At 38.7% G+C, this 144,179-nt stretch overlaps 1 protein-coding gene and 1 pseudogene across 1 annotated transcript; both read right to left on the minus strand.

Moving 5' to 3' along the window:
• Positions 1-17,813: 17,813 nt before the first annotated feature.
• On the minus strand, positions 17,814-18,646 carry LOC122743381 (annotated as a pseudogene).
• A 19,618-nt stretch (positions 18,647-38,264) lies between these two features.
• Positions 38,265-106,564, minus strand: GAPVD1 (GTPase activating protein and VPS9 domains 1). The gene is given in 48 exon segments (XM_043982031.1): positions 38,265-43,359; positions 46,335-46,499; positions 46,501-46,533; positions 48,577-48,649; positions 50,492-50,705; positions 51,609-51,795; position 53,318; positions 53,372-53,405; positions 53,408-53,530; positions 55,628-55,709; positions 55,711-55,738; positions 58,748-58,877; positions 61,171-61,293; positions 65,628-65,708; positions 66,718-66,805; positions 69,977-70,344; positions 71,241-71,315; positions 73,450-73,459; positions 74,401-74,513; positions 75,329-75,463; positions 77,828-77,894; positions 77,897-77,970; positions 79,244-79,391; positions 79,393-79,418; positions 79,938-80,063; positions 80,878-81,007; positions 86,495-86,584; positions 86,586-86,662; positions 91,410-91,490; positions 93,262-93,451; positions 96,092-96,142; positions 96,144-96,193; positions 96,196-96,226; positions 97,566-97,586; positions 97,588-97,653; positions 104,656-104,697; positions 104,700-104,897; positions 104,899-104,922; positions 104,924-104,986; positions 104,989-105,137; positions 105,140-105,184; positions 105,187-105,378; positions 105,381-105,463; positions 105,465-105,503; positions 106,379-106,398; positions 106,400-106,474; positions 106,476-106,540; positions 106,543-106,564. Coding segments are annotated over 48 exon segments (4,449 nt in total). The 3' UTR covers positions 38,265-43,218.
• Positions 106,565-144,179: the final 37,615 nt, after the last annotated feature.

Raw genomic sequence — 144,179 nt, forward strand, 5'->3', positions numbered from 1 at the left:
TTACTGTCTGTTCTCCAAATGTTCCTCAAATCTTTCTGCTTCAGGAACATGTGGGCCCCTGAGATCCAGATAACCTGCCCTACACCCAACCTCCTCCACCACCCTTGAACCCTGATGAGTTCCTTCCAGCCCCTTCCTATGTGACAGGTTCTTATACACATGAGCACTGGTCCCTAGGTAAAGACTTAGGAGAAATGTGATGGGCACTTTTGAGTAGCTAGACAGCTATCATCTGGAAGAGGCATTAGGTTTGTTCTACATGACCCCAAAGGAGAGAACTTAGAGCTGTGGGTTGAAAGCGAAGAGGCAGATTTCAGTTCAAAATAAGGAAGAACTTCCAAGTCAAACAATCAAAAAGTATTAATCATTTGGTATTGTGTAATTTGAATGTAAGTTCTAATCCTGCTTCAGACACTCCCTGGCTGTGTGACCCTAGGCAAGTCACTCAGCCTCAGTTTCCTCATCTGTTAAATGGGGATGATAACAACAGCACCTACCTCACAGGATTTTGATGAGGATCAAATGAGTTGATAGTTTGGCAAACCATAAAGTGTCATATAAATGCTAGCTCATTATTATTATTATGTGCCAGAAACTGGGCATACAAGGAAGAAAATTAAATAATCCCTATACTGAAGGAGCTTGCATTCTTGGGGGGGGGGTGGAGGAGAAGAACAAGAGAGACACATATAAGTAGAAAATGTGGACATAATAAATATAAGGTGACTTCTAGAGGGAGAGGCATTAGAAGCTTTGAGTGGGGGGAGACCAAGAAAGGCTTCACATAGGAAGTAAAGCTTTAGCTGAGCTTGGAAGGAAGCTAGGGATTCCAAGAGGCAGAGGTCCAGGCATGGGGAACAGTGTGTGCAAAGGGATGTGAGATGGAATATCACTGAAGGTGAATCGCAAGTGGACCAGTTTAGCCAGTATATAAGATCTGTGAAGGGGATTCACGTGTCAAAAATCTGGAGAGAGAAAATGGAGCCAAATGGTGAAGCTGTGTTTGATTGTTGTGTCAAAGGAATCTGTATTTGATCCCAGAGGCCAGGGTAACCTACTGGAGTTTCTTAGGAAGAGAGTCACGTGCTCAGACTTCCATTTTAGGAACATTACTTTGCTACTCTATGGAGGATGAATTAGAGAGAGGAGAAATTGAAGACAAGGAGTCCAATTAGGAGGTTACTGAAATTATCTGGGCAAGAGGGTATGAGGGCTCAAACTAGGGTGATGATTGTATAAGTGAAGAGGAGTGAGATGTGAACAAAAGTAATGAAGGTAGAATCTGCAAGACTTGGCAATGGATTGGATACAGGGAGTGAGAAAGAAGGAAGAGGTGAAGATTTCAAAGTTATGAACCTGAGTGCCTATACCATATGGTGGTACCCTTGGCAGATAAAAGATAGTGAGAGATATGGATTTGGAAGGAAAGAATGAGTTCTGTTTGGGACATGTTCAGTTTGAGATGCCTACAGGACACCCAGTTGGAAATGTCCAACGATTAGAACTATACAAAAAGATTATGAACCATTTTATAAGGTAGTGAGTTCCCTGTCACTGGTGGCCTTTAAGTATGGATCGTATGACTACATGTCAAAAAATGTTGCAGAAGGGATTCATCCTTAGGTACTGGTTGAACTAGATGCCCTCTAAAGTTCCCCTCCTGCCTAGATTCTACGAGATGCACTGAGTCCATCCACCTTCAGACTGAGCTCTGGGCATCACTAAATTTTGGCAGACATCTTCATGTAGTAGAAAGATCCTTGGCCTTGGAGTCAAAAAAAACTAGTTCAAATTCTGACTCTGTTATCTGTTAGGCATGTACTCCCATGCAAGTCACTTCACTTCTCCAAATGTCAGTACTCTGACCTGTAAAATGGAGACAATAATATCACATTTCCTACTTCATTCGACAAACGTTCCAGAAACACCTATTACTCATCACATGTGCCAGGCACTGTGTGAAATATACAAACATGAAAATGACAAGTACCTGCCCTCAAAGGTCTTATAGTCTATTGGAGGTAAGAGAGGGAGGGAGATAGAACATATAAACAAACACATAGGATACATAGTAGGAAGTGATAGGGGACAAAGAATAGCTCCAGGCTAAATGTTGTTGGCTACTTTCAGCAGGGGGAATCAAGGAAGCCTTCACAGACCATGTGGTACCTGAACAGAGTCTTAAAGGGAGAGGATGATTCTGAAAGATAGTGATGAGGAGAAAGTGCTATCCAGGCACAAGGGCCAGTCTGTACAAATGTATGGAGATGAGAGATGGTATAACAAGTTAAAGGAACCACTTATATTCATTTAACTGGTACTTTTCACTCATGAAAAGGTGTAATGGGGAAGAAGGAGTAAGTGATGAGAAATTGGGAGGGGAGGGAGTACAGACTAGTCTTTCTAGAGGTTTAGCAGAGAAAGGAGACATCAAGGACATAGCTTAAAGGGAAATCAGGGTCAAGAAAATGTTTGTTTTGTTTTGTTTTCTTTTGTTTTGTTTTGAAGCAAGGGTGACCTGAACATATTTGTAAGGCCATAGATAAAAAGCCAAGAGATAGAAGAATTTGAACCTGAAAGAGAGAAAATGGAGAAACAAAGAGACAGAGATGATGTAGTAAATTCCAGAAGGAAATGGGAGGGGAGAAGATCAATGGTAAAAGTGGAATTTAGCTTTGACAGAGAAAAAAGACAACTCTGTCAGAGACTGTAGCAAAAGAGCAAAGGATGATGGGTAAAGAGGTAGAAAAGTTTGGGCTTGGGGAGCAGGGAGAAAGAAGAAGCTCAAGATGGATGAACTCCTCACTCTAACATTTGAAGACCTCCATACTTTGGCTCCTCTGCCTTTCCGGGCCTATTTCTTATCACGTCCTTTCTTGCCCTCTACACTTTTAGGCAAACTGTTCCTTGAACTCAACATTCCATTTCTAGTTGCTCCCCATACTTCAAATGCTTACTCCTCACCTCCATCTCCTAGTGTCTTTAATTTTTTTCAAAGCATAGTTCATAAGCTTCTTCTTCTGAGAAACCTTTCTGATTCCCTGAAGTCAATCATACTCCTTGCTTCCTCAAATCATCTTGAAATTATTTATCTGTAATTGATACTCTTTTTATCTATTGCTAGCTTTTTATTACTTATTTATTTCTAGTGTTCTTTTCTTTTTAAATTTTGAGTTACAAATTCTCTCCCTCCCTCCCACCCCCTTCCTGACCCACTGAGAAGGCAAGCAGTATCAATGTATCGATGATACATGTGAAATCATGCAAAACATTTCCATTAAGACATATTTCCCCAAAAAGGCAAGAAAAATAAAGAAAATGAAAAACCATACTTCAATTTGCACTCAGAGTTCATCAATTCTCTCTCTGGAAATTATATTTTTTTCATTATTAGTCCTTTGGAATTGTCTTGAATCATTACATTGATCAGAGTAGCAATTCTTTCACAGTTGATCATCATTACAACATTACTACTGCTGTGCACAATGATCTCCTGGTTCTTCTCACTTCACTTTGCATCAGTTCATAAAGGTCTTGCCATATTTTTCTGAAACCACTATCTTGTCATTTCTTTTTTTTTTTTTTTGGTGAGGCAATTGGGTTTAAGTGACTTGCCTAGGGTCACACAGCTAGTAAGTGTTAAGTGACTGAGGCCGGATTTGAACTCAGGTCCTCCTGACTCCAGGGCCAGTACACTATCCACTGCACCACCTAGCTGCCCCCTCTTGTCATTTCTTAAAGCACAATAGTATTCCATCACAATCATATGCCGCAAATCTCATTCAGTTATTCCCCAACTGATAAGCATCCTCTTAATTTCCAATTCTTAGCCACAACAAAAAGGGCTGCTATAAATATTTTTGTACATATTGATCCTTTTTATTCTATTTGGATCTCTTTGGGATACATACCTAGTAGTGGTATTTCTGGGTCAAAGGATATGTGCAATTTTATAGCCTTTTGGGCATAGTTCCAAATCACTCTCCAAAATGGTTGGCTCAGTTCACAACTCCATCAACAATGCATTAGTGTTCTGGTTGATACTTAATAACATGAATTTATAGTGGACCCAGATGACACAATAATCAAGGGGGCCAAGTGTGTCAATTATGTCAATTAATGCAATATTTTTAAATAATTTTTTATGATTTTTTTTGTAATTTACTATAACTTCCACCTGTGCAAGTACATTTTAAATACAAATAATTACAAGCAGATATGATTTTTGCTTGAAATAATTTTTTTCTCTCATTATTTCTACTCTATGCAAATGTATTTCATCAACTGACAGCTTGGTCTTACGAGGTATTCTTAAATTCTAGTTCTTCTAGTAAATCTCTTCCTCTAGAGGTTCAGGAACAAAATTTAGATGACAGAGGTGAGACTGGGTTGAGGACTTCCAGTGCATGAATATCATACGGATAAGGAATCAAGGGTGGGGAACATGGTCTGTGTTTACACAGTCCTGTGCTTTGTAAACTATAAGACTATACAAATGTGGAATATTCTCCTTCCAAAAGAGAAGCAGGTTTTAATCAGCAATTGGACTACTCAACAAATCAATGTAGATGTTTTCAGAACCAGCCTTCTAGGTTGGGAGTGGGGAAGCATATCAAGGCGGCCTTTTCTAGAAGATGGCTTCTCAAGGAGATATCCCATGGACTTCCAAGTGATATCTTTTTTCAAGAAATTTTTATCTTCAAATAGGAATGAGGGGCAGCTAGGTGGTGCAGTGGATAGAGCACCAGCCCTGGATTCAGGAGGACCTGAGTTCAAATCTGGCCTCAGATTGACACTTGACACTTAACACTTACTAGCTGTGTGACCCTGGGCAAGTCACTTAACCCCCATTGCCCTACAAAAAACAAAACAAAACAAAAAAACAAGAAACCCATTATGAGTAGCATCCTGGAATAGGCTAAACTAAAAAAAAAAAAACACAAACACAAAATTCAGAGAAGATCAACAAGATTCAAAGCTTAAATGCTTATTAGTCCACAAGACACAGTTCTTGCCCTCATGAAGCTCACAGTGTAGTACAAATCTAAGTTGTTATTGTTGTTTCAATTGTGTTGGATTCTTTGTAACCCCATCTGCAGTTTTCTTGGTAAAGATACTGGAGTGGTTTGCCACTTCCTTCTGCGGCTCGTTTTACAGATAAGGAAACCGAGGCAAACAGGTTTAAGTGACTTGACAAAGGCCACATAGCTAGCAAGTGTCTGGGGCTAGATTTGAACTCCTCAGACCCAGCACTCTATCCTCTGCTCCACCTGGCTGCCCAAGGGTATAAGAAAGCCAGATAAATAACTATAATATACAACATTACATGAGAGGTGCAGTAGAGGCCAAGTCTGTGCTTTATGAGGTCTGAAGGGAAAAGTTGTTACTGGTGGAAGAAGGGAATTGGCGAAGGCTTCATAGAAAAGTTGGCAGTTGAGGGTTGAGGGGCGGCTAGGTGGCGCAGTGGATAAAGCACCGCCCCTGAATTCAGGAGTACCTGAGTTCAAATCCGGCCTCAGACACTTGACACTTACTAGCTGTGTGACCCTGGGCAAGTCACTTAACCCCCATTGCCCTGCAAAAAGACCAAAAAAAAAAAAAAAAAGAAAAGTTGACAGTTGAATTGGGCTTTCAAGAATGAGTAAGGGGGCAGCTAGGTGGTGCAGCAGATTCAGGAAGACCTGAGTTCAAATTTGACCTCAAACACTTGACACTTACTAGCTCTGTGACCCTGGGCAAGTCACTTAACCCTCATTGCCCACCCAAAAAAAAAAAAAAGAATGAGTAGGAAGTATTCAACTGGAGAACTAGGATTAGGGATTCCAAGAACAGGTGATAGACAAGGTCTAATGGTAGTAAGACAATGTTATGACAACCCCCCACCTTAATTCTATGAAACCTGTGAGAGACAAGTTTTGGATAAGCTTATATTAAGTATCGATATTATACCAGTAAAGGATTGACCACATGGTCTCCCTAACTTCTCATGGTCCCAGCTTGTATGGTAGAGAAAGCAGAGAGAGAGCTTCAGCATGTCAGTTAGCATGAGCAAGAGAAAAGCCCCAAAAGATACCACATGGTGCTTTCCAACCGTTTTTATCCTTTTTTTGATAGAGGTGGGTCATTATACATTAATCAAATCTAATTGGGTCATTATACATAAAACAAATCTAATTGGTTAGCATTATTTAAATCTAATTGGTTAACATGACTTGAAGGTGGGCTATATTATAATGAACTCTAGGGATGACATCAGGAATGTTAAGGCACCCACTCAAATTGGTGAGGGCAAAGTCCATTATCTAGCTGTGATTTAATCCCATCAGCTATCTAGACAAAGGATTTATCTCTATTCCTTTTGTTCCCTTTAGTTTCTCGACTAACTGGACACTGGACTTTCTAGAATGGGGGGGGGGGGGAGAAAAAGGGCTGATCCCTGGGTCCCCCAAGAAATCAATTATTAATAATTATTTTCTCACACTGTGTAACATTATACCAATTTCCATTTACCAGGTACCAAGATCAACCCATTGATCCTTGCTTCCTGCTCTGATTGGCCCTGAGCTCTTCCCCACATTCATTCCCCCTATATTCAGAACCATCCTAGGCCCTAGCTCCTCTTGCTTAGCCTTGAGGCCTGTTTGGACCATCCCCATCCCCAATGCTATCACAGATCCTTCCCCTTTGAAGGTATCCTTTCCTATCATGTTGTTTTTAAGACACTGTCTCTTGTAACAGGCTTCCCCTAAAGTCTTATTTTAAAGGAAAGGAAAAATGATGGACCTGCTGAGCAAGCGAGGCACTCTGAGGCAGCCAATTCCTGCCAAAATACCACGTATCATTTTATTCTTTAATGAGAGTCTGGTGATTTTAATTTTTTTTACCCTTGTTTCAGCACTAACAAGGTGGCTCTTACTGCAAAGCCTTATCCTAATGTTTCCCTGAGCAAGGGCTGGCGGGAGGCCTCTCTGAACAGGTATCAGCCTTGATTATCCACAGATTTTCTGCCAAAGGGGTTTCCATTTATCTTCATCACTGTTTCAATCTGCAGTTCTTAGTGGAGGCAGCCACCACAGAGCACCCCCTCTTTCGTTCTCCCTCCCCCAACAACTCGGTCACCTGGTAGCCAGCTCATCTGTTGTCTCTGATTCCTAATTCCATTCATATTCTGCAGGGGGAATCTCTCCAGCTTGCTTCCCCAAGGCTTGGCAGAGGGCCCTCACAGCCAAGCCCCTATTCCCAGCACCGCCTCCTATACCCTGAATCTTGAGGGAGGGCCACTCCCTTGCTGCGTGACCTTGGTTGGGCAAGTCATTTCCCATTTCTCAGCCTCGAAATCTCCTCTGGGAAAAGAAACTAGGTGGACTAGATCCTAACCTCTTAAACTGTGGGTTGTGACCCCATATGGGGTCACGTAACTGAATGTGAGGGTCATGAAAAATTTGGCAACGGTAAAAGGTTATGTATACCTATTTTATATACCTACATACCCAGGGTCACATAAAAATTTCTCAGGCAAAAAAGGGTTACAAGCGGAAAAAGTTTAAGAAGCCCTGGACTAGATGATCTTTATAGTGCCTTCCTTCCAGCCTCAGCTTCTCTGCTACTATGATTAAAAATGACAAAGGGAAGAATAAGAAATACTCCCGTCTCGCCAGTACTTTTTTTTGTGGGGCAGTGAAGGTTAAGTGACTTGCCCAGGGTCACTAAGCTAGTAAGTGCCAAGTGTCTTAGGTTGGATTTGAACTCAGGTCCTCCTGAATCCAGGGCACTGTGCCACCTAGCTGCCCCTCCAGTATTTTTAAGGTTTGTAAAACACTCCCTTGACAAACACCTTGGCTGATAGAGAATTTGATTGTCTTTATCCCCATTTTACTCCAAAATTTGAGTGGATCCCGGATCTCTTTCATGTAGCCGTCCCCTCCAACAATGCAGATCCCAACCTATCTAGGCTTCCTCATCTTGTGTGGCCCTTGTCCACATCTTCCCATAAATTCACCACACAAGATACACCCGATGTTCTAGTGGCCTCCCTCACTTTCTTTTCATGTTTCCTGACCTACCACTGGAGCACCAATGCTGTCCACTGGTTATCCCCAACTTTTGCCCTACCACCAGTGCTTTTCTTTTTCCCTTCTTATACATTTCTTTCATGACATTGGCTTCTCCTACATAATCCCTTTTTGTGAAGTGTTGCAGCCTGAGCACATGAGCCACATGCTTTTCCACTGCCATTTTAGTGACTGTCAACATCAGTTCTTCGGAGGGTATAGTATTCCATGACTCACGACCATATGGTTTCACTTGTGATTTTAGAGAATTCCTAGATAGGAAAACTCCTTTAGTCAACACAGGTTATCCTCTTCCCTACAACTTAAAGTCTTAGGGGGTTACCCAGCACACTGCAACATGAAGTGAATTCCCCAGAATCATGTAACCAGTACATGTCTGATGTGGAACTTCAGTCCTGGCCTCACTGGCTCCAAGGTCAGTTCTCAATACAATAATGCTGTGTCACATCTACCACTGGAAACACATTGGTATTTTTTTTTTTGCAGAGCAATGGGGGGTTAAGTGACTTGCCCAGGGTCACACAGCTAGTTAAGTGTCAAGTGTCTAAGGCCGAATTTGAACTCAGGTCCTCCTGAATCCAGAGCCGGTGCTTTATCCACTGTGCCACCTAGCTGCTCCAGCACATTGGTATTTTTAAAATGGGTCTTTGCCTATACCAAATCTAAAGTTATACTATAAAGCGGCAGTCATCAAAACTATTTGGTACTGGCTAAGAAACAGACTGGTGGAGGAGTGGAATAGATTAGGCACAGGAGACACAGTAGTAAATGACTAGAGTAATTTACTGTTTGATAAACCCAAAGACTCCAGCTTCTGGGATAAGAACTCACTATCTGACAAAAACTGCTGGGAAAACTGGAAGATAGTATGGCAGAAACTAGGTATAGACCAACATCTTATACCATATACCAAAATAAAGTCAAAATGGATACATAATTTAGACATAAAGGGTGATACCATAAGCAAATTAGGAGAGAAAGGAATAGTTTACCTCTCAGATATATGGAGAGGAGAAGAATTTATGACCAAACAAGAGATAGAGGATATTATGAAATACAAAATGGATAATTTTGATTACATTAAATTTAAAAGGGTTTGTACAAACAGAATTAATACAGCCAAGATTAGAAGGAAAGCAGAAATCTGGGAAACAATTTTTACAGCCAGTGTTTCTGATAAAAGCTTCATGTCTAAAATATATAGGGAGGGGCAGCTAGGTGGCACAGTGGATAAAGCACCGGCTCTGGATTCAGGAGGACCTGAATTCAAATCCAGCCTCAGATACTTGACACTTACTAGCTGTGTGACCCTGGGCAAGTCACTTAACCCCAATTGCCTCACTGTGAGAAAAATATCGACCCCCCCCCCCAAAAGCTGATTGAAGTTGTTTGGGGAATGTCTGGGAGGTGAATTTCAGCTGGAAGAAGGGGGCTTACTAATGGCTCCTTTCTTCCCCCTCCCCAGCAATCAGGATCACATGATGAGAGAGACCCAGGGCTGGTCAGGTAGGGGAGGAGTTTAGAGGGCTGCCCCTTTGGCTATATTGTATTCTGATTGGCTAGCATTTGGTGCCAGTGTATTGGCTAGAAGATTTGTAACTGAGGAAGAAGGGAGGAGTTTAGAGAGCTGCCCCTTTGATTGTAACTGAAGAAGAAGGGTGGAGCCAGTCTGTTAAGAGATAAAAGGGGGGGGGGGCAGCTAGGTGGTGCAGTGGATAAAGCACTGGCCCTGGATTCAGGAGTACCTGAGTTCAAATCCGGCCTTGGACACTTGACACACTTGACACTTACTAGCTGTGTGACCCTGGGCAAGTCACTTAACCCATTGCCCCACCAAAAAAAAAAAAGAGAGAGAGAGAGAGATAAAGGGGTCCCGAGTCCCACACTCACCGACATTTCCATTAGGGAGCTGGCCCATTCTCAAGGGAATGTATAAATAAAGGCCTTTGATACTTCTCCCACACTGAGTCCCAGAAATTTTTAAATGGGATTTCTCAAAATTTGTTTCCCACACTCACCAAAAACAAAACAAAACGAAACAAAACGAAACAAAACAAGAAATGATGAGTAGGCAGATTTCAGAAAAACCTGGAAAGACTTAAGTGGACTGATGCTGAGCGAAGTGAGCAGAACCAGGAGAACATTGTACATAATAAGAGCAACATTGTTGTGATGATCAGCTGTGATAGACTTAGCTCTTCTCAGAAATACAATTATCCAAGATAATTTCAAAGGACTCATGATGAAAAATGTTCTCTACATTGGAACTCAAAATTTTTTTAAATGAATGTTAAGATTTGTCTTGACATGTAATTGAAAAAAATACTATTTTTTTAAATTTTTTTTACATATAAGGTATTTTATTTTTTCCATTATATGTAAAGATAGTTCTCAACTTTTGTTTATAAAAGCTTTACAATTTCAGATTTTTCTCCCTCCCTTCCCTCCCTCCCCCTTCCCTAGACAGCAGGTAATCTGACATAGGTTATATCTATATATCTATATACATATATAGAGAGATATATATCTATACACACATATATATACACATAATAACATTAATCCTATTTCTGCATTAGTCCTGTTATAAGAGAAAAAATCAGAGCAATGATGAGAAACCTCAAAATAGAAAAAAACAACAGCACCAAAAACAAAAGAAATAGTATGGTTCATTCAGCATCTATACTCCACAGTTCTTTTTTTTTTTTTCTTGGATTTGGAGATCCTCTTCTATCACAAGTTCCCTGGAACTCTTCTGTACCATTGCATTGGTGAGAAGAATATAGTCCATCACAGTAGATCAACACTCAATGTTGATGATACTGTGTACAATGTTCTTCTGGTTCTGCTCATCTCACTCATCATCAGCTCACGAAAGACCCTCCAGGTTTCTCTGAACTCCTCCTGCTCATCATTTCTTACAGCACAATAGTATTCCATTGTATTCATATACCACAACTTGTCCAGCCATTCCCCAATTGATGGGGCACCCCCTCAACTTCCAATTCCTTGCTACTACGTAAAGAGCAGCTATAAATATTTTTGTACATGGGGGTCCCCTTCCCCTTTCCATGATTTCCTTGGGAAAAAGACCTAAAAGTGGTATTTCTGGGTCAAAGGGCATGCACAGCTTTATCGCCCTTTGGGCATAATTCCAAATTGCTCTCCAGAATGGTTGGATCAGTTCACAGCTCCACCAACAATGAATTAGTGTTCCAATTTTTCCACAGCTTCTCCAACATTTATTATTTTCCTTTTTTTGTCAAAAAATACTATTTTTTTTGGTTTTGTTTTTTTGTTTTCGGTGAGGCAATTGGGGTTAAGTGACTTGCCCAGGATCACACAGCTAGTAAGTTTGTAAAGTGTCTGAAGCCGGATTTGAACTCAGGTCCTCCTGAATCCAGGGCCAGTGCTCTATCCACTGTGCCACCTAGCTGCCCCCCAAAAAAATACTATTTTTAAAGAAAATATTCATTAGGGGGAAAAAAAGAAAAGTGAGGAGTCAAAATCACAAAGCTAGTATCATAGCCAGAATTCAAACCCATCTAACTATTCCCATTTTAGAGCTGAAAGAGATCTTCAAAGTCATCTATTCCAACTCCTTCATTTGACAGATGAAGAAACTGAGGCTCAGAGAGGTTCAAAATCAGATCACCTAACTCCAAATCCAGGAAGATCTTTACACAAAAGGTTAAAAAAATAAAAAAGCTTAACCCAAGCAACAAACTCTCTAAAAATGAGAATTGATCAAATAGAAAGCAAAGACTTCATGAGGAATAGCTGATAGATAGATAGATAGATAGATAGATAGATAGATAGATAGATAGATAGATAGATAGATAGATAGATAGATAGATAGATAGATAGATAGGCACACATATGTATATATGTGTATGTATATATACATATATATGTCAAGAGGCTGAAAAGATAGAAGAAATATAAGCTGCCTCATAGCAAAAAATAAGTGACTTGGAAAATAGTTCAAGAAGAAAAAATGTAGGAATCATTGGACTCCACAAAAACCATGACCAAACAAAAGAGTCTAGACATCCTATTTTAAGAAATCTGAAAAGAAAAATGTCCAGATCTCTTGGAAGCAGAGGGCAAAGCAGAAATAGAAAGAAACTACTAATCACCTCCTGAAAGAAACCCCAAAATGAAAACTGACAGGAGCATCATAGTTAAAATCCAGAGTTTCCAGGTCAAGGAAAAAATGCTAAAAGCAGTTAGAAAGAAAGAATTTAAGTCACAGTCAGGATCATACACAATTTAGCAGTCACCACTATAAAGGAGTGGCACACTTAGAATATTATATTCCAAAAGGCAAAGGATATAGACTTATAACCAAGAATAATTTATCCAGCAAAATAGTATAATGCTATGGGGGTGGGGTGAACATTTAATAAAATAGAAGACTTCCAAGCATTCCTGAAGAAAAAACCACAACCGTAGAGAAATTTTGGAGTTCAAACACAGAAGTGAAGAGAAACATAAACAAGTTACCATGAATGAACAATGATAAAGAGAATAAGAAAGATAAGACTGCATACATTCAATATGGGGAAATGATACATGTGTCTCTGCCAAATCCTATTATCATCAGAGTTCACTAGAGAGGGTTCAATTAGACAAGACCTGGGAGTAGTTCTGTTATGTCTTGATTATCTTAAGAAAAGTATGAGGGGGCAGCTAGGTGGCGCAGTGGGTAAAACACCGGCTCTGGATTCAGGAGGACCTGAGTTCAAATCCAGCCTCAGACACTTGACACTTACTAGCTCTGTGACCCTGGGCAAGTCACTTAACCCTCATTGCCCTGCAAAAAAAAAAAAAAAAAGAAAGAAAGAAAGAAAAAAAGAAAAGTATGGAAAAAAGAGAAGAGGAATACTCAGGGGGAAAAGAAAGGAAGGTTAAGGGAAATTACCTCACATAATCAGTATGCATAAGCCAGACAGAGGTCTGCAAAAAGAGGGAGGTGGAAGAGAGGCTGACACTTGAAACTCATTCTTATTTGAACTGATCAAAAAAAGAAAGAACACACACACTATTAAGTAAAGAAATATTTCATTCAGCAGGGAAATAGGCTAGAAAGGGAAGAAGAAAAGAGGTTAAAAGCATAAAAGAGGAAAACATAGGCTGAGAAGAATCAGTTCAAATAAAAACAAATTCTAAAGATATACATAAATATTTATGGCTCTTTTTGAGGTGGTGAAGAATGGGAATTTGAGGGAGGGCCCATAAACTGAGGAATGGATAAACAAATTATAAATGTGATAGAATATACTATTGTGCTGAGCTTTTATCAATGTAATGGCCAACCAGGATTCCAGAGGACTAACGATGAAACATGCTACTCACCTCCTGATAGAGAAGTGAAGGTCTCACAATGCAGAATGAGACAAATATTTTTTAACATGACCAATGTAGAAATTTGTTTTGATTGACTATACATGGATTTGGTTTTTTTTTTGGGGGGGGGGTTGTGAGGCAATTGGGGTTAAATGACTTGCCCAGGGTCACACAGCTAGTATGTATCAAGTGTCTGAGGTTAGATTTGAACTCAGGTACTCCTGACTCCAGGGCCAGTGTGCTATCCACTGTGCCACCTAGCTTTCCCAATTGACTGTACATGTTTGTAATGAGTTTTCTTTTTCTTGTATTCTCACTTAGGGGTTTAGGGTAGGAGGGTGAGAAGGCAGATCTTGGATGACTAAAACACATTTTTTTTTTTTTTTGCGGGGCAATGGGGTTTAAGTGACTTGCCCCAGGGTCACACAGCTAGTAAGTGTCAAGTGTCTGAGGCCAGATTTGAACTCAGGTACTCCTGAATCCAGGGCCAGTGCTTTTATCCACTGTGCTATCTAGCCGCCCCTAAAACACATTTTTTTAAAGAAATGAACAGGTTGGGGCATCTAGGTGGCGCAGTGGATAAAGCACCAGCCCTGAATTCAGGAGGACCTGAGTTCAAATCTGACCTTAGACACTAGACACTTACTATCTGTGTGACCCTGGGCAAGTCACTTAACCCTCATTGCCATGCAAAAAAAAGCAACAACAAACAACAACAAATGAACAGGTTGATATAAATGCTCTCAAATATTCCCTTTTAGTCCTAAAACCTATGATTTCTGTGATCTGTATAATGGGATAATAATGCTATGACCATAGGGGTGGTCCATCTAAAGCAGTGGGGTAGAGTAGAAAGGACTCTATCCTTAAAAACTTACCTGTCATTTACTATCTGTGTGACCATAGGTAAGTTACTTCCCTTGTCTATGTCATTTGTTAAAGGAGAATAAAAATCCACTGCCCATTTCACAAATATGTTGTGAGGAAAGCACTTTGTAAATTGTAAGGTGCTATAGAAATGGGAGTGACTATCATTTTTTATTAAAAAAATAATGTGTTGAAGATCCCGGACCTGCCTGATGAGGCTACAAACAGAGAACAGGCAGTGGAAAAAAACAGAGTACTCATTTTGGTGGTAGTTTATGAATTCCAGAATGACTGAGTTAACTGTCATTACATACATGAATATATTGGGGTATAATTGTGCAGTAAGAAATGAAGAATATAAGGAATTCAGGGACACATGGGAAGCTTTGCTCATAGTGCTGCAAAGTAAAATAGGCAGAATCAAGGGAAAAAATGTAAAATGATTAAAACAATGTAAATGAACAGATCACCAAAAGGAAGCTATATATGCTGAATAACTGAAAAACCAGTAATAGCCCTAGACAACAGAGAATGAAATACACTAGCATCCCCTTGTCAGAGGAGCAGGGAATACAATGGCAGAATGCCATATACTCTATCTAATGTGGTTATTTATGCATGTTTTCGAAGGGAAAGAGAGAGGGAGGGAGAAAAGGAAAGTGGAAGGGAGAGGAAAAGGAAGGAGGAAAGGAAGGAGGGAGGGAGAAAAAGAGGCAGAAAGAGGGAGGTAGAAAAGAGGGAGAAAAGGAGGAAGAGAAGGGAGAAAAAGATTGGATGGGGGAAGGAAGGAGGGAAGGAGAAAAGGAGGAAGAGAGAGGGAGGGAGGAAGAGAAAGGGAGAAGAGAAGGAAGAGGAGGAAGAGGAGGAAGAAAAGGAAGGTACAAGGGAGGAGGAAAGGAAGGAGGGAAAAAAGAAAGGAAGGAAGGGAGGGAAGAAAGGAGAGGAGAAAAGGAGAGAGGGAGGAAAGGAAGAAGAAAAGGAAGGAAAGAGGGAGAAGAATGGAAAACAGGCAGGAGGAAGGAAGGAAGGAGAGAGGGAGGGAGAAAAGGAGAGAGGAAAGAAAGATGGGAAGAAAAGTGAGTGTGCAGGCCATGATGATAGTCCAGATAATAAAGGTAGAATGCTATAGAGAGGAAATTGGTGCTTCTCTGCAAAATGCCAGAAAACTCATTTGAAATATGTTTGTGATACAGACAGGGAGCCCAAGGGAAGAAAAAAATATGTGACTATTTGTCCATTTCTCATAGAAGGCTTCAAAGGGTATCTAGCCCACACTAAACCTGAGCAGGAATCTCCCCTCCATCCTTTCCGGAAAATGGCCATCTGACTTTCAATTAAAAACCTAAGGACCTGGGTCTGGAGTCAGGAAGCAAGGAGTGTGATATTTAATAGCTGTGTTCCCCTGGGTAAATCATTTCCCTCTCTAGGGATAATAATAGCTACACTCTACCCTGCGCCCCGCCTCCCCAACTAGGCTTTTTGGAGGAAAACGCATTGTCAACCTTAAAAGGGCCATAGAAATTATCATTGTACTTCTTTCCTCCCCAGAGGTCCATTCCAATTTGACTATTCTGATGGCTAGTACCAAGTTTTTCTTTTGTTTTTATTTTGGGGGGTAGGGGGGACTGGGCAATGGGGATTAAGTGACTTGCCTAGGGTTGCACAGCTAGTAAGTGTCAAGTGTCTGAGGTCACGTTTGAACTCAGGTCCTCCTGAATCCAGGACTGGTGCTTTATCCACTGCACCACCTAACTGCCCCCAAGTTTTTCTTTATATTGAACAGAAACCTGACCTTCCAGGAACACCTTCCATTTTTATTCTTGCATATTCTCCATATCTGGCTGAGAATATCAATTCCCGGGGAGGAGTATGCCCCAAACCCAGCCCCAGAGTTACTTTCTGATAGAAATCGCCTAATACTCTTTCTCTCTCCCATGTGCAGAGAGCCCTTCCTGGGAATTGAACTTGCCATTTACAAACTTGGCCACAAGATGTCGCCCCAGGAAAAGACAAGGTGAAAGAAATGAGCAATGTGTATGGAAATAAAAACGCCTAGTACTGACTCCATTTCTATGGGGCTTTACAATTTACAAAGCACTTTCAGTATATTAGCATTTATTAAGAACCTACTGTGTGCTAAGGTCTTTAGCAGAGACTTAAAGGAAGCCAAGAAGCAGAGAGGAGGAGCAGGAGAGCTCCAGGAGAAATGTCCAGAATCAGGAGATGCAATATCATGTTCAAGGAGGAGCCAGGAGGCCAGAGTCACTGACTGAAGAGTTCATGGAGAGGAGCGTAAGCTGTAAGAAGGCATCAAGTTACGAAGGGGTTTGAAAGTCTGAGGATATTTGATCCTGGAGGAGGCAATAGGTACATATGTTAATGCACACATATGTAGCTCATGGGCTCTGGGACTCACTCTCCCAAATGACACTGAGACTAGCAGGTTGGGTCCCCCAACCATAGCTGGTATCATCTCCCTTTAGGATTCTAAGGTAACTCTGAGAAGCTGGGGGAAGGGAGTGTCTTTCTATCATCCATGAGCCCCCATCTGGTATGTTCTTGTCAATATCAATTGTTTGTTAATATCTTCCCAATATCATTTAACCAGTTAATAACAATTAACTTTTTTTTTTTTTTTGCGGGGCAATGGGGGTTAAGTGACTTGCCCAGGGTCACACAGCTAGTAAGTATCAAGTGTCTGAGGCCAGATTTGAACTCAGGTACTCCTGAATCCAGGGCTGGTACTTTATCCGCTGCACCACCTAGCCGCCCCAACAATTAACTTTTACAAAGGGAAATTCACCAAGAAGGTACAGCAATCAATAAAGTACAACCAGCTCCAAAACGACTTCCCTTTACCACCTTAGGTCTCCTGGGTGTGGCACAGCCAATAGCAATTCACTCCCTTACTTAAGGTTGAAGTGTCTGAGCTTCTGGGTCAATTCAATCTTGGCCTAAAGCAGGCAGATCACTCTTGGGGACTGGTTCCTTAACCATCTCAGTTGTAGCTTTCAGCAGCCTCTGCCACCCACTCTAGTTGCTGGACTAGTTGCCAGTGGTTCTTCTGATCTTTCAAATTTCAGAAGGTTGTAACCTGGCCTGCTCTCTCTCTCTCTCTCTGATACTCATTCACCCGAGATGAAGAAAGAATTAAATACAATGGAGACTAAGGTATCACACTTTCGTGGCCTTGTGGCAGCCAAGTTGGGAGATAAGAGAGCCAGCCACTACCTGGCCTCCATCCTGAATGCTTACAGAGGTTATCAGAGGTTTGTCCGTCCAAGCCTTTTGTATACATTCAGTTCCAGTTCAGAAGTCAATTAGAGGTCTTTTACTCACTACTTAGAAGTCAACAGAAAAGAGAGAAAACCTGTGCCCCTCTGAAGCAGAGAGAGGAAGAGTTCTTTCATTATGCATTTCCAAAAGCAGGCTTACCAAGGCATCACTGGATTGATAATAGGTAGAACATATTGCACATGCTCCAAGGACTACAAGCCCTCACTGGCCTGTCCCATCCCTCATTACTTTTATTTTTTTTTTCCTATTTCATCACAGCCATTTTTATTAGCAGACCATTAGAAAAACAATCATGGTAACGACCTTTAGTTCATTCTTCTAATAAGCCCGTTGATCTGGTCTTCCCTGTTACTAGCATCTCCACCTTTCACAAAATGAGTAGTCTTTTTCTTCATTCCACCTGGAGGAGAAGATAATTTGAAGGGCCACAAGAAGTTGTTGGCAGCTTTGAAGTGCTTGCCAACAGTGTAGATCTCATGAATCAAGTCCTCCATGCAGATAATTCCATATTTACCTAGAGATTTTGCAATAAGGGCGTTATCAGTCAGAGTAATTCTCTGTTTCTTGATTTTGCCATAGCCACGTTTGTAAATCAAGTCATTCACAGATTTCAGGTGTGTATAACCCCATGCAATGTATGATTCCACAATTCTGAGCATGTTAATTGAAGCCTTGTTAAGCTTAACAAAGATGCTGTTGAAGATTTGTTGAAGATGAAGAAGCTGCAATACTTTTTAGACCTTTGGGCTAACACCATTGATGCCTCTGATTCTGATCACAAAAGCTAACTTGGGTTCAGCACGTACATAGTAGTTTCCAGCTTTGCATGCCATTCTAGCCAGCCGGATTTCACTCCTGTACATCTGTTTGTACTCCTTGTGGTAAGCTTTAGCTTTTTCATAGATAACTTTTCTCCGTATTTAATGGAGCTTTTTTATAGCCACTTTCTTCTTCAGGCATTTGGCCTTCAGTATTGCAAAAGCCTTTCACTTTTTCAGAAGGGATTCTGGAGCAGATTGCACCTTCTTCTTTTCTTCTGTGCCCACCATGATTCCAGCTAGAAAAAGCCCTCATTACATGTATTTTTTTTATGGGGCAATGGGGTTAAGTGACTTGCGGAGGGTCACACAGCTAGTAAGCGTCAAGTGTCTGAGGCCAGATTTGAACTCAGGAACTCCTGTGCCTATACATATACATGTGTGTTTACATATACACATGTGGATATGTGTGGGTAGGTATATGCACATGTGTGTGCATGAATATGTGTGTATATGTATGCATGAAAATATATTCATATACACAGAGATAAATGATAGAGAGAGAGATAGATAGATGGATAGATGGATGGATAGATGAGATAGACAGACAGACAGACAGAAAGAGAGATAGAGAAATAGATAGATAGATGGATAGATGGATGGATAGATGAAATAGACAGACAGACAGACAGACAGACAGACAGACAGACAGACAGATAGATAGATAGATAGATAGATAGATAGATAGATAGATAGATAGATAGATAGATAGATAGATAGATAGATAGATGAGACAGATAGACAGACTATCTGTCTGTCTGTCCATCTGTAAACAAGGTAACTTTGCAGGGGTAGCTTGGGAGATAAGTAAAGACTTCGCATAGGAGGTGTTGCTAGAATTGAGTTTTGAAGGAAATTAGGAATTCTAAAAGGCAGAGATGAGGAGGGAACAAAATCCAAATCTGGGGGCAGCCTGGGCAAAGGCCTAACAATGGGAGATGTGTGATGGACAGTAAGAAAGCCAGTGTGAGGGGCAGCTAGGTGGCACAGTAGATAGAGCACCGGCCCTGAATTCAGGAGGACCTGAGTTCAAATCTGGCCTCAGACCCTTAACACTTACTGGCTGTGTGACCCTGGGCAAGTCACTTAACCCCAATTGCCTAACCAAAAAAAAAAAAAAAGAAAGAAAGCCAGTGTGACTGGGCCATAGAACCCACAAAAGATTTTAGTGGAATGGAAAAACTTTTATTATCACCAAGAACTACGCTAAGTACTGAGAATACAAATATGAGGCAGTCTCTTCTCCCAAGGAGCCCCTTCTGATTGGAGGCTTCTTGTTCTTATTCAATCCACAGCAGATGGAAAGGTCAGGCAGTACTTAGGGTACGTAAGGGAAATCAGCAGAACATGTGGGGCTTTGGTGTCAGGATCCACTGCCAGTGGACAACCGAGCACTGGGACTCTGGGGGGCGAGCTGGGAAAGGAAAGGGGGCTAGTTCCTGTCAGTGGTGGTGAGCAGCACTGGCCCATCTCTGGTTCCCCTCTTGGTGAGAGGATAATGCTTTTCTACTTGCTCTCAGTGGGGCTAGTAGCAGTAATATGCAATAAAGCTGGAAAGGTAGGTTAGAGACCAACCGTTTGTGAAGCACTTTCAATGCCAAAAGAGTTTGTATTTGAGCCTTAAGATAATAGGTAGCTCTGGCTTTCCTTGGTGTCTTTTACCCACCACACCTCTCCACAATCAATACTTAATTCCAGTCCCCGGTAGCACATACAAGTAGTTATTCAGCCTGTGTAAGTTCAGACCTCCCCAAAGAGACATTTCATTCTCTTTCTAAGCCTTAAAGTGCTCTGGCAATGTGAGCTAGTCTATCTTGGAGGAGACAGGGCCATAACCTCCCAAGAGTTTGGAATTGGAATTAGGAGACTTGGTTTCCAATTCTGGCTCTGACATTTACCCCATTTGAAACCGAACATATCATTGGCCTCTTCTGGGCCTCCCTTTCCCAATCAGTAAAACTGGGACAATAAGCTTGTACCTCCTACCACACAGGGGTGTCGTGAGGCTCACAGGAGGGAGGGAGGATTGTGGATGTTAACGATGAACTTGGAGTCTGTGCTTTGGATTCCTGACTCAGACATGACTGTGTAGCCCTGGACAACCTCTCTCAGTCTCAATTTTCTCCCTGTGAACTGGAGATAACAGCACCACTTCCATCACCAGACTGGTGTGAGAAATAAATTATATAATCCATGTAACATTACTAGAAGATCTGAAGTGCTATGTAAATATGGACTACTGTTATTGTTTATTTAACCATAGAACATAAGCTCTTTGAGGGCATCCCTAGAATGGTTGTCTTGCACCCAGTAGTTTCTGAAGAAACATGTTTTACAAACATAAATTGGAAAGCTCTTTAAAAATGCCAGATATCAGGGAAGCTAGGTGGCGCAGAGGATAAAGCACCGGCCCTGGATTCAGGAGGACCTGAGTTCAAATCCAGAATCAGACACTTGACACTTACTAGCTGTGTGACCCTGGGCAAGTCACTTAACCCTCATTGCCCCACCAAAAAAAATGCAAGATATCTGGGGCAGCTAGGTGGCACAGTGGATAGAGCACCAGCCCTAGATTCAGGAGGACCTGAGTTCAAATCCAGCCTCAGACGTTTGACACTTAGCTGTGTGGCCCTAAACAAGTCATTGCCCTGCAAAAAAAAAAAAAACCAGATATCATTAAAGTCCCTGACTACTCTATAATTCTATAGTCCCAACAACTCTAGGTTACCTCAGTATGATGAATGAAGCTTGAGGGAAAGCGTGGTGTTAATTTTATTTCTGTATCCTCAGCACTTAGCTCAAGTACTCAGTAGATGCTTAAAAAGTGTTTGTTGATTATTAGAATCACAGGATTTTAGAATTGCAAGGAACCTTAGAGAGTAATTATTCAGCTGATAAAATGGTGTAATGGAAACAGCACTGGGCTTGGGAGTCAGGAAACTTGGGTTCAAATCTAGCTGTATGACCGTGGGCAAGTAATTTCATCCCTGAGTTTCAGTTTCCTCATCTGTTAACTGAAAGGATAATATTGGCACTACCTACATCACTGGAAGCAATTTGAAGCTTTAAAGAACTAGAATAGGAAGGCTATAGAAACAGAAGTAGCTAGAACTGAAGATAGTTATACAAATATCAAGCTAACCAACAAGAAGTGGTTGCTAGGCTGGGTTGCCACAGAAGTCACCCCAAGAAGGGTTAATATGTAAGCTTTTGTCCTGGTTCCAGAATTTACTGTCTGTATGACCTTTTTAAAAGTCACTTAACCCAGAAAAGGAAAATGTGAGGAAAATACTTTGTAAACCTTAAAAGTACTGTGGATTTTACAAGGGCTATAATTCTTCTTTTGAGCAAAGAAATATGTAAAAAGGCACTTGCAATGGAGCCTTTTCTGTAGAGATGACCAGGGGGTAGGGATGTGATTGGGGCAGGGGAGCATGAGCAGGGTATGGCTATGTGGGTAGGGGTGAGGGGTGGGAGAGTGGGGGAGGTATGGGTGATAATGCCTGAGCAAAGGGCAGGGTCTCTCTCAGTTAAGTCAATGTAACTGTCAGGTTAGCAAGGTGTGTGTTGGAATCAGTAAGGAGGGCTGCTGGGTGGTGAGATGGATAGAACACTGGACCTGGAGTCAGAAAGACCCAAGTTCTAACTGGGCCTCAGACACTCATCAGCTGTGTAACTCTGGGCTTGTCATCTAATGTCCTCCCCCAAGCAGGTCCTGTAGGCTCTCCCTCCCTCCCTCTCTCCCAGAGCCCATACTCTGTATTTAAGTATAGTGGACAGAGCACTAGCTCTGGAGTTGGAGACCCTGGGTTCAAATCCCGCCTCTGACATTCCCTCTGTGACCTTGGGCAAGTAACTTATCTTTCCTGGGTCTTAGTTAATACACCAGTAAAATGAAGGGGTTGAACTAGGAGGCCTTTGAGGTTTCTTCCAGGTCTAAATCTCATCCTATCCTGGATGGTTGAACTGAAGGGGAAATGGAGAGAGAATGTCAGGGGGGGACTCAAACCCCAGTTCCTGGGGAAGCTGGAAAAGTATAGATGATATCATGGAATTTCAGACTTGAAAAGAACTTCTAGTACGGTTGTACACATGAATGAAAGACAATTCTACATCTCCAAGTAATCATTCAACCTTTGAAAGACTTCTAACAAAGGGAAAAACCATTGCCGTCAGAAGCATCCCCTTCCAATTGTAGGTAGTTTTAATTATTAGGAAGGTTTGCCTTACAATTAATTATCCCAAATCTGCCTTTCTGGATGCAAGCAGCCAGAATGAAAGCTAACATCCTCATTTCTCTCATGAGAAGCTGATAGACACATGAAACAGGTGAACCAGGTGCACCTGATAGAGCCCTGGTCTTGGAGTGAGGAAGATCTGAGTTCTAATCTGCTCTCAGACATTTACTTGCTGTGTGGCCCTAGACAAGTCACTTAACCTTTTGCCTGCCTTAGTTTCCTCAATCTGGAAAATGGGTATAATAATAGCTCCTTCCTACTTACCAGGGTTGTTGTAAGGATCAGGTTGGATAATATTTGTAAAGCACTTAACATAATTAGTAAGCACTTAATAAATACTTGTTTTAAAAAAACAACAACTACCACCTGAAAGTTTCTGGCCTACTCTCCCAGGCCACAGGAATTTGCTATCAACTCATTTGTACATACTACTTGGTATGCTAAGGGAAATAACTTGTCAGCTCAAGTCTGCTGCCTGCTGGTCACTTGCTGGGTCCTTAGCAGTCCAGCCCATGGCTCCCATTTGCAAAGCATCAGAGCCCTGGATTCACAACACCCAGCTGAGAGAGGCAGGGCATGTATTATCACCACCATTTTACAGGATCAGACTGGGTTAAACCACTTACCAGCTGTGTGACCTTCTTCTAGTCTTCACTTCCTTGAGCTCCAGATTCATCTATAAAATGGGTAGGGTTGGGGTAAGGCAATAATATTTGTATTACATTCCTCAAGGGGTTATTGTGAGGAACAAATGAGATCATGGAGGTAATGTATTTTTGGTTTTTGTTGTGTGGGGTTTTTTTTGTGGGGCAATGAGGGTTAAGTGCCTTGTCCAGGGTCACACAGCTGGTGTCAAGTGTCTGAGGCTGGATTTGAATTCATGTCCTCCCGAATCCAGGGTCAGTGCTTTATCTGCTGAGCCACCTAGCTGCCCCAACAAGGACAGGATTTGAACCCAGGTTTCCTTATTCTCAGTCCATGTATACCACGCTGCCTCTCGATTGGCTCATCATTGAATGGTCTGAGATCCCAAGATGGGCCAAGATCCCAAGACAAGTCTGTGGCTCCTTCAGTCCAACCACAGGAGTGTGGTAATAGCAGACAACAAATCTGCACAGTTTTTGCCTGTCAGTTTTAAATGTTCTCTCTGTGCACCTGGAAATGCGCAATCAGTTTATGCTTTGGTTCAGTCTGTGGTCAGAGAAAGTTTCTACCTCAGCCTGTTAACAACACTCAGGGCTGGTGCTTTCTCACTATGATGAAAGTGAGAAGAGAAAAAAAAAAATCAGGAGAATGGTTAAGCTAACAAGAAATTACATTAGCAACATTATAGAGCAACAACCTGCAGAGGTGCTACTATGGGGCCCAAGAGACTCTAAACAAAGCACTTTGTGAGGTCTGAGGGAGGAAGGTGTTACTCAAAGGTGGGATCAGGGAAGGCCACCCAGAGAATCCCTTGAGTTCTGCTTTGAAGCAGGAGTAGAAATTCAACAAATACGGATATATCTCCTTTCTGAGGCTCATTCTACATTCCCAACAACATTCATTTATTTGTTAAGCATCCACTATGTGGCACTGGACATCTAGGAAGATGCCCAGTTAAATAAAACAATTAACTACTGACTTTAGAGACAACAATAGAGGAGAAAAAGATAAGACTAGGTAAGACGTTGTTGTTTGTTCTTCATTCTCAGAGGACCATGACATTGGGGTGATGTCATGACTTGAAATGAATTGGATTTAAGTGAAGCAGGGCTGTGCAAAGTCACCAGTCTCACTCTCCTATGGAATCATCTGGGTCCAGTGGCAAGATATATATACATTCCAGATGTTTGAGGCACTGGGGTTGTGACTTGCCCAGGGTCACACAGCTAGTAACTATCTGAGGTGAGATTTGAACTCAGGTTCTCCCAACTTCAGGTCCAGTGCTCTATCCACTGAGCCACCTAACTGTCCTAGGTAAGACATAGATCAATAGACTAGGAAAAAGAGGATATGGGTCCAAATCCCTTGTCGCTCAGTATAACTGACCAGGGGAAAATCCCTTAACCTCCCTGGGCCTCAGTTTGCTCTCCTATAAAATGAAGTTAGACTAAATGATCTCCGACGTCTCTTCCAACTTCTATGAATACCCCCTAAAAATGCTGAGCATGAGCCTGAAGTGCTGAAAGTACAGAGAGCTCCCATGCAGCAGACTGAGCCTTACTTCTCTGCTATTCCCTATGAAAAACAGAAGCAGATTAGGAGGAAGTTAAGCACCATGGGGGGGGGGGGGGGCGGGGCAATGAGGGTTAAGTGACTTGTCCAGGGTCACACAACTAGTGTCAAGTGTCTGAGGCCACATTTGAACTCAGGTTCTCCTGAATCCAGGGCCGGTGATTTATTCACTGCACTACCTAGCTGCTCCCGAAAGTTAAGCACTTTAACCAATGAATACATGCTGCTCTTTCTATAATGTCAAGTCCACTAGGGACCTAAGAACCCATTTGGTTCAACGATGTCCTCAACAATCTCCTCTACTGTAACTACCACAAATGGTCATTCAACCTCTGCTGGGAGCCGGGACAGCGTACTACACCTCTTATAGAGGTAATCCATTCCGCTTTTGGACAGCTCTCCTTGTTCTCCTTTTTCTTGTCGTTTTTCAGTCGCCTCCGACTTTTCACGACCTCTTTTGGGATTTTCTTCGCAAACATACTGGAGTGGTTTGCCATTTCTTTTTGCAGCTCATTTTACAAATGAGGAAACTGAGGCAAACAGGGTTCAGTCACTTCCTCAGGGTCATACCCGCCGCCTGAGGGCAGATTTGAACTCAGGAAGATGAAAGGGTCTTTTTTTTTTTTTTACTATCCATTGCACCACCTAGCTTCGGAGTTCTCTGTTGTTTTTCCCTCTCAACCTCGACTAAACTGAACTGAATTGACGTCCCCTTCCTTCAGGTGGGTCTCAGAGCGTGTCCCTCGCCCTCGCAACCCTCCCAGGTCCCAGGATAGACTAGTGACCTGAGATGTAGTCACCGTCCGAGAAAAATGACCTCTCGAAGGGTTCCATCCCACCGGCTCCTCCTGGCTGTGACCTCTCTCCTCGCAGTGCGGCAGTTTGAACTGCATAAACAAGTCCCCTTTCTCAGCCCCGCCCCGCTCCAGGCCCCAGAAGTGCAGGCAGGGCCGGCGGCAGTTTCCTTGCTAGGCGATAACCTAGCCGCAGCTGTCGGGTGTAGACCTGCTCCTGCACAATACCCCGGGCTACATCCCTAGACGTGAAGCCACTTGCCCACGAAGTTCTGCTGAGGGCTACCCCAGGCTAGGGCTCGGGCCTCGGGAGCCCAGGACCTCTCAGATGTTGGATTCAGGCCCCAAAGCCCGGGGCTGAGAGCACCAAAGGAAAGCAGCCTCTTCCATCTTGGGCGGCATTTTGAGTGAGGGCAAAAAAATGGCAGCCTCCCCCTAAGCTTCCGTCTCCCCTCCATTGGCGCCCAGACAGCCTTAACAGAATCCCCGTTATCTCTCCCTTCCTCTCCTCCAGGCTCAGAGTAGACGGGCTCTGTGGAAGGCAGCTGGCCGCAGGGCGGGTCGCGTCGCGAGGTATACAGACTGATCCGATGGGTTCTGGTCGGAGGTCCCAGCAACTGGGTTGGAGGCTCGGGGAGAGTGAGAGGGTAATCAATTTTAGAGCTGGAATGCACTTCATTGCCCAACCCCAAGTGTTACAGATGAGGAAACTATAGCCTAGAAGCCTCGAATGACTGACCCAAAGTCACCCTACTAGCAGAGACAGTATTTGAACTCGAAGCCTTTTATTTATTTCAAATCCATTGCTCTTTCCATTGTGCTGCTGAGAAGTAGTAGTACTACTACACTTATAGTACTGATGGAAGCAAGGCGGACCCCTGAGGCAGGGAGGTGAAGGGAGCACTCGGGGCTCGCAAGAGTGCAGAAGCACCAGGAAGGACCCTCTTGGACACTGGGCCACAGACTTGGGCGTTCAAAGATGCCGCTACTCTATGTACGGGTACCCACAGGAGCTGAACAGCTGGTGCGAGTCCCTTCCCACAAGAAATAAAAAGACTATGCGGACCCCATCCACAGACAGGTTATTCCAGGATTGAAGATGAGGAAGAAGCCTTGTCTGCTGCTTCCTTATAGATTAATGGAGTGTCAGAATTGGAAAGGATTCAGCTCAATTCAACAAGCATTAATTGCTAACTATGTGCATGAGCCGTTAATGAACTGAGGGCAACAGAAAATTCAAAGATACTAATATGGGAAAGTACAGGGGATGAAACTGAGGCCGGAGCTGAGATCCCCAAAATGAAAGTAGAGCATACTGTTTGTTCCCCTGAAATCTATGGTTTAGTACCAACTTCCTGACATATGCCACTGTTTACTGAAATATGCCTTCCTGTCTGCCAAGTAGCTCACCACAATGTACCTGTGAAAACCAGCATGTATTTCACACTTAAGAGGTATATAACTGCTGTTTGGACACTTGCTTGGGTCCCAAAGAATCAGGCTACTCTGCTTTGGGCTGGCACATCAATAAACTACTCTTCCTTATTCCTGAGTGCCGTTTGGGTTTCTCCATCGAAATTCCCCACAACAATATGGCTCCTGATTTCATGGAATTTACCGGCTGGTGGAAGAATAAACACAGCCACAAAACCAAAGACAACTCTGGTAAGGCTGAAAGAAGTGCTGGATTTAGAGTCAGAGCCCCTGGGTTCAAATTCCAGCTCCGGGGTTTACCATATCTATGACCAAGGAAATGAAATCACTCATTCTTTGAACCAAGTGTAAAATAAGGGGGATGGGCTGGATGAATTTATGCAACAAGCATTTATTAAGCACCTATGTTCCAGGCACTGTGCCAGAAACTGGGACAAAAATGAATACCCCTGCCCTCAAGGAGTTGACATTCTATGGAAGAAAACAACATGAACCCAAGAGCATATATAAAGTAATAGGGGAGGGAGGAGGGACTAGGAGAAGGAAACTGTTTTCTAGGAAGGGGAGATAGTCTATACCAGATGCTCTGAGGCTTGGAGATGGAATGTTATGTAAAGGGAACTGAAAGGAGGCCAGATTGGCTATAACTTGATGTGAAGGGAAAAGTTGTTGTTTATCCTTTATTCCCGAAGAGGACCATGACATTGGGGAGATGATGTCATGATGAAGTAAATTGGATTTACACGAGATAGGGCTATGCAACGTCACCAGCCTCACTCTCTCCTCTGGAGCCATCTGGGTCCCGTGGCAAGATAGAGATCAAGATGACTAGAGACGGCCCATAAAGGCTTTAAACGCCAAACAAAAGAGATTATATTTGAGTCTAGAGAGGAGAGAGCCACTGGAGCTTTGTGAGCAGAGGCGGACTCCATGGGACTTGTGCTTTCAGATGAGCAATTCAGACTGATTGGAGAAGGGAAAAGACAGGAAGCAGGGAGATGATCAAGTTGTTATTCAGTGGTGTGACTCTTTGAGACCCCATTTGGGGTTTTCTTGGCAGAGATACTATACTGGTTTACCATTTTCTTCTCTAGCTCATTTTACAGATGAGGAAACTAAGGCAAATAGGGTTACAGGGTCACCCACAACCAAGCGTCTGGAGTCAGATTTAGACTCAAGAAGACAAATCTCCCTAACTCCAAGCCTGACAAGGTGTCCACCATACCACCTGTTTTGGTTGATGGTTGGGAACTGAACAGGTGTATGTGACTGCAAGCCTAAAAAGAAGAGGATGGAAATGAGAAATGTTCGTTGCCTGAAGGTAATGAATGACCTGCACCCTTAGGCTTCACATAACCCATAGTTTTGCATTCTGATACACTTACTCTAATACTTCAGAACTGGATTTAAAGCCAAAGGTCGGAGCAGCTAGGTGGTGCAGTGGATAGAGCACTGGCCCTGGAGTCAGGAGTACCTGAGTTCAAATCCAGCCTCAGACACTTAACACTTACTAGCTGTGTGACCCTGGGAAAGTCACTTAACCCCAATTGCCTCACTTAAAAAAAGAAAGCCAAAGGTCATGGGTTCAAATCCCATCCCTTCCAGTTAACCTCTCTGGATGTTTTCTCATCTGTAAAATAAAGCTGGACTCCCATAACCTCCAGAGTCCTTGCTAACAATAGATGTGTTCTCATTGACATGGGCATTTATTTATTTAGGGGTTTTTTTGCAGAGCAATGGGGGTTAAGTGACTTGCCCAGGGTCACACAGCTAGTGTCAAGTGTCTGAGGCTGGATTTGAACTCAGGTCTTCCTGAATCCAGGGCCAGTGCTTTATCCATTGTGCCACCTAGCTGCCCCCTAGTTATTTATTTTTGCAGGCAATGGGGGTTAAGTCACTTGCCCAGGGTCACACAGCTAGTAAGTGTCAAGTATCTGAGGCCAGATTTGAACTCAAGTACTCCTGAATCCAGGGCCGGTGCTTTAACCACTGCACCATCTAGCTGCCCCCCACATGGGTATTTACTCTCCCACAACACAGAACCTAGTCATCTGTGCTTAGCCATCCTGTGAGACTCCTTTCCCTAAGCTTGCCCAAAGGGAGTCGGCTCAACGTGGTGAATTCTTTGGCTAGTACAAATTGTGAAACAACTGATGCACTTACTCTACAATATCGTGTATTAAACTCTTCTTTGTCTTATCTATTTGACTTCAGATCCCATGTGGGTAGGGACTATTTTTGTCTTTTTTTTATCGTCAGGTGCAGTGCCTTGCACATAATAAGTGCTCAATGAATGTTCATTGTTGACTGAAACTAAACAAACATCTCCCCCAGTCATTTGCTCAGTGCCTTCCTTCTACGGGTAAGGTCCTACCAAATGCTGAATGAATGAATGGATGGATGGATGGATGGATGGATGGATGGATGGATGGATGGATGGATGGATGGATGGATGGATGGATGGTAGGACCTGATAGCTTGGCCATCTAGATTTCTAATTTGAAATGAACATACGCAATGTGACACAGTGACACCCTGAAGTCAGAAAGACCTGGTTCAAGACCTGCTTCCAATACGTATCAGTTGTGTGACCTCCAGCAAGTCATTTAATCTCTTAGTACCCCTAAGCAACTCTCTGACTTTAGTTACATTAGAGTTACTGGACTTCATTAGTGGGAGATTCAAGACCAAAATAAAAATTTACCCCATCGAGACGGAGGAACAAGAGTAGTCATTGGAGAAGGGAAAGAGGTCACCCAAAGTAGAGACAATTAAATAATTCGCTGAGGTGGGAAATCTGTTACTGGCATGCCAAAATGATCTGGATGGTGGGTTGCTGGAAAGTAAGAGTGCTAACTATATTATTCTTCTTAAAAGCTTGCCCTTTTCATTAATGTGGATTGTTCAAACAACTGTTGTCACGTAATCGGTTTATCATGCAAACACAGTATTTGGATGTTACAAATTGAATGATTCATTTTGAAAATAAATTTGATGTCTACGAGATTTCCCCCAGGCAAGTCTGTACCATTTCTGTCACTCATCTCAGCCAAACAGTTTTCCACAAAGAGGAAAAACAATGTGTCATGATAATAAAAATTCAATTTGCATAACACTTTAAGGTTGGCAAAGCACCTTCCTCACAAGGACCCTGTAAGACAGTGTGATTTTCATTTCCATTTTACAGAGGATGGAACTGAGGCTTAGACAAGTCCCTCCACCTGCACAAGTCATTTCATTGTACCTTCTCTAGAGGATTGCAGCCATCCACATTTTTACTTACCTTCAACCTCTCCTTGTCACTGGCTGCTTCCCTACAGCTTACTAGTTTCTTTCATGTAACCCTCACTTCACCTATCCATCTCTACTAGTTACCATCTTATTTCTCTTGCCTTTTATGGCTAAACCTTAAGGCCATCTAAAATAGGTGTTTCCACTTGAGTACAGCCTAGCTTCTGACCTCATCATTCAACTGAAACTACTCTCTAAAGTTATCAATGATCTCTTAATTGCCAGATCTAAAGACTTCTCAATCCTCATCTCTGACATCGCTAAAGCCTCTAACACTGTCTTCTCCTTGATATTCTCTCCTCTCTAGGATTTCATGATACTCCTCCTTCCTACCTTACTTGTCCTTTTGTCTCTGGTGGGTCTTCATCCAGGTTGTGCCCATAAAAGTGAGGGTCTTACAGAGCTCTGTCCTGGGCTCTCTTCACTTAGTGATTTCATCAGTTCCCATCGCTTCAAACAACATCTCTGCTGATAATTCTCAAATCTACTTATCCAATCCTAACCACCCTGCTCACCTCCAGACTCAAATCCCCAAATGTCTACTGGACATCTCAGAAAAAGAACTATTAAATCTGAATGCAAATCAAAGCATATTATTTTTACTTTTGTTGTTGTTGTTTCTTCTTTCTTGTGGTTTTTCCCTTTTGTTCAGATTCTTCTCTCACATCATGACTAATGTGGAAATATGTTTAACATGACTGCAATGTATAACCGGTATCAGACTGCTTGCTGGCTTTGGGAGGGGAAAGGAAAGGGAAGGAGGGAGAAAAACTTGGAACTCAAAATCTTAAAAAAAAAGAATGTTGGGGGCAGCTAGGTGGCGCAGTGGATAAAGCACCAGCCTTGGATTCAGGAGTACCTGAGTTCAAATCCGGCCTCAGACACTTGACTTACTAGCTGTGTGACCCTGGGCAAGTCACTTAACCCCCATTGCCCAGCAAAAAAAAAAAAAAAATGAATGTTGAAAACTATCTTTGCATGTAATTGGGGGAAAAATATTTTTTTTAAAGGTACCATCATCCTCCAAGTCACCTAGGGGAGGCAAGCAAATTATTATCCTTGATCTTCATTCTCTCTCTCTCGCCCCTAATATCAATTTTACTTTTGTAATATATTTCGTATGTGCACTTTTTCATGTTGTCTCCCAAATTAGAATATGGACTTCTTGAAAACAGGAACTGTCTTTTGCCCTTTGTATGTCCAGAACTTACGATGGTACCTGGTTGACAGGAGATATTTAATAAATGCTTTTTTTAAACTTTTTTTTTTTGCAGGGCAATGGTTAAATGACTTGCTCAGGGTCACACAGCTAGTAAGTGTCAAGTGTCTGATGCTGGATTTGAACTCAGGACCTCCTGAACCCAGGGCCGGTGCTTTATCCCCTGTGCCACCCAGCTGCCCCCAATAAATGCTTACTAACTGATAAGTGACACAATGTGGTCACAGCTTACTGTCCCAGGGGGCTTCAAGCCCACATCTCCTAACTTCCAAGTTAAGAGCAGTGGGTCTGGGATCAGACAATTTGGACTCCAATCCCAGGTCTACTACTTCAAGCAAAGTCACTTACTACCCTGGGCCAGTTTCCTCAGCTGTAAAACAAAGGAGTTGGACTAGATATTCTTTAAAGTAAATCCTTTGACCCTCCCCCACCCCCTGCCTTTTTAGAGGTAGAACGCTGAACCTTCATCCTGAGTATCCATTTGCCCATCACTATACACCTAAAGTCTTTCTCTAGTCCTCCCCCATTGAAAAAAAAATGATCCTGGGTTCCTTCAAATGTTTTCTTTTTGAAGACAGCATTGCTTTGATATTATATATATATATACAGTCTCCTAGTGTCAGTCTCCCTGACATTACTGGGACTGGGGGGTGAGGGATTCATTGGCTTTATAGACTCCAAGGAATAGGATTAAACCCATTTAGGGGTTTGCTTTTGTTTTCTTAAAGATTAATTTTTATCCTCAACTTTCTACTTGGTTCTTAAAGTAGGTACTTTGTCATCTACCTTCCCTTCCCTTGTTATCTGAAACAACTAAAGTATAGGAGGAAGTAAAAGAAGCTATAGATAGCATGTTTTGCTGCAGACACATAAATATGCTTCATTAAAGTCCTCATCTGGCATGTGAGTGAAGCTCGGTTCTTGAAGGTTCTGTCAGCCAAGCTTGGGCCCAAGCACATACTCGATTTTTCTCTCAACTACTGAATGACAATGTATAGCAACAGTGGTCATCAGGTAAAACAAGACAAAGGGGGAGTGAGGCTTTTTGAAGAGCATAAGCAAAAGTACAAGGACAAACACTAGTAACACCTCTCCCCATACCTGCTTTGAACGAAATAATAATAGCAGATAGAATTTTTATAGTGCTTACTATTATTGTCATGCACTATACTTAGTGCTTTACAAATATTAATTAGCTCCTCTCAACAAACCTGGTAGGTAGATATTATTATTATCCCAATTGGACAGTCAAGGGAACTGAAGCAAACAGAGCTTACATGACTTGCCCAAAGCCACAGAGTTTGTGTCTGAGGGCAGATTTTACCAAGGTCTTCCTGACTCCAAGCCCAGCACTCTATCCACTTGCACTGCCAAGAAATAGTCCCAGAAATTAAAGTTACCTCCCCTCAGCAAGTCTCAAATGAAATGAATCCCATACTCACTGTAACTTTTATACTATCTTTAACTAGAGTTGGAATTAGAAGACTTGAGCTGGAGTCCCAGATTAACCATTTAGGCCATCGTCTATGGGTCTATCAATTAAACTATGTGCCCATGGGCAAGTTACTTCACCCCTCCAAGCCAGTTTTTTTTCACAGCTAAGATGAGGATCTTACTTACACTACTTAAGTCATACAGCTTTTATGAGAACAGCACCTTGCATACTGTAAAGTATTAAATAAATGATTGCTACTACAATACAATTTCCCCTGCAGTGTGGTATAGCAGAAGGGGCCATCATCAGAAGACTCAGATTCAGGCCCCAGCTCTCAGACTAATCGCTTGATATGTCAGCATTTCCACCTCAGAAATCAGCGAACACTATAAATGAGGGGTTGATTTCTTGTTTTGTTGATTGTCTAGACTTAAGAAAGTAAAGAACATGTTAGTAGTGCAGAATAAACTTTAACATGTCTGCAGCACATTCCCCACCCACCCACCCAAGGTCTGGTTGTTAAACATTTACCAGCACACCTCTGATTAGAATCACAGGGCCTTAAACATAGTAGGTAATCAATGCATGTTAACTCGAACAACTACACTGCTCAGAGCTCCTGCAGAATGAATTCACCTAATTCTCAGCTTGCCTGTAACAAAGTCAGATTCAATCCCTTTCTTCCTGGAATGCTTCTATGTTTCATAAGATCCTAAATGCACTCTTCTTTAGTCTTGGAAATGACAACTGTTTTCATTTCTATCATAACACAGAATAGGAAGGATACTTTAGGGACCCCACATTTTAAGATTTTTTTCCTACCTTTGTGGCCAATTTTTTGGGGGGGCGGGGCAATGGGGGTTAAGTGACTTGCCCAGGGTCACACAGCTAGTAAGTGTCAAGTATCTGAGGCCAGATTTGAACTCAGGTACTCCTGAATCCAGGGCCAGTGATTTATCCACTGAACCACCTAGCTGCCCCCTGTGGCCAATTTTAAAAACAATTCTGGGTTGAAGACATTACATGAATACTTAGAGCTCTGGGAAAAAGGAATTTTTATCATTCAAGTCACTCTATCTGACTCTGGCCTACCTGTCAAAACTTAATTCATACTATTCCTCTTAAGATATACTCCTGTTGGGGCAGCTAGATGGCGCAGTGGTAAAGAACTCAGGAGTACCTGAGTTCAAATCTGGCCTCAGACACTTGACACTTACTAGCTGTGTGACCCTGGGCAAGTCACTTAACCCTCATTGCCCTGCAAAAACAAAGATATACTCCTGTCTCTGTGCCTTGATCATGCCATTTTCTATGTGCCAAGGACCTCCCTGACACCCCCCCACCACCAAGTCTAAGTCACATTCTTCCAAGACCCAGAAAAAGTATCATCACTTCTGCCATGAAATCTTACCTAAACCCCACCACCAACCCTCTAAACTATAAGTGAGTTCTCCTTCCTCAAATTTCTGATGGCACTTGGCAAACAAAGTTCAAACATTTCTCTCTCCTCTTCTTCTTTTTTTTTTTTTTTGGTGAGGCAATTGGGGTTAAGTGACTTGCCTAGGGTCACACAGCTAATAAGTGTTAAGTGTCTGAGGCCATATTTGAACTCAGGTCCTCCTGAATCCAGGGCCAGTGATTTATCCACTGAACCACCTAGCTGCCCCTTGTCTCTCCTTTTTATCACTTGCAAACTTGTCCTTTCCCATAAAGCATGTTGGGATTCAAATGGAGTAATCTGACCATGCCTTAAACCCAAATCACTCTGACTTTCACTGACTGGCCAATAATAAGTCCCAGTTGAGCCTCACTTGGGTCATTGTTTGGGTTTTGATTCTGTTCAGGCCAGAAATCCTAAGAGTCTTCCCTTCCCAGATTGATTTTTTTTTTTAAGTAGGTAAGAAAGGCCATTTTTTGCCTTATTTCTTACCTAGCCTTAATCACTGAATGGGTGTTGCCTCAAACAAACTGATACCAGGGAAAGACCATAGTTTAAAAAGGCCATGGTTGGGGCAGCTGGGTGGCAGGGGCAGCTGGGTGGCACAGTGGATAGAGCACCAGCCCTGGATTCAGGAGGACCTGAGTTCAAATCTGACCTCAGACACTTGACACTTACTAGCTGTGTGACCCTGGGAAAGTCACTTTACCCCAACTGCCAAACCAAAAACAAAAAAAAACTAAAACTAAAAAGGCCATGGTCTCCCACTACATCCAGTTAATGTCTTGCCATTGGACCCAGATGGTTCTGGAGGAGAGAGTGAGGTTGGTGATTTTGCACAGCCCTGCCTCACTTAAATTCAATTCACTTGAAAGTCATCACCTTCTTGATGTCATTAGAAAGAAGGACAAACAACAGCGAATAAGCTTACCGAATGCAAGCCTATTTTGGAATTTCAGATCTGAACACTGGGCTTTGCACAACTGTGTGGTTAACAAATGTTTAACTGAATTTATAAACTAGGATTCTGAGCCTTTTAAGTGGATCTAAAATGGGTTGTTACATACTTCCTTAATAACATCAGTATTTTTACTTGTAGAAATACTATAGGTCTGGCTAAATGTCATAAAGTAGAAGTGCTAAATGGAGGCAGATCCCATCTCATATACTTAATTAGCTGTGTCACCACAGGCAAGTTGTTTAACCTCTCTGAACCTGTTTCCTCAGATGTAAAATGAGGATAACAATAGAACCTGACTTTCACGGTTGTTTTAAGGATCAAATGAACACTTTGTAAACCTTAAAATTTCATATAAATGCTATTATTATTTATTATTATTATTATTATTATTATTATTATTATTGTTATGATCAACCAAATTCATTCAGCAGTCAAAACACAAAATGCCCCAGACAAAAAAAGCTAACGAACAGCCATAGATAATAAATTGGCCAAAAAAAGACTAATATATAATTAATTACCAAGTTTTTAACAGAGTATTGCCACATCTAAGGAGGAGACAACATTAATTTTTCTTTTTTTGCAGGGCAATGAGAGTTAAGTGACTTGCCCAGGGTCACACAGCTAAGTGTCAAGTGTCTGAGGCCAGATTTGAACTCAGGTCCTCCTGAATCCAGGGCCAGCGCTTTATCCACTGTGCCACCTAGATGCCCGACAGCATTAATTTTTAAATTTAGTTCTGCTTGGGTCCAAAGAAAGTAAGGAACTCTTATCAAGTGAAAGTTCCTTTAGACATTGCTGTTGTGGATGACCATGTGCTGTTTATATTAAGCCTAACAACGCTAGAGTGCCTTCTCAATGAGATCTTTGGCCTTAAAAAGAAAGTCTAGCGACCCACACAGGAAAAATTACATGGGTAAGAACATGCATTGTCCAAGTTCTACTGAATGAGGTAGCTCATCAACTTTGTCTGCTGTTATACATATCTTGAATAACCCCTGCAGGCAGACAATGAGCTGGTCAAGAAGTGAAGAGGCAAGCAGGCTAGATCACATTTGGGAAATTAAATAGTGCTTTCAGAATGATCTCAAACTTCTTCCATGAAAGCCCATCTCTAAATAATATTCCCCTGGTGATGCTATATGGTTACCAATTAGGTACCACTACAATATCAGATAGAAACAAAATTGCACATGACCCAAAAGATAATGGAAAGATGCACTGTGGGTCTCAATCAAGCTGCAATATGTCACTATGACTTGAATGCAAAAAGTGGCATAAAAGACACTATAGATGCATGCCCAGAAAAGAAGGTGGCAAAGCCAAATAGTATGAATGAGCGATATGCTATGGGCAAACTTAGTGTTGCATCTCTACTTACCAAATATTACAGGCATTAGAAGTCGGCTTTCAGTGTCTTGAGATGTTTTTCTATAGAGGATTAACAGAAAGATAAAATCACAAAGGTTCCGAAGATGTAGATGGGACTTGCTGGAGGGAGTGTCCACACCAATGAGGTTCCAGATCCATTAAAGTATTGAAGCTTGAATTTAATTTAATTTTTAACAGTTCCCTTCTAAAATTATGTGTATTCAATAGAAAGGAAAATCTGTGAAGGAATGGTTTAAGATTTTTTTCCATTTCCTCACCTTCCCCCAACCATTGATGTCTTATCTGAAAAGCAGGCTTATGTCTGAAAGGAAGGGCTCCTTATCTGTAGCTGAAAACAGCTGTGACTTCAGAAAATAGAGTTATGATAATAGCTCACAGATATGAAGCATTCTGCATATATTGTTTTGAGCATCACAACCCTGTACTGTGAGTAGTATAAACATCATTCTCTCCCTTTCATAGATGAGGAAACTGAAGCTCATGGCAATTTGTTCCAGATTACATAACTACAAAATGGCAGTGGTATGACTAAAAACTAGGGCTTTGGATGCTTAAAAACCAATACTCTTTACATTATATCAAATGGTCTCTACAAAGAGAAATGGTGCTAAAAGTGAAACATTCATCTTCATAGGATTTTAATGCTCACGGGAATGTAAAATCATATAGTTCAATATCCCTCCTCTCTCATTTTACAGAGGAGGAACTGAGGCTCCAAGAGGAAATCTGACTAACGTCAAGGAGGCAGAAGAACGGGAATTTGAACCTGTTTCTGACTGTAAGTCTTGGGCTGGTGTCTCCCTCCACAGGAGCTACCTGATCTAGAATCCCAGAACATTAAAGGTGGAAGGGAGCTTGGTTAGGCATTAATTATCTAGGGCACCTTCCCCAGGGATAAGGGAAGCAAAAAGCTAGAGCAGCAACATGGTGTAAAGGGCAATGACAGGGTCAGATGACACTTGAATTGGATTTACTTACTACCCATGTAATACAGGACAAATAACCAAACCTCCTTAAGCCTTGTTCAGTTTCCTCAATTAAAAAATGGAGATTGTAGGACCATAACATTGTATTACTTGTGCTCTATAAACTTTAAATTGCTACAGAAACATGACCTATAATTAGCATTATCCATGGTCACATGGAAAATTAAGAGGTAAAGCCAGGACTAGAACTTGGATCTCTTTTACTCTCAGGTCTTTTTTCCCCACAAGACTCATGTAGCCCCTCTCTAATTCTTTCTTTCTTTTTTTTTTTTTTAAAGTGAGGCAGTTGAGGTTAAGTGACTTGCCCAGGGTCACACAGCTAGTAAGTGTTAAGTGTCTGAGGCCGGATTTGAACTCAGGTCCTCCTGACTCCAGGGCCAGTGCTCTATCCACTGCGCCACCTAGCTGCCCCTAATTCTTTCTTTGAAAACAATTGACATATATTTTCAAGGGTTCTTATGGAAAAGATAAGTATGAATTCATAAAGAAGAGCAGTAACATTTATAAATCAAAAGGGATTTTCAACAATGCTCATAAGACAAACTACATATGATGATGGAAACAAAATCCAGGGAGTTAAACTGCTCTCCTTTTTTTAATCAGTTTTACAGAATGATATAATACATTAATAATCACATTAGAGACAAGACGAGTTTCCTGTAGGTATACAAGATTGTGCAAGCTCATTAATTTCGACTTATAGAAAGGCTTTACCAGTTTCAAAGAGGAGAGGCAGTACAAAGCTTTTCAATACAGGAGAAGCACACCATAGATACACAACACAGAATAGTTCAGCAGAGATGAAGTCTAAAGCCTCACAGGCTCAGCCATACTGACTGTTGTTGGCTAGATACAAAACACCCTCTGTCTGAAGTCCAATTTCCTATTTGGCTGCTGCCAGGAATGTCCAGTCACATCATTGGCCACACCTCTTCTCTCTACTTGACCACATAACTCTTCTTTGATTTCATTTACATGCAGCTTTCCAAAGAGGAGCAAAGCTCTTCTTGACTGAGGACCCACTTCTGGTATTGTTTACATTCTATAATATATTCAGTTATCATTAGTCTGGCAAAGAACTCCCAAGCATTTTGGCATTCAACATTTTTCCAAACAACACCGACTGTCAATCTTTAAATTTAAAAAAAAAAGAAGAAAAGGGGAAAAAACACCTTCAGCTAAGAAGATTGTTTTTGAAACTCTATTCTTTTAAAATTATGGCAGGTACATTCAGAATTCTTCAGAATAATCTTGTTTGAATAAAAAAAACTAAAAAATAGGGCAGATACACTTTCCCTCAAAAAAAAAAAGGCGGGAGCAGAGAGAAAGAAACATTTAAACATCATTTTAAAATATTATACAGCATATTAAGAGGAACAGCTCTAACAATGGGACTCCTGTTGGGCTCTGATAACCCTATAGCTCTCAGGCAGTTCTGAGAAGAGCATCAATGCTGGGAGGCCATCCACTCAAGCTTACATAGGGCAGGAGAACACAGAAAAGACCAACAAAGACATCTCCCTGAGCCAATTCTGTGGGCTGACTGGTCAGTTCTCTGGGTCAATTCCTTAGGTTGACTGGTCAATACAAATATCCACAACTAAGAAGAGATGTCAACCTTAACAAATGCAAGTAACCCAAGATTTCTTGGAGTACCCAGGGTGGTTCATGAAGGACTCTAACCCTGAACCTAGCTTTCACATCATATTGCTTGGTTCTCCTGGTCGATTTGGTCTACAACCAGAAACCACAATAAATTCCCTTTTTTTTTTTTTTTTAAAAAAGAACACCTCAGGGTCTAGTATTTTTAATACCTAGCCATCTTATTAGACAGAAAGCTTATTCCTAGTAAGAGCCACTACCAGTTTATCAAGTAATCAGGTAAACGCTGCCTACTCTTTCTCCTTTCACCTTTACTATTTTAAGCATTTCACTGACCTTTATTTGGCCAAAAAAAACAAAAACCCAACATCTAATGACATTCTAAACAGGTTTATAGCTCCCAAAATTCTGCTCCTGTAGCTTGACTCTTGTAGCAAAAGTCTTTGCTGTTGTTGTTGTTTGGGGAGTAGGGTCGGGGTGAAGGGGCATCCTTTTAGCTTCTTGTTGGGTTTTTTTTTCTTTTTGGTTTAGATAGTTTTTGTTTGTGTTTCTGTTGTGCAATCACAAGAGAAAAAACAAAATGAAATCATCTTCCTAGAGATATATAATATGAAGAGTATTTAAAAGTTACATCAGGACATCTATGAGTCTGAAAATTCCTTAGAAAGCCTAATTCTTTAACTATTGAACAATGTTTATATAAATGGCTTTCAATATTCAGGGGTTTTTTTTAGAGAGAAAAAAATTAGGAAACAGATGAACAGATCTTGTTGAAATTCTGATGAAAACCAGAGGCAGTAAACTCATTTTACAGAAGGGTTGGGAGAAACTAAAAATCTTTAACTATGTTTCTTCTACTCAATTCTCAGAAGTAGCAAATAAGGAAAATTAGTTTTCTTCTCTTTTCAATTGGGAAAAAATTAGACCTATAAAAGGAGCCTAGAAATTATATTGACCAACCCCCTCATTTTACAGATGAAGAAACTAAAGCCTAGTGAGAAATTACTTGCCTTAAGTCCCACAGCTGCTAAACATAATCGTCAGGATTTAAACACCAGTCTTCTAATTCCCAATCTGATGCTCTCTCTACCATGTTAATTGTGTAAGACTCCAAGGTGAACCAGTGTCCAACTTAACACCCATTGTGAACTCATTCAGCATGAAAAGCAAGAGGTCCTATACTCCTTTATAATGCTCCATTTTAAGTTATTGGAGGAAAGCTCAGTGCAAATCTTCAAAGAATATTCTATTACCTTGAAAAAGCAAAGTCAAACCCATACTTCTCCCCTTCCCTCAAAATACACACACACACACACACACACACACACACACACATACACACACACTCACACTCTCATGCTTAAATATCAATAAAATAACAAATCCTAACACTGAACACAGCTGGGTTATTGTTGATGCTGAAATAAGTCTTGCCTTTGAAGTTTCTCAGCATGAACATGAAAACCGTCTCTTGAATAAGCTTTATTCTGTTAATTTGCCAAAAGCCTCCACTGTCAGGCCTAAGAGTACAGCCATCATCTCTATCACAAATGAAAAAAGAATGTATAGCCATAGAAACCGAACTTCCATGGTGTTCTTACTATGGGCTCAAGCATTTGCGTAACTACAGGTAGGCAGCACTAAATAAGGCAAATTCTACTGCTACCAGCACTTTAACACTCCAGTCAAGGTTATAAAGAGATGAAACCCTTACCCCACCCTCCACCCCCCTCTCCAAAACAATAACTCTATGTAAGTTCATTTCTGAATCTTATAATTTTCACATTGATGACATAGAATAGAATTTAACAGTCACTGGGGGGAGGGAACAGCCAGTGCACTAGGAAACAAATATCTCTTGTTAAATGATCAAAATTAAATTGCAGTACAATTGGCTCCAAATTTTAAAATACCAATGGAAATAAGCTGACCAGTTGAATCTCAAAAATCTTATACAAATGTTTGGGTTTTTGTTGTTTTTTTGGTAATGGAATACACAACAGACTTTGACCTACAATAACAAAGGCAACCGTGATAGGCACAGCCTAGGAAACAGTACACAAGTTTGTATTTTGTTGATTTTTTTTTAAAAACTTAAATGAAGGATGAAAGTTTAGCAGTATTAGTTTAATGTGTTCACTCATTAAAAACAAACACCTAATTCTACACCTACTTCTATATAATTTGATATTTTCAAGTAAATGAATGGAAAAGGGTGGAATAAAATTTTAAAAACCTCTAATTTTCCCTCAGTGTTTTATAAATGCTAAACAGCAGATCCTATAGAAAAAAAACTTACTGTGTCTTTCCTTGCCCACAAGAGGCTAGCTATCACATCCTTACCCAACTACCAGCAATAAAAATACTTTGGGGAGTGGGACTATTAGCATTAAGAAGCTGACTCAGTTCTCCATTATGTAAAAGAACCACTTTTCTATACTGAGAAATAATAAAAAGGTACAAAATAAAACCAGCCAGTGATCACTTATATACAAGACATGTGCTTAATGCTATCAAGCGCCTGCTTGGTCAACTTCTCAGGCACCAAGGAAAATCTGTCAGTTTAGTTATTTAAATGAAAAGAAATCCATATTTTGTTAGAAGGAGAAAATAACAGAAATCTGCCCAAATACCCTGACATGGTGCCTATTTATGAATATAGATGTATGTATATATATATATATATTATATATATACACACATATAAAATATATATATATATTTATAAGAACAGTATGATTTGTTAAAATATTTTATGACTAGTAAAACCTGCACCACTAGAGCAGACAATACAAAGAACACTTAGTAAAAAACGCCATCACTGAATCCCCTGGCGTATGCATTCAATGTGAATAATCAATCAAAACATATATTACAATTTAAGGTTCATAAGGAGCTCTGTCTGGGTTTGTACAGTATACACAATATTTCAGAAGAAAAATATTACAATAAGGTATCTGATATTTTACTATTCCTTTCTATAGTCAGTGCTTCTCTCTAGACACAGTCCATCTCTTTCATATGCAGCTCCCAAAAACCTCCATCGTGAAAGATCCCAAAATATACACTTGCCATCGGCTGTAGCACTGCACGCATCAAACTCCTGGAAAGTTCAATAAACCGCATTGTATTTAAATAAATATTTATGGTTTTTTGTTTTAAGCTCAGCTTAAGTTCTTTTGAGGAAACCATATCACAACAGGGTTATGGCACAACCTACTGTCAAGACACAGAAGTTCCTTGTTTATGAAAGAGTATGAAGATGTCCATAGTACAACAAATATAAATATATATATTATATTTACATTTCCTTCTCAGCTTCTCAATTTAGGTATAGAGATTTAGAGATAATGCCACTAATGTTTCAACTATTATAAACCTTCGGGTTCAGTGGGTGCTTTCTTACCAATACTAGGTATCTTAAAAGAGGTGACCTGGTCTTTTTTTTTTTTTTTTAAAGAAAAGGAAAGCATGGCTATCCATGAATGGTGACCTAGGAATTTTCCCAGGAGGTTTTTATATTCCAAAACACCTGAAAAATGTGGTCCCTTGTTGTAGCTCTAGCCTCTACTTAGATTGGGGAGAACAAAATATGCAACCCAGAAACAGGAATGGGGGGGGGGGAAACAAAGAAAAGAAAATCTGCTAGTTAACTCATTAATCTGTTTAGTAAAGATCTGGTTGAAAATGCCTCAACTCTGTACAATATACAAGGACAATCTTCAGCCTGCTAAGCAGCTGGTGAATATCACTTAAGAGATTCTTCTCCCCTAAGCAGTCTGCCTGCCCTGGCAGGCTTCAGAGTAGGTCACTTCCGGTCATCAATGGTTTTAATGAATTCAACTGCTGCTGTGAATTGCATCCACCAATATGATTCTTCTCCAGACAGACAGCTAGCATAAAAGCTACTGATATATTGAACAGTAGACAGTAAACAGGGTGGGTTTGCCTGAAGGAAAAACAAGAAATACAAATTAATCTAATGATCAACTGACATTTCTTTAGCACTTTAAGGATCATAACATGCTTTATGACAGAATCATTTTGTGAGGGAGGTAGACTATGTATTATTTATTCCCAGCCAAGGACCCCTGCAGATGGTTGTTTTTCTTTCTATTCAGGCAACCAGGTAATGCAGTGGATAGAGTGCCAGACCTGGAATCAGGAAGACCTCAGTTCAAATCTAACTTTGTTAGCTGTGTGACCTCGGGCAAGTTACTTAACCTCTGACTGCCTTAATTTCTTCATCTGTAAAATGGAGATAAGAATACTACCTAACCTCCCAGGCCTGTTGTGAGGACCAAATGAGATAATAATTTTAAAGTACATAGCACAATGCTGGACACACGGTAAGCACTATATGAAATTACCTATTATTATAATTATTATGTTGTTATTATTATTGATGTTATTAAACAGAATCCAGATGGATTTTTTTTCTCTGTTAAATATAAAGTCTTCCACATCATTAAAAAAATCAACTTCAGAAATGTAAGATGAGACAGGTGTGGCTAGAGTGAAGTTCAGGTGGAAAAGACAAAGAGGATGTAATGCACACTGTCAGATGAGGTCACTTTACTAAGTATTTCTGTTGGATTTTTTTGCTGTTACACAGAAGGGTTAAATCTGAAAGGCTCCTACTCCCTGCCCTCCTCAGAAACTATCATGGTGCAAAGACAAAAGGTATAAAAACATTTTTTAAAGACAATCTGGGGGTTTTACTGGATTACAAGCTCTATCACCTATATCAAGCTGGTGTGACTGGCCAAAATCCAAGAAAGCTAATGGTGCCTTAACCTCCTTTAAAAGAGGCACAGTGACTAGCACAGAACTAAGGAGGTGACAGTCTTCTTCTACTCTGCTCCAGTCAAGTCATATAGCGAGTTCTCTATTAAGATCAGGGTTATTTCAGGAAGGACACCAGTAAATTATAGTTTTAGGAAGACGGTAATCACAATAGTGAAGGGTCTTATGATCACACCTCATGAGAATCAGTTGAAGAAAACTGTACTGTTGAGTCTGGAAAAAAGAAAACTTAGGGAGAACACAAGTAGGAAAAAAGTGGAAGGTGCAAAAAGGAGAATGTGGGGTTGATGAAAAGCTTCTTAACTATTAACACTACATGGAATGGGTCACCTCAAGAGTACCTTCCCTCACTCGAAGTCCTCAAGCCATGCTGGATGACCACTTGGGGCCTTGAATAATGGGGATATTTTTCAAGTATGGTTTGGAATGGCTAACCTGAGGTCCCTTATAGCTTTGAAATTCTGGGCTCCCCATCTCCTCTCCAAAATTAGATGGCTCCACCTTAGTTCACTGGCAATTATGTGCCCTGTATACAATAAAAAGGGGATTCCCTTCCTAGGCCCAGTAGTAAGCTATACTCACTTCTCTGTATTTAGACCAAACGAAGGAGTTATCTTCTAATTCTTCCCACTCATATAGTTCAGATTCATAAAAGAAAAAAAATCCCTTTATCCTCCCCCATCCCTCCCTACCCAAAATAAATTAAGGAAAGCATCAGTGTACCACAGAACCTATCTAATACCTACTCTCAGAAAAGGAAAGCTTTTTATTCCAGGCTAAACATTTAGGTTGTTACAAATTTTTAAAAAGGAGTCAGTAAGAATGTTACCAAGTTGTACCTTAGACATTTATTTAAAAGTTATTCTAAAATATCATTGAAACACTTGATTACTACATTAAATTCTATTGGTTTAATAGGACTTTTAATAAATAAGTTATAAAAAATTCATATGTGTAAATTTAGAGGGAAATTAACACTAAAAGGTCCAGGTGCATAAAATGATGCAAAAAATATGTATAATTTTATTTCGATATAGAAATTTTCACCTTATCTATTTGCCAACATGGATTTAAAAAAGGATAAAATCAATTGACACAACTTGGTTCTTTAAAGTATTCTTAAATTCTGATTCTTATGGTGTTAAGCAGTCAAAACAAAGTCTAAACCATAGAGTTTGTACAACATTACCATAGCATGTGCCAATATCACCACTGGCATAATTAAATACCAGATGGTTTTTTCTAAAAGAAAAGTACATAAACATTCTGAAACATGAAAAATGTAAAAATCAAAATGACAGCAAACATTATAATTATCTATGCCCTAGAGTTTAAAATAACAAATAATTACATTCCTAAAATGAGTAAGAGGTGAAAGATTTAATAAATTCAATATAATGCATGGCAAGTAGCTCAAAATGATACTCATGCATGTGAATTAACAAAGGCAACAATAGTTAAATAAGCATTATATGTTTATGTATAGAGTCACACTTTTAGAAAGAAAGAATGCTTAGTCAGGAGTCTAGGCTTCCCATCCTTTTTTCTGAAAGCTCTTACTTGTCATCTAACTTCTGTTTAATAACAGACCTCAAGGACACAATCTCAGTAAACAAGGGGCAAAATGTCTCTGAAACTTAGAAATGTGGACTATTTTTTACTATCATCATATAGATCAAATGACAATCCAAGGAGATAATGCACATATTACTTTGTAAATATCAGATTTTTATCTTCATATGCATCCTTCCTATTACCCAGCTTTTGTTACGTAAGATACCCACTAAGCTACTATTGTATTTAACAAACAGTAATTGAGTGGCCTTAATATAAAAGATATCATCGGTGACACAAAGACCAGAAAAGGACTCAAGTTAATCACATAGTGAGAGTGAAAGAAAACATATAGCTTAATGCCACTACACAGGTATCCTCAGGATACTGAAAGACCTAGAGGAACGCTGCAGGGCATTAGGTGGCTCCTCAAAGGAGGACTTATAGAAAGATGGAGGACAAAAATTACACTGAAAAGGAAGGCAAGGAGGGGCTATGACTTGTATCAGTAATGTCACCAATGAGAACCCCAAATCTACGGAAGCATATAAGTAGTTGGCTCACCTTTATCAAAACAAACACCAGAACAGGAACAAAATCATCTGCTCCAGGGACTGAATCCTCATTGGCCAGACTCAGCAGGTTCATAATTGTGGAGCACATTCTCAGGATGCACTGAACTTTGTCCCTGGGGGTTTTATAAGCACTTATTGTACGAATTTCAGATTGTTGCAGATGGCCAGGGGGCCTCCCGAAGATAGACCTAAAGGGGAGAAGAGAAGCACATTCTGATACAGCAGCCTAAACCACCACCAATAGCCAATGGAAGACTATAGTGTATAAATATGCACTTTCCACATTAGTAACTCTTAACAAGTACAGAAGAATAAATTTCTCATTGGCCAGAGCAAAATGAATTTGCTTTTACAAACATAAAGGTGTTTCTATGGAAATTAGCTTTTAACGCACACCTGGTGACAGAATGTGAAATTTGAAAGAAATCTCAAAGATGACCTAGTTAAAGTGCATTAAGTCCTTCCTGAAGTAAGTAAGAACCTTCCTACAACACCTCCCCAGCCCGCTCACTGGTGGTCAGCACATGTAATTCATTCTCTCCCACAGCAGTCCATTCCACTTGAGGACAGCTCTAATTTGGGGAAAGTTGTCATTACCTTCAATTACAACCTGCCTCTATGAAACTCATTACAATTATTCCTATTCATGCCCCATGGCATCAAGAAAAACAGATTTTTATCCCCCTTCCACATAATAACCTATAAATACAGCTATCATGTTCATAAGTTTAGCCTTTTCCAAGCTAATTTGTTGTTGATATTGTTGAGTTGTTTCAATCATGTCCAACTCTTCATGACCTAATTTGGGGTTTTCTTGGAAAAGATACTGGAGTGGTTTGCCATTTCATTTTGCAGTTCATTTTACAGATGAAGAAACTGAGGCAAACAGGGTTAAGTGACTTGCCAGGATCACACAACTGGTAAGTGTCTGAGGACGGATTTGAACTCAGGTTTTCCCGACTCCAGTCCCAGCCCTCTAATCCACTGCACTACCTAGCTGCCCACCAAGCTAAACTAATCTTTAAAAACTTGCTAAGTCCTTTCTTCTCCAAGCTCAACTTCCCTAATTCCTATAACCAGTCCCCATAGAGCTTGGTTTTCCATCCCTTCATCATCACTCTCAGAAGTAATTAGAGTAGTTCTGAACAATCCTCACACAGTCCAATCCTTGAGGCCAATCCTTAAAGTATTTCCAACCAGCAAGGCCTAAGAGCATAGTATCTGAGAGCCTGAGGTTACCCACAAGCCACAGAGAGGTATCCAAGGAAGGCATCAGTGGAGGTATGTGTCCATAAATAATACAAGTATAGATGGCTCTGAACCTGAGGAACTAGCTTCAAGGAACTAGCTTCCTTTTGCCAACAGACTGGAACTTATCCCATTTTGGAGAGGGGAATCAAAATGTATTTAAACAAGCTACTGGCCAAAGTTACTAAATCACAAACATGTAAGTGCCATCTCTCAAAAAGGGGACATCTAAGTTCTCAATCCAAGTTTTCCACTCAAATATCCTTATCATCTCTTTAATACTGTATTATTTCGGGGGCAGCTAGGTGGTACAGTGAATAAAGCACCAGCCCTGGATTCAGGAGGAACTGAGTTCAAATCCGACCTCAGACACTTGACACTTAGTAGCTGTGTGATCCTGGGCAAGTCACTTAACCCTCATTGCCCTGCCCAAAAACAAAAACAACAATAAAAAACAGAACACATAACTATCTGGAATTATTTTCTGTACTTCTTTTTATGATAAAGATAAATGACAATATGTCAGGGAATTAACAAAAAAAAAAAAAACTTTCAGGTTATGTCACTAACTTTATCTGCTCTCCTATAAAATGATAACAGGAACCCCAGAACTACCTTACATATTTAAACACCAATAAGGTATCTTATTCTTATTTTACAGATGAAAAAAGGGACTCTAAGAAGTTAAGTGACTTGCTCAAGTAAATGGTACCAAAGTCAGGACTTAAACTGTTTTTTGACAGCAACTTTTTCCACCAGACCACATTGTTTTAATCTATATCCAAGGTATTATCTGATGTGATCTGGTGCTCAGAACAACTACTCTAAGGTACAATAGGGTCTTGAAACCTAATAAGCAATTTGAAAAATTAAATAATAGTAGCACTAGAGGACTTTGAATATTAATTATTTGAAAAACCGGTCAACAACCTTTACTAACCCCCAACCACTATGGATAAATGGGATTTGTTGCATTATATTACATCAGGTATCTGAAGTGCTTTATGATTTGCAGTCACTACTTTAGACAATCTCTGGATATGTTCATGAAGAACCCTAAAAACAACAAAAAATATTTCAATAGTTTTAACTCATTTCTTCAGGTTTATACACATCTTAGATATGAATTAGAAATGATAGGAGTTGCTTTAAATTTTTATCTTCCAAAGATATTTAAAATACAGGATAAAAGCAAGTATACAAAGTGCCTGGAGTATACTGAGATTCATTTACAGATGGAACAATATTATCATTACTATTACTATAAATAGCAATATCCTTGTCAATAATGTAATATAGAATGGATAATAATGGCCCAACTATTCTGGAAAGCAATTCGAAATTATGCTGGAAAAGTGACTAAAATATCCATATGTTTTGACCAAGAGATTCACTACTAGGAATATAACTACCTCTCAGGAAATGAAAGACAGAAAGAAAATACACCAAAATGTTCACAATGTCATCTTTTGTGATATCAAAAAACTGGAAACAAAGGAGGTACATACTGACTGGAAAGTGGAACAAATAGGGACATATATTTAAAAGGAACATGACTGTGCTACAAGAAATGACAAATATGGGGGGCAGCTAGGTGGTGCAGTGGATAGAGCACCAGCCCTGGAGTCAGGAGGACCTGAGTTCAAATCCAGCCTCAGACACTTAACACTTACTAGCTGTGTGACTCTGGGCAAGTCACTTAACCCCAACTGCCTCACCCAAAAAAAAAAAAAAAAGACAAATATGAAGAATACAGAAAAGCATGAGAAGACATAAGAACTGATGAATAGTGAAGAAAGCAGAGGTAGGAAAACAATAAACACAATGACAACAATATAAATAAAATGAAGAAAACCTCTAAACTAAACAGTTTGCAGCAATGAACAACAAGCTTGGCCCTAGAAAAATGATGAACAAGTATACCTCCCTGCTTTCACTCTAGACATGGCAGACTCTTAATGTAGAATGTAGTTTATACTGTCAGTCATGGTTGATGTGTTGACTAATTTTACTGAACTGGTTTTTTTTTCCCTCTCTCTTTTAATCTTTGTTACAAAGAATGGCTCACTAAGTAGGTAAGGGGGAAGGAATACATTCAGACATAATATATTCAAAAACAAAAGACCAATAAAAAGAACATTTTAAAGCCTTTAAAGCACTCTAAAAAATAAATAATAATGGCTTGTATCACAATTATGGTTACAAGGTATTCTAAACAAATTATATCATCTGATCTTCAGATCAACTTCCAATCAACTCTGTGTAGTGTAAATATTTTTAGAAGCATTACATTATGCCTTTTTTCTTCAAAAGACAAGATAGGGCGGCTAGGTGGCGCAGTGGATAAAGCAATGGCCCTGGATTCAGGAGTACCTGAGTTCAAATCCAGCCTCAGACATTTGACACTTACTAGCTGTGTGACCCTGGGCAAGTCACTTAACACCCATTGCCCCGCCAAAAAAAAAAAAGACAAGACAAGATAAATACTATATATGTTGGCCAGCCTGCTTTGAGTCTGATTTAGATGGTACAATAATAATTATTCTCACTCTCTTAGCAAGTCAGAATTTGCAAAGTATTTACCTCACAACAGGCTTGTGAGGCAGGTAGGGTAAGAATTATTATCCCCAGTTTACAAATGAGGAAACTGAGGCTCAAGAGAGGTGAAATGAATTGTCCCTGACTTATAAAGAGTAGAACCAGTGTTCAAATTGTCAATTGATGATAATGACCCAACTATTATGGAAAGCAATTTGAAGTTATGCTAGAAAAGTGGACTAAATATCCATCTAGTGCCACAATGACCATTTGATTTTTCTCTCCCAATTTTCCATAAAGATAACCAGCTGCTTTCTAGATAGGCCAGCAAACATAGGCACAGAACAATATATCACTTACTGGTCACGGAGAATGTCTCCATCTTGGTTAGGATAGAAGGCAAGCTTGAAAATTCGGTTCATCACACTTCGTTCAATTGCCATCTGAGCATCTTGGAGCTGTTCCTCACTAGCATTTTGCCAGATGACATCCTGAGCCATGGCACCATATAAAAACTGCAGGAAATCTTCTACCTGAGCTGTCTTATCATCAGCTGCTGTGAGCTTCTGAAAATCTTCAATGCAAAACAACCCACAAAGTGGAAATTAGGGAGGGAGGGAGGGGAGGAAGCTAACTCTGGCTATGATCCCAGCTACCAGCTAAAATAGAAATCAGACTCTCTTGTTCCAGGTTTCTGTGTTTTCCTGATTTTAAGAATAATTACAATGAAGGTGATGAGAGAAGGACCAAAAGGTAAGTATAGAAAAACTTAAAGATGCTAGGGTACAGACTCTCTTGCTCAGAAATCTTTAGTAGCACCTAATGCCTAAAAGGTAAAATATCAACTCCTTGGACTGGCATTCAAGGTCTTTTAAATTCTGGCTCTAAACTACCTGTCTAGCCTTCTCTGACTCTACATTTTGGCCAAACTGAACTATCTGTTCCCCTATTTCCTTCTCTACTCTCCTGCTTGCCTATGTTTTATCCTCAACATTTCCCCTGCTTGATACCTCTTTAGTACCATCTATTATTGCAATATTTCCCTTCCTTCAAAGACACAGCTCAGGTGCCAAGTCTATCATAAAGACTAATACAATGCCCCACCTTCCAGTTAAAAATAATCATTTCCCTTCAAATTTTCTTAAAGCACTTCAGGTTACTTGGCCATTATAACATTCGACTTTTTTTCATTCTATTTGAGTGTATCTATTTCCTCTATTAAGGGGGATGATGGGCAGGAATGATGTTGCTAATAATAGTAATATGCTTGAGGGCATAGAAGATGTTGCTAATAATATTTATATATTTCTAATAGCACTTGGGTGGTTAAGACATCTTTACTGAACTGAATTCAAGTTTGCATGAAGCCCTAGCTCACAGAGCCAGAAGCATCAAGACTGGGATAAGAATCCTAGGTCCATGCAATCTGTCAGCAAATAGAACCAAAAATCTCAAACTCAAATCCAAAGTCAGTTACCCTGAATGAATTCCCGAATCTTCTTCTCTTTGCTCTCCAGCAATAATCTCACACAAACTGTGGTAAAATACCGGTTGGCCACCTCTTTGTCTCGCAAAACCCTCTGCAACAGCCTTTCCAGGTGGGCCTGTGTGGTCTGTAGCCCTTGGCGACAACGGGTGAGGTAAGCAATATATGGGCCCTTTTCCTAAAAGGAGAAAAGCTTTGAAAAAACACCAGGTATGGACAACTAGCACAACAAATAAAATCTCTTTCAGGACAAAGATTTTCTTTTCACAAAGAAGTTGTTTTCTAGGCCTTTGGTCATAAACCAATAGGCCAACAGGCCAACCATTCTTCTTGAACAATACACAGAGATCATCAAAGCAGAAGGATCTTAAAGAGCCAAAGGGATGATGAAGAAAGGTGGGAAAGAGAAGATGATTTCTGCCTTTATATATCTGAAGGGCTTTCATAGGGACAAACTTCCTATCAATTAGAACAGACCAAAAGCAAAATGAGATCTACCAGAAGGTAGTAAGTTTCTAATGATCAGAAATCATCAAACAAGAGACTATAAAGAAGATTCCTGGCTTTGGCTAAGGGTTGAACTAGATATGATTTCCCTCTAACCTGAGATTCTATGATTCTATGAATTTACAGAATCAGAAATCAGTCATAAGACCTGAATTCAAGGCAGCTTTGTCACCAACTAGTTGTGGGACCTTCAGAAAATTACTTCTCTTTGCTTCAGTTTCTCCATTTGTAACATAAGGGGGTTGGATTAGATGATCTCTATGGTTCTAAATTCTACTATTCTGTGAGATGATTAAAAATCAGGCCAGAAAGGTGAAGTGACTTGCCTCAAGTCACACAGCAAGAAAGCAGAAGAGCTAGGAAGAAAATCAGATGTGATTCAGCCCAGTCCTCTTTCTGCAGGTTATATGGCCTGAGTCAAGCCTTGTTGTCTCGAATAGCAGTGAAGAATATCACGAACCCCCCACATTGAGACTGACTCTTTAAATATCAAATCCTTTTTAAGACCCTTCTCTCTACACTATAGCTCATATCCTACAAAAAGGAGACAACAGAAAGTCAATCTAAATGAACCCAGAGTGATTCCACAGCTAGTAATGTTACTATAGCTCTGGGTTACTACTTTGGCCAAAGTGGAGGAAATCTACCCCCCACCCCCACCCCCATAATCTCTTTTCCATACCAAAGCCCTCACATCCTCTATCATTATTGTTTCTAACAATAACTCACATTTCAGGCCAACAAAGAACTCCCTTCACATTCCATACCTATTTTAAAATGAGAAGCCTGGCATTCAGTCAGAAAAATGATTTGTCTAGTCTCCTATTTATACATTTAGGAACCAGGATTCAAACTCCGGTCTGCAAATTCAGTGATATGACAACTAATACAATACAACCTTTGTTGTGAGCAAAAGTAGACTCACATGTGAATAGCAAATTTTTTTTAAATAAAGGGAGAAATGATACCTCTATTCCAGCAATGTTACTGTCCCTCAAACATCACCTTAAAGGAAGATATCTCCCAGGCCAGCTGCTGCCCCAACCAAGCACATCTCTCCATAATGCCTTACTACAATACTAACAAAAGTATCATTTCTCCACGAATCAGGTCTACCAATTCTTTCCATATCAATGCTAAATCCTACCACCTTCATTCACTTCTAAAAGATTCAACAAGAGAAACACACACACACTCACACACAGAGCTGAAAATCTGTTATTAAAAATAAATGAGGGATAAAGTACCGGTAGTCCTCTGCAATAGATGCCAGCAATTTCGACAAGTTCTATTATCAAAGCGTCCCACGCAGCGAATTGTTTCTTGAAGTTGAGCCATTAAGTTCTTGTCTTGTAAATTAATTGCTTCAGCTATCTGAACTTTTAGGAAGCATACAATCTCATTGTCTAATAATTAAAAAAAAAAAAGCAATTTACACTATTGTCATGTGTTTCCATGAGTTTACATAAGACAAGAATATCTAACACAGCCACTGCATTTGGAATTCCAGAGCAATAACAAATCTGCTCTATCACAATGCACACACTGCCTCCCTAGACCCACCCCTTCTCCATGCCTTAGTAAGAAGTCATATTGAGTTGCAGTGGCCAAAAAAATTCATCATTACAGTAAAACCCTCTATTAAAGAACCTCTATGCATTTATCTAGGCGTGAGACTCTGACAAAGACAGGGTTCATTGCCAGGCCCATGTACAAAGGTTGTGCTGAAATTGGAGTCAGGAAAACTTGAGTTCAAATCTAGCCTCAAACAATTACCAGCTGTGTGATCCTGGACAAGGGTAACCTGCCTCATCTATAAAATGGAAATAATAATAGCACCTACTTCCCAGGGCTACAGTGAAGCTAAAATGAGATAATATTGGTAGAGTGCCTTGCAAATCATAAAGCACTATATAGGGGGCTACTAGGGTAGATAAGCACCTGCCCGGATTCAGGAGGACCTGAGTTCAAATCCTTAACCTCATGCCCCCGCCCCCAAAAAGGGGAGGAGTTTTAAAATAAAACACTATATAAATGCCAGCTTTATTATATAAATGCTAGCTGTACTCCTGTGGCATAGCATTTAACAGAAGCTAAAGTCACTTGCAACCCATGATGAGTTATCAAAGTAGAGTTTTTAAAGAAATGCTTCTCATGTTATGCATAATTAGTACAATCACATGATTAAAACCTCCTCAAATGCTCATTATGACATACACTGGGCTCTTGAAGACTACAGTATCAAATCAAACCTCTAGAAGGTTCCACCAAGCTAGAAAATATTCAAGTATAGGTCAGATGACTGGCTACATGCCTGTATCTGAGGACTAAACTAGTTAACTGAGAAGAGAAAGGAAAAAGTGATCAAGTTTAGCCATAATACTTGATAAATTTTTCCATCAATGTATATTTATTATTTTCCAGTCACAAAACTCACCAAAGTAATCTACTGAGACATGAAGGACCATGCCATCTTTTTTCAGCAGAGTGGTACACACCTAAAATCAAAGATGCTCAGACTTTTTAATATAAACAATTCAGGAACATAGGAGTTAACTGGGTTTTTGTGGGTAAGATGGAGAATCTAATCACTGTATATAACATACTGTTCCTCGGGGAAAAAACATACACTGTATCCAAACCATCAATTTACAAATTCACTTTGGAACAAACTTATTTACGAGTGGGGAATTCTATTTATGGTAGTATATTTATTTCCACCACTTTATTACAGAAATATTAGCTATCTTTCTTCGTGAACATGTCCTGGACATGTTCACTAGACTGGAAGCTCCTGGAAAATGGAAATCTAATATTAATTCATCTTAGCATTATTTAGCACTTGACACAATTATCCATGATGGAATTATCCATGCTTCAAAGACAAAAGAACTTTGATTATATCAGCACTGGGAACTCACTCTTCCACTGTAACATAGATACTAATCCTACTTTTTTTGGAGTTACTTGTATATAATAAAATAACTAACATTATATAATGCTTCTTTCCTAGGCACTGTGCTGAGCACTTTACAATTATTATCACATTTGATGCACACATCAGCACTGGGAGGTATGGTTGCTATTATTATTTCCATTTTACAGATGAGGAAACTGAAACAACAAAGGCTAAGTGACTTGCCCTGGGGTCACATGGCTAGGAAGTATCTGAAGCCAGGTATGAAGTCAGGTCTTCCTGACTCCAAGTCTAGCTTTCTATTCACTGCACCATCCAGTTACCCCAGTAATCCATTTTCTGGTGAACCTTCTCAAGTTTAAATGAACTGTTCCTTAGCTAAGAGAGAACCTGTTATTGGAATCATACTTGAAGCATGCCAGAGCTTATGTTCTGTACTGGCTAGCCTTAGAGACTTAAAGGTCACTTCTGTACCAACATGAGACATCAGAGTAGGTTCCTTAGTGGAGAGGAATCATTCATAAATTGTGTTGCTATAACTATATAACTGGAAAAATATCATTACCACTGATCAAGCAGTACCTACCTTCTGGGTCTGTATGGTCTTGCAGACCATTCCTTGTTGAATGAGTCAGCACTGGGAAAGCAACAGAATCTGCTGAGCAAAGCTGCAAGCCTCAGTTTCTTTTTAGCATCCCTGGAAGGAAATAAAAATACAGGACGACTGGTTTCATTACTCAGGGACATGAGCCCTTTTATTATAATTCACTGCACAAATAAAAAGCTGAGATGATGTCTCTCTCTCAATTCAGAACTGGACAGCTAGATCAAAGAGTACATATTAATGTTCGATATCAACATAGCAGGAGGCTTATTCCAGTTGCAAACCTGTGCTGGATCTTTCCTATGGAACATTTTTATCAGTGACCTTACATAAAGGCAAAGATGGCCTGCTCGACCAATATGGAGATGAAGCAAAGAAAACAGACTAGGTGACATTGGAAGGATCCAACAAGAACCTGACATGCCAAAGTTCTGAGCTGAAATTTATATATGATCTAATTTGAACAGGGAACAAGGATTGCACATAAATACAAAAATTAGCTTTACAAGGACAAGATAAGGAAGGCATGGCTAGACAATAGTTTTGAATAAGATCTAGGGGTTTTATCAGACTGTAAGCTGGCAGCCCAAAAAAAGCTAATGCTTTTTTTGAGTGCCATAATGATGATAATAGGAATAAAAGATTCTGACATACTCTGCCCTCATCAGATAGTATCTAAAGCACTGCACCATGTTCTTGATACAACAGGTATCAAGAACGGCATTTTTAAGTCACAAAATGTCCAGAGAAGGCCAAGTAGGATAGTGAAGGACCTTGACTATGATGTCATAAAAGGATAGACTGAAAGAACTGGGAATAGTTACCCTAGAGAAGAACAGACTCAGTTGGAACATGATAGTTATATTCAGCTATTTGACAATTGTTTTAAAGCCTCTGAAGAGCTGTCATGTGAAAGAAGGAATTAGACTTGTTCATTGGCCCCAGAAGACAGAACTAGGTGCAATGGGTGGTAGCTGCAAAGAAGCAGATTTAGGCTAGATGTCAGGAAGAAGCTCCTGACAACAATCACTTGTCCAAAAGTGGAATGGCCTGTCTTATGAGGAGATGGGATCTCTCTCCCTGAAGGTCATCAAGCAGAGCTGGATGATGACTTGTTAGTGGGTGTTATAGTAAAGATTTCTTCTGTGTTGTGAAGTTGGACTAGATGACTGCTCTGGCCCCTCCTAATTCTCAAATTTTGTGAAAGAGATCTTAACTGTGAAAAACTTTCAAAATAGTTCTGATTAAAGGAACCCTTAGTTACTGGGGCATCAATCGGGAGGAAATAACACTGATGTGGAGACAGGATAAAACAATTTTTTTCCAATACGTGTACAGCTAGCCATTCATTTTTCAAAGGCTTTTCCTTCCAAAATCATGATCACTAAGAGAGGAAAAAATACCCCCTGTGCCCTCAAATCCTTAAGAATTTCTAGAAATTTATTCCAGGTTTCTTCTGATTACATCATTGTTTTCCATGTTAATCAGTGTTAGTGGGTAATGACTGGTAGATTGAGAATTCTTGACAGGACCTGGTCCCATCTTGAATAAATACTCAAGTGAATACACTTGTCATTTTGTCATAATAGGCAAGCACATGCCTGAATCTATAAAACTATAAAGAATTCTTCAAATAAATGATACATCTTCCTCCTACTTGAGTGCAGTAACAAGATGCTCTTCATTAGTCAACCCTTGGCACAAAGAAGATGCGTCTTCACAAAGTCCAAAATCACTTTCCATGAGAAGATCTGGCATCATCCCTAAGAACCTCATATTTTCCAATATGAGGAAAGCAGGATATGGTAGAAAAAACACTGGATTTGGAGTCAAAAGATCTGTATACATAAGTCCCGCACAAGTTGCAAAAACACGCATGCTAGTTGGATTAAGCTGGAAGTCACCGACTACAACTCTTGCCAGTGATATGGAGGACTACAAGCCTTATCATCTGCCCTACCATTGCCAGCTGAAGGTCCTCTGGGGGCCTTATCATACTGGCCCGACACTATTATCCTCCAGGCATAGCCATCTGACCTTGCTAAAATGCCCTAAGGACTCCTGGGCCTTACCATCTACCTCACTGCTAACCTGTTAGGACTTCTGGGTCTTTCCATGAGCCCTGTAACTGAACTCTTTTATATGCTGTCTCGAACAATAGGAGTGTGCATTCTTCAAAAGCAAAGACTGCCTCAAATTTTGTATTTCAATTAATCAATAAACTTTTATTAAGCACCTGCTATGCTAAACACAATTTCTTTCCCCAGAACTTTACACAATATTTGAAATCTAGTGGGTCCCTAATAAATGCCTTTTAGTCCATTCATCTACTAGCTATGCAAGTCAAATCACTTTATCTCACTGAGATAATACAACATTTATATAGGACTTAGTATGTGCCAGGCACTGTGCTAATAAGTACTTTACAATAATAATTTCATCTGATCCTCACAACAATCCTGGGAGGGAGGTGCTATTATTATCTCCATTTTGGTTTTTTGTTGTTGTTGGGGGTTTTTTGGTGAGGCAATTGGGGTTAAGTGACTTGCCCAGGGTCACACAGCTAGTAAGTGTTAAGTGTCTGAGGCTGGATTTGAACTCAGGTCCTCCTGACTCCAGGGCTGGTGCTCTATCCACTGCACCACCTAGCTGTCCCTTATCTCCATTTTACAGATGAGGAAACTGCGGCAAACAGAGGTTAAGTGACCTCCCCACAGTCACAGAGCTAGTAAGTATCTGAGGTTGGATTTCAAATGGGCTCTTTCTGACCCCCTGCCTGGAGCTCTATGTACTGCACCATCTAGCTGTCTCATAACAATTCTTCCTCCAAGTTTTTTCCTCGTCTTTAACAAACAAATAAACTAAGGGTTTGATTTTGAATTCTGCTACATTTACCATTATCCTATTTTTGTATTACAGTTATTGGTGTATATAACCCATCCCTATCACTAGACTGCGTGTCAAGAGAGCTGAATGTGTGTATTATGGAAACTTTGTTTCTCACAACACCAAAGTAAATAGTAACTGAACAAACGAATGAACAAAATGACTGCAATGTTGGCTGGTAGAAAGCCCAAGTGTAGCCCCCAAGGTCCCACATACCTGTAAGAGAAAGGGGAGTCCTGTGGGGGGGCCGCCTGGCTGGCCGAGTCTGGAAGGTCATCAGCGGAGATATTCTGCAGGGCTTCATCACGAGGAGAGTCATGTATACTTTCACCATCCCCCATAACTTCTAAACAAAACCCATTCCCCAAAAAGCACAACCCCATTAGTTTTAGAGGGGCTAAAGAGTCAAGAGTTTTCAAATGAAATTGTGATTTGAATTAATATATTTCTTTGAGAAAATCACTATGGAAACTGCATTCCTCTATTACAGAAGAAAACATCACATATTAAAACTCTTTTATTTTAAGATTGCCAACTATCTGGATAAATCACCAGCCCTGGATTCAGGAGGACCTGAGTTCAAATCCAACCTCATACAATTGACACTTACTAGCTGTGTGACCCTGGGCAAGCCACTTAACCCTCATTACCCCACAAAAAATAAAAAAGATTGACAACTATCCCTAAATTCAGTTCTACTGGATTAAGGTCCAGGAAGGCAGTCTATGTCTTATCTAAATTGTGCACACTTTTCTGAACATAAGAAGTGCTTAAAGCATACTGGCTAAATTACTGTTTGAAAGATTGCTAACACTAATGAAGTCTTGAAATTCTGTATTAATACTTGACATTTCCTAGCATGTTAAAGTTATAAATGCTTTATATATAAAAAATTGTTTTTAATGCTTTATATACATTATGTCTCTTATCTGATTGCCACAACCACTCTGTAAGTAGGTGGAAGAAATACTATTACAGAATGACAGGGTTGCTAAGTGACAAAGCACAAAATGACCTTAATTAAGTCAATGCCCCAGAACCACAGAACTACCACTGGCCTACAAGGCTTTCTGGCTTGTCAAATACAACTCCTTCACTTCAAAGATGAGTAAAGTGAGGTTCCATGGAGATTAAGGGACTTACTTGCCTAAGGTCACAAAGATAACAATTGTCAGAACTGAGACCAGAGCCTGGACCTCTTGACTCTATTACCTTCTTCACTGCACCACACTCCTGCCCTTAATGTGTGTCAGGAGGAGAGATCATAGACATCAAAGACATATTCCTTTAACTTTTCCTAAAATTCAACTGACACATTTCAATCTAAGTTCAATAGATTGTTTTAAGAGGCTTATGTAGGACATGCAGCATAACCCTCCCTTGGTGTGACACAAAGCCCATACTAGCCAAATGGGTTAGACTAAGTGATCTTTAAGGTCTTATAAACTTCTAAAGCTATGATTCTATAAGATCATCTCTAAAAAGATTTTTAAAAATCAATTGCAACTTCCATAAGAACCAGCCATCTGGACACATAAATATCCAGGTTGAGGCAAGAGGATATTATAAATTCAATTTTTAATTTAAGAAAAGGTAATTTCTATTTTTAAAAATAAAGACATAATTTCCCACTTTTTTTCCTCTTCTCTAGAACAGGGGTTCCCTAACCTTTATAACGAGTACCTTTCTTTTAACATCAAAAAATTTCATGGCACTCTCTTAAACAGTTGTACTATTTATTAGTACACATTTATTGAGAATATACATTGGGTTTTTTTGTTTTTGTTTTTTAGTGAGGCAACTGGGGTTAAGTGACTTGCCCAGGGTCACACAGCTAGTAAGTGTTAAGTGTCTGAGGCCGGATTTGAACTCAGGTACTCCTGACTCCAGGGCCGGTGCTCTATCCACTGCGCCACCTAGCTGCCCCGAGAATATACATTGTGATAATGGACTGTGGATGTGGTAACACTTTGAAATAATTTGTATTTTATAATTCGTAAAAGCACCTAAGCACATTTTAAATTGTGATTATATATTCAAAACATTTGGTCTACAGAGAATCTGCTTATTATACTTTATAACATTTTGTTAGAGTTAAATAAAAATAAATTGATAGTGCTTGATGTGTATATGGATTCCTGCAATACCGCCACAGAACCTCAAGGTTTACAGGTCATAGGCTGGGAACCACTGCTCTAAAACACTCAAGACACCAACACTGCTTTTACCACCACATCAATGTAAAATCAGTCTAAATTTTTCATCATGCTTAGAATCACAATCACTAAATTGAAAGGGATCCTATAGAACAAAGAAAATTAAAACACAGAAGACAAAGAAGTCATATTAGAGCATAGACTGTTCAAGCTGAAAGGACCTCAGAAATCATTTAGTCTAATCCCTTCATTTTTCCCTGACGAAGTGTGGGATAATGAAGACACCCTGATAAATTAAATAACTTGCCCACAGTCAGAGGAAGTTAGTGGTAAAGCAATAACTTGAATCTCCATCTAAAAGACCAGCACCCATCTCATAACTTCTAAAATTCTTTTTTGGCTCCAATCTTCTGTGAGTGAGAAAAGTCTACTGGAAGAATGAAACCTGGATGTGGATGATACTAGCCCATGGCTAGTTCTTACCTGCACCTTCATAGTTCCCCACAGCTCCTTCACCAGGACTACTTCGTTTAATGGCATTCCTATATTTGTCCAAGATATCCTCAGCAACCTGGGCCTGTGCACTGAGTCTGGGGACAGGATCATCTGAGGAACCAAGGAGAACATGCACAAGAATTGGTTCACTTCTATATACATTGCTTTTGAAGTTAGTACCATACCAGTAACAAGAAAATCCCAAGGGCGAATTAGGAGGCAAATCTTAAAAAGAGCACATATCTCAATGTTAAGAGGCACCATGCAGCTGCCTACTCATCCCCATTTCTAATAACCAGAGCCTTACTCAAGCAGAAAATTGGGATGAGCAGCTCCACATCTCATCATCGCCAGCATTCTATACAATGAAAGTTCAGTGAAGACTTAGAGGGTGAGATGTGTTCCTAAGTAGTCACACCCAAATCAACTGGATTAGCAGGTGCATATTGAACAAGACTTTCAAGAAATGCAATTCTATATGTAGACTCCATTTACTCAGAGACATCTCCAGGCTGAAGGGGGAAAAAGGTAAACTGTTCAGACCTAAGAATTAAGTTCTTTTTAAGGAAAAGAAAATATTTCCTCCATCCTTTATTTATAAATTATTCTTCCACACCACTTCTGAACAAGGCTGCCTCACATTCCAACAAACTGAGACTTTATAGCTGTTGGCATACAGCATGACTGTGCATGTAATGCTACCTGAAGCATTCCAAGATCAGCTGCAGATGTTCAAGGAATGCTGTAATTGCATCTGGCATGAATTTTATCATCATCAAACTGTAGTTCTACTTACTAAGAGGGCAGTCACTTATCCAGCAAAATAAACCATTTCAAAAATGGGCTCATAGCCAAAATGAAGGGAAACAGTCACTCATTAATTGATAATAATTAAGAGAGAAGTACTACAGGTCCCTAGGAAACAATACACCTCCAATAATAAGAAATACAGTATCCTGGGAAATCTGGGAAATGCAATTAACTCTTGAAGATCAATTTACAAGTAGGCATCCCCTTTTAACAAATTCAAAGGGACATCAGAATCATTATATTTCATTCAATATTTAAAAGGATCTGCAATTTCAATAGTGTGGGTACTTTCTACTAGTACAGACTGCAACCCTTCCATGCTTTAGTAGATGGTGTAATACACTGCTACAGCCAAAACAAACAAAAAATCTCCAGGAAGCCAAATTTGAAACAAGTCTATCCACACCTAGCTAGAATTGCCCTCCAATGACACAGGTCCTCCACTTGAAGTCTTTCCAGCTTGGTAAAACTTGACAGAGTTTGGGCCACTGCTGGCATAGTTTTTGAGAACTCTGGGTGGCTAACTTAGTTAAAACACTGGAAGAGTTGGGTGTGAAGGACATTAAACTCAGAACAAACAAAAAAAAAACCCCAAAAAACCCCACACAAAAACAACAATGCTACAGAGTTGGAAGTTTTAAAATTTTAATAAAATAAACACATTTACAGGTATTCTCTCTGTAAAGCAACTAAATGGAAAAAATGGAGAAGAATGGGAAAGGTAAAGTTTTGTCTATTCCTCAGAATCTCAAAGGTCATCTAGTTCATCCTGCACCTAAACAGGAATCCCCTCCAGAAACACCTTGACAAATGGCCCTCCAGCCTCCCCAATGAAGTCCCCAAGGATGACAAAATCACTGCCTACTAAAGCATTCCATTTCTGGGCAGTTCTCATGGTAAGGAAGCTGTTCCTCATATGGATGTGTGAGTCCTATTTGTACTCTTAGCTTCTCAAGTTCTAGAAGCCTGTGCCACAGGAGGCCAATCAATCTCTTTCAGGTCCTTCCATCAAGTTGCAAAGGCCAAATGACAAACCCCATCTATGTCAGAGAAAGACAAAGCCAATGGGAAAAATGGAAAGGCTTTGAGGACAGGCCTGGTGATACACTATTCTGTTATAAACTAGTTTGTTATTAGAGAACTAGTTTACCTAATGCAAAGGGGCTCAGGATTGGTCACCAGGTGATAAATATTTTTGGCCAGAATAACTCATGAAGATTGTCTACTAAAGCAAAGAGGGGCCACAATATGTAGGGGTAGAGGAAGCACCTTTACTCATAAAATCACAGACCTTTTGAAATACTGCAAAAAAAAAATCTTAAGAAAACTGGACATCTTTCTAAAATGTGTTGATGATTCTTTGATGATAAAAATGTTTTGTTTTGAAAAAAAGAATACTTCTTGGCTTTTGGTTCACATGCTGATGAAGATTATAAAAATGAAGCACAGGTCAGATTTGGAATCATTAGAAAACTGTGTTCAAACCCCAACTTTGTCTCTTATTAGCTATGTAACCCTGGAGAAGAGTCATCCAAATCTGAGATTCACTGAGGCAACTGGTGGTGGAATGGATAGAGTGCTGGGCCTGGAGGCAGGAAGACCTGGGTTCAAATCTGGTCTTAGACACTTATTACTAAGCTATGTGACCCCTGGACAAGCCATTTCACCTCTGTTTGCCTCACTGTGCTCAACTGTAAAATGGGAATAATAATAATAATAGCACCTGCCTCCCAGGGTAGTTGTAAGGATCAAATGAGACAATATTTGTAAAAAGTGCTTAGCAGAATGCCTGGCACTTAGTGGGTGCTATATAAACGTTTATTCTCTCCCTCCCTCTCCTAGTCTGTTTTTCTGAATAACAGAAAGTTAATTCTAAAAAGGCCCTTGGAATTCATCTTCCAACTTGCTTTATTTTACACATGTGAAAAATTAAGGCCCAGAGAAGAAAATGGCTTGTCCAAAGTCACAGTGCTACTAACTGGCAAATGCAGGACTCAAATCCAATTCTTCTCACCCCAAGACAAATACTATTTCTACTACTCTACACTGCCTAATACTACTTGGTGAATTATCTGACTACAAGCTTTGATACCTATTCTCACAAAGCTACTTACAACAGTACTTCATTTTCCTACTAGCTTAGACACCAAGAGCCAGAAAATATTCTTTATCCTTCCCACCCAATTCAAACCTGAAAATAATAAAATTAAATACAGACTCCCAAAGGCCATCAACACACCATTTTAAAAATCACTTAACACTTTGTAATTGTACATTAATTACACAGGTACTTAAATACAGGTACTATGCACATACTTTACCACAAGGAAAATATTAAACAGAATGTTGAAAAGGACCGTGACTTGGGAAAGTAAATTTTACAGGATTTCTCATTTAAGAGAATTTACTGTATCCTGATCAACAGAGCAACTATGAATATGAACTACCTAATAAGATTTCTAAATAATCATTAAAATGGCAGTCATTAAAATAGGATTCTACTTGTACCCAGGGTAGATTTTTTTCCAATTAAAACCATCCATTTAAAATTTTTTTTAAATCATCATTCTAACTCAGGACAATAAAAAAAAAATTTTTCCAGAATGGAATGAGAATAGATGTAAACTTACCCTAATTTTCTAGAGCCACTGGAGTCAATTAAAAACTTTCAAACTCCAGGTTAGTTAATTATATAGGCACAGCCTGCCTAACATCACTAAATAGTTCTTAGAAAATACACTAGGGGAAAACATTGAGGAGGGGGATGGAGAGTAAAGATTAGTTCCATAGGAACAATCAATTTCACAGGTAACTGACTGCACAAACTGACAAGGAGGTGTCTCAATATTATAGTGGGGTTTGCATGCAGTGTATTAATGACATCACTGCTAGATGACATTGACCAGGGCAGCAATATGTGGGCTATGCCTACAGAGACTCACTCACAGTTGGTCTCCCTTATCTCCAGGTTTCATGATAATCACTCACCAGGTATTGCTGAAGGGAAACACTGAGTCCTCAATAAGATAAAAATACTAAATTTATATATATATATATATATCAGAAATTAGGTGAAACTTAAGCACATTTTACTACTATGTTATCTGCTACTTAGGCTGAAAATCCATTATGAAAATTCCAGTTTGACATAGTAATGTTACACTAAATATGAATAACTTAAACGGCAAAGTACTGATAAAACAAATTTAGGGTTCTAAAATCTAATTGGGTGGTCAATCAAATTTATGGGCTAAAGACATGGTGTGGACCTTATGCTTAAAATCTGCTAGGGGTTTTCCCAAGAGGGAATGTCTTTTTTGAGAGATAATAATTTGTGTAATTGCGCCTACGGGTTCAGTTTTAGAAATTTCATAATAAATTGAAACTGATGACGATGACGATGATGATGGTGGTGGTGGGTCTGCAGCAAGAGCATACTAATAATCCACTACAATCTTCTATTAGAAGCTACGGAGCTATGAAGGAAATATTCCCCATCATTTCACACACATACAAACACACACACACACAAACATACTTTTCTACAGAGGTAACGTTTATGGCACCCAAGAAAAAGTGTTATGGAATATGTGCTCTGGGAATGAAGGAGCCAGGAAGTCCATGGGTCTACAAACCTGTAAGTGTTGAGAATCTGTCAGGCCCCAGATCATCTTTGTCTTTTTCTTGTTTTTCTTTCTTTCTAAATGGTATAGGAGCTGGAAATTAAATAAAGTCAGTAGTGTGACATAAAACATACTGCACTGTACTCGGAAGACAGTAGTCAGTCATTTTGGAGATACTGGTGTGCCAACAGTTCTAAATGAAAGGAGGGTTTAAAAGCTGAAAACCTAAGAAATTCTCTGTGCAAATTCTTTCCACAGACAAATTTTCTTAAAAACAATTAAACTCGAGTTCTCAGAGTCTATTTGGAGATTCTTTTATAAGAAAGGCTCTATTAAGAGGTAATCAACAGAGATTAAGTTGAATCCATTGCATTCTGAAACCTGCCAGAAAAAAAAACAAAAACAGAAAACAAAAAACACCACATTCAAAGCTCGGAACACCATTCTCTCTTCAGAAAGAGGCCCTAATTATGAATGAAAGGGGTCATCCATAGCTCCGGAGTCCCAGGTTAACAAGGGGAGGCCTGTGAAAGTGGCACCTGTTTCTACTTCTGGTGCTTCTCCTTTTCAGGTATTAACACATGTGCAAAGGTAAATATCAACATCTCTACAATGCCAAGTTGTTCACAGGAATAGCACATGGTCTCATAAAACTGAATTTCAGTAGCAACCCACTAAGATGTAAGGGATAAAATTTCCCAACTTATCAAGATGAAAAGTTTAAATATACTCCAAATTCATGTTGTGAATTCTAAAGATCAATCCCATAATGGGATAAAATTCTTTTTTATTCAATTTTGAAAAGTGATATTCCTGTCCAAAGTATCTTCAAGCAAACTTCAGCAGTATTTCATATTTACACATCCCAAGCCTACAAATTCTCCTGGGTTTATGAGAAATCAACACACCATGGGTCGCAGAGCAGTAACCTTAACATCCTAAAGCTTTGTCTTAACATCCATCTAAGATGAACCACTTTAAACAAATCCAAAGTCAAGTCATAATCAAATTGCCACAAAACCTGAATACTGACTTACTGAAATCAATGGACTCTATTTCTCTGATACTAAACCATAGCATTCTAATAATTTTGTGAAATTACCTTTAGGCATAGCTGAAACAAAACGTTTTCTCCACCAAGGTTTGTTTCTGTCTGACTTCTCATCATCACTATCTTTTCGTTCTTCAGTCTGCAGAGAGATTTTAGCATTTTATTTGCAGTCTAGATAGATATAAAATGGTTTCAAAACATCTATGAAATATTTTTAAATCCCTGAGATAAGGAAAAATCATTGTAGACTCTACCTTGCATATAAAAATCACATTGACTAAAAAGGCACAAAGTTTTTCAAGTTTTATACATATTATGGGATTCCACGAGGAAAGAAGAGGGGAGTGGATAATTATAGGTAAAGCACTAGAGTAAGAGTAAGGAGATGTGGGTTCTGCTCCCCTCTCTGCCACTAACTCATAGAGTAATCTTGGGAGAATTACTTTGCCTCCATTTAAATATCAGATTTCTTATCTGAAAAGTTAGAAAACACTAATTCTTCAGCATACCTCAGAGAAATGTTGTGAGAATTAAATGAAGTTAAGACATGGGAAAGTGTCTGGAGAAAAGTTTTAAATGCCATACAAATGCTTAATTGTGTGTCCATGGTCTGAGGATCAGGTTTGGAAAGGATCACAGCCAAACAAATTGCATGAGGGTTCTATCCATAGAAACTCACAAGGGGATGTGAGCTGGAGGGTGGAGGAGCTACAATCTGCAGTAACAGCAGGAGATCTCATGCTGACAAAATCATGACTCTTTAGAAAAGACCCTAAACCTATCTGTGTACATCTTATATCCCCTACTAGATTTTAAGCTTCTTGAGGAGCAGGACAGTGTTTTATTTCCTCTCTACACATTAGCATGGTGTAGTATTTCATACATGTTTAGTGAACTGAATTGTGGAATTACTACCACTTCCAAAAAAAAGCAGACTCTCTAGGGATCCTGGGTATCAAGGTATTTAGCATAACAAGAAATAGTTCCACTAGATCAATGGTTCTCAAAATGTGATCCACTGGCTATCTTCAAGGTCAAAACTATTTTTATAATAATACTGAGATGTCATTGACCTATTAAAATACTCTTCCCTTTTCCAACTATATACCTACATGAAGCCCAATTTTCTTCCTATACTTCAACCAAAACAAAATATCACAACAAACTGAAGCAGATATAAAAATCTAGTTTTCCTCTATTAAGCCAGATATTAAAGGGATTTGCTAAAAGATGCAAAAAAGTCATTCTTTTTTTTGTTTGCCATATGAAAAAATGCTCTAAATCACTATTGATTAGAGAAATGCAAATTAAAACAACCCTGAGGTACCACCTCACACCTATCAGATTGGCTAATGTGACAAAAAAAGGAAAATAATAAATGTTGGAGAAGCTGTGGAAAAATTGGAACACTAATGCATTGTTGGTGGAGCTGTGAAATGATCCAACCATTCTGGAGAGCAATTTGGAACTATGCCCAAAGGGCTATAAAGCTGTGCATACCCTTTGATCCAGCAATACCACTATTAGGTCTTTTTCCCAAAGAGGTCATAGAAAAGGGAAAAGTACCCACATGTACAAAAATATTTATAGCTGCTCTTTTTTGGTGGCAAGGAATTAGAAATTGAGGGGATGCCCATCAATAGGGGAACGGCTAAACAAGTTGTGGTATATGAGTGGAATACTAATGTGCTGTAAGAAACAATGAGCAGGCAGATTTCAGAGAAACCCAGAAGGACTTGCATGAACTGATGCTGAGTGAGATGAGCAGAACCAGGAGACAATTGTACACAGTATCAACAACACTGTGTGTTGATCAACTGTGATAGACTTGTCTCTTCTCAGCAATACAATGGTCCAAGATAGTTCCAAAGGACTCATGATGGAAAATGCTCTCCAAATCCAGAAAAAAGAACTGTGGAATCTAAATGCAAATTAAACCATACAATTTCTACTTTTTTGGCTTTTCTTTTTTGAGGTTTTTCCCTTTTGCTCTGATTCTTCTTTCATAGCATGACTAATGCAGAAATATGTTTAATGTGATTGTACATAAATAACCTATATCAGACTGCTTGTTGTCTTGGGGAGGATGGAGGGAGGGGAAGGAAGGAGAAAAAATTGAAACTAGAAATCTCATAAAAACAAATGTTGAAAACTATCTCTACATGTAATGAGAAAATAATAAAATATTTTTATGATTTAAAAAATAGGGGTTTTTCCCACAATGAATAAATATTTTTAAATTTTATCAGTATAAATTTCAAATACAATAAATATCAATAGATATAACCCTTATAAGCAGTGGGTTATAGCCTCTACTACCCAGCTCTTTGGTGTCCTTAAAAAATTTTAAGAGTCTAAAGGGTTCACAGTAATACCACTACTAGCTCTGTATCCAAAAGAGATCATAAAAAAGGGAAACGGACCCACATGTACAAAAATATTTATAGGAGCTCTCTTTGTGGTGGCAAAGAATCGGAAATTGAGGTAATGCCCATCAACTGGGGAATGGATGAACAAGTTGTGGTATATGAATGTAATGGAATACTATTGTGCTATAAAAAACAATGAGCAGACAGATTTCAGAAAAATCTGTAGACTTAAGTACACTGATGCTGAGTGAAGGGAGCAGAAACAGAACGTTGTACACAGTAACAGCAACAATGTATGATGATCAACTGTGACAGACCTAATTCTTCTCAGCAATACAATGATCCAAGAAAACTCCAAAGGATTCATGATGGAAAATGTTCTCCACATTCAGAAAAAAGAACTGTGGATTCTGAATGCAGATAGAACCATATTGTTACTTCTTTTTGGATGTTTTTTTCTTTTTTGAGGTTTTTCGCTTGTGTTCTGATTCTTTTTTCACAATATGACTAATGTAGAAATGTTTATCATGATTGTACATATATAACCTATATCAGATTGCTTTCTGTCTTGGGGAGAGAGAAAATTTGGAACTAAAAGTCTTATAAAACGTATGTTGAAAACTATCTTTACATGCAATTGGAAAAAAATAAAACACTTTCATGACAAATAAATAAACATAAATAAATAAATGAGCGAATGGATGAATGAATGAACGAATGAATGAACAAAAATAAATGAATGAATGAACAAATAAATGAAGGAGTCATTAGACCAAAAAGCTTGAGAACCACTGCCCTAGGTCATCAAATTATACTTAATCACAGGTATTCCTATCTCTTTGGTCAACAGACTCCATGTTAGTCTGAGAGGTCAACAGTACTAAGGTCATTCAAACCAACAGTTATCAAAATATTGCTCTACTAAATCTGGGGCACCTCACCTCTCCTCTCAAGGAATCTTTACTAGGAGATGAGGATGATGATGGAGGTGCAGCCACTAAAGGAGATCCAATAGAAGCCGAAGGAAGCAGTTCTCTCTCTTCATTCCCAGGACGCCGATTCCAACTAGGATCACTCATGGGTCTCCGGGATGAAGATACAATATCTGAACTCCTGCTGCGGACTAATCGCTCAGGATAGGAATGTCTCTGTTTGAATGCCTCTGCATCAGTTGGAATCAACACATGAGAGCCAAAGCCCGGTAGCCTAGCTTCATTCCCTCCCATTGCTCCTTCCAGGATTGGAGGATCTGGTGGTGGATGTGATGGTCTAGCATAGTGAACTTTCGGCCTTACCACAGCAGATGCCCCTTGGATAAAGAAAAATTTCCCAAATGAGATAAAAATAATATAACAAAGGCTTTCAATTAAATGAAAAGGTTTTTTTTTCCCTTTGGTTCATAAATAACCTGTAAAAGTCAAGGAACCTGCGGGCAGCTAAGGTGGCACAGTGGATAAAGCAACAGCCTCGGATTCAGGAGGACCTGAGTTCAAATCCAGCCTCAGATGATTGACACATACTAGCTGTGTGACCCTGGGCAAGTCACTTAACCCCCCACTGCCCCACCAAAAAAAAAAAAAATCAAGGAACCCAAAACCCATAAAACAAAACAAAAAAACAAAAGTCGGGAAACCCAGCAAAATTGTAATAATCAGATTTGGCTGTAGGGAAGATATATGACAAGGTATCTTCCAACTCATCGAACTTCTCTGCAGAAGTAAAGGACTAAAGATATGGAAGACTACATGTAATTTTAAGATTTTTTTCAATATGTTGGTTAGATTTACTAAATTTCCCCCCCTTATCTTTCTTTCCCTTTATTATAGGATATGACTCTCTAGGAGGATGATGGGGTAGGGATACACTGGGAAATGTAAGTGATATAAAAAAAAGTCAAGGAGCCATATCTATTTTCTTCTTTATAATTGCTTCAATCCTTTTACTAAAGTTCTCCCTGAAGGTTTCATGGTTATGAGTAAAGTTCTTCCAGTGGAACATAAGCTCTCTCACAGGACCCACTTACTAGGAACAGCTTTGGGTAAAGGTCTAATGCTGTACTATGTGTCTATTGTCTGAAGCCCAAGCTAGCTAAGTTCTAAAAGACTCAGGACCAGAAAATCAGAAACCAAGTATTTAATTTCTTTATACCTGCTGCTAGACACCAATGAACTCTAAAGAATTGGAGAAATAATTTCAGTAACTTACCCTCATGTGAAGCCAATGGGTCAAACATTGCAAGCAAAGACTCTGATTGAGAGGGAGGAGAAGTCTGTTGGTGGGCTCCTGAAACACAATATGAAATTTAGTCAAAATTAAACAAACATATTTTAGCACTTTCAGTTCTCTCACCTGCTCAAACAAGTGTTTATTTTCTGAATAACTTTCAAAGATCCAACAGAAATTCCTAACAACCCAACTTCTGAAGACATTCTCTTACCACCACAGTCTTATAGGAAAATTCAAACATATCTGTGCTTTGACACTTTGCTTTGCAGGCAAATTCTACAAAGCTATGAAGGTTCAAGTAAGATACTGTCTGAGGGCCAGGTTCTAGTTAAAACTAGAGGATCTCGTCTCATGGGTTACTAGGTAATAAATTATTTTACCCACTCTAACTGAAGAAAACAACAAAAAATAGATATGTATACCCACTCCTATATGTTCCTTCCCCTCTCCCTACTTCCACAATAACAACAGGAGAACGGTAGAAAGGTCCTAAAAACCACAGATAGTAGTTTTAAGGCCACCTATTAATGACTTTTACTGTTAGTGTTATCAATGGTCTTTGAACATTAGAGGAAGATAAGCCAGGTAGAGTATGGTCAAGTTCTATAACTAGTCTGTTATCGGATTAGACAGACTGAAGACAAAAATAGCAAAGCTGAACATGTCATACCATAAAACAAAACGTGATGGCTAGAAATATAATACACTCCACAGAGAAAAAGTTAGTGACTTGTCCACATATAAGCATGAATAATGTGAAAAGGAAACATTGGGAGTAAAAAGAGAAAACATCCAAACATATCAAATAAATCAGTTGCTATAACTGAAATATTTTTACTCTAAAGCTGATATCTTTCTACATGTATTTTCATAAATTACTGATGTTTTGTTTTAAAATATAAGAGGAAGAGTAAAATATTTTTCATTCCCACTGCTGAGCAATAGGATAAATGATATTACTGAGATGAAAATGGACTGAAAATGGAAATGGACTGGTCCCCTTACAAGAAAGAGAGACAACAAATTGACAACCCAAGTACTACAATGGCACCTCTAAAACCCAAAAACTAGAGTGTGTATTATGGGGCCCCTAAGACTTTTCAGCCAAACCCTTTAAACATAATTAGAAGGGGGCAACTAGGTGGCACAGTGGATAAAGCACTGTCCCTGGATTCAGGAGGACCTGAGTTCAAATCTGGCCTCAGACTTGACACTTACTAGCTGTGTGACCCTGGGCAGGTCACTTAAACTCCACTGCCCCGCAAATAAATGAATAAATAAATAAATAAATGAAATGAAATGAAATAAAACAAACATAATTAAAAAACATACAGAACCTAGTAAGCTAGTAGTCCTAAATAACTCAAATTTCTGGCTATGTGACTGAACTTCGGGTAATGTTTGAATCTACTTGATTCTATGAATTTATATCTTTCATGAAACTGCAAAAAGCCACTATCTACAATGTAAGTTTAAGAATCAGAATTGAAAGCTCATTGCTCTTGCAAATAATCCAGCTTCCAAAGCATGATAGTGTATCCTTGTGATCCTGACTACTGCAGAGGCTAGAGCTGGTGGATTACTTGAGCTCTGAAGTTCAGAGGTGGGCTAAGACAGTTGGACATCCATACTAAGTTCAACACCAACATGAGGAGCCCTTTAAATTTAGATTCAGAGCTGGGAGTAGGGAACTAGGCTGCCTAAGGAAGAGTAAAATGGCCCAGGTTGGAAAAAAACAGATCAAAGCTCCCATGTAGAACAGCAAAGGACCTAGGTCTATGAGTGGCCACTCTGCCTCTAGCCTCATTGAAAGAAAAACAGTGTTAAAAAAGAAAAAAGAAAATAGTTTGGCTACAAGGCATGTACTCCAATTTAAAAAAAAAGGAAGAGAAATGTAAACAAAAATATTTTTAACAACTCTTTTTGTGGTAGCAAAGAACTGGAAACTAAGAGAGTGCCCATCAATGGGGGAATGGCTGACTAAGTCATGGGATACAACATAATGGATTATTGCACCTAAGATGAAAGGGATTGTTTTCAGAATAAACCTGGCAAGACTTGTAAAATGAACCGATGCACACTGAAATAAGCAGAACAATTTATACAATAAAAAGGGAAACTATAAAGACAAACAACTTTGAAAGACTTAAAAACTCTGTTCAACACAATTACTGGGATTCCACAGGACAAGCATGTATCTCTTGTGAGAGAGAGGATGAAACTTATACATATATGCATACATACAAATATACAGACATACAACACATATATTATGCAAAGAGATATGTATACTTATATATGTTTACATATATATGCGCACACACATTTTTAACATTGCCAATGCAGGAATCTGTTTTGCTTCACTATGCATATTTTTTACAAGGGCTTTGTTTTTCCTTTTTTTTTTAAAGGGGAAGTGGAAAGAAAAAAAAATAATTTTTATTAGTTTTTTTAAAATTTAAATAGTATTCTCACTGACATAAAAATTCATCATCAGCTAGCACAAAGTTTACAACTGCATTTTTGTAACAACTGAGTAAAATGTTTTGGGGGCAACTTCTTTGTACAAATGTACAAAATGTACAAATCATGGTAGTATTAAAAGACACCACACACTCCACTGTCATGGATATAAAATTCTTGAGGTCTACACATTTATGGCTTTCAAATCAATTAGCCGATACTGAACAACCTTGATACCTCAAAACTAAAAAAAGACAAGAGAAAATGCCTCTAGAACACTAGGTAGATCCCCTATGAGGCATTTGTGGGAAAATACAAATAAAAATCAAACAGAATTAGAAAGCAGAGAGAAGCTGTATGGGGAGAGGTAAAAAAGCCACACCTCTGAAATTGTGTCACTTTTAAGGAATAAAGTATCTCTAAAGTAAAAAAAGTCATGAAGAGATGATGAGAATAAAATTAAATAATGACATATCTGGGGCACTTGGGACAAGAGGTAAATGTATTTGCATGCCTCGCATTACATTTGCTTTCTTTTTTTTTTAATTAAAACACTTTTATTTAAAGTTTTTAGTTCCAAATTCTATCCCACCTTTCCTCCCTCCCTACTCCCTTCCCTAAGTCCAATAAGCAATCAGATATAGGTTATACATATACATTTGCTTTCTACCATGACTACTTCATCCATATCTGGACTAGTGACTGAATCCTTCCCACCAAAGTCTGAACTACATTCAGATCTAAGGTCTTCAATCTTATTAGGAATATCCTCAGAGGTTGCACTGATGCCTTACAGGAAAAAAATACACACAGAAAACACAAGAAAATTATTAGAAAACCTTTAACAATTCTCCATGTGCTGACTAGATGAACTAATTAGTACTAAAGCTTTTATATTTAGATTTAAGCATAATGAAATTGATTTACACAATCAAGGAGAATTAACCCATAATGGCAGAATGTAATAGCAAGCTACTGGCTACTAAGAACACTATAATAATGAAAACAACAACAACAACAATAATAATATAATAGATGACTTTTGTATATTTCTTAACCCATTTCAAAGCATTTTACATTGATTATCATCCGTACCATGTCTTGCATGTACCTGAATTATTTCATGTGATCACAATTCACAATACAAAGTAATTTCCTCACAGTAACCCCATTAAGTAAGTAGAGTCCAATTACTATCATCTCTATTTTACTAATGAAAAACCTGAGGCATGGAAACATTGAACAGCTTGTCTGAGCTCACCACAGTAAGCAAGTAGTAGAGCCTGAATCTGATCTTCAGTCTTCTGACTTCCAGGCTAGTGATCCTTTCACTCTATCACACTGTCACACACTGACCACCCAAGTACAAGGAAAACACAAATACCAGGTTGGAAATTAAATGGAAGGCTTATTGGTTTGAATAGTGAAACCAGGCCACAGCACGTAAAACCCCTTAAAATAAGTTTTCAATTAAAAAAGGGGAGATTTTCCTAATGCAGCCCTTACATTAAAATATCATGTTGACATCAACAGAAAACTTATTGAAATGAAGGGGGGAAAAACCAACCTTAAAATACTTCTTCCATAAAACAAGAGAGAAATACCTGAGACAACACTGAGGCCTGGAGTGCTGGGGCGGGAACTGACTTCCCGGACATCTGTATCATCAGATGTGCTGCCCAGTCCAGAACAGCTCTCTAGTTCTTGTAATCTCTCTTCCTGTTTGAGATCTGGAGCCTCTGGATAGAAAACAGCATGTGCTCATATTAGTGCTTCAGCCAGTTCCCCATGGCTTCAATTTCTATAACCCATATACAAAAAAGCCCACCTGAGGATTAATGAAACCAGTGTAAATAGATTTCTGTATCTGGGCAAGTTATTTCAATTGTTTAGACCACTATGTTAATGAAGCCAAGGTTATGAATTCCACACTTCTACAGGTCAGTTAATTGTGCACAGATGAAAACTCTTGTTTCAAGGCAACAGACTATGTCCCTGGTTCCAGTTAGCCATATAAAAACCATGTACTGATACATGTACATGGAAGTTTGGACAAGCGTGTGTGGATAACAGGGAGCAAACACATCAATCACTAGTAAGCAATAACAAATCACACTTCAATAGGATTGAAGGTCTACAAAGTGCTTTCCTCACAATCACTCTGTAGGAGAGGCAGTGCAAATACTTTTATCTCCATTAGATGGATAAGGAAACAGGCCCAGAGAAATTAAGTGACTTGCCAATAGTCACATACCTCATAAACTTTAGAGCCAAGATCTGAACTCAATCATTATGACTTCAAGTCCTGGGCTCTCTCCACTAAATATATTGTCTTTAGAAAAATAAACAAGATTATGTCACTATAGTCAATTAGTAGCGTCATCTACTTGTAAAAATGACACTGGTATACCTGAATTTCTGAAAGTTTTCCAAAATATTTCCAAAAAAATTCAAAATTTCATTTTTCAATTGAAAAATAAGGTCAACTGTCCCTTAAGTCCTCTAATAAGAGACATATGAGATTTTGTAAGCATAAAAAGGAAAATGTCATACAATATGTAACTAAAATACTACATATGGATTTACATAATCCTGCATAAAGAATTCCTGGAGGCCTATTACTCAATTTTAAAGTTTTTACAAAATGTACTGTAGAAGGGGATTTACTCTTCCATTGGCACAAAACCTAACCATGACTGGAGGACACACCCCCTACTCGACATGTGAAAGGCACTGCCAATCCTGTGCTATATCTATGATGCTTGATTGAGAGAAAAGTAATTCTCTCATTTTGAGTGATCCTAATAATAGTAATTGCTTTTTAAAATCCATAAGCTAATAATTTAGAAAAGACCTGCCCATGGTTACTCAAAAGTTTCCAAAGATTTCAAAATCACAGATTAAGAGGAGGGGCTGGGGGGGGGGGGCGCTAGGTGGCGCAGTAGATAAAGCACCGGCCCTGGATTCAGGAATACCTGAGTTCAAATCCAGCCTTAGACACTTGACACTTACTAGCTGGGGTGACCCTGGCAAGACACTTAAACCCCACTGCCCGCCAAAAAAAAAAAAAAGAGGAGAGGCTCTTTAGGGATCATTTTATCCAAACCTCACATTTACGTTAAAGAAAGTAGAGTCCAGAGAGGAGAAGAAATTATCCAAGATCATGCAACTAATAAATTGCAAAACTGGGACTGGAATTCCTGTCCTTCTGACTTCGAGTCTAGTGTTTTCTATGTCATATTAATGGACAGTAAATGTCACAAATGAAAATGTTTTGCTGAAGTGACATAAAATATCTATTAGTCCATCCCTTCTTCCAACTTCTCTTCATATTCAAGGCTATCCACAATCTAGTACCACCCAACCTATCCAGCCTAATCACATATCATTCCATACTTAGGTCTATACAAGTGCATATGTGCAGACACATGCACACATGTATGATGTTCCTTCCAGGTAAACAGGGCTGTTTTTGCTTTCCTTCCTCAGTGCCTTTGCTTATGCTCTTCTCTATGCTTGGCATGCCTTAACTTTCCCTCTTTGCCTCTCATGTTTCCAATCATCACTTTAAAACTTGAGTAAGAACGCCACCTCTGCCAAGAAGAATCTTCCCTATGGTAATGTTCTTTCCTCTGGAATCTCAAACAACACTTTGTTTTTTACCTCTCCAATACACTTAGAATATAACTCATCAAGTGTCTAACATGTACAAGATATTATATGGTGGTACAGGGGATACAACTTGTATAAAGATAAATCAATATAAAGTAAATACAACGGGGCTGGGGAAGAGGACAATAATGACTGCAGAAATAAGGAAAGGCCTCATGTAGAAGGGGAAGTACTCAAGCTCAAGCTTAAAAGGAGCAATGTTGTATATTAAAGTTACTATTTTATTCCCCTACAACAACCAGTGAGTTCCCTGAAGAAAGGAAACCGGGTCTTAACTAACCTTTGAATCTACCCAGTGCAAAGCAGAATACATTGCACACAGAGGTTGACTGATAAATGTTAAATAATGTACACTCACCCACGTATTTAAATACCTTAATTCATTGCTTCTGTGCAAAGGAAAAAAAAGGAAATGAGGACAGGATACTAACCTGAGTCACTTGGTAATACCTCTACACTCCAAGCTTCGCTGGTTGTTTCTGATATGGTAGGAACCAGTGGCAGGGGTCAAGAAGCACTGACCCTGAACCTGGCAGACACAGCAAACTGCCTAACATGTTCTCTGCTGCCGCACCTGTACAACCAGTGGGGAGTAAGGGTTAACAAAGGTCTGATGAAAAGAGCAGGACAAAAGGAGAAAGACCCAACACGAACCTTACAAAGTTCTTGAGCCTATATGCAAGGGACTAAGAGAAAAAGGAAGAATGGTTTTGAACCATAATCACCACCAAAAGAGAGGATATTACTACTATAAATCATGGCAACACTCAATTCCATGGACTGGTTTCCTATGTTTCCATACTTTCCTCTCCTTAAAGTGAACATACATCATTCAAGTCATTGTGGTTAGCTGCCAATATTATTGATTCAGCTATGATGCTCCTGCTCGCAACGTCTCTCTCCACATACACTCCTCCACAGGTAACAAAAGCACAGCAGAGACTCCAAAAGTTCAAATTAAGAGACTCAACCTCAGAGGAACACACTGGCCAAATAAGCTTTCTTCTGGCACCTTAGCGAATGATGGAGTACACAGAGCGATAAAATGTATTTGCAGTAGAATACACACCTCCTCTCAGCAGTCATTCACTGCAAATATAGCTTACTGCTTCATATATTCCAATGCAGGAATAATACTCCTTTGGCATCTAGAACAGAGTAATTGCAAGACTAATTAAGAAATCTATTTACACTATTTATGAATACATGTAAAAAAGACTCAACATTACTGCATGGCTGTATTAAAAACTAAACTGAAAGGAGTTTCCATGATTTTCAACTTAGTTGTAAAGAAAGAAATTGTCCTAACTTTGGCTCGTGTCGGGAAAAAACTATTTACCATTTTTAATATATAAGGGATTGATGAGAAGATAACAAATGATTTTCTAAGAATAAACAGATCACCTTTTTCAGCTACATAACACTTTCAGAGGTGAATTAGATTCTTCTGAGATTCTCCATGCGTGAATTACACTGGAATTTACTAGATATAATTCCAATACTCAGAAAAAGTTAAGTCACATCTCAATGATCTGAAATTTACTCTTGGGGAGGAATTTACTAAAAAGAAACTAAGGACAGATGCCAGTTTCTAAAATAAGAGGAAAATATAAAGTAATTCAGAAGAGTGGTTATTCTTTTTCAGAATAGAATGCAGAGAGGAGAAAACCTTGCCTTTGTTTAAATAAATAAAAAACATAGAAGAAAATGATTCATTTTAAAACTGAATTTGCACACAAGAAGGACATTACCACTTACCCTAAAATGTGATACTTATTTGAGCATACCAACAAGGGAACAACTACATAAATGAAATAGAGACCTTACCATAGACCCTTCTCAGTTACCTGCAATTTCCTGTAATCGATCTTCATCGATGTTGGGATCAAAATCACTGCCCAAGACATCTGTACTCCAGGTTTCACTCACTGTTTCTGAAATATCTCGATCATCTGTTAGCCCCATCATATCACGAATTTCAAATTTCCGTAGTTTTATCATCGAGGTTATCCTGTGTTGTAGCTGTCAAAAACAATGAGAAGGCCCTCTTAATTAAAAAACAGGCTTCTATTTCGCTTTGGCCAACTTTATAGAATCCTTCTCTGAGCTACAAGTTAGAAATGTTTTTTTCATTTACTCTGAATATTTTTAATTTATGAAAAATCCATTCTTCCTCAATAAGGTGAGACTACAAAGTTTGCTTACTGACTAAACTGAATGCTTGAAAAAGAAGAAGCCAAAGAGGGAAATTAAGTTTAAAACTTACAACATGTAGAAAAAAAATTTTTTTAATTAAAATCAACATGTATTTATTTATTAACTGATACATGCAATTAAGAAGGTCTCTCTTATCAGAAACAGTCAGTCTTTGGACACACTGAAAATCAAAAATACAATCTGATTCAATAAGTACTTATGAAGTACCTATATTGTATGTAAAGGGGCTGCTGGGGGATAGAAAACAAATGTTACATGAGCCATGGCCTCCAAAGGCTTATGGCTGTTTTTATAATCTGCAGTTGTTCTTTATCTATTTCTTACCTTGTTCATGTTCCAGAAGCTGTAGAGCTTCAACTCCATTACTCCCAGAAGGCCCTGCTCCAAGTTCTGATACAGATTCCCCTTCCAGGTCCAGAGAAGATACCGAATTAGAACGATTTGAAGGACCTATAGAAATTTTTTTCTGTTAGCAACTGTTTTTAAGCAAGACACACTGCTGAGCGACATGCAAATTTTCATGCTTTGATAAGTGATTAAAAACTGTTAAGACACTGCTCTGAAAATTAAATTGAAATACTGAATCAGCGATCTCAAAACTCTTTGGGTAGCAGTCTTTTTTCTGATTCATAGAATGACCAAAGCTCCCACTTTGAGAATTAACCATTCAATTTTTTCATTCATATTTCTGTTGTATGCTCCTGGATCAATGGGGTATATGAATGGTGCATTGGAACCTACCACTCTTTAATCACTTATATGCCAAATGTGCTCAACAGTACAAGCCTAACAAAAACAACTGCAAGCAGTTTGCCACCTAGAGTTATAATGATTTAGCTATAGTTTAGAAAATATGTAAAAGTGAATTTGGAGGAAAAAAATTAAATTTAAAACTCCAAATGCTACTAAGACAAAATGCTGGTTTGTCTGTCTTTTTCTAGTCAGACATGCATTATTTATATACCTCTAAAGGAGCTAGAGTGTAAAAGGCAAATACTTTGATGGTCATTAATATGAAATACACAAAACTGCCAAAGACAGGCAACAAGAACATCCAGATTTTAATGAAGCAAACTTAATTCTTTTTTCCTCCATTTCAACAATCTCTTACATATCAATGTCAAGTGTGTTATCTCTATAGCCAACTGTAGCACACTTACTAAAAGGCAAAAAGTGGCATAAGCATACTTCTTAATAAAGCTCCTTTAAAGAAAACTAAAAAATCTACTTGAATCACAACTCCTGGAATAAAGTAACCCTTCACCTTCAGATATTCCTTCCAGATTATCACTGCAGAGGGAAAAGCGCAAGGTTTTATCAGGTTTACCGTGGAGTTTGGTTTCATCAACAGGGACATCTCCTTGTCCTCCATCGGAAAGCTGCATGTTTAAGACCTAAGAGATAAAGTCATTCTGGTATTGAAATTATAACAAGAGAAAAAGAGATGGAATTTTTAAGAAATAACAACAGCAACAAAAACCTCACACTTCAATAGCACTTTAAGGTTTACACTTTCCTCTAATCAACCCTAAAAGATAGGTAAGCACAAGAATTCTTCTACCTATCTTCACTAAAAATAAAGAAACTAGCTCACAGAGGTAAAGGAAGGCTCAAGAGTCACACAACTAAAAAGCATCAGAGCAGGATTCCTAGTATCATCAAGCTTTAAGCTGAAGGAACTATCTAATACAATCATTTCTTTTAATAAACCAGGAAACTGATGGGGAAAGTGACTTGCCTGTGATCACATGATAGTAGAAAGCAAAGCCACCATTCAAATACAAGTTTTCCAACTCACAGTCCTGTATTCTTTCTATTATACTGCAGGTCACAGTCTCCTAATTTCAAGTTTAGTACTCTTTCTACTATATAGTGATACCACTGTTTTTTTTTCTTAATTAGCAAATCAATTTTTCAAAAATTTAAGAATCTTTTAGTGCTATTTCCTATACATAAATAAACTTTACTAATTATTTTATAACCACTTTAAGCAGTTAGAATCTCTAAAGCAGGAAACAAAACCCTATCTTATAATCTCCCTAACAATTTTCCTTACGAATGAACATCAACAGAAAGGTTGGGCGCCATGACACATTCCTGAAGTTCCAACTTCTGGGAAGGCTGAGTCTTGACTCCAGCGTTTCTGAGCTGCTGCAACATGCTAAAAGTCTATTGCGTTGTCCTCACTAAATCTGGCACTAAAACATGCGACCATAGAAGCAAAGAGCCACCAGGTTTGCCTAAAGAGAGGCAACCTGGCCCAGGTCATGAAAAATGGAACAGTTAATTAAAGCCTCTGGGCTGATCAGTATTAGAATTAGGCCCCAGAAGTAGCCTTCCAATCTAAGCAATCTGGAGAGTTGCTGTTGTTCAGTGTTTTCAGTCAAGTCTGACTCTGTATGACCCATCTGGGGGTTTCTTGGCAAAGATACTGGGAGTGATTTGGCATTTCCTTCTCCAGCTAATTTCTATAGATGAGAAACTGAGGCAACAGGGTTAAATGACTTGTCCAGGGTAACAAAGCTAGAAAGTGTCAGGCCACATTTGAACTTAGGAAAAGGAATCTCCACTGTTCCCCACTAGCTACCAGAACTAGGGAGACCTAGTGTCAAAAAAGATAAGTACAGACTGCTCTGGCTTTATGTGAATTACTATAACACAAATTGGATTTTAAGTAAAAGAAAAGTCACGGGAAGATGTAACAGAGACATATATGAAGAGACTTTGGAAGAAAGCTGGATTTGACAAAAACATTAAAAGAAGTAGAACTAACAAGATTATAAAATCAGCAAAAGAATTGGAGCTAAAAGTAGATTGAGAATGATGTGAAAAGGCTGATTTGAGCTCTCATGGAGAACTGTCAAATGAGGATCAATTGAACTCCTAGGAGCAAAGACTGCAGAAGAAGAAAGGGAAGCTTTGGAATCTGAGGTTACAAAAAGAGATCACAAAAAAACACTTTGCTAGAAGCATTTCAACAATTTGAATGAATGCTTTTCTTATATTAAAAAGATAGATGTAAATGAATTCAAGATTTTTTAAAGTTTAATGCTAGTTGAGGATAATATTGCTTACTACTGTCAGATACTTTCAGATGTCCAAACATTCTCTTCAATAGCTTCACACACAAAAAAGCTGCACAGCCAGTGATAAAGGTTGGGTGAGGTGGGTGGGGAAGAAGCAAGATACTGCAAACCTATGTTACTTTATCATGAAGCACTGAGCATACTTTATCCATTAATTTTTACCTTTTCATTTCATAATCCTGTTAATTTTCATGGTACAGTAATATGTCTGCATTTTAGTACATTTTGTGACTTGTGTAAAGGTATTATTTTTGTGTATGTCTTTGTTATATGGGCTAAATGAAGTGGGTGAGTAGGGGCAAATTTGCATAATGTAAAGATGGCCTTACATAGAGGTCTGCAGAATGGTTCATTTATGTTAAGAGAGAGAGATCTTCTGTGAAATAAAACTGTCAACAGGAAGGATTAAATTTAAGCAACTTTTCCCTGGAATTCTTTTTTAAAAAGAATAAATTGCTGAGATACCATAATACTTTTCCAATTTTGCCTTGGAAATAGAAAGCACTGTAATTTAGTATAAGTTGAGCTTGCACTTAAGATTTACAGAATCTAGCTACATATGACGGCTAACCACAGCTCCTAATCTCTCGTTTATGTTAATAATATACATTTTACAATTTCTTATATTGGTAAAGCACTTTCAAAAAAAATCCTCCTGGGGCCGCTAGGTGGCAGCAGTGGATAGAGCACCCGCCCTGGAGTCAGGAGTCCCTGAGTTCAAATCCGACCTCAGACACTTAACCACTTAACTAGGTGTGTGACCCTGGCAAAGTCACTTAACCCCAATTGCTCACTAAAAAAAAAATCTCCTAACTTATCTTTGAATAGTTGTCCAGTTTTTTAAAAGATCAAATGACCTATTCAAAGTCAATCAGCACATCAGAGGCACTGACAGAATTTCAAACCCTAGAGTATCTGATTTTCTATGCCAATGTTAGAAATATGTAGGAAGAATAGTACTTTACCCAATGGAAAATAAGAAATTTCACTCCAAAGAAAGGTTGTTTTGGCATCATAGTTAAATAATCAACTGTTAAATAGTTTAAGCACCAGTACATTATAATGTCAAATACAATTACATTGTACAATTTTCTTTAAAAAATATACTTGAGGGGCAGCTAGGTGGCGCAGTGGATAGAGCACTGGCCCTGGATTCAGGAGGACCTGAGTTCAAATCAGCCTCCGACACTTGACACTTACTAGCTTTGTGACCCTGGGCAAGTCACTTAACCCTCGTTGCCCCGCCAAAAAAAAAAATCTACCTTGAAAATATATTTGTCTATTTTCTTTAAATTAAGCAAACTAAGTTTTGCAATAAAAGTTCACATTGCTACAATACTTAATGGTGCATGAGGTACTTATATAAGCCAATGTCCCTCATTTTAGAAAATAGTGAAACTAGGGCTCGGAGAGAACCATGGAGTTGAAAAGATCTCCAACTTACAAATCCAAAAGGCCCATGCTTGAAAATTCACCAGTGATAAAAAGTTGTTACTGCTCTCAAGGCAATCCACCCCACTTTTTTTTGTTGTTGTGGTTCAGTTGTATTTAAGTTGTGGCAACTCTTTGTGACACCACTCAGGGTTTTTCTTGGCAGAGACAGAGAATTGGTTTGCCATTTCCTTCCCTAGCTCATTTTACAAATGAAAAAACTCAGGCAAACAGTGTTAAGTGACTTACCCAGGGTCACCCAGCTAGTAAGTGTCAGAGGCCAGATTTGAACTCAGGAAGGCCCAGCACTCTATCCACTGCACCTCTTAGCTGCCCTATTCCACTTCTAGACTACAAAATGTAAGGTTTGCCTCAATTTATCCTTTTTCTAGGTTGTAGAAGGTCACACCAGTGGACAAGCTCAGGCAGGCCTCTTACCACATCGAAACAGTTTCATACAAGCCCAAAGAAAGACCACATGTCTGCCTAAAGACCAGCCCAGTCAGTTATAGAAAAGGTCATCATCCACCCACCTCACATCTATCAGATTGGCTAATATGACCCCCCCCAAAAAAGGAAATGATAAATGTTGGAGAAAATGCAGGAAAATTGGAACACTAATGCATTATTGGTGGAAGTGTGAACTGATCCAACCATTCTGGAGAGCAATGTGGAACTATACCCAAAAGGCTATAAAACTATGCATACCCTTCGACCCAGCAATACCATCCCAAAGAGATCATAAAAAAGGGGACAGGACCCACATGTACAAAAATATTTACAGCAACTCTTTTTGTGGTGGCAAAGAACTGAAAATTGAAGGGATGTCCATCAATTGGCGGATGGCTGAACAAGTTGTCATATAGGAATAATGGAATATATGGAATACTACTGGCTGTAAGAATGATGAGGAGGCAGATTTCAGAAAAAACAAGGAAAGACTTACATGAACTGATGCTCAGTGAAAGTGGAGCAGAACCAAGAGAAACATCATGCACAGTAACAGCAACACTGTGTGATGATCAACTGTGACAGACTTAGCTTTTCTAAGCAAGTATAATGATCCAAGACAATTGCAAAGAACTCACGATGGAAAATGCTCTCCACATCCAGAAAAAGAACTATAGACTCTGAATGCAGATCGAAGCATACTATTTTCACTTTTTGTTGGGGTTTTTTCATTTGTTTCTTCTTTCTTGTGGTTTTTCCCTTTGTTCTGATTTTTCTCTCACAACATTACTAATGTGGAAATCTTTAACATGATTGCAATGTATTAACCTCTATCAGATTGGTTCCTGCTTCCAGAGGGGGAGGAAGAAAAATTTAAATGTTGAAAACTATCTTTACATGTAATTGGGGAAAAAAATACTATTAAGAAAATGAATAGGGTCATCCACACCTACAAAAATCACAAATCTTTTTTAAGAATAATAAATTCTTAATAAAAATTCATGAATGATATGCTTTGTCCTGCAAAAAAAAGAATAACTCCTCTTGCCTATTTGTTCAAAATGCTCATAGAGGCTTGAAAAGGACACTAGATGTTCAGAATGATTTCAAAAGATACAACTGTACAGTGGAAAGAACCCTAGTCTTGAATCAGAGAAACTTGCCCCAGGCCACAAAGCTAGTAAGTCAGAGTTATGACAAATTCAAACTTGTGTCTTCCACTGCTAACATCAGTACTTTTACCCTTCTATATTTACAAAGCATCCTGAACTGTCAAACCCATCAAAGAAAGATCCTTATAATAAATAACTCTTCATGAAGCATGTTTCTCCTAAGGGAAATAGATATAGAAAGAAAGAATATAAAACAATTACACAGCACAGTGAAAAGAGTAATAACGGGGCAGCTAGGTAGTGCAGTGGATAGAGCACCGGCCCTTGGATTTCAGGAGGACCTGAGTCTCAATCAGCCTCAGACACTTGACACTTACTAGCTGTGTGACCCTGGGCAAGTCACTTAACCCTCATTGCCTCACCCCCCCCCCGCCCCCCCCGCCAAAAGTAATGAATTTGGTTGGCAGAAAACCTGTTTAAAGGTCTACCTAAGAGTTTCGGTTTCTTCTGTACAAAATGATAATAGGGGTAGGTAGGTGGCGCAGTGGATAGAGCACGGCCCTGAAGTCAGGAGTACCTGAGTTCAAATCCGGCCTCAGGACACTTAACACTTACTAGGTGTGTGACCCTGGGCAAGTCACTTAACCCCAACTGCCTCACAAAACAAAAACAAAAACAAAAAAAATTATAAACCCTGTACTTCCCAGGGTATTTCATAGGATGATTGAATAAAAGTACTATATAAATGGTAATTCTTATTATTATAAAACTTAGGACTATACTAATATTCATCAAAAATAACCATACCTCATTTTTCTGACATCATGCCTGGAGTGAGCTGGGGACCTGTCCCCAAAGAAATAACCAACACTTCTTCTGGCTGCACTTCCTGGAATAGTCCTTTGGGATAATCCATCATGGTCTGGATGCTGGTCAATTAGCATATTGGTACGACTTCTGCTTCGAGTTGCTAATAAAAAATTTCAAATAAACTTTTGAGGAAATGTTTTAAATAACATAAATGGCTCACAAATGAAGGTAATTTTTAAAATAACATAAAAGACACAAATAAAAGGTCAAAATAAAACTTAATATAGATGTTTGCACATGCCACAAAAAAGAGTGGACAGAATACAGTTTATGGATGACATAAAAATAGGACTACCCTGCTATTCTAGCATAACATTACTGACTGCTTTTAAGGAATTCAACTAGAAATTTCTAATCACACAAAATGGAATTAAAAATTAAACATCCCAGTACAAAAGACAGAAACACTGTTAAGTAGCATACCCAAAATACGAAACTATGATATTCCTCTTTCATCCCTCACAAAGCACTCAGTCAAAATAATCATTGCATAGTACAATTATTCCTATATATGTCTAAGCCTCCTCCAAGATCACAAGGCTGCATGACAGCAAAGGCCAAAAATAATACCAGAAATATAAGTATGATGGAAAGAGTACTGAACTTGAATTCAGAGAACCTAGATTAAAATACCAAGTCTGCTACTTTCTACCTGAGTGGACCTTATGTAAAGTCATTTTCCCTCTTTTGGGTCTTAGTTTGGTTATCTGCAAAGCAAAGCAGGTAGATGAGTGGGTAGGTTACACTGTAGTTCTAAACTATCACTATGTCTATCTAAACTCTGTATTTCCCTATATTCAAGCACAGAATTATGAGCACAACAGATGATAGATAAACGTTTGTTAACCTGAAATGAGTAGCTTTATTTTCAAAATGTGAATAGGAAGTTGGTTTAATAAAGAACCCTTTTATCAGGTCATATTTTCTAAAATATGAACATGTAGCTTCATCTAAAAAAATGATGAATAAATCCGTTTTTTACAATGTACAGAACATTGTATGTTAGTTTGGGAAGGATAAAATAATTAGATGTAGTCTTGAAGCTCAGACTCTAGAAGAAGGATAAAGATACAAATACAGATAATGATAATACACAATACTCCCTGGTAACTGACTTAGAGAGGTACGGAACAGAGCGCTATTAAGGATATTAAGAGGAAGATCACTAACTAGGCTCTATTATACAAAGGAGCTAAACTTTAGGTTAAATAGTATTGTAGAAAAAGAGCATTAGAATGGGAGTCAGAACAAGGTTTGAGTCCTAGCTCTACCCCTGATTAGCCCTGTGGCCTGAGCTAGTAACTTTGTTTCTTTAAAATTCTGTATTCTCATCAGTAAAATGGAAATAATAATGTACTGCTTTCAAGAGCTTTCAAGAAGCTATTCAAACTACTTTTTCAAATTCAAATTCAACAAGAATCGGGGGCAGCTAGGTGGCACAGTAGATAGAGCACTGGTCTTGGATTCAGGAGGACCTGAGTTCAAATCTGGCCTCAGACACTTGACACTTATTAGCTGTGTGACCCTGGGCAAGTCACTTAACCCTCATTGCCCCGCCAAATATTTAAAAAAAAAAAAAATTCAACAAGAATCTGTTAAGTGACTACAGAAGGCCAGTTACACTCAGAGCCACCAAAGACTTGGAAGACAAAAACAAACACAGTCCTTGCCCTCAGCAAGGAGTGTATATTCTGCTGGTGGAAAATAGCATGTACAGAAAAGGAAATATAAAAAATAAGCCAAATCAATACAAAGTATACTCAAGAGGTAAGCAGCATCGCAACAACTGAGGGATTCAGGGAAGCCACTTGTAGGCAGTGGTACATAAACCGAGTCCTGAAGGAAGCTACAGATTTCAGAGGCTGAAGAGAGGAAGTAGAAAATGGAGGAAGGAGATGAAATATGTTTTATGGAAACCAGGAAGTAGGGCAGCTTGATTGAAATATCTCATGTGTAAAAACAAGCAATGGGGGGACAGCTAGATGTTGCAGTGGATAGAGCACCGGCCCTCGATTCAGGAGTACCTGAGTTCAATTCCGGCCTCAGACACTTAACACTTACTAGCTGTGTGACCCTGGGCAAGTCACTTAACCCCAATTGCCTCACTAAAAAAAAAAAAAAAAGGCAATGTGTAAAATCAGCCTAAAAAGAGAGGCTAGAGATTGATGGTATCAAAGAGATAATTTTTTATTTTATCCTAGAGGTAAGAAGAAAGCATTGAAGCTTCTTGCATACATCAGAGATGTAATCAGACCTGTGCTTCAGTAATATTTTGGGGGCAGCTAGGTGGTGCAGTGGATAGAGCACCAGCCCTGGAGTCAGGAGGACCTGAGTTCAAATCCGGCCTCAGACGCTTAACACTTACTAGCTGTGTGACCCTGGGCAAGTCACTTAACCTCAATTGCCTCACTTAAAAAAAAAAAAAAGTAATATTTTGGCAGATGTGAAGAGGATGAAGTGAAGAGGGGAGGAGACTTGAGGCAGAAGGTTATTACAACAGTCCACATAAGTTGTGATAAGACTTGAAACAAGGTCTGTGTGAATAGAGGGAAGAGACAGAGGGAAAGGATGTAATATAAACAAAATCAAAAGGACTTAGTAAATAACTGACAGGGAATAGGGGGGTGAAAGGGCATGAAGAGTTATGCATGACTCCAAGGCTACAAACTTGTATGTGGACAGTGGTGCTTCCTTCATTAGTTCCTTATTTTGTCTTTCATTCTGGAAGAAGACCATGACATCAGGAAGGTGATATTATGACTTGCAAGTGAACTGGATTTAAGTGAGGGAGGGCTGTGCAAAGTCACCAGTCTCACTCTCTCCTCCCTGGTGGTGCTTAAAGTCAGAAGGAGGAGTGAGTTTAGGGTGGGAAAAAGTGGTGCTCAGGACATGTTGACTCTTTAGATGCCCATGGGACATCCCAGTGGAGATGTCCAGCAAGCACAGAATGATAGAGAGCTAGAGTTCAAAAGAAACCTGAATACATAGATTTAAAGGTAATTTACACAAAAATGATAGCTAAATACATGGGAGTTAGAGACCAAGGAGGAAGAATTTTAAAAGATAACAGAGGAACAGGGCACCTAGGTGGCGCAGTGGATAGAGCACCAGTCTTGGAGTCAGGAGGACCTGAGTTCAAATCCAGCCACAGACACTTGACACTTACTAGCTGTGTGACCCTGGGCAAGTCACTTAACCCCAATTGCCTCACCAAAAAAAAAAAAAAGAGAGAGAGAACAGAGGGGCCAAGAGAAAGCACTCTTATCCCTCTCTCTCCATACTCTAACAGAGCTAAATCTAATAGCTTAATATACAAAAATGTAAGCAGGAAATTTGTCATATGTTTGAATTTAAAGGTTGTGCCTTCTTGTCAAATCCAAGCCTTTAAGAAAGATCTAGCAACTACTCCTTTTCCTTTTTCCCTCCTATAAGCCAAAAACTGACGACCAGCCCATCAAGTAGGCTCCCAGAAGTTGTGACCAATCATCTATTCTGCTTCTAGGGTTGAGGAATCCAATGGTTCTTTTGAAAATTATTGGTCAAGATTATAATGTAATCATAGAATCTTAAGAGTTAGAAAGGCCCTCAGAGGTCATCTAATCCAACCTTTATTTACAGTAGGAATTATCTCTGCCACATCACTGACAAATGGTCATCCAACTTCTGCCTCACTATCTTTGGTGATGTAAACCAACACTCACAGACCTCAAAAGAAGTTTTAGATGAGATCAGATGCCAAACTTATGAATTCTACACTTCACAAGATGACTATCTACCTTCTTTCAGTGAACTATAAAATTAAACATAATAAGTAAACTATACACAAGCAAAATCTTCTTACAATGCCTATTATATAATACAATGAAGCAGAGACAATTGGAAAAACAAAGGTTTTCCAATATCCCTTTGTTCAAAAGTCACCTTATTTCAAGGATAAGATGGAAAGAAATAGAAACAAAAACAAACTAACTTATGACATTGCCATTTTTCAAAATTAAACACTGACATTTTTGTCACATGGAAAGTGGATTCTACCTGCTCATCTTGGCTCTAAAGAGATGAACTAGGAGCAAAATGAAAGCTGTAGAGAGGTAGATTTTTGGCTAGATTTAAAGAACACCTTCCTAACAAAGAGAGCTGTTTAAAATCTGAGTGGGCTATCTCTGGAAACAGTGGGTTCATTTTCAAGCAAAACCCCAAATGACTCTTGTTAGGAATGTTGTAGAATAAAGTTCTGTTTTAAGTCCAGGTTAAAGCAGATGATCTCTGAGGTCTTTCCTAGCTCTAAAATTCTGTGAAATGCTTTATGCTTGGTTAAAGGAATTAAAAAAGCATTTTCTATTTTAAAATTCAGAGTACTTAATTAATCAATTAAACCCTAATTGTATTTCAACTTAGGATAAAATGTAATATGTAGCCTATATGTCAGCCTTTAGGGCACGAAAATATTTTTTAAATTGACTTAATCATCTAAGTAAAGCCTGTTTCTCTTACTTGTATTTTGTCACAACAGATAAATATCATGTAACTACCTCATTTTTTTGTAGGTAAAAGGATAAATCTTGATATATTATTAAATAAAAACTTGCACTACAAAAGGAGGCAAATTCTCCTTTGGTTACTTATTTCACAAAGGCATAAAATAAATACAATGACATAGAAAAATGAATTGAACTTAAATACATTCCTTAGACCACATGTGTGAATTTTAAGGGACAAATGCCACAAGGACATTAAAATATCTAAATCTCAAACAGCCATTTACACAAAACAGTTAAGACATGCACATGAAGCATAATTTTGTGAAATAATTTTTCAAAGTAGAAGAAAGAGAGCCTATTACCCACCAAATGGGGTTACTAGAGTAATGTGAGCTGTGAGATTGGTGGCTGAGGGATCCCATGCAGTGATGGCTGCTAACTGTTGTCCTGGGGTTCGACAGCATTAAACAGAAAGAAAATCAACCCTTTGAACAACAGAAACATTTTTAGAAATGTGAAATAAAATGCAATGATCCGGTATCAATTTCATAAAAGAATTATGGGGAAACACTTAAAAATTATTCTGTTAGTTCTAACCCTAAAATAGTTTCAGATTATAACAAGTGAAAGCTGATACTCTGAAATAAGCTATGAAAATGATTAACCCCAAATTAATAGACATCATTTCTTTCTTCCTTTTTAAAGAATAGGAGCCCTTGACATTCTAATCTCACATAAAGTACAAATACAAAACAACAATATGGTGGAAAAGTAGATGCAGTTAGATGATATGGGTTCCACTGTGCTATTATTTGCGTGACATTAGGCAAATCACAGCCTCATTTTCTTCATCTGTAAAATATCACTTTTGCCCTACACAAATGATTAAACATTATATACAAATATGAAAACATTATTATTATTATTCCACTGCAGTAATGCTTCCTTGAGACTTATATGGTTGATGTCAACACAAGCTCCAGCAAGGCCAAACAACATGAAAGGGGTCCAAAAATGGGACCAATAATAGATCAGTATCTATCATCTTGAGGCCTATTACCAGAAGATTGGCCATCAGATGATTTTTCCCCCCATAACCATAGAGACTCAAACTACTAAAACCTATTAGAGGTTGGGATCCACATCAGTGGAAGAAGGAAGACTCACACCAATGAAATGATAGTTTCCTGAATTATGACTATCATTAATTTTATTTACTTTGAAAGATGCTATATGATGATAGTAATTATTAATCAAGATTAAAACACTAATATTCCTGAGATACAACATAGCAGTGCCCTGAATTGGTCAGAATTAGATTAAAAGTTGATAAGAAATACTAAGACATTATTCAATAAATAAGCTATTTTAGAATAAACTGTCATTTTACTTTCAGCCTCAGATAATCTGATTTCATCAGTGTGGATGTTCCCTCTACCAGCACAGATAACAACCTTCCACCCTGTGGTAGACAAGGTCATAAAGCCAAAAGGAAGTAAACAAAAAATTTATCATCCAGGGGTTAACTTTCTGAAATTCAGAGAAGAGGTCCTCCATCCTTAGCTAAGTTAGCCTTGGACTGAAGATACATAAAACCTCAAGGAGATTTAAACATTTTACTTAAACATTTTACAGGTTAACTGTATTAGCCAAACAGACCTTAGGGTAAACTTTTTTCTGACTCCAGAAGCAAAGTTCTTTTCACTACACCATAGTTATACCAAAAACAACAGCTAAGGAAATACTAAATAAAAAACACTATCATACCCTACTATCTACTATTTTATTGGCAGGTACAGTACCACCTAACACTGTTAATTGGTTTAGCAAAAAAGAGGCATTGAGCAGGACAACATTTCAAGGTTCTGGAGTATTGTTAAAAGTAATGTTAAATGCAAACATACTGTCACTCAGGTGACTTAAGGACATTAAGGCCCAAGCACTAACCTATATCTTGTATAACAACAAAACTTTACCATGGGCTTTTACAACATTACAACATCACAGGGTTTCATTATAACTAGTAAGTATCATTGGTCAGGGAATGCCTAAACTAGTTAGTTACATGCAACCCACCAAACAATAACATCTTGTATGTACAATGCTACAAATACCAAACATAGTTCCTTCCACAAAGAAGATGCTCAATAAATGTGAAACTGACTTGAAGTTAGAACAAAACTGGGCTAGATGCAGTACCTCACTAACCTATACTCACCTAAGGGCAAGCGATTTTTTTTATTAGCTGGAGTAGTTGCAGGAGACAACTGAGGAGTATTATACGAAGTCATTTCCAAACTGTTACTTTTTCCTGGCTTGGCCTGGGGTAGGTTTGCCAACAAGTTTTCAAGAGCCATTCGATCTTCTCTCAGTTGATCACCCAACATGACATTCTTCATAAAACCAACCTGCAAAGGGAAGAAGGCCTTAGTCAGTGTTCTCTTTTTCATATACATACACATGTAAACTGCATAACACTTCTCCCACAAAGACTATTTTGCAATAAAATCATTATTAATATATTATAATTAAACCACACTACAATATCTCAAAATCCTGCTATAACATCTTTCTGCCAAGAACCTGACATGCAAAATAATAGCTAACAACATTCCTTGATAATCCAAAAATTTTTCTTCAAAACCCATTAAGGGTCACTTGTAGCAGGCTGTCTTTGGTCTGTAAGAGCCCCTTTCTGATATCTACCACTCCCTAACCCTTTCTTTCTGGCCATATCAAATGCTTGCTTTCTTGATTTAATTTACTTGCCAATCCTTCATGTCTCATCGCCTATGAAATCAGAGGTGGGAAACTGACCAGACACACTTGACCAATAATCTCCCCTACCTTGTAAAACTTATGGTCCTAAGGCGCAGCTAGGTGGCGCAGTGGATAGAGCACCGGCCCTGGAGTCAGGAGTACCTGAGTTCAAATCCGGCCTCAGACACTTAACACTTACTAGCTGTGTGACCTTGAGCAAGTCACTTAACCCCTAATTGCCTCACTTAAAAAACAACAAAAACAAAAAAAACCTTATGGTCCTGGTCTGAAGACCATGCACCTGACATGACCTGCTCCACACACTCCCCGCACAACACACACACACACACACACACACACACACACCCTCTGTCTCTGATCTTTAGCAACTGAAAACAGTTGTATATGACTCTCTCTCTCTAAAGCTCTAAGGCAGCTATTCACCCTTAAATCTGTATTTCTCTCTAAAGTAATTCATTTAAACTTGAACCTTCTTGGGAGGTTAAAGCACACCATAAATAAATCCTATTATTTTATGCATTACGGACCCCTCTGACTTTCTTGTGACAAAAAAGATCTAAAATACTAGAACATTGATGTTAAACCTGTTTTTTTATGCAATCAGTAAAGGACGCCAACTAGAAAATTCCTATAAATTACCTATGCCAAGTATTTATTTGAAAATTAATTATTTTTTGGACAGGATTTATAATCTCATTGGTATAGGTAAAATCCTGGGACAAAACTCCCTTTACTTAAATGAAAGGCGCCCACTCTACAATTTACAGTCACACAGAGTTGCCTGAGGCACTAAGGTTAACTGATTTGTCCAGGGTAACATAGTCAATAAATACCAGAAGCATAATTTGAATCCAGGTCTTCCTAACTCCAAAGTCGACTTTTTATTCATTATATAACACTTCTACTAAAATATGAATTAGTATTAATATTCATAAGAGGGGACAGCTAGGTAGCACAGTGGGATAAAGCACTGGCCCTGGATTCAGGAGGACCTGAGTTCAAATCTGGCCTCAGACACTTGACACTTACTAGCTGTGTGACCCTGGACAAGTCACTTAACCCTCATTGCCCCACCCAAAAAAAAATTCATAACAATAGTTGATAACCCCCACCTCCACTCAAAAATCTTCAATTGTTCCCTATTGCTTCTGGGATAAAATACTAATTCCCTCAGTATGACATTTGTGTCATCTATAATCTGGCTCCTGCCTACCTTCCCAATCTTATTTATCATAACCCCCCTTTCATATGCTCTCTATTCCATTCCAACCTAGTCTACTCACTGTTCCATGGACACAATGTTAAATACTGTGCCTTTTGCACAAGGGGTCCATCATATCTGGAGTGTGAACTCTTCTTCCTCACCTTTGCCACATAAACCTCCTTCACTTCCTTTCAAAGCACAGCTCCAGTGCCACCCTTCTACTTTGGGCTTTCTCTGATGTCTTCAAAACCCCCCCTGCTCAGGTATCAGCATGCTATCATGAAATTACTTTGTACTTATTTTTGTTTTTACTTAATTGTGTACATGTTGATCCCTCCCCATAGAAGGTATATTTTTTTTTCTTTTCTTTTCTTTTTTTTTTTTGCGGGGCAATGGAGGTTAAGTGACTTGCCCATGGTCACACAGCTAGTAAGTGTCTGAGGCCGGATTTGAACTCAGGTACTCCTGAATCCAGGGCCGGTGCTTTATCCACTGCGCCACCCTAGCCGCCCTTTTTTTTTTTTTTTTAAGTGAGGCAATTGGGGTTAAGTGACTTGCCTAGAGTCACACAGCTAGTAATTGTTAAGTGTCTGAGGCCGGATTTGAACTCAGGTACTCCTGACTCCAGGGCCGCGTGCTCTATCCACTGCGCCACCTAGCTGCCCCCAGAAGGTATATATTCTTGAGGGCAGTGATTTATCTCGTATTTCTCTTTGAGTCACCAGTGCCTGGAACACAGGAGATATTTAATAAACACTGGGTGAATTAAGCTAAATTTCATAATCCTTTGAACTTATAAGTTGTGATTTATAAAGCATTTTACAAACATGACACCACAAGAAGTCCCAGGAAAAAATGAAGCTGGGCAGCTAGGTGGTGCCACTGATAAAGCACTAGTCCTGAACTCAGGAGGACCTGAGTTCAAATATGGCCTCAGACACTTGATACTTACTAGCTGTGTGACCCTAGGAAAGTCACTTAACCCTCATTGCCCCCCCCCAAAAAAAAGAAAGAAAGAAAGAAAGAAAGGAAAAAAGGAAAAAAGAAAAAATGCAGCTATTACCAGAGTAATGAGCTGGCTGTAGGTCATATACACCACAGTTCTACTCAAACCCTTCTAGAAGGTTAACTGAAGACATTGGTGGAGTCTCCACTGCCCGGCCACGATTACAACATCAAGGAAAGCAGCAACACAACTCTGTTGACAGAAAAAAAGAGTTCAATTAAATACTGACACTAGAATTACAGAACAATACTTAAGAGTAATGGCAATAGGGGGCAGCTAGGTGGGCGCAGTGGATAAAGCACTGGCCTTGGATTCAGGAGGACCTAAGTTCAAAGCCTGCCTCAGACACTTGACACTTAACTAGCTGTGTGACCCTGGCAAGTTCACTTAACCCAACTGCCTCACCAAAAAAAAAAAAATATATAATTATATATAAAAAAATAGTATATATTTCAGTTCTCATGATAAGACACTTGATTCAGAGAATAATTTTTATTTTAATCCTAACTGCCTTCTCATATTATGTGAATTAGAAATTTGAAATGAAATCACACTACAAGCAATAGATAATATTGTTGAATAGACTAATAAGGAACAATCCCCTGTTCAGGAATAACTTTTTAAAACATAAACTAAAAATTATCTGTACAGTAATAATCAAAAATTTGGGTTTCTTTTAATACTTTTTTAATCCTATAAAATGTTTTTTTTTACAAACATCCTCTTTATTAATAGTTAATCATAACATGGAAAAGCGTTATATAGTTGCTGTATCTGAAAAGCATTCCAAACTCTACACCCACACATCATGAAAAATTCTTATAAAATTTTTTATTAAGTATACATGTTGGATTAAAGAAATTTTATAGCAGTGATGGAGTACCTGAAATTAATACTTGCAATCCAGATTGCTGTAGTTTACATTTTCTGTATGTTTCAAACCAAATGTGTACCATCTATACTAAGCATAGCATAGAATAAGAATTCTCCAAAGTCCATTGATTTTAATGTGTGTTTTGGTATATAAACAAAATTATAGCAATTTCTTGCACATTTTTGTAAAATAATTGTATATGGATTTATGTATCTGCTTCTAGATACAAATGTGTAAATAAAATTTCATTCACAAACAAAAAAAAAACATTAAAATGTCATGGTCAAATATAAAATATAGTAAGCTATGCTATTATTTATGCTTAACTTTCCTACATATGATATAGCAGCAATTTCTTTTTTATAAACCAGGTTCTTTTATATAAAGAAAAGTTTTATAAAGCACTTTTTATGATTCCATCACCGTCCTTAAATTACATAAATTTAATAACTTATTATATAGCAGAGCTAGAAACTTTTTAAAAATTATCTTTTCTATTAAATGTAATCAGTCAGTACTACAAATATCTAAATATAACTTACATTAGATACAAAGAGGTTCATTTATTACACAGATAACTTACAATTTCAAAGGACTAAATGTACATGAGACTTTTCAGACCTCCTAAAAATAATATACATCCATATTTATTCTTACTTTGTCGAATTTACCAAGGCTTGCTCTTTGCTCGAGGATCTCCCTCCTCAGAGCCAGTCATTGCTAGCTGCTGCAAGAGGCGACCGACCTGCAATTTAGAAACAATATTAGGGATATACACTCTATAACAAAGCATTATCCACTAATGATTTGCACTGGACAAGTCATCCACTGTGTGACCTCAGTACAAGCCACTTATTCATATCTTAGCCTTAGTTTTCTCATGTATAAGATAAGGAAGTTGGATTAAATGATCTCTAAGAAGCCTTTCAGCTCTAAATCTTATGACCTATGACCTTATAACAAATACAGAGATAAAGAAATACAAACCTATATGAAAGAAAGTTAAAAAATAGTATTAGAGGGGCAGCTAGGTGGCACAATGGATAGAGCCAGCACCCGGCCCTGGGAATCAGGAATACCTGAGTTCAAATCCGGCCTCAGACACTTAACACTTACTAGCTGTGTGACCCTGGGCAAATCACTTAACCCCAATTGCCTCACTAAAAAAACCCAAAAAAACAAAAAATAGTATTAGAAAAGCATAGACATTGACTCTGAATTGAATGACGACAGTTCTTTAGCAGAATGCCCCAGAGATGTGTTACGTGTAGCACTGATTTTTGTTTTTACATTTTTATCTAAGAACTCAATAAACACATAGGCAACATACTCAACAAGTATGAAGATGACATAAAGGACAGGAGGAATGGCTAGCACACTAGATGACAGATCCTTGATTAAAAAAAGATCTTGATAAACTGGAGCACCAAGTCTGAATCTATTAAAATGAAATTCAATTAAAGTCTTAGACTGGGGTTAAAAATATCAATTTCAGAGAAACTATCTTGGAACCAAAATGGCAGATTAGAGGTAACCCAACTGAACTTTCACAATATTCCCCTCCAAACCACTTTAAAATAATGCCTCAAATCAAATTTTAGAGTGGCAGAGTTAACAAAGGTCAGAGTGAGACTTTTTTTTTGGTCTGTTTGTAGGAAGTTCACCGGATAATTTTCTAACACTAGGGTAGAAGCTTGTCCAGAGTCCACCCACACAGCAGCAGCTTCAGAAGCTCTCAACCCAGAGATGGTAAGGGGCTTGGACAACCTAACAGAAAGAGATTACAGGGTACCCTTTGCTGGCACTGGGTACACAGTGGTAGCAATTGGCAATTCTATTGCTCATATGCAGTTCTGGGTCACAGTTCCAGGGTGAAGAGGAGTACTGGGGTTAGGTCACAAGGGAGCAGGGGTTCCAGTTGCAAGGCAAAGAAAGTTCAAGAGTGCTAGCACTTATGGCTACAAGAGATATGGGGCACTTCCTGGATAAATACCAGAGTGAAGACCAGGAGAGCAGTGACCATACCTCTCCCAGGATCATATCATGTTGGAAGCACTGAAAACTTGGAGACCTTGAGAATTAGTTCTAAAAACAGAAGCAGGAAAAAGACTGAAACTTGGGACCCTCACCATTCCCAGGTGAGCAAAGCCCAACTTTAACATACAGTTCAAAGTCAAGAAATATACTAGAAAAGTGAGCAAACAACAACAAAAAAAGAATCTGACCATAAAAAGCTAATATGGTGGCAGGGAAGACCAAGACATAACCTCAGAAGAAGACAACAATGGGAAAACAACTACAAACAAAGCTTCAAAGAAAATGCTAAGTGGGCACAAGCCCAACAATAATTCCTGGAAGAGTTGAAGAAAAAGCTGAGTGTTAGAGGAAAAGTTTGGAAAAGAAATCAAAGTGATGCAAGAAAATTATTTTTATAAAAAGAGAATTAACAGCTTGGCAAAAGAGGCACAAAAAACAGAGCTGGCCTAATGGCAAAAGAGGCACAAAAATTCACTGAAGAACTCTTTAAGAAGCAGAATAAACGAAATGGGAAAAAGAGGTACAAAAGCTCACTGCAGAAAATATTTCCTTAAAATCAGAATTAGGCAACTGGAACTTAATGACTCCATGAAGCATCAAGAGCTGAGTGAGCTCCAGAGCCCCCACCCTTCATTCCAGTCTCCCCCACCCCCTGGAGAGATAAAATTAGGCGTGGCTACTACCTTTGTGGCATGAGGGGGAGAGAAATGGCTTGAGAGATCCAGAGCTGCCCCTCACCCAACTTTCCCCCAGCCACCACCAGTGGGGGATGGTCCTCCCCCAACAAGGGAACTTTCCACAGTCAGATGATCACCTCATTGGACCACCATCAGTCTTCTATAAAAGTATCTGCCTGTCTCCTACTGGAGGAGAGAGGTATCTCAGAGAGCCACGCCTCTGGGCAATGCCTTCTCCCCATGAAAACAAGTCCAAGGACTTCTCTCTTGGTTTCCTTTCCTTAGCACTTAAATAAACTATTATTTTACTCTAATTGGATTTGTGTGCAAGAGGGTATAATTTTTTAAACATATATATATCATATTGCTCACCTTCTCAAAGTGTTTGGGGGGGTGAAGAGGAGGAAGAGAATTTGGAACTCATAATTTAAAAAGAATAGAATGAAAAAAAGAATGTCTAAATAAATAATAAATTTATGGAATATTTTTTTAGTAATAAACATTTTATTCAAAGTTTTGAGTTCCAAATTCTATCCCTTCTTCCCTCCCTCCCCTTCCCCCCCTTCCTGAGGCAAAAAGCAATCAGATATAGGTTATACATGTGCAATTATGTAAAACATACCATATTAGTCATTTGTATAAGAAAACTTGCCTGGGCAAGTCACTTAACCCTCATTAACTGCAAAAAAAAAAAAACCTGAATAAAAGAAAAAAATGAAAGAAAGTGAAAAATAGCATGCTTCAGTCTATATTCAATCAGTGGCAGTTCCTTCTTTGGAGGTGGATAGTATGTCCTTTGGGATTGTCTTGAATCATTGTATTACTGTTCTTCATTGAACAATATTGCTGTCACTATGTACAATGTTCTCCTGGTTCTGCTTACTTCACTACACATCAGTTCATACAAATCTTTCCAGGCCTTCTGAAATCATCTTGCTTGTCATTTCATACAGCACAAGAATATTTCATCACCATCATATACCACAGCTTGTTTAGCCATTCCCCAATTGATGGGCATTCCTTTGATTTCTAATTCTTAGCCACCACAAAAAGAGCTGCTATAAATATTTTTGTACAAACAGGGCTTTTCCTCTTTTTGGGGATGTCTCTGGGATATAAACCTAGCAGTTTTATTGCTGGATCAAACCACAGTTCTATAGCCCTTTGGGCATAAAAGAATTTTTTTAAAATATCAATTTCATAATAACATGATGAGGGGGAGCCAAGATGGCGGAGGAAAGGCAGTGAGCTCCTAAACTCATGACACAATCCCTCCAAAAAACATCCAAATAAGGTCATAGGAAAATGCCCAGAGCAGCAAAACTCATAGAAGAATGTGCTGAAATCATCTTCTTTTTTTTTTTTTGGTGAGGCAATTGGGGTTAAGTGACTTGCCCAGGGTCACACAGCTAGTAAGTGTTAAGTGTCTGAGGCCGGGATTTGAACTCAGGTCCTCCTGACTCCAGGGCTGGTGCTCTATCCACTGCGCTACCTAGCTGTCCCTGAAATCATCTTCTAACCAAGAATGGCTTGGAAGGTCAGAAAGAGGGAGCTGCTGTGCTGATACAGGAGTTGGGCCCAACCCCCACAGTCACCCTGACACAGATTCAGTCTCAGGAAGTCCTCAGCAGAGAAGGAGACCCCCAGAGCCTCTGAATCAGCTGAAGCACCAGTGTCGTCTGGAACTAAGCTCACAGTCTGGTGAGTGGGCTGAACCATGGGCAGGGGAGAGGACTACAGGGGTCTATTGCTGGTGCTAAGGCAGAACTTGGATTTTATACCCCTACTGAGAACCAGGTGGTAGGCTGGAGTAGGAAGTGGCCCAGGTGGGGGAGGGGCACAGGCTCGGCAGAGCTAACCAACCACAACACACTAAGCTGGTTGATTGGCAAGTTGGTCTGGGGTCATCTAGGACCAGGAAACAGGCCGGGAGAGGGAAGAACCTGATTCTCCTCTGTGGTAAAAAGTTTTTAACAGTCGGTTAGCAATAGAAAGGACCACCCTTTCGGGGAGGAGACATACCGTGTACTCCACCTCCACGGCACTCCACTTCCGGGGTGCGAGCTTAAAAGGCAAGGAGAGAACAGAAGTGAGGTCTTTTTTTTTTTTGGCTCTCCTTGTTCGCTGGCTGTGCTGCACACACAGACACTGATGGAGGTTGGACTCAGCCCAGCTCGCCGAAGCAGCACATGCTTGACTCGGCTCTCCCCCTCAAAGGTGGCTTTGGGTTTTTGGTGAGTTTTATACGGAATATAGACTAAGCTTAGACTTAGACTATTTGTTTTGTATTTCTACTTTCCTATCCCTCTACTCAACATCACCTTGTAATTTCCAAACAATAAAAGCTCTAACTAGAGACCAGAGGCTTCTTCCATTTACTAGTCTGGGAGATAAAGAAGGGAAAGGTTAAAAAGGGAGGTTAATGCTCTAGTATCCAATTTTAAATCTCACACTCCTTAAATCATACCACCTGGGACTTCTTAAGCTTGGGATACTACAGCCTGGAAACAGTGCCCCACTTTAAGGCGCTAAAAGTCTAGTAAAAGAAAGGCAAGATGAGCCACAGAGAAAGGTGAGGATCATAGAAAGTTTTCTTCAGTAACAAGGAAGACCAAGGGGCACCCTCAGAGGAAGATTGTCAACATCAGGGTCCCTATATCTAAAGCTTCAAGAAAAATACGAATTGGTTCAGGCCATAGAGGTGCTCAAAAAGGACTTTGAAGATAAAATTAGAGAGTAGAGGAAAAAATGGAAAGAGAATGAGGGTGATTCAGGAAAGACATGAGAAAAAAGTCAACAGCTTGAAAGTCAAATGGAAAAGGAGGTACAAAAGCTCTCTGATGAAAATAATTTGCCTAAGAATTAGGATTGAACAAATGGAAGCCAGTGACTTCATGAGAAACAAAGACACAATAAAGCAAATCCAAATGAATAACATGATGAAGGTATGATAAGATGGCAGTTTACCTGAAAAAAAAAGTGTACTGCAAATTTAATGAACTAACAGTATGATTATGGCAACAACAAGAAAAAAAATTACATCCTTAGAGTATATTAATAAGGACACAACTCCCCAGATTGTTCCTTTATACACAAATCTCTAGTCAGATCACATATGGAATACTTTGTCCAGGCCTGAGTGCCACAGTATAAGAACTATGATAAGGTACAGAGTGTCCAGAAAGGCAACCAGAATGTTTTTCACAATAGGGGATACTCTAGATAATGATCTGAGTCATAAAGAATTTTAGAGTTGGAAGATACCTTAGAGAAAACCACAGAAAAACAAGTAATGTAAGATCTGGAAGTTATCTCGTTACACAGGATGCTAACAACACAGCAGCAAAGATTTAGCACTACAGAAGTTATCTTCTCCAATCCCCTCATTTCACAGATGAGCAAAATAAGGTCCAGAATAATTAATGACTTGCCAAAGTTAGAGAGGTACTATTACTGTACCGATTGGAATGACTCCACCTGCTGGAGACTTACTGTAGAAGAGTTCCGCCCATGAAGCGAAGGTCTTTGAGGGCAAGACCAGGAGTCTTTTCTTTGGCATCAGGAAGTGACGTTGGGTTAGTGAGGAGAAGAAGGAAGAGACTAGCGCTCTGTCTGGCGCTCTTTCCTTTGGGACTCTGGTGGAGAGCGGAGCTAGAAATGTGCTCTCCTTTTAATAGATAGGAATCTAGGCCTTTTTCTCCTCTTTACCAAATTCTTATTCTCCTTAATAAATTCTTAACAGTCCAACTCTTACTAAAGCTTATAATTTATTGGCAAACCACTCATTAGATATTTTAGACAGTTTAGATAGAATTTTAGCCCTTAACATTACTAAGTTTCAGAGCCAGGATTTGAAGCCAGACTCAAGGTCTGTAGTGATGGCAGTTAACTAACATTGATGAAATCACAGCGTTTTCTTAAGTATAATGAATAATCAACTAGAATGAAATTTAAGGAAAAGAGATGGCAGAGATAATATTTTACCTCAGAAAACTGCCAAATAAATTATATTGATGTCCAATATCATAATATAATAGGAAAAAAAGAACAACCAGATTTCAAGTCTGAAGGTCCATTCTCAAATTCTGGGCTTAATGACCCTCTCAGACACTTAATAGGTGTGAGAAGCTGAGCAAGTTACTTAATCTCTCTTAAACTCCATTTTCTTTATCTGTAAAATGAAGATAATAATAGCACCTATTTCAAAGAGTTGTTGTGAGACTCAAATGAGGTAATTTATGTACAGAGTTTTGCAAACCTTAAAGCATCACATATAAATGCTAGCTATTACCGTAGTGGTTAGAGTATAGATCCGAATTCAAGAAGACCAGTGTTTAAATCCAGGCAAAAGCACTGAGTAGTTGTGTGACCCTAGATAAGTCACTTACCTGTATCTCTCAGTTTCCTTATCTGTAAAATGGAGATAATAATAGCACCTACCTCCCAAGGTTGTTTGTGAGGATAAAACAATAATATATGTGTAAAGCACTTTGAAGACATTAAAGCACTATGTAAATGCTAGTTAGCTACCTACCTTATAGGGTTAGGGTGAGGAGTAAATGATCATATATGTAAAACACTACTGAAATATCAGTAGTGATCATTATAATTTTTTTCATAATTCTTAGAAATAATCATGTTAAAATCAGTCCATAGGGGCAGCTAGGTGGCGCAGTGGATAGAGCACCAGCCCTGGAGTCAGGAGTACCTGAGTTCAAATCCAACCTCAGACACTTAACATTTACTAGCTATGTGACCCTGGGCAAGTCACTTAATCCCAATTGCCCCACAAAAAAAAAAAAACCAACAACAACAAACAAACAAACAAATCAGTCCATAGAGGCAGCTAGATGGCGCAGTGGATAGACCACCAGCCCTGGAGTTCAGGAGTACCTGAGTTCAAATCTGGCCTCAGACACTTAACACTTACTAGCTGTGTGACCCTGGGCAAGTCACTTAACCCCAATTGCCTCATTAAAAAAAAAAAAACAGTCCATAGAAGATTGCACGTCTTATTAAGTTATCAGAAATACATACCGCATCAAATTAATCTTGCCCACCTCATTTATGGGAGCCATTCAGAAATTATTCCATACTGTTCTGGGTTGACAATTGCAGGGCAAATGAAGCAGGCCAAGAGGAGATCAGTACACATTGCCCTTACTTCCCCTACTCAAGCCTATCTTACACAGGAAGAGTGTCTTATACATTGTGATACAATCCACCGCAAACTATGGGGAAAGCAGTATGTGTTCTGTTTGAGATAGCCAATAAACCTTGTTCACCAAGGCCACCAGCTTGGGATTCATTCAAGTCCACCATCTCTTGGACCTTTTGTCTAAAGCTCTCTGAACCCCTCTCTCCCCAAAAGCTTTTCCTGTTGGGATGGGAGAGAACCTCTCAATCAACTTGTTTGGATCTGTTTCCAGATGATCTTCATCTTCAACTAGCAATTGCATGATTGGCTCATGTAATGTTGCTGTGAGGAAGAGTTTAGCAGAAAAGAGTCCTTCAGAAATAGCTTGAATAAAATGCTGAATGCACAAGTGCCTCTCCTCAAAGACGCCTAGGGTTGTCACTTTCTTTGAGTTCAAATTCAATCAGGTATCGCAAAACCTGAAGGAGGTAACTCTCATCTTCTTGCATGATACAGTTGCCATAAAGAGAGGTAAAAACAGTGTGGATAACACTCTGAGTGTTATCCTGGTTCAGTTTCTCTCCAGCAACCAAAGAGGAGGCAATGAGTCGAGGGTTTCCCTTAACCTATTTAAGAATTCTCCATAGTAAGTCTCTTGAAATCCCAGCTGCTTATATCCATCAACAAACTGTGTATCTCCAAGATCTTGGCATGTGGCAACATTCAGCAGGGGAAGCTTCAGCACTAGAAAACACATAAAATACTCATCAAATCCCACTGAAATAGGTTAGTAATGTCTTCATTTATCAAGGAATATCATCTGAAGTTGCTAAAACCATTTTAAGCCTTTTAGCATTTGACTCAATAAGACCACACACATCAATGGTGGTAGGGTGGAACTTCCAAGTTATAAAGTGTGATTTAAAAAGAAAGAGTATGGAGTACTGGCAGCTACTACATACATCTGTTCTCTCTGATATGAGATGAATTTAAATCAATCATTAGTCAACCAATAAGCATTAATGAGTTACCTAAAATAACATAGGCCATTACCTATCACTTATGAAAATGAAATTAAAAGAGACAATATCAAATTAGGGCCATATGAACTTTTATTGTTGTTGTTTTTTTTGTTGCTATTTCTTTTAATTCTAAACTTACTGAACATTTCTACATACAAAAAAAAACATTTCTACATACAAAGTAGATCATATAAACTCACCAATAAGCCAAAATTACAGAGCAAGTACTAAAGAAGAGATAAAGCAATCGCATAGTGGTATACAAAAAGGGATATTTTTTAATGTGACTGTGTAAATGCCAATATCTCCATGAAATTCAACTCTCCATGATCTGTAAGCATTTATTCTATGAAGAGTGAAGCATGTGTGCTACAGCAGAGGCTCAAGTCTTAAGGAGAGAGTAAAACAGAAGAGCACAAGTTTAGGGCTGGCATGGAACAACCAGTTCCATTGCTATGCCTGCAAAACCATCTTGACACTGACAAAGAGAGTATTAGTGACATCTCTAGAGCATAGTCATTGGGCATGCCATGCAATTTGAAGTGGAAGAGAATTAGTGTGTGTCATAGATGTTAAAAACTCAAATACAATTTATACCTTGTTATGATAAGTCTGTCCCAAGTTAATTCTCTGCTGCTTGGCAATCCATGCTGTGCGGTACAACTTTTCAGCAGTCTTAAGCACATCTGCATTTTAGTCTCTGGATGAGTTGTTTCTCTGAATTCACATAGAGTCGTTCCTGCTTAAGGTGATGAGCCAAGTGTGAATATCGAGCTTCACCATCTTCAAATGTGGAAGAAGTATACAGGTGAACACTAAAGAGAAAACAAGATACATTTTTTAAAATGTTATGGTACCATTTGCAACTTTTAGCCAGCTCATATTTCTTAAAACATGTATAATGAAGAGAGGTGCATAATGAGGTAGAAAGAGCACTGAATCAGAAATCAAAAGACCATGGTTCGAGTTCCACCTCCTCTACTTAATGACTGTGTAAGTCATTTAACCTCTCTGAGTTATCAGACTTAGGTGATGAATTAGGTAGTTTGCTGAACTTCTTGTTCTCTTTTTTTATTCTACTTTTTATTCTATTACAAGTTATAGCTTACTGGTTGGGAGGATAGAGGAAGGATGTGTTCAGAAATAAAAGTGATACAAAAACAAAAAGACCAATCAAATACTTTAAGACATAAGAATTTTGTAACAACAATAACTAACACATTTACTGACTTCTCTCTGCTAAAAAGAGAGACTGTTTCATGGAGAGGAATTTTTTTATTTAAACCAATGAACTACATAGAGGCAGCTTGATGGTGAAGTGGATAGAGCTCTGGCCTCAAGTCAGGAAGACTCATCTTCCTGAGTTCAAATCTGGTCTCAGACACTTTACTAGCTATGTGAGCCAGGATAAGTCACACCCTGTTTTGCCTCAGTTTCCTCGTCTGTAAAATGACCTGGAGAAGGAAATGTCAAAATCACTCCAGTAACTTTGCCAAGAAAAACCTCAAATGGAATCACGAAGGGTCAGGACACAACTGAATGACTGAACAAAAACCACAACATGAATTGCATAGAAAAGAAAGAAGGCTAAAGGAAAAACAAAAAGAACAGCTTTGAAAATTACATGTTGATTTTCTTATGTACTTTTTGAAAAGTAAGTCTACATGAGGGGCAGCTAGGTGCACAGTGGATAAAGCAGCAGTCCTGGATTCAGGAGGACCTGAGTTCAAATCCAGCCTCAGATACTTGACACTGGCTGTGTGACCCTTGGGCAAGTCACTTAACCCTCATTGCCCCCAAACACACACACACCACACACCACACACACACACACAAGTAAATCTAATGTAAGAGATATTTGCAGCTTCATATACATCCTCTTTCTATTCTACTATGTATATAAAAAATTCTCATTTTATTTGGTGTTTGAGTTCTGAATTTTGTTACAAATTCCCCCAAAAGCTTTAAAAATGTTAAAAAATCAAACTAAACTATAACTGAGCTCTATATCTTAATTGTGCAAACTCACAGAATCTCAGAATTCAATATTTTGCTAAGATCCAAAGACAATGAATCAGAGGATTTAAAACCAGAAAGGTCTTTTGAGATCATCTAACATAACTCAATTTACAGATGAGTTAAATAAAGGCCCAATGATGACAGGATTTGCCCACGGTCACAGATTAAATAAGTAGCAGAACAATAATTGAATCTGAGCCTTTTAGTGCTCAGTGTACTCTTTTGTGATCCAGTGTGCTCTTTCTACTATTCCATAATCAGAGTTTACTATGGCTATGCCTGCAAAGAGCTACAAGTTTCACCACATGAGTGAACTGACCAATCTGATTGTTTTGGCTACTGTCTAGTTGAGGTAGCTAGTGATGCAATGGATAGAGCAATGGGTTGTGGATTCAGAAAGATCCTAGTTCAAATTTGGTCTCAGTCACTAGCACGATCCTGGGCAAGTCATTCTGTCAGCCCACTGTAAAATAGAGATAATAAGAGCACCTACCTCCCAGGATTGTGAGGATCAAGTGAGATAATATTTATAAAACACTTTAGCACAGTATGTGGTACACAGTAGGTGTTTAATAAATACTTGTTGCTTTCCTCTTCCTTCCTTATGGAACACTGAATTTGGGGAATCAGAAAAGCACATTCAAGAATACCTAGACATCACAAATTACCATACTACCATGGGTATTCTACACGACCTCTGATTAATCCCAGTTTCTTTACTTGTAAAATAGGGCTATTTCCTTATATAGTCATCTCTCCCTTCTTCATATCTCAAAACCACTTCATAACTTCATAGATTACTTCTTTTATTCCATATCTCACAAACCCTTTTCTTTCCAAAGGCAAACCCTTTCTATTTCCTTATAGTATGTCCAATCAGTCATTCATTCACTCTCTAATTTTCAATCTCCATCTATATACTGGTTTCTTCTACACTGACTACAAATATACTCGGTCTTATCTATACTTTTAAAAAATTCCTTGACCCCACTATGCCCACAAGATACTGTCCTGGAATACTCCTCAATTCCTACAAGGAGTAATTATACTCACTAGTTCTACTTCCTCACAACCTATTCACTACTCAATCTTTGCAATCCATCTTCCAACCTTACCACCACTGAAAATTCTTAATTAATCACGTACTTTTCCCCTGCTAAATCTAAGCCTTTGCTCAGTCTTCATATTCCTTGTTTGTCTGCAGCAACTGGTGTAAGTGACTAGTGACACCCTTGATTTTGTTCTCAACTTCAAGCTTCCTAGAGAGATCATGTTCAGAATTTTTTCATGGTTTATTGCTTCCCAATAGTTAATTTTTTTTAATCAATACAACTTATTTTAACATAGCAAATGCTTTCCTGACCAAGTATATTCCCAAAAAGTTATGCAAAATGGATTAATAGAATAATTGTGAATAACTGTAGTTTACTTATTGTTAATGGAAACTTGATTCATCATACCAACATTGTCTGCTGTATTTAACTTGAGTTTTATTGCCTTTTACTGGCTGTAGTAACATGCAGTCCTTCACTTTGCTTTCTTCACTCTGGATCATTTCCACAAATTTTCACAACTTCCTCTAAATTCTTCATATACATCATTCTTTGTGACCCAATGATGTTTCAATTTGTTGTTAAAACATAATTTATTCAGCCATTCCCCTCTCAATGGACACATATTTCAGTTCTAGCTGTTATTACAAATAGTGTTGCTATGACTATTTTGTAAACCCAGTAATAACACCTTCTTTCTTCTTCCACCTTCCTCCTTTGATTTTACCTGATCCTATGAATCCAGTAAGGTATACAAAATGAGGGAAGTGACAGTCCTTCCGTCCAGATCAGATCACAACTGAAACTCAGCTCTCGATGACATATTTTAGAAAGGACTTCAATAAGCTAGAGAGATTCTAAAGAAGGATAACCAAGATGATAAAAGGATTACATGATAACTTTTCAAGTATGTAAAGAGCTGTCACACGCAGAAGTTTTAACAATCACAAAACAACGAAAAATGAATACTACAAAATTACAAAAAAACTTAGCCCCAAAGAAGTGATGTGAGAAGACACCTCCTTTCTCTCCCCCAAGCTCGTGCAAAGGTTAAGGGGTGGGGGAAAGATCCATGATGTGGTCAAGATTTCTATTTTCACCATACTAAGCAGTGTTGTTGATTTTTTTCTTCCTCTTTTCCTTTTTGCTTTAATTTTTTTGTTGTTGTTATAAGGGATAGTTTTCTAAGAGGAAGAAAAGAGCTAGAAATTTTGGTAATATAAACAAATCTATCAACAAAATATGCTTTAAAAAAAAAGAAAGAAAAGAGGTTAGTAATTTGTTCTGTTTGTTCTGTTCAGAGGTAGGAACTAGGAATAATGGGTAGAAGTTGCAGAGGCAAATTGAAGTTTGTTGTAAAACTTGCCTCAAAACTCTTCCCTCACCAAAGCATAACCTTGGAGGGACCCACATTTAAGTGCCAAGAAAGGGATAAGGCACTATAAAAGGTGGCAGATAAGGATAATGAGAGTTCTAGGAGAAAAACTGTGAGACTGAATGATAAGGATAAAATGGTCAATACTATATTCTAAAAATAGCTTTTTGACTGTGTGGTGACTGGAATATAATAAATATTAACTCTTATTAAAACTGAAATAAAAATATTTACCACTGGAGGGAAAAAACTTCTTCCCTCCCTGATCCATCCTCTGAACAGCTGCCAAAGTAATATTCCTAAAACATTGATATGACCATGTTATTCCCCTGCTCAATAAACTCAAGTGCTCCCTATTCTCTCTAACATAAAAAACAAATTCCTTGTCTAGCATTTAAAGTCCTTCATCATCAAATGGTTCCAACCTACCCTATTCTACATTACCTTTCACATGCCCGACAATTCATTCAAACTGGACTTCACACATGACATTTCATCTCCATCCTCTGTGACCTGCACTGGCTGTCCCCCCACTCACCCCATTCCTTAAATAAACTCACTCTGTATCCTATCCTCTTTTAAGTCTCAAGCTTCCTTAGAAACGCAACTCAAAGTAACAGGAATATTGTGAGATGATCAACTGTGATAGACTTAGTTAGCTCTTCTCAGCAATACAATGATCCAAGACAATTCCAAAGGACTCATGATGGGAAATGCTCTCCACATCCAGAAAGAAGAACTGTGGAATCTGAATACAGATTGAACCATACTGTTTCTAATTTGTTTGTGGGTTTTTTTTCTTTTTTGAGGTTTTTCCCTTTTGTTCTGATTCTTCTTTCATAATATGACTAATGCAGGTGGGGGGGAAAGAAACTCAACTCAAACACTACATGAGGCCTACCCGAATTCCATTTCCTATTAGTGCCTACATGCAAAATTATTTTATATTTGTTTTATATGTATTTTGTATAGCCGGAAAGGCAGCATAGTATAGTACAAAAATTCAGGGCCTGTGTTCAAATCTCACTCCAGACAAATAGAAAGTGCCAAACTGCATTGATAAGAGGGAGCTTCCTCATCAAAGAATTATCCATATCACAGGTGCAGTAAGTCCCTTTCCCCTACATAAAAACTTCTTAAACTGTGGGTCATGACCCCATATGGGGTCTTGTAACTCAATGTGAGGGTCACAAAAAATTTGGCAACAGTAAAAGGTTAGGCATACCTATTTTACATACCCAGGGTCACATAAAAATTTCTTGGGAGAAAAGGGTCTCCAGTGGAAAAAGTTTAAAAATCCCTGCACTATATTTTGTATATACTCATCTGTATGTTTCCCCCAACAGAGTGCAAGCTCTTTGAGGAAAGGAACTTTTCACTTTTGTCCTTATATTTCTAGGACAGTGCCTACCTAACACACAGATGCTTAATATATGCCTGTTGACTAAATGAGGGGAAAGTTCCGAATAATTACATCTATATAAAAGTGAAATAGATGCCTCAAGAGGTAGTGGGTTCCTTTTGACTACTGACCTTTGCTCTTTGTCCTTCATTTCCAAGAGGACCAATGACACCACAGGGTGATATCTTGACTTGAGTATGAATTGTGGTTAAGTAAGGTCACTCTCTCTTCCAGAGACATCAGAGTCCAGTGGCAAGACAAAAGTCAGGACGATTGTGATAGTCCAGGATGAACTGTATGGCCTTGGCAGCATTGATGCCCAACCAAGCTCTAAACACTCTACAGTCCCTGCTTCAACCACCACTGGAACAAATTGTTCTTATCATCCCATTCCACTGGGAGAAGTCTTCACTTACTTGGGATAGACATCCCACTAACTCACTGATGGGTTTGTGGCCCATAGGTTACCCTCAACCTTGTTTAGCCCATCTGTGAAGAAGTTTTACTGAAAGCTGTGCATGCTACAGCTTTTGGAGCCACAGGTAAGTGTTGGGTAAAGATGGACACCAAAGGTGGATAAGCAGTCCTGAAAAGGGCTCAGCAAGCCCTCACACCAGAGGAACTAGTACTTCTTGAATACCCCATATAGGCCTTTAAGCTAATGCTAGATGATGACTTGCTGGGCATATCGAAAAATGGATTCTACATACTGGTACAGGGTGAACTGATCTCTCAGATCCCTTCAAACCATAAAATTCTGTGATTCCATGACTCTTCTAACTATATACCCAATCCTAATCCCCTGAAATTCAGTCCAACAAGTCAAATGCTTACTAGTCTCTTCCATATCAATGTCCTCCAAGCACCTCAAACAATATGTTCAATCAATCAGCACTTATTAAATACTTACTATGTACCAGGCAATATGCTAGTGAGACAGTTCCTACCTTCATGATCTCATTCTATTTGAAAATAAAAATATATATGGATAAGTAAATTAGAGATATATACTCGTTCAATAATATAGAATGGTACTAAAGGGAGTTGGAAGGAAAAACAAGGGAAATCAGAAAAGGCCTCTTGAAAGAGGTAGCTATCGAACTGAGCTTTGAAGGGAACTAGGGGTTTTAGGAGGCAGAAATGAGAAGGAAAGAACATACAAAGGATGAGATAGCCTGTGCAAAGGGACTAAGGTAGAAGAAAAAATATCATGTACAGTGAATAGCAAGTAGGTCAGTACAGCAGGAACATTAAATGAATAAAGGGAACAAATGCGTAATGAATGCAGAAAGTCAGGCTGAAATCAGACTGAGAAAGGCTCTAAATGCCAAAGAGACCTGTCTGTATTTTACCTCAGAAGCAAGAGGGAGCCATTAAAGCTTAAGGCAGTGAAGTAACATGTGCTTTAAATCGCAAAATCGCAATTATTGATACATTTGAAGAGCAAAGAAGATAGAAGCAGAGAAATTAACTAAAAGTCCAAAACTGAACTCATCCTCCCCTGGTAAACCTACCCTTCTCACAAACTTCTGTATTTCTCTTGATAGCACTCATCCTCCTAAGCACCTAGATCCCATTTTTTAGAATTAGCTTAAAACTTCTCTCTCTCTCTCTCTCTCTCTCTCTCTCTCTCTCTCTCTCTCTCTCTCTCTCTCTCTCTCTCTGCCCCCTCCCCTACATCTAACTAGTTGCCAAATTCTAATTATTCTACCTTTGCTTGCATTCTGCTGCAAATGCCCCTTCCTTTCCCTCATACTGTCAGCCTAGTCACATACAACTCACCAGGACAACTCAATAAGCCCATTTAGTTGTATTCCTCACTCTAATCTCTCCCCAGTCCAATCTACCCTTCACAAAGCTGCCAAAACTGTCTTCCTAATTTAGATCTCTATCTATATTACCTTTCCCAAACCTTCCTTCAGTGGCTCTCTAATTGCTTATAGGATAAAATACAAAGTCCCTATCCTAAAATTTTATGGCTCTCCATAATTTGATGCCAACTTTCCTGATTTATTTCACACTACTCTTCACACACCACACCTTCCAACTAAAATGGACAACGAACTATTCCTTGAATTTGATTTGCCATCACCCATGAATAAATGCAGATCACTTTTCATGCCTCAAATGCACTCAATTCTGCCTCTTAAAATCTTTCGAGGTTCAGCTCAAGCGCTACCTCTGCCAGGAATCCTTGTCCAAATTCCCTCTAGCTAAAATGGCTCAGAAAAAAAGAAAAAGAAAAAATAAATAAATAAAACAGCTCTCTCCCCTCTCAAATTTTCCTAATCATTTTCCCTGATCTCTTCTTTTTAACTTCACACAAAGCTTCATATTATCCTTATCTGTGTATACATTACAAGGATAGGGACCTGATTATGAAATTTCCTCTACCAATACAGGTCAGTATGTTCTCTGCTGTAAATACAACACAAATGTAATAAATGCTTGCTGAATTGAATTGTCAACTGTATAATGCCGTAAAAATAGGGATTACTTTACATATATATGTATATATCTGTACATATACATATACATATATAATTGCTATAGTGATTACTACCATGAAGGGACCATATTTAGAGCCATGACTCTGTATCTTTTAGTTTAAAAACCTTTCCTGAGCCTCAGTTTCTCCATCTGTAAAATGACAATGATAAAATTCCTACTACTTAACCTTACAGAAGTGTTAAAAGTAAACTACACATCACTTATAGAAGTTGGAGTTCTTTCCCAAAGATCTTGACAAATCAAAACACAATTTACCTCTTTGCTAATATCAACATCAGCAAGAAAGCGAAATGCCTATTTTTTATAGATCACTGTGTTAAGTACTGGAGAAATTCCAAATTTGAAAAAGCTAAGTGCAAAGATACCTTGAAAACTACTTAGCACAAATTAGTACCAGTAATGTAATCCCCTCTTTATTATCCTCAGCAGTTTTAAATATGGCATATTATTTCCAAGGCGTTTCTGGTCTAGAAAGAGATAGTTGTTTGGTTGGTTGGTTGTTGTTTTTTTTTTGGGGGGGGGGGATAGATCTTAAAAATACAAATTAAAGTCATCCAATCTCAAATTGTCAGAAGCATTAACAGACTAATATAAATACACCTAAGTATAAACATAAGCTTGCTTCTGACTTTTTAATAAAGTATGTAACAAGCAAATGAGATCATTTTCACCTGATCCGGGATTAAGCAAATCTTTTATCTTGTTCCATCCATAACTAGCATCCAAACTAGCAAGAATTTGTTTCAGAGAGATACAATGTAAAAATTCAAAAAAAAAAAAAAAGATCCCAGAGATGGTAACTTAATGTTTTCTAACAAGTCACTCAGAAATGTAATTCTCACCTATTTCACTCATCTGTTCTGTTAACCCATATGGTAACAGATCATAGTCTAAGTCAAAGAATGTTTTCTTTCAGTTCCACATAACTTGTCAGAAATTAAACATAGAAACTTTCGTCCTAATATAAAGCTACCTCAAATCTTCTACAGTCACAGTGTGCCCCAGAAACATCTGGTTAATTAAAGTAACACATAATTTGTTGTGTGTATGAACATATATACAAGGTGTTCCAAAGTTTTAGGGTCCATACATACATACATACACTTACATATGTACAAAGGTGTGTATCTTTTCATCTTAGAAAACTCAAATTAAGACAAGTGGGAGATTATGAAATTTTCATTTGAAAAAACCGGGGAAAATACAACTAAAACAATAGACAACAGACTCAAGATTCAAAAGAGTGTGACAGGCTAAACCAGTAGGATACCTATCAAAATCCTGAATCTGAATTTTTTAAAACAGATTTCACACGGCCCTGGAGTCAGGAGAACCTGAGTTCAAAACCAGCCTCAGACACTTAACATTTACTAACTGTGTGACCCTGGGCAAGTCACTTAACCCCAATTGCCTCACCAAAAAAAAAAAAACCAAACACCCCCCCAAACCCGATTTCACATAAACAAGATGAAGATATGTCTAGGAAGCAGTCTGAATGGAAAACAACAACATAGAAAAATACATCACACTGGGCACCAGAAATGATGTAGGGATGGATTTAATCAATCAAATTGATGATGAGGCGTCCCAAAGAATTACAAGACTCAGTGACTCAGTTTTCCAAGTTTTATTGAAAGACTGATGACCACAGGGAGAGCACCAGGTAGGTGTCTCCAATAGGGGATGAAAATGGTTATATTTATAGTGAGAAAAAGTAGGTTATCTTTTCATTATCTTAATCTCCTCCTTAAGGAGGTACTTGAGAGATCTTATCTTAATTTGGTCTTCCTAGGATCCTAAAACAACCCCGGAAGCAGGTACCTTTTTCCTTGGAGGTGTGTTTTGGGGGTTTACATGTCATAAGGTGAACCTAAGGACACATTTGGCTTTCTCTGTGCATGTTCCTAGAGACATGCTTAAACTTTTCAGACCCAGAGAGTCTCTGTGTTTTGGTATCTCTTTACTTAAGATCTGGTTTCTAGGTGTCCTGTCAACTAGGAATATTAATGGCTATTAATGGTTAATGGTCCCTGGTTACTGTTTTTGTTGATGGTAAGGGTTGACAGAGACTTGAACCCTCTTGGGTTCAGTACTGTTGATAAGAACACAAACCTTAGTTTCTCTATTAACCCTTTTAGGTACTATTAATAAGGACTCAAGCCTCAGTTCATTTGTTAACCCCTTTTTGCCTCCTCCATATCTCCTACAAAAAAATTTTATGAGTAGGAGCTGAATTTCTATGGTAGCTTACAACTCTTAAGAGATACATGATCATAAGATGACAGATTAATTTAAAACTAGAATCTCAGTGGTGTCAAAATCAAATGGAAATGGATCCTTGCAGCTACATAATGACTTAGAAAAATCACAAATTGCCATCATGTCATATTGCGGCTTTTTTTATTTTGTTAATATTTCCCAATTATAGATATCTCTGGCAGGCCCAGGCCGCCAGTTTAACCCTTCTGAAACAGGCAAATCCCCTCAGGTCCTTTGACTCCAAATACACCACTCTTTCCATTGTACTGCAATGCTTTCCACTGGTGATCCTCAGCTCACCAATAAAGACTATGCATTAAAGGGAGAATACCTACATTTTCCAGACTGCTTAGATGATACAAAAGCATTTACTTCATGTGTACCAAACAAAAATCTTTACTACCCTCACCCCCACTTTACATGAGAAAATGAAGATCAGAGGCAAACTATATTCTATGAATTTTGCAGGAGACAGAAAAATTCAAACTACAAGTGGTACCCTGGTAATCATCGGTACTTCCAGAAGGCACCAGTGGCAAAAATGATGAGTACCAAATGACTTTTTCCCATAAGGAATAATGTAAATTGAAATAATCCGTTTCTGGGGCAGCTAGGTGGCGCAGTGGATAGAGCACCAGCCCTGGAGTCAGGAGGACCTGAGTTCAAATCCGGCCTCAGACACTTAACACTTACTAGCTGTGTGACCCTGGGCAAGTCACTTAACTCCAACTGCCTCACTAAAAAAAAAAAAAAGAAAGAATACGTTTCTGAACTCCAGAAATTTCACATTTTACTTGGCAATTTATAAATTGACAGGGTTGTGGTTTTTGGGGGGGTTTTGGGGGGGTTTTTTGGTGGGGCAATGAGAGTTAAGTGACTTGCCCAGGGTCACACAGCTAGAAAGGGTCAAGGGTCTGAGGCCGGATTTGAACTCAGGTCCTCCTGAATCCGGGGCCAGTGCTTTATCCACTGTACCATCTAGCTGCCCCCACAGGGTTGTTTTTTGATACAAAACCTTAAAACTAGACAGACCTAAGTAATAAACAATGGTTAGATAAAATAAAATAAAATTTTACTTTACCACTCTCATCACAATTGAAGACTTACTGGGAAATAAAACCCTCAGCCTCTATATAGTCCCTAAACTCACTAACAAAAGTTTCGGCAGCTTCTTTGTTGGCACTGGTTGCCTCTCCATGCCTCACCACACTATGAATGCTAGTTCTCTTTTTAAATTTATCAAACCATCCATGACTAGCTTTAAACACTTTACTGCTTAGAGAGGATGTGGGAATACTGGAATGTTAATCCACTGTTGGTGGAGTTGTGAACTAATCCAACCAATCTGGAGAGCAATGTGGAATTATGTATATCCAAAGGGCTATAGAACTGTGCATACTGGGGGCAGCTGGGTGGCTCAGTAGATACAGCACCAACCCTGGATACAGGAGGGCCTGAGTTCAAATTTGACTCAGACATTTGACACTTCCTAGTTGTGTGAGTCTGGGCATGTCACTTAACCCTCACTGCCTTGCCCAAAAAAAAAAAAAAAAAGAACTGTGCATACCTTTTTATTCAGCAATACCACTGCTAGGTTTATATCCCAAAAAAGAGAAAAAAGACCTATTTGTACAAAAATATTTATAGCAACTCTTTTTGTGGTGCCTAAAGAACTGGAAATCAAAGGAATATCCATCAAAAGTTATGGTATATGATAGTGATAGAATATTACTGTGCTATAAGAAATGACAAGCAGGATGATTTCAGAAAGGCCTGGAAAGACTTGTATGAACTGATGTATAGTGAAGTGAACAGAACCAAGAGAATACTGTGCACAGAGACAGCAATATCGTTTGATGAAGAACTGTGAATGACAACTATTCTCAGCAATACTGACCCAAGACAATTCCAAAGGACTAATGATGAAGCATATTATCCATCTCCAGAGAAAACAACTGGTATTGATTGAACACAGACTGAAGTATGCTATTTTTCACTTTCTTTCATTTTTTTAATTCAATTTTTCTTGTACAAAATGACTAACACGATAATGTTTTCCATCACTGCACATGTATAACCTGTGATAAAATAATGGGATTTGGCAGACACCCAGGGGTCCCACTTGAGGACTGATTTGGAATTGATTGAATTGAGTGAGAACCTACTTAAGGGTGACTGGATGAAGACCACACCTGGCTGGCCCTGAGTGACTTCTTGTTCTCAGAGGCTGTGGACTACTGATGTCAGCAGGAGACCATTCTCAACCAATCAGCTTGAAGGACCTCCCCTTTTGGGGAGGGAGACAGGAACTAGGAATTGGAGGTTAGCTCACTGGATCTTCCTCTTTTTGTTGAGGAACGGCACGTGGTGGCAGACAGGGAAAAAAAAGGAGGGGCCCCCTTGTCATTCGGGACTTTGGCTTGGTGGGAGACAGAAAAGACAGAGAAAAAGAGGAAAGTAGATAGAAAGTAGATAGACTTTTCTGGTGTTACGGATCCCATGTGTTGCCTTTACTCTTTTTTTTTTGTTTTTTGTTTTTTTAAGTGAGGCAATTGGGGTTAAGCGACTTGCCCAGGGTCACACAGCTAGTAAGTGTCAAGTGTCTGAGGCCGGATTTGAACTCAGGTCCTCCTGACTCCAGGGCTGGTGCTCTATCCACTGCGCCACCTAGCTGCCCCTTGCCTTTACTCTTTAATAAATCCTTAAAAGCCTAAACTCTTGCTGAATTTATCAGTAATCTTAGCCAGTTTCTCTCCCACACTGGGGGCATGTTAGGACCCACATTTAGATTTTAAACATTACATTTAGATTTTAAACACCACAAAACTATATCTGATTGCTTATTGCCTCAAGGAGGAGGGAAGGGAGGAAAGGAAGGATAAAATTTGAAACTCAAAATTATAAATAAAAATATTTATTATTTAAAAGAAAGAAGAAGAAATAGTAGTCCTGGACCTGAAGCTGTATCTGGGGCAAGGGGCAGGAATAGAAGCAGAAAGCAGCTATGTGGCTCTGACCCTTTAGCAAAGTATCAGACCCAGCACCCCACTCTGAAGCTTGAAACTGAATATGCAGGAAACCAAGCTGAGAGTTTGCAGGCCCATTGCTTGGAAACTGCAGTAATCTAACTTGCTGAAGATGGTTGAGTCTAGCAATGTTCTTCTCAGACTCCAACCAGGAGCAAGTCCACAATTGTGTTACCCATACTCAAACCACAGTTAGGAGCTAGCAAAACTTAGATGAGGAAGACAACAATCAAGAATAGTCCTAGGGGGCAGCTAGGTGGCGCAGTGAATAAAGCACCAGCCCTGGATTCAGGAGGACCTGAGTTCAAATCCTGCCTCAGACACTTGACACTTACTAGCTGTGTGACCCTAGGCAAGTCACTTAACCCTCATTGCCACCCCCTCCCTGACAAAAAATAGTCCTAAATCAGAAAGCTTCGGGTGCACTACAAGCTTTCAGGTCTCTATCCAGAGCTGCCAATACTCAAAAGAAAGCAATAACAGTACCCAAGAGAACATTCTACCTATTGTGCCACTTATCTGCTGAGATTTCGGCTGGTAGGGGAGGGGAAAAGGCTATATTTTCCTAACAATCAGGGCTATCTAAAAGTGGAATGGGTTGTCTTAGGGAGTGGTGAGTTCCCCATCAATAAAGATCTTTCTGTGGAGACTGGATGACTGTCAGGAATATTGTTGGCAGGAATTCCTGTTCAGGGAAAAGAATGGAAGGGGTAAGGGAATAAGCATATAAACTGTCTACAGTATGTCAGTCACTGGTCACTATGCTAAGAGATTTACAATTATTATCTTCTTTGGTCAGCCTAAGAATGGACTAGATGACCTCTAAGGTCCCTTCTAGATTGGCGATTCTGTGATTTTAATAAATGACTAATCCTATAAAAAAAATCCAAATGTAAAACAATTTCTCCACTTCTTATGTCTGTGACCTTTGCTTAGTCATTGCCTTCACACCTATAGCAACACTGGCTCCTTTAATACCTTCCTTGTTTTTCACTATAGTAGAGATCATTGTTTTAGACATTTTGTACTTGGCAGTGAAATCAGACAAGCAGCTACCATGCTCATACTTAACTATTATCTCTTTTTTTCTGTTCTGTCATGGTTCTCACTAATTTTCTTTTCTGTTGAATGGTATCACTAAACTTCTTCAAACTCATGATGACTTCTATGAACAAAAAAAAAGTTTGAAATGAAAACAGCACAAAAAAGTACACAGCGAAATATGTGGGGTTCTGCAACTGAGATATAGAAAGACTTGAACTGATGCATACTGTAATTGTCAATATCATAAAATAGAATTCTGATCAGTTAATAGTAATTGCAATAATAGCTAGCATTTATATAGCACCTACTACATGACAAACATTGTGCTAAGCATTTTATAAATATAATCTCATTTAATCCTCCTAACAACATGGGGAGAGAGGTATTACTATCCCTCTTTTACAATAAATGATGAGCCACGACTACAGGGGATAAATAAAGAATAATACTGCCACCTTAAAGAAAGAGAGTAGTATAAACAAAAGTTGAGAACTATCTTTACATGTAACGGAAAAAATAAAATACCTCATACATTAAAAAAAAAAAAGAGAGTAACGGAGTAATAAGCAGAATATGAAATGTATTTTTCAACATGGACAATGTGGGAATATACTTTGTCTGATTGTGCTTATGGGATACCAAGGTTCTATATTTCTTTTTAGTGGGTGGAAGGAGGTGGGAGGGAGGAAATGAATACTTGATAATTATAAAAATAAAAATTTTTTGCAAAATTTTTCTCTTAAGCTTGAAATTTTTCATTGCTAAAATTAAACTAATATTATACTACTCTAGGGAGCAGTTATTCTACCCAGGGAGGAATTCCCAATACACAGCAAAAATTACCTAGGTGGCATAGTATATAATGGTATAGTGACCAGAAGTAAATTTGGATGCAAGATCTGGGTTCCATGCCTAGCTTTGCTAGCTATCCACTTGCTAACTTCATCAATGTGGGCAAGTCACTTCATTTATATGAATCTTAGTTTCCTCATCTGTTATAACCCTAGATTGGTCTTAACTCACATGGTTATTGTACTAAAAAATTTTTGTAAAACGATAAAGTGGTATAATAATCACAGAAAAAGACATCCAACACCATATACTTATTAAATTAAAATCCAACACAATTGCAAGAAAAAAGGAATAGAATCAGCCAAATATGTGCTCTAAATATTTTAATAGTAAAAGATGTTTACTATATAGAAGTTACATTATTATCGTAATAATGCCCTAAAATGATTCAACTACTTTGTGACATTAGCAAAATGTATTCCAAAAAAGATTTAAAAGGCACAATGTGAATGACAGAAAGATGAGAGTTGCATAGTACTCTTCTTGTCAGACCATGTATGTAGTATTATGTTCAATTCTGAGCATCATATTTTAGGTTAGACATTGATAAGCAGGACAACCATAATGGTGAAAAGTCTCAAGAACATGCTATATAAGGATCAAGAATCAGCTAAAGTAAGTGGACATGTTTAGCCAGAAGGAGAACACGAAAGCTTCCTTCAACTTCTTGAAAGTCATATGAAAGAAGAATTAAACAACTTTTGGTGATTCCAGAAGTAAGAAACAGAAATAAATGTAAGGAAAAGCTTCCTAATAAGTGGATCTATTGAAAAGCAGAATGTGATGCCTCAAAGTAGCTGGACCACTCTCACTAAAAGAATTCAAAGTTTGTATCACTACTTCTCAGTGCTGTTAAAGATGCTTCTTGTTTGGCCTCCCATGTCTCTTCCGTGTTAGAGAGTTTATGACTCTATGATTAGACAAACATTTGGTCAGACCATATGATTTAAACATAAAAGACACCTTAGAGATCATCTAATCCAAGTCCCTCATTTTACAAATGGCAAAATGGTAATAAAGCCATACTGGTCTGATCTAATTGGGGGGGAACCACCAAATTAGGTATTAGGAGTAGTGAGTTCTAGTCCTGGCTTTATTATTAACTTACTGTGTATCTTTGGAAAAAATCATAATCTTCCTAGGCCTCAGTTTCCTCTTTTGTAAAATGAACTTAATATCAACCCTGCCTAAAATAAAATGCAATAAAATGAAACAATATAAGTTACAAAATATAAGTATATTTATGGGATAATGTTATGAGAAAATTAAGTGCTATCTAAATGCAAAGTGGCTAGTTTTTGCCTACAGCATGGCAAGGCCTATACCTATACACTGCCAATTTAATATTACTCACTATAATGAAGTTTGCATTCCCTGAGTAAAGGCCAACTGTGACCTACAAATGTGTTAAGTGATAGGAGGGTAATAGCCCAGACTTAAAGGGGTAGTGGAGTAGATAGAGCTCAGGGCCTGAAGTCAGGAAAACCTAAATTCAAATCTGTCCTCAGACACTAGCTGTGTGACCCTGGGCAAGTCACTTAATCCTGTTTGCCTCAGTTTCCTCATCTGTAAAATGAGCTAGAGAAGGAAATGGCAAACCACTCCAGTATCTTTGCCAAGAAAAACCCAAATGGGGTCCTGAAGAGCTAGATACAAATTAAATGAATGAACAACAAAATGTGTAGTAAAAAGAACAAATGAGAAGTTTAAAAACCAGCTTTGCTACCTGTGCAATCATGGAAAATGAATACATGGGAAATCAATTAACCACAGTTGGCCTCAGTTTCCTCATCCTTAGAATGAGAGGGTTGGACTAGATGACCTCTGCGGTCATTTTCAACCCTTTTTCTATACAGTTCAGAAAGAGGAAATGACTTTCCAGTTAGAACTTTTGGGAAGGCAGTGTTTCATGCTGTTCCTGCAAATAGAGAACAACAATGAAATCTCCTGACTGTAAATAATTTTAAAGTGCAAAACAGAAAAATAAACTTTGCTCTTTCAAAGAGTCAGGGAAAAAAAAAACACTGAGCACTTAAGAGTCCTAAATAAAAAACCTTAATCCCTTTCATAACATTCAGAGTAGGAATGTGGCACTTTGCAGGATTAAGGCCAAGCAAGTACTTGTCATAACAGATAACTTAGGCTAATGAACAGACACCCTACCTTTGCTTTACTAGTAAAACTTCTTTTAAACTCAAATAGGAAAAGCCTTAAAGGATAATAACTAAAGGAAAAATACATCAAAATCATATTGCCAGTGCTCTTCCTGGTGTTGTCTAACAAGGCTTGGAAATACAAGTGTTGACTGGACGTTATCCAACTTCCTATATAACAACAAACCCTAACAAACATTTCTGTAAAAAAGGGTTAGACAGCCAGGTCACATGACAAACAAGATGAAGGACTAGACATTTTCTCTCATCTTTTTGATCTCTCAAACCTCTCTTTCCAAAATAGTAATTATGCATAAAGATAATGTAACTTCAGCTGTCTCCATGGTCTAGGACACCTGGAAAACCAAAGAAGGTTTAAAAAAGTAAATTAGCTGATGCCTGCCCTGAGCTCACACAGCAGCCCTCCCTCACCACCTATCACACTAGCAATGGCAAGGCTACATTAACTAACTCAAGCGCCCAACACAGAGGCTTGCAACAAAACCCAAGGACTTGAAACATGGGCCTGTAACAAAATCCAAGCCTACATCCTGACCCCAATACCATGGAAATTTTGCACTTTAAAATTAAACACAGACTGCCACCAGGCTACATAAATTTTCTGGGCCCACAAGAGACACTGCATCAGTCTCTGTAGGAGAGTGGAGGAACAGGAAAAGGGACAAGATACATATCTGGACTTGAAATAGATCTAAACCCCACATCCCATAACATCCTCCTCCTAGAGCCACGGAGACCCAAACTACAGAAAACAGTGCTATAGTACCAGTGTGGCAGCTCTCTGAATTGCTGGTGCTGTGCCACAGAGCTGAGGAACAGAGGGAATAGGACAAAACACTATGGTTGCTCCATTAAACATGAAGTAAAGAGCTCAACATCCAAATAGGGCCAACTCTGCCCATACAAAAGTCATTTGGGGCAGAGACCTATGCTGGTGAGTTGTGAACTGCACAGCATAGGAGGAAGCCAGGACCCTTTGAGATCCAGCCTCCAGGGAAACCATCAGCAGAAAGGATAGAGTTGGAAAAAGAGAAAGTAAAGAGGAAAAGACTGAAATTACCAAAAATCACAGGAAGAAAACTCAAAGACCTTGAATATAAGCAATCAACAGGGAAAACATTAAAAACAGGCAAGTTCTGGCATCTATGAATACTATAAAACAAATAAAAACAATCTAGCACTTGATGAGACAGAGGACCCTGTAGAATGTGAGAACATGAAACCACAAACATGCTGTTCCTGTGTGGCTTAAAAGAGAAATGAAAATTATAAGAGCAGAATTTATGGCTTACACAGCAAAAAAAATGGGCGAAATAGAAAAACGTGAATTTGCAACAGCAAATCTCAAGAAAGAAACAAAAGAAAATAGATTGGGTGGGAATGCATACATAGAGAGGTGATTAACGATACTGAAGAAAAGAAGGAAAAAATAACATGCTTAAAAAAATATGCTCACTATTCAAGCAAAACACCAAAGACAAGATATGTCAAGACAATTTAAGATTCACAGATCTCCCAGAAGAATATAACAAATCAAAAACCTTAGCACTATAATGAAGGAAATAAGAGAACTGTACAGAACTTCTAAACAGAGAAAATGAAATACCAATTGAAAGAATTCATAGGTTGCCTTGGGAAGGGGAAGGGGAAGGGGAAGGGAAACCCAAGACAGCAAAATTCCAAGACATATAGTGGTTAAATTTAAATTTTTAATTCAGAAATAAGTTCTGCAAGCAGTTGGGGAAAAAAACTTTAATATACAAAGGAAAAAAAAATGAGTAACACAAGACTATTCAGCACCCACCAGAAGACGTAGGAGAGAATAGAATAATGTGTTCCAATAAGCAATGGAGCTCAAGATGGAGTCCAGAGTAATCTACTCAGCAAATGTGAACTTAATTGTACATGAAAAAAGATGGGTGTTCAATAATTAAAAGACATTTGAAACATTCTTAGAAATAAAACTAATTTGAAGAAATTATACAAGTCTTGAACACCACAGACAACAGAAATGCAAGAGAGGTAAGCCATGGACAACAGTAACAGATAAGAGAATAGTAAGAGACTTCTCTCCAAACGTATAGAAGGGGACAAAGATGGAAGTGAGATGGAAAACAATGAAGAGATGGGCCTGGGACATTATGGACACAATCTGATGACACCTTAATTACAGGTAAATTAATATTTTTTGTAGACCTACCTTCCAAAATGGAAGGGCAAATAAAAAGGGAGGAAGGGGAGAAGGGGAGATAGAGGAGAATCCGTAATGTACCCAGGTCAAATCAGAGACTAACAATAAGAAGGGGACCCCTGTGGTCTCAAGAAGAGAAGAATCTTCAGGAGAGTGGGTGAAGACAATAGAGAAAGGACTAAAAAGAGGCTCCGGAGATAGAGGAAGGAGGCCTTATTTAAGGAGCATGAATGCTCCTATGAGTTAAGAGAGATGTTCAGTAAAAAGAAATGGGTCAATTAGGTACACAATACATAATGGTAAATGACTATAGTAATCTAGTGTTTAATAAATCCAAACATCCAAGCTTTGGGGACAACAATTCAATATATGACAAAAACTGCTAGAAAAACTGGAAAGCAGTTTGGCGGAAACAAGGCATAGACGAACATCCCACACCATATACTAAGATAAGGTCAAAATGGGTACTTAATTTAGACATAAGCAAATTAGCAGAGCATGGAATAGTTTGCCTGTCAGACATATGGATAAAGGAATAACAAAATAAGAGATAGAGATCATTACAGGTTGTAAAATGGATAATTCTGATTACATTAAATTTAAAAGGTTTTGTACAAACAAAACCAATGCAGCCAAGATTAGAAGGAAAGCAGAAAACTTGGGGAAATTTTACAATAGGTTTTTCTGGTAAAGGCCTCATTTCTCAATTATATAGAGAAGTGAGTCAAATTTATAAGAATACAAGTCATTCCCCAATTGATAAGTGGTCAAAGGATATGAACTGTTTTCAGAAGAAATCTAAATTGCTAAATAGAGAAATGTAAATTAAAACAACTCCAAAATGATATGACAGAAAAGGAAAATGGCAAATGTTGGAGGGGATGTGGGAAAATTAGGACACCAATGCACTGTTGTGCACTGATTGATCTAGTCATTCTGGAGAGCAATTTGGAACTATGCCCAAAGGGCTATAAAGTTGTGCATACCCTTTGACCCAGCAATACCACTACTAGATCTACATCCAAAACAGATCATAAAAACAGGAAAAGGACCCACACGTACAAAAATATTTATAGCACTCTTTTTGTGGTGGCAAAGAACTGGAAATTTGGGGGATGCCCATCAACTGGGGAATGGCTGAACAAGTTGTAGTATATGAATTTAATGGAATACTATTGTACTATAAAAAATGATGAGCAGGCAGATTTCAGGAAAACCTAGACTTACATGAACTAATGCTAAGTGAAGTAAGCAGAACCAAGTGAACATTGTACACAGTAACAGCAACATTGTTTGATGATCAACTATGATAGACTTAGCTCTTCTCAGCAATACAATGATCTAAGACAATTCCAAAGAACACATGATGAAAAATGCTCTCCACATCTAGAAAAAGAATTATGGAGTCTTAATGCAGATCGAAGCACACTATTTTCATTAGTTTTTTGGTTTTTTCTTTCTTATGGTTTTTCCCTTTTGTTCTGAATCTTCTTTCACAACATGGTTAATGTAGAAATATGTTTAATATGATTGTACATATATAATCAATATCAGATTGCTTGCTATCTGGGGGGAGGGAGGATGGGAGGGAGTGGAAAAAATTTGAAACTCAAAATCTTACAAAAATTAATGTTGAAAAATATCTTTAAATGTCATTGGAAAAAAATACTATTAAAGAGTTTTTTAAAAAAGAAAAGAAAAAGAAAATTGGGACACCAATATACTGTTGTACATTGATTCAACTATTCCAGAGAACAATTTATAACTATGTCCATAGAACTATAAAACTGCAAACCCTTTGACCCAGCAATACCACTACTAGGTTGGCACCCAAAGAAAAAAAAGAAAAAGACCTATACATACAAAAATATTTATAGCAGTTCTTTTTGTGGTTGCAAAGAATTAGAAATTGAATAGATGTTCATCAAATGGGAAATGGCAAAAAAAGTTGTTGTTTATGATTGTGATGGAATACTATTGTGCTATATGAAATGACAAGGAGGATGATTTCAGAAAAACCTGGAAAGATTTACATGAACTGATGCCAAATAAAGTAAGCAGAAACAGGGGGCAGCTAGGTGACACGGTGGATAGAGCACTGGCCCTGGAGTCAGGAGTACCTGAGTTCAAATCCGGCCTCAGACACTTGCCACATAACTAGCTGTGTGACCCTGGGCAAGTCACTTAACCCTCATTGCCCTGCAAAAAACAAACAAACAAACAAAAAAAAAACCTACTCAACCTACCTCAGGAGGGAGGGAGCTGGAACTCAGGTGGACAAATGGCACCTGGGGGAGTATGAATGCATGAACACAGGGAGGCAATTTTGAGGCAAATGGGAAAAAGAGGGTAACCAGGGAATAGGTATAGATCAGTGGTACTCTATACAATCAAGGATATGGTTGCACTGTCACCTGCAGAAATTGGAACTGTGCTGGGAGTGAGAGCACAATGGAAAAAAGGAATCTGCAGGGCAAGCTCTACAAGGTAGTTGCAGAAACTGCCCAAAGGAGAGAGTCTAGAATGGATACCTCAAAATTTTCCGATTCTATGAGGAATACAGAAAAAAAGAATGAGACTAGATAATTACAGTGGTCATGAATGAGAAAAGGAGAGTCTAGAGTAAACTTAAAGAGCAGGTGGATAATGAGAAAAAACTCTTTGGAAAGGGACACAAAAAAATAGGAAATTTTAAAAACTAATGAATAAGACTTTTTGAAGGGGAAGAGAGGAAGGGAGAATGTACTTGACTAACTGAAATGAAAAAGGAAGGTGAGGTGGGGAGAATTAAATAGCCAGATAAAAGCAGGAAAGAAAAAAGGAACTAATAAGCAAAACTTCAAAGAACAAGAGGTAATGAATGGGAGGCAAAATAGGGGAAGGAAAGAGAGCCAATGGGAAGAGGACCACCTCAACAACAATAAAAAAAAGAATAAGTGAAAGTAACTGGGACAGCTAGGTGGCACAGTAGATAAAGCACGGGCCCTGAATTCAGGAGGACCTGAGTTCAAATCCGGCCTCAGACACTTGACTCTTACTAGCTGTGTGACCCTGGGCAAGTCCCTCATTGCCCCGCAAAAAAAAAAAAAAATCATACTTGAAAAAACCCAAATTAGGGACAAATAGAGGAAATTATACATCTAATTCTCATAACTTTAAATGTTTAAACAATCTAATAAAATGAAAAAGTGGCAGATTAGATAAACAAAATCCTAAAATCTGTTACTTATTAAGAACATATCTGAATGCTGAATGAACCATACTATTTCGTTTGTTTTTGGTGCTGCTGTTTTTCTATTTTGAGGTTTTTCCTCATTGCTCTGATTTTTCTTTTATAACATGACTAATACAGAAACATGCTTAATGTTATTTTATATATATATATAAATATAAATATTCATACATACACACACACACACATATATATAAATAACCTATATCAGATTACCTGCTGCCTAGGGGAGAGGGAAGGGAGGGGAGGGAGGGAGAAAAATCTGAAATTGGAAAGCTTGTATAAACAAAAGTTGAGAACTATCTTTACATGTAACGGAAAAAATAAATCAATAAAATACAAAGACAGAAACAAAAAGAACATATCTGAAAATGAAAGACATGAAAAAATAAAACTGAGGGGGTGGAAAAATTTATTATGCATCAAGTAAATCAAAAAAGAAGATGTCATTGTGCTATCTGACAAAGCAAAAACAAATATTTAAAAATAAAAGGGATAAGCAAGGGAATTCGTGCTGAAAGAAACCCTAGACAGTAAATCAATCAGTAATAAACTCATATGCTCCAAATGCTAGTATCCAAATTCATAAAGGAAAAATTAACTCAGCTACAAGAAACAGTAATATAATAGTGAAAGGAGACTTAAATATCTCCCAGTTTTGGATAAATCTAACAGAAAATTAAACAAAAGGGGAAATATGAAACTGAACAAATTGCTGGAGAAACTAGAGTTAAAAGATTTATGGTATCTTCTAAATGGGATGACAAAAGAGTATATGTATTTCTCAGAACCACATGGAACATTTGCAAAAAGTTATCACATATTAGGGAACAGGGGCAGCTAGGTGGTGCAGTGGATAAAGCACCAACCCTGGAGTCAGGAGGACCTGCGTTCAAATCTGGCCTCAGACACTTGACACTTACTAGCTCTGTGACCCTGGACAAGTCACTTAACCCCAACTGCCTCACCACCACCAACAAAAACAACACAACAACATATATTAGGGAACAGAGATATAAACAAATGTAAAAAGGCAGAAATAGTAAATACATCTTTCACATACCATATAGAGTAAAAATAGTCTTTAGTTCAGGGACCATAAAGAAAAGATATAGACTCAAATGGAGATTTAACAATGAAATCCTAAATAATAAGTAAATCAAAGAACAAATCATAGAAACAATAAATTATGTAAAATAAAATAATGATTAAACAACATCCAAAATTTCCGAGATGTAGCTAAAGCAATTCTATGGGGGGAAATCATATACTTAGAAATATATATTAACAAATCAGAAAAGGATTAATGAATTGAACATACATTTTTTAAATTATAAAGCCAACAAATACAGAAACCTAAAATAAGCACAAAGGATGTTAAAAGTTAGAGGACATGGGGCAGCTAGGTGGCGTAGTGGATAGAGCACCAGCCCTGGAGTCAGGAGTATCTGAGTTCAAATCCGGCCTCAGACACTTAACACTTACTAGCTGTGTGACCCTGGGCAAGTCACTTAACCCCAATTGCCTCACTTAAAAAAAAAAAAAGTTAGAAGACAAATAGATAAATTGGAAAAAATAAACACAGAAATGATAAATAATACTAAAAGCAAGTTCTTCAAAAAGACTAATAAAATTGATAAACTTTTACCTCATCTAATTAAAAAGAGGGCAAAAGGGCAGCTAAATGGCGCAGTGGATAGAGCACCGGCCCTGGAGTCAGGAGGACCTGAGTTCAAATCCGGCCTCAGACACTTGACACTTACTAGCTGTGTGACCCTGGGCAAGTCACTTAACCCCAATTGCCTCACTAAAAAAAAAAAAAAAAAAAAAAGAGGGCAAAAAATCAAATCAATAAAGCAAGGTGAAATCACAACAAAAGCAGAAGAGATAAAAATAAGCAGAATATGTTATGAAGTTATATGCTAAGAAAACTGAGAATATAAAAGAAATAGTGGAATGCTTTCAAAATACTTTCAAAAATACAACCAAACAGAGATCTTAAATAACCTAATCTCAGAAAAGGAAATAGAACTCACTGTAAAGGAACAACAAAGGAAAAAATTCCTGGTCATGATGGATTCACTGGAGAATTATATCAAACTTTTTTTTCTTTGCTTTTCTTTTTTTTTTTTTTTTGGTGAGGCAATTGGGGTTAAGTGACTTGCCTAGGGTCACACAGCTAGTAAGTGTTAAGTGATTGAGTCCGGATTTGAACTCAGGTACTCCTAAATCCAGGGCCAGTGCTCTATCCACTGCGCCACCTAGCTGCCCCTTATCAAACTTTTAAAGAACAGTTATTATCCAAACTTCACAAATTATTCTCAAAACTGAGAAAGAAAACACTCTACCAAAAAAAATCCTTTTGTGGAACAAATAACAATTTTAATTCCTAAACCAGTAAAGACAAAGCACAAAAGGCAAACTACCAGCTAATATCATAAATGCATTTTGACAAAAATTTTAAACAAAAGCCTGTCAAACAGACTACAGTGATTTATCCAAGAAATTATTCATTATGATCAAGTGGCATTTATACCAGGGATGCATTGATGATTGAACATTAGGAAAACAATGAACAAAATTAATTATGTTAAAACCCAAAACATCTAAAACCACATGATCATCTCAACAGATAACACAAAAGTCTTTGACAAAATACAACTTTTTTTATACTAAAAACTCTACCAAGTATAGGCATAGAGATAATTTTTGTTAATATCATAAAAGGCATCTATCTAAAACAAAAACTAAGCATCATATACAAAAGGGATATACTAAAACCTTTTCTAATAAATACTGGAGTGAAACAAGGATACTTTTTCTCCCCACTATTATTTGATATAGTTCTAGAAATGCCAGCAACAGCAGTAAGAGAAGAAAAAGAAATTAAGGCATAAAAATGATAAAGAGGAGATAAAATTATCCCTATTTGTTGGTGACATGAAATACTTGGAATATCATAGAAAATAAGCAAAGAAACTAATTGAGATAATTAATAGCTTTAGTAAAGTTGCTTGGTACAAAAAAACCTTCAAAAATCAAGAGTACTAAATAATAATTACTATTATTATTAATAGATAATTAATAACTTTAGTAAAATTGCTGACTATTAAAAAACCCTCAAAAATCAAGAGCACTAAATAATAATTCAAGAAGCAAAAATAGAAAAGAAAATCCAATTCCAAATCTCTACAAAATGCATAAAATATCTGGGGACCAACCTACCAAAGTACACAAATGTCTTACATTTATGCAACTACAAAGTGCTCCATTTAAAAAATAAGGAACTTAAATAACTATAGGAAAATTCAGTGGTCAGGACTAGGCCATGATAATATAATAAAATGACAATAGTCCCAAAGTTAATTTATACTTTGAACATTATGCCAAGCAACTTTTGAACTTCACAAAATAATAAAAGAACATCCATTTGGAAAAACAAACATTCCAGAATATCAAGTGAAATGATGAAAAGAAATAAGGTTGAAGGGAGACTGCACTTCCAGATCTCAAACTATACATCATAAAAGAGCAATCAACAAAATGCATTGATATTAGTTTAAAAACTGAGAGAATGTTCAACAGAACAGAGTAGACAAGGAAGAATTAGAAACTATGGAACTCAATAACCCAGTGTTTGAAGAAGTAGAAAACATAAATTACCCAGTTTAAAAAAAAATCCTTACTTGATAAAAACTATTAAAAAAACTAGAAAAGAATCTGAAAAAATTAGGCTTAGACCAATACCTTACACCACATTCCACAATACATTTCAAATAGATATACAACCTTAGTAATATTTTTTAAAAATTTGAAATTGGGAGCAGCTAGGTGGCACAGTGGATAGAGCACGGGCTCTGGAGTCAGGAGTACCTAAATTCAAATCCCGCCTCAGACACTTAACACTTAACTAACTGTGTGACCCTGGGCAAGTCACTTAACCCCAATTGCCTCACCAAAAACATAAATAAATAAATAAAATTTTCTTTAAGAATTTTGAAATTGATTATATAATTCTCACAGCTATAAGTAGAACATATAAATTCACTATGGGATCAGCAAAACTCCTAAGTAAAGCTGAACCAGATTAAAATGTAATTTGGTAATGTCCAACAAAATAAATACAGCACGGATAATGTTAATTTGTGGTTTTCTAAGTCAGTAAGCTTGGATAAAGCACTAGCCCTGGATTCGGGAGGACCTGAGTTCAAATACGACCTCACACTTGACACTAACTAGCTGTGTGACCTTGGGCAAGTTACTTAACCCTCACTGCACCAAAAAAAAAAAAAAAGAATCCTAAGTAAATAAACTACCATCCTTTCTATTTGACTTTGACACCACTACTCTTAACTAAACAAGAGACAGAGGCAATTACAAAAGATTAAATCTATTACTCTGAATATATTAAATTAGAAAAGCTTCTGTACAGACAAAATTAATGCACCTAAGATAAAAAGGTGGTCAAATGGAAAAAATTTTGTATTAATATTCTATGATAGAGAAACTACACACACACACACACACACACACACACACACACACACCAGCTACTCTCCAACAGACTGAATGGTCAAAAATACGAACAAACAGTTCTCATAAGAAAAATTGCAACATCTCTACAACCTCATGAAAGAATGCTCCAAATCATTAATAATAAGAGAAATGTGAATCAAAACAACCCTGAAGTTTCACCTCATACCCTGCAAGCTGGAAAAGATGACAAAAAATTGCAATGCCCAATGTTGGAAGGGGGTGGGAAATAGGTAAACAAATCATGGTACATGAATGTAATGAAATATTACTGGGCTGTAAGAAATTATGTATGTAATGAATACAGAAGTATAGTAATATCTAGAAGAACTGATGCAGAGTGAAGTAAGCAGAACAAAGAAAACATTATACACAGTAACTACAACAATGTAAATACTACTACACACGAAAAAAATCAAAAGTGAATGTAACAAAATTATAAAAATTAGCATAACTTGAATAAAGAGATAGGAAAAAAGAGATTTCACTTTGTGAAAGTGGAAGATCCACAACTGTTACACTTTGCAAATGTTTTCATACTCTTTCAATGTATCAATTAGTTATGCTGATTTTCTTGCCTTTAAAAAAAATACTGGGGGCAGCTAGATGGCGCAGTGGATAAGCACCGGCCCAGGATTCAGGAGTACCTGAGTTCAAATCCAGCCTCAGACACTTACTAGCTGTGTGACCCTGGACAAGTCACTTAACCCCAATTGCCTCACCAAAAAAAATTTAAATTAAATTTTTTAAATGCTGTATGTGATATAGATGGTTCTTTGAGAGGGGGAGTGGAAAGGGGAAGGCTACTGGGTATAACTATGATAATATTAGAAACAGAAAACATCAATCAAAATTTATTTTTTAAAAAAAGGAAAAGAAACTGGCTATCCATCTAAACATAAAAGTGTTATTTAAGAAGTTATGCCCAAAAACAAAAAAACACAATAAGGGGCAGCTAGGTGGTGCAGTGGATAAAGCACCGGCCCTGGATTCAGAAGGACCTGAGTTCAAATCCGGACTCAGACATTTGACACTTACTAGCTGTGTGACCCTGGGCAAGTCACTTAACCCCCTTTGCCCTGCAAACAAAAACAAAAACAAAAAGAAGTTATGCCAACTCGTTCAAACACACTAAGAAAATCATGATTTATGGTAAAGATTTCAAAATAAAGTCTCAGCCTATTAATCATAGAGAATTAACGTGATGTCTAAGCATCCTTCTGAGAGGCATATAAAACTGAATCAGAAATATTCCCTCCTAATAAAAGAAACAAATCAGAACTTCCCCAAGTGAGCTGTTGTAGCTATTTTTCAGAACTGAACTTACAAAACAAATCCAACTTCAAATACAAGTCTGGGTAGCTCAGAACTGGAATGGGGGGGGGGGGCAGGAAATCACTAGATTTAGAGTCAAAGAACCCAAGTTTTAATCTCAACCCTGCTACTCGTTCATATATGAATTGAACAGATAATTTCTCTGAGGCCTCCTCAGTTTCCTCATCTGTAAAATGAAGATATTGGATTAGTCTCTAAAGTCCCTTCTAGTATTAATGCAATGAGAAGTATGCAAGAAAGAACTGGAACCATTCCATTTTAGAAAGAGGTTTCCCAGTAACACAAATGTTTTCGAGAATCTGTCTTTATGAAAAAAATTAAATGTATAGTCCAAATTTAAACTTAAAATCCCAATCTAAATGTTACTTCCACATGAAACCTTATCTGATAACCTACAGCCTCTTATCCTCCCATCCCCACCCACTAAGACTGTTTCACATATCTTCCACACAATGCTTTTGGTTGTACCTCTCTAATGTACTTGTGATTTCTGGTTATACATATTATATAGTTATCTATGTATACATCTCATTCCTAGGCCACACTTTAAGATCCATGAGTGCAGAAACTGTGTCTATATCTCCCCCAAATCTCTTTCACTCACAGCCCAGTACTGTGCTCTACATTCAACAGATATCTAAAATTTGCTAAACTGATTCAATCCATGTTTCCACAAACAAGAGAAAAATAACCATCACAAATTAAATTGGTTTTAATTAAATCTTTTAAAATAAATCAGTCTTTCTGAAAGGATAAGGGAGAAAAGAATTGCCCTTAAATCCCCTAAAGTTTAAAAGAAAACTACACTTTTTTGGGGGGGTGGGGGCCTACCTCCCAGAAGAAAAGTCCTTGAAACCTTGAGAAAACAGTCAACTAAAAAGTCCTATTCTGCTTCATGACTACTAAGACCAAAGGGGGGGAAAGCGTGTTCCAGGGGAAGCTAAAAGGACATTCTTATATAAATAGGTGAAAACTGGTCCAACAAAATAATATAAACCTAAGAATGCAATATTTTTAAGAACATCTATGAGCCTCAATTTCCCCATTTGTCAAAAAGGGGCCAGACCATATAAACTATAAAGTCACTTCCAATTATAAAATCCTACACCAAATAAAAAATGTCACCTGTGTAAAAATTCAATGTTTTGTCAATGCTGATTATCTTTTTAGTTCAAGGCAAAGACCTGACAAAAAGTTTCTTCAAAAATTCTAGGGGGCAGCTAGGTGGCGCAGTGGATAGAGCACCGGCCCTGGATTCAGAAGGACCTGAGTTCAAATCCAGCCTCAGACACTTAACACCTACTAGTTGGATGACTCTGGGCAAGTCACTTAACCCCAACTGCCTCACCAAAAAAAAAAGCTACATGAAAATGATCTGAGGCCAATTTCCTCTTATCAGGGCAGCTAGGTGGTGCAGTGGATAAAGCACAGGCCCTGAAATCAGGACCTGAGTTCAAATCCGACCTCAGACACTTGACACTAGCTTTGTGACCCTGGGAAAGTCACTTAATCCTCATTGCCCCGCAAAAAACAAAACAAAACTATATCTATCTATATCTATATCTGTATATATATGTATATATATGTATGTATGTATGCATGTATATTATGGGGACCAATTTTTAATTGGGGAGTGCTAGCTAAGCGGCTCACCGCAATATTGGGGCAAGGAAGGAAACCGGCAGCCTCCCTCAAAACATAACAAGAAACAAACTTTAAAAAAAAAACACAAACAGGATCAGTAGGATCAAGGGAAAGGAAATAAAAATGGGGAAAGGGAAATTATAATACCTGAAAAATACCACCGCCCAGGAATCAGCTGAAAATACGCAGCAGAATGCCTGTCGCTTTCCAGCTTCCACCTAGAATGCCCAATTCTCCTCCCCCAAACCTAGAAACATTCCCCACAGTCCCAGCCAATGGGATGGCCGCTCTGACAGTCACATGACTGCCCTCACTAGGTTTCCAATCATTATAATTTTGCCAGGCCCTTGTAGGCCTCTGCGAGTTGTGATGATGTGAGGTGCCAGAGCCCTGTCAAGGGTTACAACCAGTGGGTGGAGCACCATGCGGTTTGCGGAGCCCCAGGCCAGTGCTTGTGGAGGCAAATAGACCTCAGACACTTGACACTTAGTAGCTGTGTGATCCTGGGCAAGTCACTTAACCCTCATTGCCCACAAAAAAAACAAAAATTCTATGCATGGTTCTGTGAAAGAGGGTAAATAGGCAGACTTTTAACTAATATCACAGTGTCCCTTTTCCCTAATATAAGCATAGCTTTACCTAACATTTCTGCTAAGCTCAAAAATCTCAATGGAATGGTCAAAAACCAAATAAATTGAATTTTTTGTCCCGTACTGTTGACTAGTAAATTAAAAAGTTGCTTAAGATTTATGAGAACAGTTCCAAAGATAAAATGTCACACAATTATTTGAAGTTAAACTCTAAGTCTTAAATCTTAACACCTTTTATGGTTTCATTTATTATGGTCAAGGTATTGGATGAACCTCTTTGGAGCCTTTTAGCTCTAAATCTATAATCTCAAGAAAAGAATACAACGGAAAGAAGACACTGTTTTTGTCTTGGTAAAGGTAACACAGCTTTGTATGGTGAAAAAGAGTACTGGATTCAGAATCAGAAGACACCAAGGTTTGACCTCTTGCTCTAACACTAGTTGTATGACCTTGGGCAAAGAGGAGCCTCCTCTTCATGTATAAGATTAGATAGTTGCTCCAAGGCCCAGTTTTAACATTCTATGATTCTATCTTCCTTTTGGCAAACTGAAAATAATTCAGGGTTTATGGTTTTACAAGATTTTATTCCATATCTGATTGTTGTTTTTAAGCCGGCCACACTGGTAATCAGAATACCAATGACCAATTAGGGAAACAAAAAAAGGACTTAAGTGAGAGTCTGTAAGACCAAGCAGATTCCATTCAAGCATCAGATCTGCCACCTGCTTGCACTGTGACTTTGAACAAGCAGCTTTCCATCTCTGGGACTCATCTTCTTTTTTTAAAAGAATGAAAGAGTAGGAACAGCTAGGTGGTGCAGTGGATAAAGCACTGGCCCTGGATTCAGGAGTACCTGAGTTCAAATCTGGCCTCAGACACTTTACACTTACTAGCTATGTGACCCTGGGCAAGTCACTTAATCCCCATTGCCCCACCAAAAAAAAAGAAAGAGTAAGTTCTGGTCCACCTGAACAGTCTATAATTCTAATAGCCAAAATGTTTTAGGACAGGCATAGTTAAATAAAACATGGTACAATGGTAAGAGTACTTGATCTGAAGACTTGAGTTCCTTTCTGGGTTCATCTCCTTACCTGGTGAACATTTGGGTAGGTTACTTAACCTCTTCTGGCCTCAATTCCTCATCTAAAAAATGAAGAGATTGGATTAGATGACCTCTAAGGTTCCTTCCAGCTCTAAATCTATGATCCTATGATCTCAGCTCAGATGTGATAGGATTTAGGGCGGAAAACAATCTTTGAGATCATTAAATCAAAGGATTTTTAAACTAGAAGTCCATGGACCCCCAACAAATCCATAAATAGATTTCAAAGGGAAAGTACTTGTCCATGAACTTGGAAGGGGAAAAAATCACATCTTAATTTTAACTAATACTTCACCAAAAAATTTAGCATTTCCTTCAATTATGAATATAGGCAACAAAACATACTCTGAGAAGAGGTCCACAATTTTCACCAGATTGCCACAGTGGTCAATGAAACAACAAAAAAACCCTCGATGTAGTTCAAAATGTCATCATTTTATAAATAAAGAAAAGGAGGCCAAGACAGGCAAAGTGATTTGCCTAAAATAACACAGCAAGAAAGTATCACGGTCAGGCATAGAATTCAGGTCCTTTGACTCCAAATCTAAAGCTCTTCCCCCTATACCTCTTCACCTACCAGTTCATTTTCAAGTCTATAACTGAGCCATACTATAACTGGGAGATAACAATCATCTAAAACCCACAATGCAGTTAGCATTTTAAAAAGTTATATTTAAGATTAGCTCCCCCAAACCAAATCTCCATTAAAAGCAGCAGGTGTCAATAAATAAATAAAATGAGTAAAAAGATTCAAATTTCAACCTGTTTAAATATTTATGGAGGGGCAGCTAGGTGGCGCAGTGGATAGAGCACCGGCCCTGGATTCAGGAGGACCTGAGTTCAAACCCGGCCTCAGATGCTTGACACTTACTAGCTGTGTGACCCTGGGCAAGTCACTTAACCCCAATTGCTTCACACACACACACACACACACACACACACACACACACACACACACAAATATATATATATATATATATATTTTTATGGAGAAAGAACAGTGATATATTTTATTTACATAAATAAAACATTAGGTCTTAAAAAAACCATTTGACTCCATTCACTTCAACATTTATTAAGCAATTATGTAAAGAGTACTGCCTGTGAAGTAGGTGGTTCAACTATTATAATGCCTGTTATATAAACTAGAGACAAGATGTAGTCTTTCTCCTCACTCACTCAATATTCGATTGTTTGAATCATATTGAGTAAAATTTTATTCTATCACCCTTCTCCCTTTTTTAGCTGCCCTCTTTTTCCATCATCATTATATGGGGAAGGGGGTGGAATTGTCACACAAGGTGTTGACAATTATTCTACTAAGAGTTGCAACTGTAGTCATCCAGATATTGAGAAAATAGTAAGAATTATTTGCTGGTGAGAAGGTTGATCCCAACATTAAGATAAAAAACAATAAAATTTTAGAGAGGCTAGAAGGAATTTTAAGAGAATGACTCACCAAACCTATTTACCACCTTACTGAAGGGAAGACTAAACAGCAAGACAGATCACACATCTTTTGTTCTCAATAAAGAATAAGCATACTGTCTTTGAGAATGGTAGCAAATGTCTGTCTATAAATCAGAACATTCAAATTAAGACTAACACACTAATATTCTTCTGCCACCAACTCCCAAGAGGGTTTTACAGGCGTCCCATATTTCAGAACCAGAGGGGGCTTCAGCATAAAATCTAAATGCTACAAAGCCATTTTATTATCCTCCTCAAATCATTATCCTGGCTTACCACTGTATAATGTATAAATGTATATGTTTTATGCTAGCCTTCAAAACTATAACTTGGCTGCAATCTAAATCTTTTCCTTTCCTCTAATTAGGAAACCCCCTCTTTTTAGTCATTTTATGATTTGTATATTCCTATTTAATAAGTTATAGATATGGGCAGCTAGGTGGCGCAGTGGATAGAGCCCTGAAGTCAGGAGTAACTGAGTTCAAATCTGGCCTCAGACACTTAATACTTACTAGTTGTGTGACCCTGGGCAAGTCACTTAACCCCAGTTGCCTCACTAAAAAAAAAAAAAATGAAAATAAGTTATAGATAGGTTACCATCTACCTTGGTAGAGGAAGATTTTGACAGTGAAATAACAGATCCCACACACACTATATCTTAAGCCAAATATCTCAAGAGTTTCAACTCAGAATTCACTTCTTCCCAGAAAGTCTTCCAACATTTCCCTTGGCCATTCCAAAGACAAAGTTTCTTATTGAGCTCTATCTTGATGCTGATGACTATATGTCAGGTGTAATAGAACGAACAGTTCTGACTATGCTTCTAGAAACAATTGAAAAAACACAAGTTTTAGTATTCTAATAACTTACAGAACTTCAAGTTTCCAAAACAACACTGTTGAGGTAGGTAATACAAGCATTATCACCATTATACTGAGATTCAGAGAAAATAAGTATCTTTAACATGCCCAGGATCCCACACCTAATAAGTGTCACAGGCCAGATAAGAACCCAGAATTTCCAAACACAAGTGCTAAGACTTTGTCTCCAGTTTCTAATAGAGTGGAAAGGAAACTATGAACCCAAAGTCATCCATTCATGTAGGCACTGACCTGCAAACAGTATACCTGGGTTCAAGTCCTGGCTCTGATACTAGCTGTGTGACATCAGTCAAGTTGCTTTCCCTCCCTGGGCCTCAGTTTCTTCTTCTATAAAATGAGGCACTAGGGTCTCTTTCAGTACTAACAGTCTATGAAACTCGAAGAATCAAAAATCACCCACAACAATGGCTGTACAGAGAAGCTGCACCTTCTCTGCTCTAACCTCAAAAATCGAAGGTTCTTTCTACTCCCACAGATCCTAACATGATATGTATGTTATGATGTTATGATATACTATGATAGTATAAAACACTAAGACCCCCAAAGGGGTCACAAAGAGTAGAACAGGATTGAAACAACAGAACAACTAATTCCTCTACCTTTCATTAAAGGCCTTCCAGAGCCTAGTTCCTATGTGCCTTATTAACCTTATTTCATACTATTCTTCTCCATGCATTCTTTCCAGCCAAAATGTACCACATACCTCCTTTTCCATCCTGCCCTCTCCTACCCCTGTACATTATGCACCAAGCCCAGAAACCACTCTCTACATCTAGGCCTGCTGAAAGTCTACTCTTCCTTCAAAACCAACCTGGGTTCTACCTCCTTCACACAAAGCTTTCACTACTCCCACTCCAAATTTTCCTAGAGCAGTCTGTCTATATTTCTTCTTTATCTCTTTCACCCTCTCTCTTACAGGATACACGTGTCTAATTTGTATGCTGTCAAATTTCACCATTGTAAACCCCACTGCACAAAGTAGTCAGACAGGCAGTCAATTAACATTTATATATCGCCTACTACGTGCCAGGCGCTGCGATAAGCGCTATAGAAATATTATCTCAGACGATCCTCACAACAGCCCTGGGAGGACGGTGCTGCTTAGGAGAACGGGAGAACGACAACAAGTAACCAACTATGTGCCAACAAGCCATGTATTGAGTATAAATCGGAGCTGACCAAAGGGAAAGCCCTGAAATTGAGGGTCTAGAAGGGCTTCCCGTAGGGGTCGATGTCTATTTCTCAAATGAATTACCAGTTAGGGATGGAAACTTCAAGACCCCTGTACATCCCCCACGTCCCCCCATCCTCCGCTGTCTACACCTGCTCAGTCTTGTTTATTTGCCCCAAAGCCCTTTCCTCCCTCCCCCTTCTGCCTTCCCTTCCTCCGGGTCTCACCCCTCCTTCCTCCCAACACTTCCCCGGCCCAGCCCTGGCCTCGGCCTCGCCACGCAGGCCAACCTCCTCGCCCCGCCGCGGCTGCCTCTCCCACCTGGCCGCCACGGCCCCGGTTCCTCTTTCCGCCCCCTCCCCCAGCGCGGTCTCCCCTCCATCCCGTGCCTCCCCTCCCCCTCCTGGCGCGTCCCCACCTTTCCCCCCACCCCCGCAGCCGCAGAGGGCAGGGCCAGGCCTCGCGGGGCCTGGCACCGGGGCCGAAGCTCCGCATTCCGGGTTCCGGACCGGCCGTAAGGCGCCGGCTGTGGGCCTAGGCCCAGACGACCGGGACCGGGCCTGAGAAGGGCGGAGGGAGCCAAGGGGCGAGAGGGCAGTGGGGACCCACACTCACCGGAGGAGACCAGGGCGAGCGAGCGGGAACAATCTCCGAGCAGGAACGGGGCTGGGGCTGGGGCTGAGGCGTCGCCTGTCGCCGCTCCTCCAGTCGCCGCAGCCACCGCCACCGCTCCCTACTGCCTTCGCTGCGTCCAGGGGCTGCCTCCCCTCACTCAGACGGGCCACCAGCCTCCGCACCGATGCGCATGCGCAGAGCGGGACAGCCCGCGTGGCCGCCGGGACTTGTAGTTTCTGGACTGTCTTTTTCTCCGGGTCTCCTGCCTAATAGTAGTTGCATCACAGCTGTATGACCTTGGGCATTTCACTTTCCCGCTCTGTGCCTCAGTTTCTCCATCTATAAAACAGAATTTTCTTTTTTGTTTGAACCTGTATTTTCATTAGTATTGGAATCTTCTGGTAAAGAAATTTTTTCTACCAGTGCAGATGGGCAAAGGGTAAGTCAAAAATCATCTATGTGGCAGGCACTGGGCTGCATCTTACAGTCCTAGAGGATTATGTGGGGTATTCAGAGTTTAAGCTATTTGCCCGGCATCAGACAGCAAATAGATGTCAGAAGCTGAACTTGAACCCAGGCCTTTCTGACTCTGATACCAACCCTCTTCACAACTCCCCTCTCCTTCACCAGCATAATAATCCTCCCAAATGCCCTATGTAACACCTCCACCCACAAGAATCATAGAATCCTAACCCTGTGACCTTGAGGAGGTCATAAGATCATAAATTTAGATTTGGAAGATAACCTTATAAACTAAGCAAGCCAACACATTCATTTTACAGATGAGGAAACTAAGGCCCAGAGAAGCAATTTCTTTTAATTAATACCAGTGGAAAGTAGCAGAACTGGAATTTGTTCCCTGGGCCTTGATCCTATATCATAGAACAACACAGATTTGATAGAAAGTCAATGTTTTATTTGAAACAGGAATTTTTCTTCCTTGCTTCCTCCCCCCAAAGGTGGGCTGGGAAGAATACATATTTTTATGAAAATAAAATTAAATTTTTAAATAAAAAAGAAAATAAATGTTTGAGTAATCTCATCTCACACTATTCCCATTCATTTACTACAGGTTCCTGCCCTTTCCCATCTCAGAATGTTTTCTCCCACCAAATACCTATAATTGAAATGAATACAATGTTGTGAGGCTCAAATGAGAATAAATGAAAGCACTTTGCAAACCTTAAAGCACTATATAAAAGCCAATTACTTTTATTATTTGCCCACATTCACCAGAGCTTCACTTTGCTGATGACTTCATTCCCTTTCAGGAAAACACATAAATAGACAGATAGACATATACACAATTTTAAGTTTAATCTAAATTATTAACACTTTCTTAAGTCTAGACAATTAATAAAATTAAAAAAACAATTAATCTGTCCCTGATTTTTATTGACAAATTTCTGAGGTATAAATGCACATATGAAATTTTAATAATCGGTTCTTGGAAGTTAGCTAGAGCTTGCTCCAGCTAACCTTTGAATACAACCATCATAACCTTAATCTTCTTATCTACTTTTCATCTCTTGGAGCCCTTCTCTTCTTAAAAACCCAGATCAGGTGCTACCTTTTCCATGAAATCTTCTCAGAAGCTCTGAGTCTCAGAGATGGAAAGGACCTCATGGATTATCACATCAAACCCGTACCTGAACAAGAATCCTTTTTCACAACAATCCCAAGAAGTAGTGATTCAGGGGCAGCTAGGTGACACAGTGAATAAAGAAGCAGCCCTGGATTCAGTAGGACCTGAGTTCAAATCCTGTGTGACTCTGGACAAGTCACTTAACCCTCATTGCCCTGCAAACAAACAACAACAAAAAAGGATTGATTCTGCATCCACCCACCCCACCCCAAATGGATTGTAGAGCCCCAGATTGTTGATAACCTTCCTTAAAGGTGACACCTAGAACTGACCTC

Source organism: Dromiciops gliroides, chromosome 2 (assembly GCF_019393635.1).
Source record: "Dromiciops gliroides isolate mDroGli1 chromosome 2, mDroGli1.pri, whole genome shotgun sequence".
NCBI lineage: Eukaryota > Metazoa > Chordata > Mammalia > Microbiotheria > Microbiotheriidae > Dromiciops > Dromiciops gliroides.